The sequence below is a fragment of the Hemicordylus capensis genome, chromosome 3 (assembly GCF_027244095.1).
Source record: "Hemicordylus capensis ecotype Gifberg chromosome 3, rHemCap1.1.pri, whole genome shotgun sequence".
Lineage (NCBI taxonomy): Eukaryota > Metazoa > Chordata > Lepidosauria > Squamata > Cordylidae > Hemicordylus > Hemicordylus capensis.
In genome coordinates this window covers 70069073-70213251 of record NC_069659.1, presented here as the reverse complement: position 1 = coordinate 70213251, position 144179 = coordinate 70069073, and the positions used below count along the sequence as shown (strand labels likewise).

General features: G+C 42.8%; 1 long non-coding RNA gene across 1 annotated transcript; it reads left to right on the top strand.

Annotated features, from left to right (window-relative positions):
* Positions 1 to 66515: 66515 nt before the first annotated feature.
* Positions 66516 to 137187, top strand: LOC128351732 (uncharacterized). The gene is made up of 3 exons (XR_008320010.1): positions 66516 to 66587; positions 68679 to 68751; positions 137157 to 137187. It is a non-coding gene; the product is annotated as an uncharacterized LOC128351732 (long non-coding RNA).
* The last annotated feature ends 6992 nt before the right edge of the window (positions 137188 to 144179 follow it).

Below are 144179 nucleotides of genomic sequence, written 5' to 3'. Positions count from 1 at the left end.
CTAGACATCGAGTCCTTCCAAGGACCTGGGATGCCAGAATTTTATTGTCAACGGTTATAGATATCGTCGCAGAATATAGGCTGTTCCCAGTAAAGCGGCTTTTTGTAATTGGCTGATGGTGATTTCTGTGGCCCCTATGGTGTTGAGGTGCTCTTCAAGGTCTTTTGGAACTGCACCCAGGGCGCCAATTACCACTGGGATTATTTTGGTCTTCTTCTGCCACAGCCTTTCAATCTCAATTTGTAGATCTTTGTATTTGGTGATTTTTTCTATTTCTTTTTCTTCTATTCTGCTATCCCCTGGTATTGCTATGTCGATTATTTTGACTTGTTTTTCTTTCTTCTCGACTACAGTGATATCTGCTGTATTGTGTGGCAGATGTTTGTCTGTTTGTAGTCGGAAGTCCCATAATATTTTTACATCTTCATTTTCTTCAACTTTTTCAATTTTATGGTCCCACCAATTCTTGGCTACAGGTAGCTTGTATTTTTTGCAGATGTTCCAGTGTATCATCCCTGCTACCTTGTCATGCCTTTGTTTGTAGTCAGTCTGTGCGATCTTCTTACAACAGCTGATCAGGTGGTCCACTGTTTCATCTGCTTCTTTACAAAGGCGGCACTTGCTGTTTGTTGTGGATTTTTGAACATAACATAAACTGAACATAACTCCTTCGGCCACTAAACGAGCACCCATTAAAACAATGCATCCTGGTAAGTTTATTCCAGCGATACCACTATCATCTGACCCACATTTGGATGAGTTTTATGCATTGATTTCAACCAATAACTCAACCCAAATAGAAGCGTTGAGTGCAACTAACAGGAACTTAACTGGACAGCCTAATAGTTCCTTGGATAATGCTTCTATGGAATTATTATCTCCGCTTATAGAGCATTCATTTCAATTCAACTCTGTTCTACTTCAATCTCCATCCAAACTGGGTTTGAGGGACTGGCTCGCTGAAGGAGAAGAAACTTTGGTGGAACGAGACACTGTCGGGGACACTGCCAGGCAAAACTGACATCCTATTCCACACCTGGCTTGTCAATCCACTACAATAATTGTCTGGAATATCCATGGTTGGGGCTCTAAACTTTTAGATTGTGACCTCCTGAATTTTCTCTCTAATTTTGATATCATAATCTTACAGGAGACATGGTGGTTAGGCGATATAAAGTTCAAAAACTATATTTCCTACACGAGGCCAGCTCTGGCTAGTAAGAAGGCTGGTAGACCATTGGGAGGCCTTGGTATATTTATTACCTCACGCTTTAATGCGCAGGTGGTGAAGGTATCTTGTCCTGGGGAGTGGGCTTTGGCTATACTGGTCTCTGATCATAAAACCAGCTTTCTGTGTGTAAACTTATATGTCCCAACGCAGAGTTGCATCTCACAGACGGAGGCGCTTTGGGGTGAAATTGAACAATACATCTTTAAGCTTATAGATGAATACCTAACTAATATGCCTCTGATTATAGCTGGAGATTGCAACGCGAGACTAGGTCACAATGACGTCTCACTTTATGGAAGTTTTTCTTTGTGGCCCCCATTGGATGAGTTAGAACTTGGTTTATCTAATCGCGTTTCTCTAGACCCAACGTGCAATTTCGCGGGGTTATGTTTAGCCCGAATGGCTAACAAACTGGACTTATTAATTCTGAATGGCACTGCATTTGGGGACTGCCCAGGAAAATTTACCTTCCAACGGGGCACTAATCAATCTACTATTGACTATGTATTAGTTTCTAGAGATGTATTTGAAGCAATACCTAGATTTAACATCATAGCTAGGCCAGAAAGTGACCATTATCCTTTACTACTAAAATACACTTTCATGAAGCAAGATACGAGTTCTAGAGTTATGCCCTTTACACAACAGGCCATTGATGGGACTTCCAGAATCAAATGGAATTCCCAAATTAATCAAGTTTTCTCCGAATGGTTTAACTCGAAGAACGGAGAATCACTTAAGGAAGGGCTGCTGGATGCACTGATTAAAAGAGACCAAAATGCCCATATTCTTGAAAAGTATGAGGTTCTTACAAGATCAATTAAATCTCTACTAACTAAAGATCATCATGCCAAATCTAAAAAGAAAACTGGCCATACCAAAAAGTGGTTTGACCAAGATTGCATAAGGACAAAAAAGCATCTTGTCATGCTCTCAAAATATGCTATTCTCTGCCCGTCTACACATACACATTTAGAACTGTCTAAAAAGAAAAAGGAGTATAAATCTCTTCTTAGAACTAAGAAGATGATTGCAACTCAAAAGGAATGGTTATCTCTGATAGAAGCAGCCAGGAAAAATGATTTAACACATTTTTGGAGGCTGATTTCATTATCCCAAAAGAAGGTAAACTCAGAACAGGCCTGTCCAATTGCCCCTGAATTATGGGAATCACACTTTCGGGAACTCTATAGCAACCACACATTTAAACCCCAGATTGACCTACATATAGATACTTTACCTTCCTGGCCTACGGTCTCCACCTATGAGGTGGAACAACTAATTATGCAGCTGAAGGGTGGAAAAGCACCCGGGAACGATTACATCCCTCCAGAACTATTAAAGGCTCATAGAGACTGGTGGGCCCCAGCACTGGCTCTTTTGTTCACCTATATAGATCAAACTGCACAATTCCCTCAGCAGTGGGGCTCAGCCATGGTGGTCCCGATCTATAAAAGAGGCAATAGGGAGGATCCCTTTAATTACAGGCCAATTAGCCTTTTGAATATAATAAGTAAATTGTACGCCAAACATCTGTGTGTAAAACTTTGCTCTTGGATGGAGCAGGAGCATATAATCCATGATGAGCAAGCAGGTTTTAGACCGAATAGATCGGTTATGGACCATTGCTTAATTTTACAACAACTTGTGGACAAACAAGTTAGGGTCCATAAAAGACCACTGTTCGCTGCTTTCGTGGATCTTAAAATGGCCTTTGACTCAATTTCAAGGAGTTTATTATGGACTAAATTGGCTAGTACATCTATAGATCAAAGGCTTTTATTATTGCTCATCAAGCTCCATGAGAACTCCTCTTTAAGAGTACGTTTAGACACTGCCGGCAATTTCACCAATTCAATTCCAACAGAGAAAGGTGTGCGGCAAGGGTGTGTGTTGGCCCCTTATTTATTCAATCTTTACATTAACAATCTGATTAAACGGCTGCAAAATGTTGATATCCACGCACCTAAACTAGCCAACAAAAAGATCCCGATCCTGATGTACGCGGATGACGCGGTTATTTTATCTCAAACCAGGGTCGGGCTCAAAAGAGCTTTAGACGTTCTAACATCATATTGCCAAGAGGAATACTTGAAGATCAATTATAACAAATCTAAAATTATGTGCTTTAAAAATAAACCAAGGAAATTTACATGGACCTTGGATGGACATAAATTAGAACAGGTCAATCAAATAAAATATCTTGGGGTGGTTTTTCAACAAAATGCTGGGAAAGTGGCACATATGAGAATGGTAGCTGACTCAGCAAAACGCAGTGTGGTGGCAATTAACAGATTTTCCAGAACGCAGGGAGCAGGTTTTATTCCTGCGGCTTTAAAACTATATCTAGCAAAGGTTATCCCTCAGCTGTTGTACGGGATCCAATTGGGACCTTATGCGAACTTTGATATGCTTGAAAGAATTCAATCCGGTTTCTTGAGAGCTATCTTTGGGACTACAAGATGCACCGCAAACGTAATACTGCGTATGGAGGCTGGCCTCATAAAGATCGAATCTCGTGCCTGGCTATTAATCATTTACTTTTGGTTGAGAGTCCACCTACGCCCGGTGGGCCTAATTCCTCAGTTTCTATCGTTAAACCCACAACCGCAGTGGTGCACTGTAGTTAGTAAAAAGCTTGCTGCTCTAGGAATAGACCCTGAACAACTGCTGGAGTTAGACTTGGGAAATGCTAAAAGAATAGTAAAACAGCGTTTGACAGATATTGAATTGCAAAATAACTGGGCCTCTTTGACACAATTCTATAAAGGAGTAAGAACTAGATGGGATCTTTCACCAGCAAATTATTTGTCCCATATTACACTCAGCAAATTCCGGTGGGCATTTACAAGGGCAAGAACAAATTCTTTTCCCTCTGCACTATTAGCCGGGAGATACAGTGGTGTTCCCCTGGAAGAACGCTTCTGCAGATGCGGCAGGGGGAAATAGAATCTATTGAGCATATTCTATTATCCTGTAAAATACATAGGCAATCAAGGGAGCACTTAATTCTACCTCTGGTCTGTAAACAGACAGACCGATCTGCTGAACAAATTGTTAAATTTTTACTCTCTGATGAAAATGTTTTTAATTTTAACTCTGTAGCTAAATTTTGTTATATTGCTTTTAAGATGTATAATGAGAACCTATAGAGTTTTTATAAATTGTTCTGCTATTTGTATGCATGGATTGTTTGGTCTAGGACCGTAAATAAAACTTGACTTGACTTGACTTGACTATATATAAATTGAATTATTATTATTATTATTATTATTAATATTAATATTTTATATTTTATCTCCCATTCCCTGCTTGTATCTAATGTATTTTATTGTTCTTATGCTGGTCTATGACCGAATATAGGATTATTCCCACAGGTATACCATAGCACAACCTCTTGTTCACCAATAATCCACTGGCATCATGCAGTGTGGGGCCAGGAGGCTTCATCCCTCTCTCCTCCTCATGTGTATTTAGTTTGGAAAAGACATATTGCATTTCTTGATAACAGGGCTATTGAGGAATTGGCCCTGGACTTCATCAGAAAGTGTCAGTGCAAGAATGGTATGTATGTGGGCTGAATATTTAACCCTTTAAATATTTTAACACATTCTCAGTCACAAAAATGCTCCCCAGCGTCACAGCCTGAAACAGTGTCACCTCTTGGGAGGGGCAAGCCATCTCAGCAATAGCTTGGAATACACTTAATAAATAATTGTTTTAAAAAAATAGTATATTTTTACTGGCATATTCTCAACACAATAACAGATTAGACCCTCAATGTTTATGTTGAATCAGAAATCTGAAGGAAGTGTCAGTTAACTTGAATCTTATTACATGTAATTTTATTGATTGTCCTGTTTTATGTGGACATTTCAGATCTATAATTGCACTTCTTGCCCACTGGCATTTCAGACTAAAGCATTTACAAATCCTCAGGATAGTAAGCATAATTTAAAGACTCTTACTAATTGCTCTAGTAGGAATGTGTTACATTCGATAAAATGCAAATGTAATTCATTTTATGTGGGTAAAAATACCATTCACAAGATTAGCTTGTCAGAACATAATATTAAAATTAGAAATCAACTGTTAGAAGCCTTTTCGCTGCAACATTTTGTGAAATGAAAACATTCATATCCAATCAGATGCTGATTTTTGACTTCTAACCAAGACAGGGAGTCAGAATTGGTGGAGCTCCTTGCTACTTCCATAATTAATCGATGGAATTCTCTGCCACAGGATGTGGTGATGGTCACTAGCTTGGGTGGCTTTAAAAGAGGCTTAGACAAATTAATGGAGGATAGATATATCAACAGCTACTAGTCTGGTGGCAACAGGCTACCTCCAACCTCAGAGGAAGGATGCCTTTAAATACTAGTTGCAGGGAAGCAACAGCAGGAGAGAGGGCATGCCCTCACCTCTTGCCTGTGGGCTTCTCAGAGACCTCTGGTGGGCCACTGTGTGAAACAAGATGCTGGACTAGATAGGCCTTGATCCAGCTGGGCTGTTCTTATGTTCTTAAACCAGAACTTAGCAACAGCACAGGGCTGTACAGAATGATCTACAGAAGCAATAAAGGAGCACAATGGGAATAATCTTCTCATCCCTATGTCCTCAACAGCATATCTTGTGTCAGTGGTACACAGGAGACCTTTTTCATTGGCACAAGCTTATTTGCAGAGCTAATTTTTTCCTGTCTGCATGTGAGTGTGGCAGATATGACTATTGGGACTCTGGGGTTTCTGAAGCTGAAAACTTAAAAATATCTTATTTAGCTAAATCAGGTTGCATCAACTTTTTTTGGGGGGGGGGGAATTCTGCTGTAACGAGTACTATCCGGCAAGGCCGGCTGTGCTTACCTCTGAGGACGGAGTGGTGACAGGGCCCAAGGTGCCAGGGACAGGTGGCAGCCAGGGAGAGATGGATGAAAGACTGCCAACAGGAGGGAACCCATCTCCAGTGGATGAGGACAGAGCAGAGCCCTGATAAGGCCGAAGGGGAGGCGTGTGAAGATAACATCAGCAGCATGCCTCCGAAGGGAGGGGGACTGAGCAGGAGGAGGGAGAAGGGGCAGCAGCTATAAGGGGTAGTCAATTACAGGTAATAAACTATCTCTCGCCCCCCATTATAGGGGGTGAGCGATACATAGCCTGTGAGGAGGCATATAAGGAGCTGGCCGGGGATGAGAGCCTGGCTGGTGGAGAGTGTTAAAGGTCCCTGGAGAGGGGCAGACAAAAGGATCTAGCAGCCTGGGATGGAGGAGGCACAGGGTAACACTCAACCCCCTTCCTGTCCCTGTTCTGAGGCTGGACCTGATAAGCCTAGCCAGGCTGGGTAAAGGAGACAGGGACGTGTAGCCGGACAAGTACTAAAAATATAATCCCTGTTCAGACAACATATAGGCAGTGGCCAAAATGAGGGGTCAGAATCATGTTCATGGCCATACCAGCAACATCCCAGCATTACTTGTAACAGTTGCTCTGTTCAGAAGTTATAATGAATGGATGGAGTTTGGTGGTGGAGAGGTCAATGGGCATGCTTTCTCCCAAGCACAGGTTCAGTCACCACATGTACATTGTCTGAACAGAAATAACCTTACTTGCTTGCTCTCCATCTCAGTGTAACTATTGCTTTGAATTTTGTTACTATCTTGTTCTCATGAGAGATACGAAAAATAGCACCTTTCCATCCACTAAACCCCATCAAACAACAATGAAAGACTTCTGAAGCAAAGCTGGGAGAATGTGTCAAGTGGAGTGTTATCTCCTCCTTTGACAAGAGGTATTTATTGCTGCATTATAGAAATAAATTGTAAAGAGGTATGTGTAGAAAAGGAGGAACCAGGTAATTGCAACTTGTCACAAATTACATCTGTTTGAATTCAAAAGAACTAACACCACAGCAAAGAAAAAGGCAGACCAGGCTTTCTCAATCTTTCTCTCTTAGCACTTTCCTTGATTGTAAAGCTTAAAAAAAAAAAAACCCTTAGCATTACTTTGGACAGTTAAATAAAGCATCACTGCTGGGAGGAAGAGTTTCACTTGTTGCTCAGATTGCATGAAATGAGCTCTGGTTTATTTGTTCTAACTGAACTTGATCTACTATTATAGTGAAGTGCCACATCAGGTGGTCAATAGTATAACCCATGAAATGTATGTTTACTATTACAACATGAAATTTTCCTCCAGAGTGATTCTATAGGCAGTTAGCCTCATTTAGAATAGATGTTTTCCTTAGAGTGCATTGCACCCAACCAACTATAGTGTTATTTCTCACATTACTGACCACAGTTATAATGTTCCATTTATCATTTTCTTTCCATTCCATTCACTACTTGAGACTCTTAAAGAACTCAGGACATTGACTTAAGATACTTTACCTTCACATTGATCAAGATGAACAACTTTGTGTTCTTCAAAGCCACTTATTTGATTGGTCAGTCTCTAGTGAAGAGCACTTTACATTCTGGAAGTTCTTAGTTCCATGGGCACATTTAAACCCAAGGGGCAGGTGCCAGTAGACATCAATGCTATACACCAATATGTCTCACAGATGTTAAATTCTGCTCACTTTAATATATCATTGTGATGAAAATGGCAATGTGTGTGTGTTAATGGAAGATCTTTAAGATCTTCACCAAGCAGGATGAAATTATGGAAATATCCTTTTTACATTCAATCCTGATTGTGTTTCCTCTTTAAGGGCCAATTCACACAACCATGATCTATTGTTGTAGTCAACATACTTTTTCATTGACTGGAAAGCTTTCTGGATGCAGAGTCTCATATTATTTAAGAGAGCTTCTTCTTCTTCATGAACCCCACCGTGTATTAAAATCATCAGGGGAGGTCCAGTTGCAGTTGCCACCTGCTCACTTGTTGGAAACACACAATTGGGCCTTCTCTAGGGTTGCCCCAAGGCTCTGGAACACACTCCCAAATGAAATCAGAATCTACCCACCTCTGGTTGTTTTTAAATGACTTTTGAAAACATACCTGTTTTATCAGTATACTTTTATTTAGTATACGATGTTTTAAAGTCTTAAAGTTTTATTTATGGTAATTTTAATCTCTTCATATGATTTTTAGGTTTTAGTTGTTGTTTGATTGGATTGTAAACTTCCCTGAGATTTTATATAGGGAGGTATATAAATGCAACAAATAAATAAATAAAATATTTGTGGAGAACAAATATTGAACATGATATTGATAACACCATCAATATTTATCTTATGGCCATTCTGGCCTTAAGTGCTGGCTCCCCCCCCCCCCAAATATAAAAGCTATTTTCCCCCTCCAAAAATCAGAGAGAAGAAAAACAGATGGATATTTGAGTCCCTACCTGCTGCTGATCAGAGCAGCTCTGTCTTTTTAACTGAGGAAAAAGTCATCAGTGTATTTACTATATACAATAATTCTGATTTGAAGATGTTTCCCTGAACTGCCTTTTCTCTATGCCTAAGAGTTACTATCAACGTTAATTCAATTCTTTATATGCTTTTTATTCCTGTTTCTTAAATTCATTAGGAAAGCTCATTTATTGTTAACTTAATTACTTTTTATTAATCAAAGCAATAAATCAAAGCAGTCATTTATTTCTGAGTTATTTTCATGTCTGATTAGCATAAGAATTTCTTTACAATCTCATCAACATTGCACAGAATGGGAGAAATACTAATTTCATTCTGTATAATAATAGTCCCATTAAAGGCTATGTAAATAATCTACTGATGTTCAGACTGTCAGGACACAGCAGCCAAGATGGAGCAAGGCTTGCAGAGCAGCAAATACAAAATCTGGAAGTGCAGCTGTACAGCACCTATAAACATAAGTCACCAAAAACCACTGCATGAAGCGTCCACAGCCCTATTATTGTGAGCAGAAACTCCACCAAGTGCAGGATTGTTCATCTTAGAATAATCAAATATATGAACTTCAAAAAATCCTTGTGCTCTTGGCTGTAAGGGAAGGGGTGGGGAAGGTGGAAAACAATCTAGTATCTAGTATGAACTCTCCAATTTTCATCTCTCAAGCCACATTCACAGTTGCCTCCAATGACATAGAAGCTGCTTCTCAGAATCTTTGTATACTGCTGTGTTAAATGTGCAAGAGCACTGGGCAGGACCAACAGTATTGTTACTGCTAACTAAATTGTTGCACAGCAGGAAAGGTGTTGCACTGATGCATTTTTGCAAAAGAAAGGGACATAGGGTTGAAAATAGGATCTGTATTTTAGGCATATGCAGTTATTCCAGTGGAAATGCCATGACAGTGACCATATAGCACATTTAGGAGTTTGTATTAATTTCCTCTTATCATGTAAGTGAAGCCCTGACTCCACTGAAAAAATGCAGTCTGGAGACCGCCAAGCTAAGTTATAAGCGTCCTACACGATCTATTAAAATTCTGATCACTTAACCACTCTCAGGGTCCTTTCTTTTTTTCATTCTGGTATTTTTATTTTCCATCTTCTTTCCCAAACCATACCCTGAGCTTGTATAATTATGCCAGGCACATGCACTTACAGCATGCTTAATAATGAAAAAAACCTTTCTAGCAGCCAGTAATTGACTTGTGTTGTGTGCAATTGCTGTAAGGGTATCTAAAAGCTTCTTTAAATTGTATCCATATTCAATAGGTGAAGCAGCCCAGACTACAGAATTATAATAGTCTGCAGCATAGATCCAAATCAATACCAAGCTTGTCACTAAGGCAGGAAAGGATAGCTATTCAAACAAACAATTTAGCCCACTTCCCTGTTTGTGAATTATCCGCGACAAAGCTTTGATTTTTATTTTACAGATTTGTTCATCATTCATAATTTGACAAATGGCTTATACAAACCATTTGCCGTAAGCCACCTTTACCTCCATGCAGAGGTCTAGCACACCATTTACCTACCATGTAAGTCCCAGTAGAAGTTTCTTTGGAATGTAAGTGCTCTCCACTCCAGGGAACTTCTTGCTTCAACAGCTTGTTTATATTGCCTTCAGTGCAGATTGAGGAAGTTGTGCCAAAGCATTTGTACTTCAGCCAGCTGGGTCCCATTGTCTTCATATGCAGATGATAAATCATCAGAAGAAATAGAATTTTGCAGAGCTGGATCTTGATTTCAAAGGATCTTCAGGCCATATAACTTAAGTGGATCCAAGTCTACCATGCTGTTATCTCTGCCCACTTCCCTTCCTTCTCCCTCTGGGCTAAAGTGAGAGACAAGGCAAGGGAGCAGGTGGTGGCTACTGCTGCTCACTTTCCTTGCTACTGCTGCTGCTGTGCTTTTGTGGGAGAAAGAAGCTGAGCAGACAAGTAGTGATAGTGAGGAGGATACAATGAGCAGCCAGAGCAGAAGAAGCAGCAGCTTCTGAGCAGCTCTAGTAATAGTTCAGCCCAGTCCTTAGCACTGGTCAAGTCAAGTGGAAAGAAGAGGCAAGTGAGTACATGGCTGTAATGGCTGCTTCTTCCCTTCTTCCTCACCAATACAGCCACTCCTAATTCATTTTCTCTCTTTGGACCAAAGGGCTTGGGGGCTGGATAACTACCAAGAGATGATGCAGAAAAGGTGAGGGAGAAGGCCCATTTGCCAACCTGAGAGGGTTGGCAAATGGGCCTTCACAGGGGACCCCCAAAAATTGGTAGCTGAGGTCAGTCTTAGATTTCTGAAAAGAAGCAGAACAATCTTTTATGGGGCAGCAAACAAATAAAGTTGTTGTTGTTACATTCATACAAATCAGTTTCATCCAGGTTTTCATGATGTCCCACTGAAAAATCTGTTTATGATCTTAGAAGTTGGAAATGGGGGGGGGGGGGAGATGAAGAGGCAGTATTTAGCATAAAAAAGGCTTAAGGCCAAACAAGTGATTCCATGTTTTGATCTGCATCGGTCCTGTTCTGCTCATGACTAGGCTTTGTCCCCAGATCCCTAAACCCATTTCCAGACTCTCTCTCCAGGCCAAGTCACAGCTTTGTTGATTATATGAATTTATTTGCAGGCAACAGTCTAATCAACAATCCATGATGCGTATTTTTCTGCAACTCTGCAAAACAACCACCTTGGACAAAACTCTGGGGAAAAATAATGTATCAAGCATTCTGTTTCCATATGAATGTGTGTGCACATGCGTGCATGTATACATACACACCTGTTTCTTTTAGCATAACTAATTTCTTAACATGATCTCAAGTTTATTATTCAGCTACACACTGTTCACAGTTTGTTAAAAAACTGAACAGATGTACATTCATGATTCATCTATTGTTTAAAAAACAGATAAACCTATACCTTAGTTTTATGAACTGCCTATCACTGTATGTTTTACTAAAGATTCAGTGGGTGCAGGAGCAGTGCCATTATTCTGGGCAGCCCATGTACCACAAGTAGTAAAAAAATAAAGTATGCATCTGTTTTTGAACTGCTGCTGCTACTAGTAGTACTACTATTTATATACTGCTTTCCAACAAAAAATGTTCTCCAAGTGGTTGGCATCGAAATAATAATATTATTTATTATTAAATAAATAATATTTAATAAGAATAATAACAAGGATGATGATGTTTCCTGTCCGCAAAGGGCTGTCTGAAAGGGAACACAAGACAGACACCAATATCAGCCACTGGTGGGATTCAGTGTTGCGATTTGAAATAGCCAGTTTTCTCCCCCCACTAAATAAAAAGCAAATCACCACTTTGAAAGATGCCTGTAATGAAAATGGATCTAAACATGACCCATTCAAATCTTTTTTTCATTTGTTACAAAATGAATGGGAAAATCCTGCAAGATCTACATGGTATATGTCCATATGTGCGCACACACACACACACACACACACACTCACTCACTCAATTCATTCAAGAATGTATTCATTTTTGAAATGGTGGATCTTACCTATTGAGAGCATCAGTAGTGGGCTCTTTTTTAACCATCTAAAGATGAAAAGGAGTAGCACTTCGCCTTTTAATTACTCCCACTGGAACTATCATTCCCCCCACCACCACAATGATGCAACTTCTGAGGTGCTTTTGGGAAAGGAGTCCAAAACTAGAGGTGGCTGCCAAAAGGAGGCTGACCAGTTTGTCTTCAGTTTTAAACAGTGAAACACAGCAGAGCAGAACCCTCTGCTCTGCAATGCTACAAGGTAAGCTGATCCATTACAAAAAGTGAATAAGGATAATGAAAACCACTGCCATTTATTAAAAAACTAATGAAAGAGTAATAACTGAATGACCTTTTTAATAATGACAATCAGAGATGGGGTGAATTCTGCTGCAATGGATTAACTTAGAACTGAACCAAGCTCTTCTAATACACACTTGCATAAATAAAATGGATCATTTTCTGAGCCAATGTCTTCTGCATTGTTCAGTGAAATGTCATCTTCACTAGTTCTCGCTGTTTTCTCCCATAATCATTATTCCCATCATCCCAGAAACCTGGCCTTTATGCTCTGCTGCCCCCATTATTCAGGAAAATAGTGAGAGGAGACGAGACAAGAATGGTGGCACCAGAATAAAAAAATGAGGGACAAAAAGGGGGCAAAGTGCATTTCTAGGTGGGTGAGCTGCGTCCCACACATGTCCAATTTCTGAAACAGAAATAAGATCATAAGATCAGCCCTGTGGATCAGGCCTAAGGCCCAGCTAGTCCAGCATCGTTTTTCACACAATGGCCCACCAGATGCCGCTGGGGAGCCCACAGGCAAGAGGTATGTGCATGCCCTCTCTCCTGCTTTTACTACCCTTCAACCGGTATTCAGAGGCATCCTGCCTATGAGGCTGGAGGTGGCCTATAGCCCTCAGACTAGTAGCCGTTGATAGACCTCTCCTCCATTAATGTATCTAAACCGCTGTTAAAGTCATCTAGATTGTTGGCTATCACTACATCTTGTGGCAGAAAATTCCACAAATTGATTATGCATTGTGTGAAAAGGCACTTCCTTTTGTTGCTCCCTAAAATTCTTGGCAATCAGTTTCATCGGATGACCCCTCGTTCTAGTATTATACAAGAGGGAGAACATTTTATTTCTATCAACTTTCTCCACACCATGATTTTATAGACCTCTATCATGTCTCCCCTCAGTCACCATTTTTCCAAAGCTAAAAGCCCCAGGTGTTGTAGCCTTTGCCTCAAAAGGAAGGTGCTCTAGGCCCCTGATCATCTTGGTTGCCCTCTTCGGCACCTTTTCCAGTTCTACAATGTCCTGCTTAAGATATTGTGGCCAGAACTGTACTCAATATTCCAAGTGTGACCACACCATAGTTTTGTATAAGGGTATTATGATAGTAGCAGTTTTGTTTTCAGTTCCCTTCCTAAAGATTCCTAGCATGGAAATGGGTGGGAAGCATTACTCCCTGTAACAGGGATTCTCAGAAGTTGTTGACTACAACTTCCATTATCCCCAGCTGCAATGGCATTTGACTGGGGATTATGGGAGTATAGTCAACAGGTGACGGAGACATTTTGCTGGGTCCCATTTAGATTTCTGAAATGAAAATGGGGGTTGCTACTTTTCTGAAGGGACACTTGCATCATTTGCCTACCCCAGAACTGCCCTTGGGGAACAGGGGACAAGTCTCCTCTTGTTTCCTTGTTGCTGCTTCTTTCACTGCCTCTGCTGCTTAATAGGTAAGTAAAGGGAAGGAGGTGAAGGGTGTTTGGGGGCTGCAACAAAGCTTTTGGGGATGATGGGACCTGATGGGAATGGGGAAGGGAAGTCAAAAATTCTTCTCCAGCTCAGATTTTACTCTAAATGAAAAAAGGGGAGGGGCTTTAATCTTTCATCTTTTACTTAAGGTACTTTCTATTCTGAACCTAGCTTGGGGAAACTTTGCAAAAATGAAAGTGTAGTCTTCACCCAAATGGTGATCATCTTTGCAATTCTGTTCATAGAATCTGCATAGCAATTTGTCTTAAGTGGAGGGAGTGGAATCCAAAATAAGGAGAAGGTGGCTTACTACAGATTAGTAATTATTGATTACTAGTTTATTACGGTGATTGTTCTTTTGCCTTTTTTCTAACTATTTTACACCAAGCTTCTGTGGGATGAAATAGCATCTAAGGCTTGAGTCAAAGTATTCAAGCCTAGCATTTCACCAAAATTTTGCAATGTTTCCACATTCAACTGGGGTTAGGCTTGATGAATACTTTGTCTCAAGCCTTAGATGCTATTCACTTTTGTAGAGGGACCTACATCTGGTTCTTAATGTTTGTGGGAAGAGTGAGAGGCTCCCCTGAGGTGGCAGTGCAATGCAGTTCTTGCTTTTAAATAGAGTTCAGCATGCCGGAGGGAGAGGTGAGTGGGATCTTTTAAAAGATCCTTACCTCCTCTCCATGGCTGCATGCAGATTCCTGCATTGTGTTTCAATGCACATGCTCTTTTGAAATGAATGCAGTCTGAATCACACCAAAACAAGGATGAGAATGAAGCAGGTAAAAGAGCTAATGATGTGTGAATCCAGAATTCCTTCCAGAATTCGGTTTCCAGTTCACATTTTCCAGTTCACCAGGAGTGCAGCCCCCACTTTCATTAACTCAAATTGTTTCTGTCCTTTCAAGGGGATTAAAGAGCAGTGAGGTGAGGAGAATAACAGAAATGTAATATATGAATATGACCCTTATCATGGAATGGGAAAGTTGAAACAACAGCTAAAAGACCACCACCCCATAGTTCTATAGGTGGCATACCCTATATACACATTAAATATTTCAGTTAACAGGTCAGTGTATGTTTATTCCTTTGCATCAGTTAATTATTTTACCAAAGGGGCATATTTTTTTATTAATAAACATAAGGCTACTGATTGACACATAGGCAATAGTTACTCAGAGGAACTGAAGAAGAATGCTTGAAAGTTAATTAAGGCTAGTGATATTAGAACATCTTACCATGTATTGTATGAGAGCCAGAACTATTCTCCTCTGCCTCTTCATTTTCTCTCAGGACTTCACACTTGTATCATTAGAGGTGCCTCTTATGGTACGTATTTATTTATTTTGGCAGCAGGTTTTGGAAAAGAGCCACTTGTCAGCTTTCAAAGCACATAGTGCACAGCTACAGATGTTATAGCAGCAGGTATGTATAAGCCAGAAGTTGAAATAAAGATGTGTATTTTTGAACCTTTAACAATTTCTAAAGCAACCAACCACCACTAACACAAAACCACATTTAAATTACTTTGAGTGATTCTGGTACAATGCCCACTTTCCCCCCTCTGTAAAGGTAAAGGTAAAGTGTGCCATCGAGTCAGTGTCGACTCCTGGTGACCACAGAGCCCTGTGGTTGTCTTTGGTACCTATGTACCACCAAATATTTCCTGCCTGTAATGAATTCAGTTGTTTCAGAACACCTCCATTCAGAATCTCACTTACCCACTAAGAGGTAAACGGGTGGGGTCCGCGCAGTCCACCCGGAGGATTCAACCCGGCGGGCCCGGCTGGCCCGGGCCAGCGGATTCATTCACTCCCCCAGCCCTCTCGTGGGGAGGGGGGCCCCGGGAGGGCACCGCTGCCCGGACAGCCACAGCCCCCGGCGGGCGCATTTCCACTGTGGCAGTGCACCAAGACCGGCTCCGGGTTGGCTAGGAAGGCCTCGGCCAGGCAGGTGTCACTTACCCAGACACACTAACATCTCTACCCTTACCTACTCCTGTCTACTTTATGCAGGTATTACAGCTAACAGGGGTATCTTTTGAGGAGCTTCCCATCTTCTCTGTATCATTGTCCCTGTCCAAGCTGGGCAGTGCATGCTAAGGCAGGATGTAGCCATTAAGATCTCTACATACCAGCACTGGAAGCACCAGGTTGCTTTGGGCCTAGCTGTTTTTACTTCCAGTTATCTCAATCCACTGGTTGTGTAAAGCCAGTGGAATATTCACTACCCAAAACTCTTTAGGATACTGGCTGAGTTCTGACTAAGACAGAATGGATACCAGGAAGATGTGGTTGTGCTGTGGAAAGGTTTCTCACTTCTGCTGTGCCCACATGCATGACAGGTGGTGTGATTTTCTGTTATCTTTTCTGCCTCTGGAAGTGTGTTGTACCTTCTGAAAATATGTCTCTGAGGGCTGTGCAGCCCTCAGAAACATAATATAGAAGGCACAGACACTTCTAGATGCAGAAAAGAGTGCCAAAAATTACTTCCCTTCCCGTACACGCAGGCGCAGCATTAAGAGCAGTGTCCTTCTCTGAGGACAAAGTCCCCATTGTGTCTTCACTGTGTTAACCAAACAGTGGTTGATGGATGTCAACTACAGTTTGCAAACCATCAGCTAGCAGGACTGGGGAAAACTTTAGCTACCATCCATAATTTATTCATAATGTATTTATTATCCTTCATGTGTGACTCATTTTTGTTCTGTCATGAAACCGAAGGCAGCGCACACAAAGTTCCCAGCCAGTCACCTTATTGAGACTAACTAGACCTTAACCTGCTTAGCTTCAGCAAGGTGGCTATGTCATATGCCCTCGCAGCATGCACTGGGACTAGTTAGGATCAAATAATAGGTTACTCATTGCTTAATTTTTAAGTTGTATATTAGGGTTATACGTTTTGTTTTGTTTTTCTGTTTTGTTTTTGGTCCAAACCCGAAACACCCCCATTTTGTTCTTTGTTCAAGATCAGCCAATCCGAAACACCCCAATTTTGTTCTTTGTTCGAAATTGCAAAATCCAAATCCAAAACTTTTTGGATTTTGAAAAATGGCCCCAGGGAAAAACTAGTGGGTGTGGGTGGTAGTGCCCAATAGGTGGAAGCTACCACCCAAATTTCAGAGGAATTGGGCAAAGGGCTGATTTTTGCGAAATTATTTGAAGTTTAATATTTTTTCCATAGGGAAGAATGAAGGTTTCAGCAAAAGTATAGCTTCACTTCGGGGGGAAAGGGGTGGCCCAGAGCAGAGTAGGGTGGGTGGTAGTGCCCAGTGGGGGCAAGGGAGCTGCCAGAATTATTTTAAAGGAATTGGGCAGAGAGCTGATTTTTAAAGATTTAATGGCGTTTATGCATTTTTAAAGTTCTTCCCCATAGGGAATGATGGAGGTTTCAGCAGCCCCATAACTGCACTTGGGGAGCATCAGGGTGGCCCAAAACGAATGGTGGTTGCTAACCATATGGGTACTGGGTTCTGTTGTTTCTGAGATGTTTTGAGTGTAGTTTCCCTGGTAGCATATGAGAGTGGATTCATGGTTTGTCATTGAAAGTCTCATATGCTACCAGAGAATCTACACTCAGAACACCTCAGAAACAACTGAACCCAGCACCCCATGGGTTAGCAACCCATGTGGGTGGGTGGTGCCCCATGTACACTACACCACCACTCGCTCCTGGCCACCCCAGTGCCCCCCAGTTGGAGTGATGGGTCTACTGAAACCTCCATTATTCCCTGGGGGAGGGGGACCTTACAGATGTGTAAACTTCAACAATTCCTAAGAAATAACCTCTTTGCCCTATTCCTTTGGAATCTGGGTTGTGGCAGGCACCCCTTGGGGCACTGCCACCCAACCCACTGTTTTGCCCCTCAGGCCCTCTTTCTGCCCTGAATATGCCCCAAAGACCTGTAAACTTCAGAAATTATTTAAAAACCAGCCCTTTTGCCAATTCCTTTGGAATCTGGGTGGCAGCAGGCACCCACAGGGGCACTACCACCTGACCCACTCTTCTGCCCCCAAAGCCCCCTTTCTGCCCCAAATCCACCCCAAATAACATCAACATCATACATCATCATCAACAACAGAGCTTTGCAAAGAACCAGGCAGATTTCCAAAGGTCATGCACACACACACACACCCGCCAGAGATTCAATTCATCTACACACAACAGTGTGAAACAATAACAATGAAATGCACACTGCCCCACTGCCCAATGAGGGTAAATTTACACTTCCCGACTGGCCAATGAGGGTAAATTTTACCCTCAAATTTCCTTGAAAAGGAGGCAATTGCCAGCAGATCAGCCCATGCTTTTGCTGGCCAATCTGCTGGCTGGAAGAGCCAGAAATTCAAACAGATGTCAAAACTCAAAATGGAGACTGAAGGAGAAAAACTTTGCGATTGCAAAATGGAGTTCCAAAACAGCTGAAACAACAAAACATTTTGTATCCGAAACACAGACGTTTTGTTTCAGCTACAAAATTTTCTGTTTTGAGCATTGGGTGTTTTGTTTCAGCTACAAAACAGCCGAAATGGCCTGTTTGGGGCAAAAAACGTTTTGTATCTGAAATGAAACACACATCCTTATTGTATATTTTTAAATCTGTGCTGCATAAGCTGACACACAGGTATGGCATGGTTAAGGAATCAAGGAGTGAAGTAGGGGTGTGCACGGAACCATCTGGCCCAGTTCAGTTTGAGGCCCCCCATCGAACCCCCCTCGGTCTGTGAACTTTTTTTAATTTTTAATTTTTTAAAGTGAATGAATCACCTGTAGCTCCTTCGGGGGGCTTGCTGAGGCCGCATGGGGGTCCGTGCGGGTTCCCTCTTCCCCCCGCTGGCCTTCTTCATCACCGCCACAGCCGGGTAAGTAAATCCTTTTCAGCCCTTTCGGGTTGCCGTAAGAGCGAATGACCACCATTTTGGCAGCTGCCGCAAATGCGCAAATGCCCTCTGCGAGGCTGTGGCCTGGCAAGGCATAGGACCTCACAGGGACCATTTGAGCATGTGCGGAGGCCTTTTTTTTAAATTAAAAAGAAAAGGCTGCTGAAAACAAAAATGGCCTCCGCACATTCTCAAATGGCCTCTGTAAGACCCAAGTCTAGATTTTTTTCCCTGATCTAGGGAGTCAGAAGAATGCAAAGTTGGTGGCAAGGGACCCAAGCATTTAAAAAATAGATATAAATGGCACAAAAGTAAGTGGACAAAACATCCCTTAAAAAGACAATGTTGGTTTAATACCTTGTAAACAGGCAAAACTGAAGGGAGTGGGGGGAGAGGCAAGGAATAAAATAGAAATATTCACTCGCATGCTGTTTAATTCTCTATACAGAGCTCTATCTTTATCTGCATATTGTCAACCAATCTGATTATAAAATTTGTGGGATTGGAGAGTGGCTGCCTTTAACTTGTATGGTGCCTTAAAAAAAAAAAAAACCAACAACAAACTGAATATCACTGTTTTGCTGTTCTGTGGCTAGTTGCAACTTCCACCTTCTTCCTGATCAGGCTGCTGGATCCAAGCATATTGTAAACTGCTGGATAATTTCAGATTGTTTGGAACCCCTAGGATTTCCCATTGCAGCCACTTCCCGTTAAGGCAAAAGCTGTTTGGCAGAAAAAACTCATCTCTGAATTTCTTGGAGGCAGCAACCTGTAGTGAGGTGTGCTGAAGTGGCAGAGAATTTGCTAAAGAGAGCTTTCACTGCTTAGCTCTATGGAGGTATGCCCAGCACATGGATGTGCTGCATTTCCTTGGGAAGGCAACTGGCACATATGTGTCACATGCATGGTTGTATGTGCATGTGTATGCATGTGTGTCTTGCTTACAACTTGTTTCTCCTGAAAGTGTCTGAACTTGTATTTTTGAGCTGATATTATGGTAAAGATAGCTGAAAGATGGGTGTCAAATGTTTGGACGGGTGCAATTTCAATGCTTGCCCTAGGCACTATTTTCCCTAGATACGCCTCTGATAGTCCCCTATCCAAAGTACTGTAGAATACTAATGTTTGCACAGGGCTACAGAGCAAACTATTCATACAGGGAATGAATTGTTTAATCTCAGGTTGCTCTTCTGTTCCTGTATGAATTCCTCTGCTATTAATATGATAGATACATATGTTAAATAAATAAACAAACAAACCTAAAAAGCTCCAGCTTTTACGTCTGACTCCCAGACTGAGTGTACAGAGGCCATGTGTGTGCTGGTGTCACACAGAGGCAGCTGGCAGCCACCCCAATGACACGTGATCATAGCAGGGGGGCAGCGTTCCTTCTAACAGGGATTCCCAGATGTTGTTGACTACAACTCCCATAACCCCCCAGCAAAAGCCATTGCATATGGGGATTCTGGGAGTTGTAGTCAACAACATCTGGGAATCCCTGTTAGAGGGAACACTGCAGGGGTGTGTGTGTGTGTGTGTGTGTGCTGCGATTACAGAAATGGCGGTCAGCAGAGGAGGAGCAGGTATGGAGGTGTGTGATCCCTCCATTTTAAAGGGATGTGCTGCAATCCAGTTTCCAAATTGTGTTTCATGGAACTACCAACTTAATGGAACTAGCTAGCACAACACCCTTGCAGTACTACTACTACTACTACTACTACTGATACTATGTATATACCACGTATCCACAAAAGTTATCAGAGTGGTTTATATAGAAAAATAAATAAATATTAAGATGGTTCCCTGTACCAAAAGGGCTCACAATCTAAAAAGAAACACGGCAGAAACTAGAAACAGCCACTGGTGGGATGCTGTGCTGCAAGTGAACTGGAGCAGTTGCTCCCCCTGCTAAATATTAGAGAATCACCATTTTAAAAGGTGCTTCTTTGCTCAGCTAGCATGGTTCCATACTTGTATTTGTGCAGTGTTAGAGTAGAGGTCAACTCATGTATTTGCCCAGATTGTGATAAGTTAATCTAGGGGCTGCTGAGTACATGCTGGTCAGTTTTTCTTATCATATGATCATTTCTTTTGGAGTTTAAAGTTTAAGAATCTTTTGTAACACTCAAAATTCAAGACACTGAATAGATCGGGCTGAAGGCCCCTTTGGTTCTCCACCGTTGATATGTTTGTCCCTTGAGTGTATTTCCAAAATAGATCTCTTATAAGTGTTGTCTAATTTATCATTTGTCATACCCTAAGGAAACATCTGTCAATGCTGCCATCCATCCAGATCTCTGTTCTGTCCGTTACAACTCATTTGATCCAGAAGTAAGTGTGATTAGGTGCTGTGGACCTGAGGCCTTGTTTTCAAAATGGGATGCTAGACACAACTTTTGTCTCCTTCCTGTCCTAGAGTTGTTAAGTTTCTCAGTTCTTATTTCAGGTCAATTTATTTTGATATTCCAGAACAGCTTTTTGAGCTGTTAAATAACATTTCTTAACTGGGTTAGTGAAGAGATTTGCAGAATACAGATTCATTTTCAGTTTGTCATTATTGAATGATATCCCATTTGGAAGCAAGAAAAAGAGGCTGTTCTCATGAACAGCCAAGTCGGGATGGTACCACAGCGCCAAACCCAGTACCAAACCCATATCTTAACCAAGGTTAAGGGTGAAAATGTGCCCTTAACCCTGGCTGCTGGGATTGTGTGTCAGTATGGGCTGTAGCACACAGAGATGGGGGCCTAGAGTGCTCATCCCCTGGGGGAATAGTCCAGTGCACTGCTCTCAGTGCACGGTACACTGTGGGATACCTGGAGGTCAGGATAACAAGTCCCAGCCTCAGAGCAATCCACCCTGCTCCACACTGCATGGAGCAGCATGGATTGTGTAGGAGTGCACTCCATGCCTCCACCAAGCAAACGATAATCATCTGGGAAGAAGGCAAGGGTTGTCAATCCTCACCCCCCCCCACCCCCACCACCGTCAGTCCAGTAGGTCATGTGAATGGCCCCAATCTCTGAGTTATGTAGGCACATTGGCTGACAGGATGAGGAAAATTACTCAGTAGTCCTACTGAAATTAAGGAGACAAGTTAGGGAATCCTTTGAGTAATTTTTCCTCTTCCTATCAGGCCTTATAAACCTGGCAGCTGACCTTAAGCTCATGACTCTTGGGAAAACTGAAGGGCCTGATAATTGGTTAACCTTTTTTTTAATATAATAGGTACAGTTTGTGATGCTTTAAGGCTGCCTGCTGTGGTGTGGGTTTGAGGGAGTGACTTGCCAAGATATTGAGGCTGAGTAGAGTAGCCTAGCCTGGGCTAGGCTGCTTATATGGAGTGCCAGAATCCACGCTGATCCCAGAACTCTTGCCCAGTCTATCCCCACTCCTGATAGGACTTGGCTGCCGGGATCATGTGTCTCCTCAGCAACATGGAGTCAAGGAGAGATAGAGATGGGTGCCTAGAGCACCTGTCTGACAGGGGAATCCCCCAAGGCACCATGATAATTGTGTGGTACTTCGTGGGATATGCAGAGACCAGAATAACCAGTCCTTGCCTCTGTTTACCCGCACTGCCAGTAGTGTGGGCAGGGGTTGCATACAATTATCTGGGGAGAGGGGAGGTAGGTTGATCCCTTCCCTCCCTCCCACCCCACCCACCGGCAAGCATGGTCATGTGAATAGCACCATTTACTTGAATTGAAGCCTGCCTGCTCAACCTTCTAGCTTTCTCATAATCTGATTTTTGCCTGTAATGAGTTCAGGAAGAAGCATTTTAAAGGCAGCATTTCCTTGACTATGCAAGGATTCTGATTTTTCCTAATCTTGTTAAATTGTCTGCAGACAGTAGAGCTGACCAGTTCATTTGGCATTGTTTTATGATGGAATGTATTCTTGAAGGGGTGGTATACAGTGAAAGAGAACTGTAATCAGATCTCCTGTCTTTTTGTTATTTATTTATTTTTAAAGGGAGCAAATGCACTTGTGGGGAGTCCTGTTCAGATCGGTGCTGTTGAGATAACTTCTGAGAACCTAGTTTCAATGTGCCCTTCCAGATTCATTTGCTCCCTTTAGACATGCAAGAGATAGGGACTGCATTTAGACATAATGCGAAACCAGAATTAAACAGGGTAGAAGTTGGAACTCTGTTACGTCCAAAAGTGTGCATCCGTGGTTTAGAGGTGAAAGTGAATTGCAGTTTGTCTTGCCAAACTCCAATGTGAACTTTTGGTCTGTAGTAAGTTTGTCACCCCAACTTGAGGTTTGGCAGGTGCAGCATTGTGTCCAAATGGGGATGCCATCATAACCTCAGTTTTGTGTTGTTTTGGAAGGGTAATAATAGAGGGGATGTGGTACATCCAGGAATGTGGTAGCTCTATGCACACTGCAGCTTTCGATGGTCACCTCTCAGCAAAAGTGCCAGGCCCTGCCACCCTCTTTCTCCTTCCCCATTCTTCCTGGCAATAGTGATGCATTGAGTTTTTAAAGAGACACAACCCTTCTGGGTTTTGTCGGCTTTCTGCCACTTTAAAGGGAACTGGATGTCCCCCACCCCTCAGAAATATCATTGAGAAAGATAGGGTGACAAGTGGGGAGTCAGTGTTACCCACCACTGCAAATGTTGGGCCATTAAAGCCATACTGGCAGCCATCTGTGCAGAAACACTTATGTGCACAACACAGCACTGCACAGCAGCACTGCATCCTGAGAGAGCCTCCTTCTTTGGGATCACTGCACCGCCAACAAGGTCTGGGTTTGGGTGGGTCTCTTACACAGTGATGATCCTCACTGGGCAACCTGTGCTGCACCCCAACATAGGCAGTCTGGCATAGGAAAGGTGGTACCCGCACAAAGGGTGTGCACCAAAAGCAGTTCCTGTTGTTGGGGTCCCGGGCAGATGGCGAACATGGGACGCCAATGCACCCACAGCAACAAGGACACTCTTCTCCTAATTCTGCATGGAAGATTTTGTTGCTGTTATAAGCAGGGGACACAGCTTGAAATTGCTGTGCTCTCTCTGCAGCATTTTAAAAATAGCTTTGTGCTATCAAACTGGTAAATGTGAGATGGCTGAATTTCCATGGGCTGCCACCATGGCGGTGCACAGTTTACTTTAAAGACCCCTTCATGGGTCCATTCTACATTTGAGTGTATCTGGGTATGGGTGTTAAGACCATGATGTAAGAGGAGGTCCCCATGACCCAGCTGCTACACCTCCCGTTGTCCTCCCTATGCATACTTCTCACAATGTGGGGAAGGTTGCTTATTAACTTCTGCACCAATGAGGGAGTTTGGATGACGGGCTTGCTCCGTGAGAGGAAACTTGTCATTCTCCAAGAAGAGGGCACAGATGTAGAGCCAGGGGGCCTCCAAGGTGACACTTTGGCATGCTCCCCACTCAACTGTGTTCCTCCCTATGAGCATTCAATGAATCTGTCATCAATGCACACTCTAGTTGTCCTTGGTGGTATCTATTGCCCTGTGGTTGCCCCTTTGATGCACTTCTCTGTGCTATTTTGGCTTGTCTGCAGTAGATACTTTTTATGAGTTATTGAGGCCATGAGGGCATTAGGGATGTGTGAACAGGTTCAGTGTTGAACAGGTTCAACATGATCCTGTATGAAACTGACCCCCCCTCCCGCTTCAGTTCAGCACAGGAGAGGACTCCTCCCCTGCCCATTTGGGGTGGGGTCCATGACTTTGTATATCTAGTGCTTACCCCCATCAGGGGGCCTTTCTGAGGCCATGGGAGGGCCCTCTGGAAGGTTCCCCTCCCATCACTGGCCCCCAGTTTGTTATAAATTGCCCTCTTCAAGCGGTATTCGGCCCATTCCAGGCCTCAAACCAGTGGTGGCAGCCATTTTGGAGGCTGCTGCACATGCCCAATGGGCCTCCGTGTGGCCTGGGCAACCAGCCATGCAGAAGCCCATTGGGCATGTGCAGCGACCTCCAAAATGGCCACTGCCATGGGGGTGAGGCCTGGAACAGGCCAAAGACTACCCAAACAGGGTGATTTGAAACATAATGGAGGCCAGCAGTGGGGGACCTCCAGGTACACACACACACACACACACCCATGGTGTGTGTGTGTGTGTGTGTGTGTGTGTGTGTGTGTGTGTATCGATCAGATCCCTCCAGACTGAAATGAACTGGGGGATTTGCGGGGGTGCTGACCAAACTGGCCTGGTCCAGTTCAGATCCAGTTTGGACCCAAACTGGACCGGACCAGCTAGTTTTGTGCACACCCCTAGAGGGTATATCTATGCAGCTGGCCCTCTCCTGCTGTGCATGGAGTAGTTGCCTGCACACATCCATATATGTCCAGTGCTGCATGAGCTTGCATGTGAAAGACTGCCCATTGCATGCACCCATCCGAATTACCTGTCACATGACCACTGGAGTTTGGTGGCCCACAACCTCTTGCTTCATGCAAATGCTTTAAAGATCATTGTTGAGATATGGTTCTGGCCAGCCACAACCTGTTCAGGAAGACCCTCCAAGGCCTACTGTAAGACCCTCCAAGGCCTACTCCCGTGGACCAGCCAGATGATGCCCCACTCAGGCCCATGATCAATGCGGAGCGTATGGCCCAGCTACTCAACAGGAGGCATGTGAAATGCCTCCAGCTCACAAAGGACCTTATCACACATTATTCAGAAACTCCCAGAAACATGCGGTAGCCCTCTCCTCTGTATCCAATGTTCCAATGCAGGAAAACTGGACAGGGGAAAGGAGGTGGCTGCTGCCAAGGTTCGACAGCACCTGGAGGTCAATGGAAGACATAGACGAGTGTAATTATGAGCATTTCTGTGGCAGCTTGGGGGACCTTTGACTTTCTGGTAAGTGAGATGGAGCCCGTGCTTCACTGGCAAGACACTGTGATGAGCCGCGTGGTCCCAGCATGCAATAGGCTCTCAGTTACAATTTACAAACTGGGTTCCAACTGCAGCTACCTAGATCTGAGCAACCTGTTTGCATTTGGCTCCTCCACTGTCTGCAAGATAGTCAAGGAAGTGGTAGACGTGCTGGTGAAAATGTTCCTGGAGCTGTGATCTACGTAGGTGACCCACAGGAGGTGATATGTTCCTGGAAATGTTCCTGGAGCTGTGATCTACGTAGGTGACCCACAGGAGGTGATAACGGGGACCCTGCAGAAGGGGTTCCTGGGCATCATCAGATGCATAGATGGCACACATGCAGAAATACAAAAAATCCCCCGATGCCACAAGGAGTACTATGGGTGGAAGCACTACTAGACATGACCCTGTAAGCTGTGGTAGACTTGATGGGGCGGTTTATGGACGTCTATGCCAGGGTGTCAGGCAGAAACCACAACTCAGCATTTTTATGCTGCCCCACTGTCCTCGAAGCTGTACTCTATTACCTGGGTGAACTTTTCACCTGTGGAGGTGGGTGGGCAATGCATGAAGCCAGTGATATTCGGGGACCAGCGATCCAGCTTCCAGGAGTGGATGACCACCCCCTATTGTGGACCCAGAGAGGAACTTACTTCAGACACAGCAGTGTGAGGATCATGTTCGAGCAGGCTTTGGGGAGGCTGAAAGCCCAGTGGCATGCCCTCTATATCTTGCTGGATGTTGAGGAGGATCTAGTGCCAATGATAATGATCTAGTGCCAATGATAAACCCCTGCTAACTTGGCAAAGAGGCAACTTTTAATGTGGTGATTATCTTTCTTTAGCAGGGGGAGAGTAACTGGCCCTATCCACCCCCAGCACAGTACTTCCAGTGACTGTTGCTGGTGTCTATCTTATATTTCCTTTTTAGATTGTGAGCCCTTTGGGGACAGGGATCCATCTTATTTATTTATTATTACTCTGTGTAAACTGCCCTGAGCCATTTTTGGAAGGGCGGTATAGAAATTGAATTAATAAATAATAATAATATATAAATAATCATAGCCTGCTGCATCCTGCACAACATATGTGCTGGAGGAGCCCATGGATCTGCTTGCACTTCCAGAGGGCAAGAGCAGTGGCAGAGGGGAGCTTGGCAGCAGAGGGGATGCTGTGCTTGTCCCACTCCCAAGGAATGCTGGTGGTAGCAGGGAGCCACGGGCAGTGAGAGCGGCCTTCACAAAACATGCTTGAGAGCATCTCCCTCTGGCCCACCTCCAAGACTCTTAAATGATGGTAGCACAGGGTCATTGCCCACAGCTGCAGCATCAGTGGGATCAGAGATTGGGAACACTTGTCCCCGCCATGTAAATTAAAAGCCTGCCAGTATTGCTGTCAAAGTCAAAGAAGCCCTAAATAAATCCATGTGTTTCTTTCCAAATGCCAAGTGCACAGGTCCCCCCAAGACCTGCTCAGTGGCGGGGAGGGGTGTGTGTTGTTTGGGTGCTTGGATGGAGCAGGGGAAGACATGGAATACCCCACCCCACCCCACCCCTACACTTGTGTAAGAATGGATGGTGCTAAGGGTACATTGTGCATGGAAAGACTGCTTTTAATTAACATGGAGGTGTGTCGATCCATGGATCCTTAGGTTCAGAATGTGAAGGGTGTGGAGGAAGGGCAAGCTTTGTTATCTGGCAACCATGGAGCGGAGAATGGCAAGTGGGCTTCCCTGGGCCATCAACCCCAACACTGTATATATCCAGTCAAATGCCTAGGGGTTTAAAGATTAAATTGCTCCCGCCTCAATGAGTGCCCCTTCCAAACCCCCCACATGTGGATGTGCCCCTCGGCAGTCCTGTCTATCAAAGAATTAGTGCACGATTCAATGCTCTGCTGCAGATTTATTACAGGGGCATAACTGGGAGAACAGTGAGGAAGAGTTTTATCTGTCATTGCCCCAACGAAGCTGGCCAGCAAAGCTGGAATGATTCAAGTGCAATCGACATGCCTCCTCAGGGATTGCGGCCAATGGCAGATGCCTGGACAAGGTGTCGACACTCTGCCCTCAGTCTTGCAATGTGAGCGGCATGCAGCTGCCAGGGATACAGCCTTGGTGGCCAAAGATGAAGGTGGAGAACCCAGTCCTGAAAGCGAAAGTTGGACAAACGTCTGTGATCTGATTCACAGTTTCAAATATTAACCGCAGATTTGACAACCTCCTGTTTTGTGTTAGATGCAAATGCAGCTGTGGTCTGTTTTGTTTCTTATAGCAGATGATCTTCAGATGCATTCTTCAAGCAGGCTTGACTTTGGAGTTTACTATAAAGGACTCCAGTTCTCTAACCATAGTTTCCAGCCTGGAAGCATTTAGAGAATGTTAGAGACCTTACCTTCATTGATTTTTTCCACCGTTTTAATTGCAGTTTATATAGAGAGTGAATCATTTTCTAATAAGGCTGTTCGATTCTGGTGTTATAATCAGGCTATGGTTCAAATAAACAATTCACACTCCAGTAGCTCAAGCATTTGTTTTGCATGGACAAAGTAGATGCTGAAGTTTCTATGGAAAGTCACCTAACATTTGCAGTCCTGGACTTCAGCCATATTAGCAGCACTTGGTTTTAATATCCCTTTCAGTCCACTTGTTATCTGATTCATAGGCTTAATCCCACACTAATGAGTCAATGAGCGTTTGGTGATGGCGTTCAATAGGAAGCGAGATCTGTATGATCTCTGTGGGATTTGGAAAACAGCAATAAATTCAAATGGCATTGATTACTACAGTGCATTTTTATATGCAGCAGTGTTATAAGCAGAAAAATTAGGCAACTCAGATTTATTGTTTCAGAACAGATGAATTACAAAGCACAGTTATGCTGATCAATGCAGTGAAAATAGATAAAAAATTGCAGATGAAATGTAGAGAAATGCAATTAATCTCCTGGATGATTCTTGGGAAACACACTTTAAAATGCCAAACAAAGCAAGCAGGCGAGCTTTGTCTGTCCCTCCAACACTTCTACACACACACACACACACACACACACACACACACACACACACACACACATCCAGAAGAGACATGACTATATTCACAATATGAACTGTAGGCTGGTTTTTACTATATCTGTGCTTGAAATACATCTAGCTTTAAAATGTTATATTAGTCACTTTCATTGTCAAAATCAATTTTAATTTGTGTCTCTGGCAATATATTTTCGTCTGCATATAGCACTGAGTGTCACAGTAAAAATAGCATTTAACAATCAGCTTGAATGACTATGGGCCAAATTCCATAGCACAGAAAGAGGAAGAAGTAGGCACTCACATTACCTGAACTCCTATGAAGGACGCAACACATTGGCTGCAACACATGGATGTGACGAGAAACCCATGCAGTCTCCATAGTTCTGATGTAATAGTATTGCTCTGGATATCTTTGCTAAGCCATATTAAACTGCAGTCATTGCTTCTTCAAGGGAAGCTGATGTGGGCTGAATTACAATTAAGCCATCTAAAGATTAGAAGCATGTGTACATGTACAAAGCTGGTAACAGTCAAATGAATGGGAGTGGGGATTTGACAGACAAACACACTCACCCTACACACACACTTTATTATTTATAAAACACATTACACTTCCCCACCCACAAAGTGGGGACAATATACAAAAAGGCACCTTTCAGACTGCTGATTCTCTTATATTTAGCAGGGAAAGAGCAACTGGCCCTGTTCAACTCCAGCACCACATCCCTCCATTTGCTGATATTGCTGATGTCTTCCTTGTGTTTCTTCCTTAGACTCTGAGCCCACTGGGAACCAGAAACCATCATTTCCATCTTCTCATTATTATTCTGTGTCAACCACTTTGAGAACTCTCATTGAAAAGTGATATAGTAGTAGTAGTAGCAGCAGCAGCAGCAGTTGTAGTAGTAGTAAAAACAAATAACTGGTAAAAAGGTGGAACAATAATAATAGTAGTGATAATAATAGTGTGGTGCCACTGTTTAGAAAGATTTGCCTCAAACTTCACATGATTATATGTCATTCAAAGATAGAATCTGGAACATATCTCAGAAAATGGGGGCGTTCAAATGGAAGGAACTATTCCCACAAATATGTTCCATTTGGGCCTATAAATCTTGTAGTACAAGTAGGGGGCTGCTGGGCACCTGAAATATACCCCCCCACACAAAAATCCTCAAAAAAATGTGGGGTTTTTAGCATTTGATTGTCCATTTCCCCATTTGGTGCCATTTCCCCCTTGGTGCTTCTTTCTCACAATATGAACATGACAACACTACACTGCGAAACTGAGAATGCTTCCTGTATGTTATAGATCTTATGATGGGAGACTGGAAGGGAAGAACAGAGTTGTGCTTTCCCTGGATGGGGATGAACGGGTCTCCAGCTCTCATTGCAGCTGCTGTTTGTGCCAGCACCTTGACAAGGTCAATATGCCTCCCAGGTTGCCAACTGCTACTCAAATAATGCAAGTGCTACTTCCCATGTGGCTCCACATCCTGTGCTTGACTAACTGTTGATGAAATGGATAATTTCAACCTTGTTTATAGCCTTCTCACTTTAGATCACCAAAAAAAGCTTCTTTGTTGCCTGCAAACAGGGGCTACAGAAGTGGGCCTAAAAGCTAACTTTAAGCCAATAAGCTAGCAAAGATGTCATATTCTGTAATTAATGTAATTAGGTGCTTGGGCTTCACTCACTCACCCACTCACTGATATGAAATTTCCAGACTAAACCATGAAAGATAGAAACATGCCATTTTCACAGATGGATTCAAGATTTCACCCCAACTATTAGAAAAACTGAGAATCCTTAATTTCCAGGAAAATGTTGAAAACTTCTCCAATTTGAAATGCATGGGGAATGATAACTTCTGACAAACTGTGACAGTTTTCTCAGGTTCTTGTAGGGAGCAATAGTCTGACATTTACAGAATTTTGAAGAAATGAACAAGTTATCCCCCCCCCTTCTCTGTGTTGCAGTCCAGGTTGGATTTCCACAAAAATTGCACAATTTTTTTTTAAAAAAGAAACTATAAATATTGCAACAAAATTACATCCTCAAAACTAAGCATCTCTCCTACTCTCAACTAGCAAGAGGTGAAGGGCACGTGCATAGTAGGGATGGGCTATTTCAAAAATGAAAAGGCCTAGAAATGAGCCATTTCAAGTGTTCTGAGCTTGGAACACAACACCCTTCAAAAGAAAGGCCTGTTCTGAGCTTTGAATGGAACTACTCCATTTCGATTCAGAATGTTCTGAGTGTTCTGATTGCTATTTGGATTCCAAAATGATGCTTTTTTGGCCTCTGTGCACACACGGAAGCCATTTTCATGGTTAGTACCACCACACAAATGGCTGCTGCAGGTGTGTAGAGGCCAGACCACCATTTTGGAATCCAAAATGGCACTTGAAATGTTCCGAGTTGGAATGGGGTTGTTCTGTTGGAAAAACTGGCTCAACCAGTTGATCCAATGGAACATCCTGATCATTTTGCATTCTGTTCCGAGTTTGGAATGGGACACAAAATCTGTTTTGTGCACATCCCTAGTACATAGTAATTTTGTGGAACAGGAGGAATCTTTGCAAGAAGCAAGCCCTTTCACTAGTATCTAATATGCACTCTATTAAGCTCCTTCTTAAGTATGCTGTTGCATTCTGTAACTTATATCTGGAAAAATATGGAACTTCCACACTATTTTCAAGGATTATCCCACAAGAGCATACTGGAAGTCACCCCAAAAGAAATTATTGTAGTTAGCAGTTTACCTCAGCAAAATGCTGATCATGAATTGTTACCTGCCCTGAGGGTAGGCTAAGCACCATTAAATCCTGACTAGCTTTAGTCTCATACATTTCAATAGGAATTACTCAAGGCTACCTTAGTCTGTATGTTGCTAGCTGAAGGGTGCAGTATAATGTCTTGAATAAAATATGATAGGATATGAGTGTAGAGAAGGTTTACATATGTAACAGACCCTTAGGAAGTGCAATGTACCTTTGTGAGTTATGCACAGAGACATGGCACATGGGGTGGTGGTGTGGGTGGGGGGAGAAAGCATGATGCTTGGTGGGAAGATCCATGCATATACTGGCTATGAATGTTGGTGCCATCAGCATGATGTGAATTATTAACATTTGCGGAAGACTATGCAGCAGGGGTGTAGCCACTATTATGCCAACAGGTTCAAGGAACCCGGGCTGCCAGTGAAAAGGGCTGCTGACCCCCCGTGGCTTGGGCTTCTCCAGAGCCCAGCATGAATGCCCTCCTCCCATGCCTGGGAAAACTCTCCGTCGGTTATTTCAGGCAGCACCGGCTGCCCGATAGGAAGTTTTCCAGAGAGTGAGAGAAAGGGGAAAATGTTCTATCAGGCATTCAGCACTGCCTGAAATAACAGACAGACAGTTCGCTCGGGCTCTCAGTAGCCCGGGCAGGAGGGGGCAGTTCACGCTGGACTCCTCTGGAGCCTGAGCCACACCCGTGTGCATGTGACGGCATGCACACGGCCGTATCTGGAGTGGACCCCTGATGGGGCCGGACTCAGGCTGCAGTTCGGCTGGCTCTGTGGCTGCTCTGCAGTCTACTGATGCAGTTGGATTGTACCTATTGGAATTTAAAGTTATTAAAAGGTAGAAGAGGTTTCTACATCTCTCTAATGAACAAAAAGAAAAGAAAAGAAAATTATACATCTGACAACTATAACTTTATGTTTCATCCTTTCCACCAGCTCATAGATGTGTAACTCAGTTTCAAGAACTGGAAAATAAGATCTGTATGAATCAGCTGTAACTTCATATCTAGAACTAGGAGTGTGCACAAAACCAACTGGCCCAGTTTGGTTCAAGTTAAACCAAACCAGACTGTGCCAGTTTGGTTTTGCCCCCCATCAACCCCTCCCTTTCATTCAGGGGGGGCTCATCAAACTTTTTTCCAGTTCTTTTTCTTTTTTCTTTTAACTTACCCCCTCTGGGGGGCTTCTCCAATAGGGGTGTGCAATTCGGTATTTTCGGTGTTTCGGTTCGGACCCGAACTGAAACACCCCTGTTCTGTTCTGTGCCCGAATTTTGCTCACCCGAATCACCTCCGATTCGGTTCGGATTCGGATTTACCCGAATCTGAATCTATTTGGGTAAGAAAAATGGGTCCTGGGGCCAAAAGAGTGGGGTGGGGTGGTAGTGCCCAATGGGTGGAGGCTACCACCCAAATTTCAGGGGGATTGGGCAAAGGGCTGATTTTTGGTGATTTTTTGAAGTTTTAGTGTCTTTGGGGCAGATCGGGGCAGAAAGTGGGATCTGGGACAGAAGAGTGGGGTGGGGTGGTAGTGCCTAATGGGTGGAGGATATCACCCCAATTGCAGAGTGATTGGGCAGAGGGCTTATTTTTGGTGAATTTCTGAAGTTTATGCGTTTTTAAGGTTTTCCCCCATTAGGTAGAATGGGGGGTGTATCGCTTCACGTCGGGGGGAAAGGGGTGGCCTAGAGCAGTGTGGGGTTGGTGGTAGTGCCGGGTAGGGGCAAGGAAGCTGCCTGAATTTTTTCAAAGGATTTGGGCAGAGGGCTGATTTTTGGTTAAATGTTGAAGTTCATGTCTTTAAGGTTTAGTTTCTATGATAGCAAATTAGAGTGGATTCATGTTGTGTCATTGAAAATCTCATTTGCTATCATAGAATCCACACTCAGAATACCTCAGAAACAACAGAACCCTGTACGCCATGGGTTAGAAACCCATGGGGGTGGTTGGCACCCTATGTACACTACACCACCACTCGCTCTGGGCCACCCCAGCACCCCCCAAGTGCACTTATGGGGCTGCTGAAAGCTCCATTCTATTATAACTTATGAGGAAAAACCTTAAAGACACGTAAACTTCAACAATTAACCAAAAATCAGCCCTCTGCCCAAATCCTTTGAAAAAATTCAGGCAGCTTCCTTGCCCCTACCCGGCACTACCACCAACCCCCCACCACTCTAGGCCACCCCTTTCCCCCCGATGTGAAGCAATACACCCTCCATTATACTTAATGGGGGGAAACCTTAAAGATGCGTAAACTTCAGAAATTCACCAAAAATCAGCCCTCTGCCCAATCACTCTGCAATTGGGGTGGTAGCCTCCACCCATTAGGAACTACCACCCCACCCTACTTTTTTGGCCCAGATCCCACGTTATGCCCCCATCTGCTCCAAAGACACTAAAATTTCAGAAATTCACCAAAAATCAGCCCTTTGCCCAATCCCTCTGCAATTGGGGTGCTAACCTCCACCCATTAGGCACTACCACCCCACCCCACTCTTTTGGCCCCAGGCCCTTTTCAATTAAAGTAAAAGGAAAGCAATTTCTGCATTGAAATCAATGGAGGCTAAAAGGCGGGAAATTCAAAGAGACGTCAAACTGAAAATGGAGGGGGAAGAAGTCAAGGCTGGCACTTTTCTAGGGCACAAAAAGGAGACCCGAAACACCCAAAAAATTCGGACCCGAAACGGGGTGATTCGTTTCGGGTCTGAAAATTATTGGGTCTCATCATGGGTGATTCGGTTCGGCTCCAAATCACCTGAAATTGGTCGTTTCGGGCACAGATCATTCTGTGCCCGAAACGTTTTGCACATCCCTATTCTCCAAGGTGACGGGGGGGTCCGCAGAGGTTGCTCCTCCCCCCACTGACCTTCCTTTATGAAAAAAGCCTGGTTTGAGTGGTCTTCAGCCCTTTTCAGGCCTATTCCCCAGTGCAGTGGCCCTTTTGGAGGCCTCCATGCATGCACATTGAGACCCTGCGTGGCCTGCATGGTCATGGCCTGAGCATGCAAGGCCCCACTGTGCAACTGCAGCAGTCTCCAAAATGGCCACCATGCTGGGGAATAGGCCTGGAAAGGGCCGAGAACCATCCAAAAGGTGATTTTTGCATAAAGGCAGGCTGGTGGGGGGAGGGGAAACCTCCATGGGACCTCCTCCCATGACCTTGGAGAAGCCCCCAGAGGGGGTAAGTTAAAAATAGGACATGTTAATTTTAAAAATGGCTTAACGAACCCCCGAATGGGTGTGGGTCTTTTCAGTCCGGGGTTGAGCTGAACCGAGGGTGGTTCAGCTCTACCCCAAACCTTTGAACTGAACTGGTTTGATATTGAACTGGTTCGGATTTGAACCTGTTTGCACACCCTTACGTAGAACTAAAGGACATCCTAGAATGGAGCAGAAGAACATGATTTTACTTTTCAAAATGGAAAACATTGGGGTCATTCTCACGATTGGGTTGGGGAGATGCAGGGAAGGCTGGTCTAACTCACCTTTCCGTCAGATGATCAATGAAATGTTGCTGGGAGCAACAGCTCTAGGCACCCATCTCTGAGTCCGCAGGGGCTGAACACAGACCTAGTGAACACACAATCCCAGAACCCAGGTTAACCCCAGTTAAAAGCTGGGTTCAAAAGCTGGGTTAGGTGGCTTTGTCCCACTGGGACCAGGCCCAATCCTGGCAGCTCTCACACACAGCCTAACCAAGGCTGGGTTTCTCTAGCCTGGGTTAGGGTGCAAGTGAGTACAGCTTCATTATGTCTTAAACAAAAAGCAACTGCTTCAGGGAAAAAAGGGATAGCGAATTCAACTGGTAAACATAAACCAAGCTCTTAGCATCAATTGGTCACTAAAAATACACTCTTGATAAGGGATGGAATTTGAAGAGGGTGTTTGAGAAGATGAAAATCTAATAACAATACTCCTGGGTGGCCATATTTTTATGTCAGAAGAGGAACATTATCTACAAATGACTTGAAAGAAAGTACTAGAGCTACACTGCTATAAATCTATAGTGACCACTGGAGGCCAGTGGCACAAGCTTCAGAGCTCTGGCAAAAACAGAATGTCACTATACACAGAGAAAAGGAAGATTTTGCTAGTTCATCTATGTGAGGCCAAATGTAGCAGAAGCTGACATTCAATTCAAGATCCACGTTTGCCCCCTCCTAAAATAATATGAGTTTTCAATAGAATGACAGATAAGAAAATATATCTAGTGGTGGCACATAACTTGTCAAAGAACTATGGTGAGATGTAAAAGAAAATGGTGCCATAGGATTTATCCTATTCCCTTTCTTCCAAACCTTTTTTAAAATTGAGGACATTTCTTTTTAATTAGCTTGTCATATTTTTACAATATTCTTTGAAGAGCACTACCTAAATAGCCTTTTCTGTAAGCTGCTAATTTCTGGCAGTGTAATTGGGAGTTGACACTGTATCAATAACATTTTATTGCAATTGATGACTTAGAATTATATCATAAAACATAGGTATGATGCATGAAATATGGCTTCTACAAAGAGAACACTGAAGATAAGAATGAATGCATTTGAAGCAAAAAGCAGAACAGATAGGAGACTTCTACCAGTTTAAATGTGAAAGAGCTCAGACTGTATGAGTGACTTTTGTTGGTATGGCCTTTATCCTCCAAATCCACCCTTGTCCCTGACCTGCATTAAAGTCATGAAGATGTAATTTACACAAAGCTTCTTTAAACCTCAGTTCTATTCAATTGAGATATTCCAAATTGGGAAGATAATTAATCCATTTCAAACACTCACACCTCTCCCAATCCAATTGAAATAATTTCCCACGAGAAATTAAATTAACCCTCATTATTAGGAAGAATTTCATATCTGTAAATTAACCCTTTGATTTGCTAATTACAGCCTCACATTTAGGGAATTGTTCCATGGGTGGGTTTTGGCAGCGAAGAAGAGGCATTTTGCTGGTCCATGCTGCAGTTATTCCTTTACAAGATAAGGAAGCTTCAGAAACAAAATAAGAGGTCTAAAATTTATGAGTTCGGGTAATGAATTGATATTAATACACACAGGGTGAAGGGTAGGAGAATAGTGCATAATGAAAATAACATGACAAGACAAAAATGTATTTTATTTGCTTCTACAGACAAAATCAATAATTCTTGAAGTGTAATAGTTGAATATTAGCATTTTAAACCAAGTTACCTGTCATGTTCATATTATTATGAACCTGAACCTTGCCTCCTCACTACCATACAAGCAAGAATTACTGAGGTTAGAGATTTAAGCTATTGTTAAATTCATTATTTGTCTCAAAATGGAAAGCTTTAATGTTAGAATTAATAGCTATCAATCCCACAGAGGTACTACTCTTTTTAAAAGACCTGCCACATCAATTCAGGGAATAGTTAAATGTTCAAGCTTATAATTGAACATTTCAGAAACAGAACTTTGAAATGAATTACACTCTTACAGTACTCTGAGGACAATTCAATAGTACTCCAAGGTACAAACAATATACTTATAGGTTGTTTAACACATTTTAAGATCATGATGGAAGATTCACGTGGCTTAATTTGTAAAGGAGAACAATGAAGCTTTAATTTTTTAAGAAGATAAATACAGTGCTCAGATTCGATCTCATTTAGCATGCAAATAGTGCATGCAAAATAAAAGTTACATTTTTATTTTAAATCCATACGGAGGGACCTATTATATCAGGAATGAAGCACGAACACAATGAAAAGAACATGTTTCTTATGCCTTATGGCATGGATCCCTATTCTGTGGCATGGGTATCACAAGAGGACAAGATTTTGAGGTGTCTGGCACACATGGTCAGGAACAGGAGAATTCAAGGACTGGCTACAGTAAAGAGTCAGGCTTGAACTTCAATCTACCTCTTCTGCAATGCACAGCTGCCTGAACCATGGCTCAGTAGATTATGGAATTAACCATGGCAAAGCACAGAAATAGCCATGGCAAAGTGTGCACATGCATACACACAGACAGTGGCAGAGCCAGCCAAATGGTGGCCTGTGTCATGCCCTGCCCAATGCCCTGCCCCCAGTGATGCCCCATACTACCCCAAGATGTATTTCCCTTCCTCTCCCTCAAGAGAAAGGAAGGGAAATAAATGCTGTTAGGCAGTAAACGCTGCCCGCAATGAGAGGGGGGAGAGCTTGCTTGGGCTATCCCAAGCCCGGGCCAGTCCCCCATGCACATGAGGGAGAGGAAGGAAGGAGAGGAAGGGAAATGAATGCTGTCAGGCAGCGAGCCCTGCCTGGAAATGAGAGGGGGAGGACTGTGGCAGGCCTTCTGGGAAAATAACAACAAATATTTATATACTGCTTTTCAACAAACATTTCCAAAGCAGTTTACATAGAGAAAATAATCAATAAATAAGATGGATCCCTGTCCCCAGAGGGCTCACAATCTAAAAAGAAATGTAAGATAGACTGGAGGTACTGTGCTGGGGGTGGATAGGTCCAGTTACTCTCCCCTTGCTAAATAAAGAGAATCACCACATTAAAAAGATGCCTCTTTGCCCAGTTTACAATGGAGCCATTCCCCCTTTGCGTGTGATGTCACACACAATGGGGTCTCCAGTGGCCCTTTTCATTGGTGGCCCAGGTTCTTTGAACCCATTTACTTAATAGTGGCTCCACCCCTGCACACAGACACAATTACACTGGCAGTGGCTCTCCAAGGCTTCAGGCAGAAATGCTTTTCAGCCCTGCCTGGAGACGCTTGAGATTGAACCTGTGACTTTCTGCATGTTAAGCAGCATCTCCAGGTAGGGCTGAGAAAGATTTCTGCCTGAAGCCCTAGAGAACCACTGCCAGTCAGGGTAGACAATACTGAGGTCATAGGAACATAGGAAACTGCCATATACTGAGTCAGACCATTGGTCTATCTAGCTCAGTATTGTCTTCACAGACTGGCAGCAGCTTCTCCAAGGCTGCAGGCAGGAATCTCTCTCAGCCCTATCTTGGAGAAGCCAGGGAGGGAACTTGAAACATTCTGCTCTTCCAAGAGCGGCTTCATCCCCTGAAGGGAATATCTTGCAGTGCTCACACATCAAGTCTCCCATTCATGTGCAACAAGGGCAGACCCTGCTTAGCTATGGGGACAAGTCATGCTTGCTGCCACAAGACCAGCTCTCCTCTCCTGTCAATGAAACAATGGTCTGACTCAGTACATGGCAGTTTCGTATATAGAATTAACTATTTTCTAAGGCTGACTAGGCTTGAAACACATTCACCAAAAGGGCTGGCTAGCACTAACTTTTGGTTACCAGAAATAAATTAAGGCTGAAATTGGTACTGACCACTTCAAGTGGAACAAGGAAACAGGGCAGGGTTTGGCCCCACACCAATAAAGACACAAGGCACAATAACTTGGAATGAAAGAGCCACAATTTTATTAAACCAAACAACCCAACAAAATGAGATCGGAATGGAATTGGCTCTCCATCCCTGTACAGTATGGAAATTAAAAGCCACTAAGAGTAGGATGTAGTTTCCTCCCTAAATCCTGTTGTATCCTAAGGCTTATCATAGCTCATCACAGCTCACCCCAAATGAGATCAAGTATTTACCAAGAGAAGAATTGCTTTCTTTCCACTTTCCAGACCCCATTCAGCCTTTAAGCATAGCGATGTCCCTACCAGAGAGAAGTCCCAGTTGCCTCTAGGGGATTACTACAAATCCTCATAACAATAAACATGTGTCTCAGGTCTCTCTCTGTTAAGCTTTGCTACTGTTCCTAAGACCCACACCATACCTCCTGTTGTGATCAAAGTGTCCCTGACTATAGAGAATAGTATTGTGAACAGCCTGGCTGTCACTAACACAAATATAGCCAATCAGGCTACTTCAGATTCATTATCTGTGAGATAGATAAAGCATTAGCTCTACTCTGACATTATTCATCCTGCATAATTAAGAGTCTGTATCCTTTTAAAGCAGCAGTACTAATTACAGTGCCAGGAAGCACTAGGTAGCTTCTGCACAGACTCATATTTATGCACATGAACTGATGGTAAGCAAGGCCAGACCATCACTGAAATTGGGAGGAGGTGAACTCATACATTCGCCATTACAAGCTTTTCACTTGCAAACTTTAGCACCTCATGGATCAGGTCTGTCAGAGGAGTGCAGCTGGTCTGGCAAGAGCACCTTTTCTTCATTAAAAGATTTTGCAGAAATTTCATAAGGACCTATCAGAATCATTGTGTGGGAAAATTCTAATATAAAGAATGACACAAAGTATCTTAGTCATGATTCAGCATGAACAAAAGGTGTAACAGGGCTATGCAAGTGTAAGAGGAGGGCTATAGCCACCTAATGGTGCAGTGGGGAAATGCCTTGCCTAGCGAGCAAGAGGTTGCTGGTTCAAATTAGGCAGAAGCGATATAGGAAGATCATCTCATACTGCTCAGGAGGAGGGAATAGTAAACCCCTCCTGTATTCTACCAAAGTCAGGAGTCGACACCGACTCGATGGCACACTTTACTTTATAGTTGCAGAATGGCCTTCAATAACTTCCAGTAGTTTAGATTTTGGTTCAGAGGCCATCTGCTCACCGTCATGGCTCCACACTTGAATAACAGCCAGGAGTTAGCTCCTAATGGGAAAGGGTCAGGCAAATATTTATCATCAACACCAGCTGTGAAGGTGCAGGAGAAGTTCCTGTGGCATGGATGAACTAGGGAACCTAAGCCTGGATTCCAGGAGATAGCCCACACGAAGAAAGTTTCACTAAGGGGTCAGAGCCAGAAATACCAGAAATGCCTGCTCTCTGAAACAGGATACTGGAGACAACAGAGTGCTCACCTACAAGCTCTGGGGCTCCCTAATAATAATAATAATATTCCAGACTCTGCAACAAGGGGTGAGGCCTGAGGGAGGTAGTTTTTGCTCAGCGAGATAAAAGATGTTTTTGGATCAACCTGCTTTAAACAGAGCTCTCCAAGGTCCTGCAGATGGGCATCATCTTGTCTTGCTTCTCCTTACCTTGTAATTCCCTGTGGGAGACCAGGACAGAAGACTCACCTCCTTGTCCCATTGCTCCTAACACTGTTGCTGAGACACCATGATTTTTCCTCCATCCCTACATTATATGAACTCATGGAGCAGAACTGCCCATCTCTATTCAAAACCTGCTGTAGCTGAAACCCAAATGTGAAAACTGAGCAAGAAGTGGTGGGGTGTGGGAAACCTGCCATGAGCACATTAAGAACATACAGTTAGATTCAGCTACTTCTGTAACACTTTTTGCAGTGCTAAAACTAAATCTGAATGAGCAAGGAAGTATTTTTCATAGTCTTCTATGTAGATGAAAACTAGATGAAGTGTTTTAATTAATGGAGGATTGAAGCAAAGAGGAGTGTCATGACAGAGAGTCCCTCATGTTGAAGCTTGCAACTTGAGGTGTGGCAATAAACATTTGGATATTCTGGAAGGAAGTTGGGGAAGGCCTTGACACAGAAATCAGCCTTGTAGCCAATGGCCATCATAATGCTCAACCTAGAACTGGTGTTTGCTTTCCTCTGGGACTGTGCAAGAAAACACGTAGGCAATAGTTCAGTGTACTGTAGATGTGCATCTACACTGGTGCAATATAGCTTCCATTCAAAACTATGGAAGCTCTGTTGTGCAAGCACAGTCAACTTCCAAGTCCCTGAGTTCTTGTGCAACTCCACCAGATGCACAGCAGCCCCAGCAGAATGGAAACGCTGGTGTTAGGCTGTGCATCATGTTGGCTAATATGTTTAAGAAGCATTTATGCCACAAAATGAAGGTAAGATTTGGAAACAAAATAATATCAATTATTAGAACAACTCCTGGCACCATATTATTTGAACTCTACTGTCTAATATTATTTGAACTCTACTGTTCCATTGCAGTATCCTTCTGAATGTTTTACTATGGGTCACCGTTCTTGAACTTTCTGGGGAATTCCCTCTGTGTTTCTGAGAGAATTCATTCCATGTGCTCACTCAGATTCTGCCATCTGAGCAGGGTTGAAACACTAAGGATTTTGTGTTTAGCCTTCTGAAGAACTGTGAGGCTGAACTAGTTCAATAATAGCTGGTGTACTGAAAGCTATCAGGGGAGCCCATTTAGTGCTAGCAAAGCAGAGCAGAACACAGAAGTTACATTTGTATGCAAGATTCAGTGCCAACTCTGCAAAATGTACAGCACAACCAGGAAAAGTACAAAGTGCTAGTTCAGGGCTAGCCAGTTATTCTATTACAAGGTCATTCACTTCTCTCATACTTAAAAAAAACTTTTTTAAGAGGATGGTGAATTTTTCACGAATCATAGTACTCAAGAAATGCAAGTAGAATGTCTGGCAGCCCAGTTCTGTGGGATTACAGTATCTGTAGTGGCTTATGCAAAAGACTGCATTGCTGCAAGTAACTCATTAATATCCCAAGCAAGGGGAAATGAGGTATCTCATGCTACTCCAATACCCCATACAGAATACAGCCTTATGGCTTCCACAGTCCCAACATCTGTCCCTCTCTACTCTCAACAGCAGAATGGAACATTGGCACTATCTGCTTCAAGAATTTTAATATTATTATTTCTTGTTTACACAGTCAGTGTTATTGACTGGCTGTTTTATCCAGACATTGAGTCCTTCCCAAGGACCTGGGATGCCAGAATTTTATTATCAATATTGCTGTTGTTGTTATAGATATCGTCACAAAATATAGGTTGTTCCCAGTAAAGTTGCTTTTTGTAATTTGCTGATGGGGATTTCTGTGGCCCCTATGGTGTTGAAGTGCTCTTCAAGGAATTGCTCCTAGGGAATTTGGTTTTGGAATTGCACCTAGGGCGCCAATTACTACTTAGATTATTTTGGTCTTCTTCTGCCACAGCCTTTCAATTTCAGTTTGTAGATCTTTGTATTTTGGTTTTTTTCTATTTAATTTTCTTCTATTCTGCTATCACCTGGTATTGCTATGTCAATTATTTTAACTTGTTTTTCTTTCTTCTCAACTACAGTTATATCTGGTGTATGGTGTGGCAGATGTTTGTCTGTTTGTAGTTGGATGTAATATAATATTTTGACATCTTCATTTTCTACAACTTTTTCAATTGTATGGTCCCACCAATCTTTGGCTACAGGTAGCTTGTATTTTTTGCAGATGTTCCAGTGTATCATCCCTGCTACCTTGTCATGCCTTTGTTTGTAGTCAGTCTGTGTGATCTTTTTACAACACCTGATTAGGTGGTCCACTGTTTTATCTGCTTCTTTACAAAGGTGGCACTTGCTGTTTGTTGTTGATTTTTCTACTTTTGCTCTTATTGCATTTGTTCTTAGTGCCTGTTTGTGTGCAGCCAGTATTAAACCCTCTGTTTCGTTCTTCAAGTTGCCATTCTTAAGCCATTGCCAGTTTTAAGAATTATTATTATTATTATTTATAGAGGATTATTATTTATGGAGGATTATTATTTATAGAGGATTATTACTATAATTTATAGAGAATGCCACTGTTGCTGAACTGTTTTAAAATCAAAACCAGAAAACCTCCCCTTTGCCTTCACCTCAAAAATCTGAATGCCGTTTAACAGAAAAGCAACAAGAACTAAAGCAAAAAATAACTGAACACATGAACCAAACAACCACCAGGGTTCGACTTCCTGCTCTAAAAACAGTTGGCAAAAAACAAATTGCTCAGGCATTAAAAGATGTCAATGCTGCACTTGCAGAAATAACAACCAAGAATTTGCAAGAAACAAACCAACTAATGTACAGTGCAGCAACAATAACAACACAAGAGCTCTGATATAAAATCAGTGGACCTGTAAAAAAAGGAAGTAGTACATCACCTAAATGGAATTAGATTAGAAAATAAAATTGCCAGGCTTAGATCAGATGCTAGTAAATTGAATGATATGAAAGACAAGAAGCTGACGAATGAAAACACCAAACAGTATCTGATCCAAACATACCACCTAGATTCAAGGAAAATTAGAGAACTCCTGGAAATAATAAAGCAGCAAATAACAGCAGTGTCAAAGAAGATTAGCAGATACGAAGCCAGAATTACACAACACAGGCAGAATCTCCAATTCCAGTCGAATCAGAGACGTTTCTACCAAAGCATAGAAGGAGAAACTGCAAGAAATGTAGAAACACCAAATAAAGAAGAAACAGTGCAATTCTGGGGGAAATTATGGGACAATCCAATAGGCAGGGCCTCTGAGAGGAATTTTATCAGGAGATACCATTTTTGGGGCCCCCTTCCCTTCTCCATTAGTCATCCTGTTTTTATCCACTACAGCTTTATGCCCTGAGCTGTAGCCTGTAAGGCCAAAAATGGTATGGAAGATGAGAGAGGAGTGGAATGGAGCGATTTTCTGCATTTGAGGGCTTATGCTCCTATACTCCCTCTATGATAAAATAAAAGCGGATCAGAGAGAAGCAAGGACATTTGATTTGAAAATCTTTGTTTATGCTACAATATAGATGAGAAAGAATTCACATTGAAACATCCTTTTATTTTGCAATGCAGATCAGATCATCAGTAGACATAATTATTAGTAACATGTTTTTTTAAAAAGGTAGATAGGCTTAGTATTTACTTTTTAAAAGAGCTTTCCTGGCCTTTTTGTGTGTGAAAAATTTCAAATCACAGCATGAAAATTAATTGTTCTGGCAATGTTTGATTCAATACTTAGCCTGACCAAATCCACAAAACGTTCCTGAGACATTGTAGACCTTAAATAATTCTTAATCAGCTTGAGTTTGCTAAATGACCTCTCTGCAGAAGCTACTGTTGCTGCATTTGTTAATAGTATACTTAAGCTAACACAAACATTTGGAAGCAGGTCACCAAGTCTGTACTCTGTTAACAAGTTCAACAGATCTAATGGCTTTAACTGCGCATTTACAAAATTTGCTTTATGTACTGAGGGTAAATGTTGCATTTCTTTTCCAAAATCATCACCATTAAGGTCAGCAGGATATTGCTCTGATAAAGATAAAGCTTTTCTCTCCACATCACTTCCAGACATGGTGAGATATTTCCCCAAGAAATCAAATTTTCTGCCAACTGACTATAATGACCACTGCCATTAGCCAGCAGTTCGTTCAGCAATTCCACCAAAATCTGGAACAGCCAGTGGCTTATCAGAACATACAATATGTGATGCCTGATCTTTTGAATAGGCTTAGCCAAGCTGGTGATCATAGTTATCATCATTAGGCCACAAAGGTTCTATAGATAAGCTATGAACTGTTGCAATAATGTGTAATATAGGTTGCAGTTAATACTTTGGCTCCCAGGTCCCCTTTTGGACCCCGGACCTGGGTATGATGTACTCCCTGTGCCCCCCTATCATAGGCCCTGGTGGTGGGAATAGAAGAAGTAATGTTGGAAGGTCAGCAGGCCATTACAGGGGAAGTGAAATCAGAAATTCCTTAGCTGTTTTCCCTTCCAGCTGTCCTGCCAGCTCTTTGAACTTGAGGAGCAGTGCCAACCACCTACAGAGCCTCATCTTCCTCCTTTGTAATGCCAGGTCAGTCCAGAATAAATGAAATAATCCATGATCTGATTCTGGATGAAGGGACCAACTTGGTATGTATTACAGAGACTTGGTTGGGGAAAGTCTGGTCCCAACTTCTCCCTAAAGGGTACTCTGTTGAGGAACAGGTGATGGGACATGGGTGGGGAGGTACAGTGGCTGTGGTCTATAAGAATAACATTTCCATTACCAGGATCCCTGTTGAAGTGTCTGACCATATTGAATGTGTCTACTTATGTTTGGGGACCAGGTATAGACTGCGACTTCTGTTGGTGTGCCTATCACACCACTACCTACCTGAGATGATGGACTGGGTCTCGACTTGGTGTTGGATTCCCCCCAGGCTCATGGTGGTGGGGAACTTCAACGTTCACTTCAAGAACAATTTGTCTGGGGCAGCTCAGGAGTTCATAGTGACCATGACAGCTATGGGCCTATCCCAAGCAGTCTCAGGACCAACGTATATTCCTGATCACACACTTCATACAATGAAATCACACACTTGATCTGGTCTTTTATTCAAGATGTGTTCCGTGAGTGGTGTTCCAAAATCACTTCTATGATTTCCGCATTGTCATGGATGGAACACCATCTGGTTAAGGTTGGACTTACAACCACATCCCACCTCCGGGGGGTTGAGGAGCCTATTAGGATGGTCTGCCCAAGAAGGTTATTGGATCCAATAAGAAGATTCAATAGGAAGGATTTAGTGGTGGCTCTGCTGGTGATCTTGTTGATGCCCCTGTGGAGACTTAGAACAGCCAGCTTAGCAGGGCAGTAGACATGATCACTCATAAGTGTCTTCTCCGACCCGCTTCAAAATTGGTCCCTTGGTATGCCAAAGAACTAAGGGGACTGAAGCGGTGAGGTAGATCACTGGAGCACAGGAAGAAAGACTTGACTCAAACCTGACATATTACAACACAGCACATTTGAAGATCTATGTTCAGGCAACCATGGTGTAGTGGTTAGAGTGCTGGAATAGGACCAGGAAGACCCGAGTTCAAATCTCCAATCAGCCACGATACTTGCTGGGTGACTCTGGGCCAGTCACTTCTCTCTCAGCCTAACCTACTTTACAGGGTTGTTATGAGGAGAAACTTAACTATGTATACTACTCTGGGCTCCTTGGGGAAGAGCAGGCTATAAATGTAAAAATAATTTTAAAAAATATGTGTGGCAAAGAAATAGTTTTTTTTCTACCCATATTGTACATACAAGCTCATGTCCAGCAGAATTGTTCAGGGTGAGGGGGCTAGTACATGCCACTCCTCCCTGGAATCAGAATTTTGAACCATCAAAATTTTGAACCACTGTGAAGTTTTTAGTGTGTGTTTTGTGGATAAAATCTCTAAAATTTGAGCCTCACAATTACTCACTCAGACCCCACAATTACTGCAGTGTCTGATGCAGAGGTATCCAGCAACTTCTATTATGTGGTTAGGCTGGAGAAGTTTCAGTTTGTGACTCCTGAGGATGTGGACACACTGCTTAGAATGGTGCTGCCTACCACCTGTTCTTTTGACCCTTGTCTGACATGGCTTATACTATCTGACAGGGAGGTTATTGTAGATGGCCTGGTAGATATTATAAATGCTTCTCTCAGGGAGGGCAGGATGACTCCTTGCCTTAAGGGGGAAATAATTAGGCCTCTTCTGAAGAAGCCTGCATTGGATCCCTTAGAGTTGAGCAACTACAGGCCTATCTCCAACCTTCCATGTCTGGGCAAGGTAATTGAGAGGGTGCTAGCCTCCCAGCTCCAGGCAGTCTTGGAGGAAACTGATTATCTAGACCCAATACAGACTGGATTTCAGGCAAAGGGTAGAGACTGCCTTGGTCAGCCTGATATATGATCTCCAATTAGGAATTGACAAGAGAGAGTGTGACTCTGTTGGTCCTTTTGGATTTCTTGGTGGCTTTTGATACTATTGACTATAGTTATCCTTCTGGAGCATCTGAAGGGGTTGGGGGTGGGAGGCACTGCTTTATGGTGGTTCAGCTCTTACCTCTCAGGTAGATTGTGTCCCTTGGAGACTGTTGCTCTTCAAAATATGAGCTTTTATATCATGTCCCCATATTGTACATATTGTCTCCAATGCTTTTTAACACCTACATGAAACCACTAAGAGAGGTCATCATGAGATTTGGCACACGGTGTTATCAGTATGCTGATGACACCCAAATCTATTTCTCCATGTCAACATCATCAGGAGAAGGCATAACCTCCCTAAATGCTTGCCTGGAGGGAATGATGGGCTGGATGAGGCATAACAAACTGAGACTGAATCCAGATAAAAAGGAAGTACCTATTGTTCAGGGTCAGAATTCAGGAGACAATTTTCATCATCTTAGATGGTGTCACACTTTCTCAGAAGGAACAGGTATGTAGTCTGGGGGTGCTTCTAGATCCAAACCTCTCCCTGGTATCCCAGGTTGAGGCGGTGCCCAGAGGTGCTTTCTATCAGCTTCAGCTGATACACCAGCTGCGTCCATTTCTTGAGATGAATGACCTCAAAACAGGGATATGTATGCTAATAACCTCCAGACCTGACTACAGCAATGCGTTCTATTTAGGGCTTCTTTTGTACATAGTCCAGAAAATGCAGTTGGTACAGAATGTGGTAGCCTTGTCTCTGGGTCATTCTGAAGAGACCATATTACTATTATACTAAAAAAGTTACACTAGCTATCAATATGTTTCTGAGTGAAATACAAGGTGCTGGTTATAACCTAAAAAGCTCTAAACAACATTGTCCCAGGGTATTTAAGAGAATGTTTTCTTCGCCATGATCTCCAGCGCCCATTGAGATCATCTGGAGAGATCCATTTGCAGTTACCACCAGCTCGTCAGGTGGCTAATCAAGAATGGGCATTCTCTGTTGCTGCCCCAAGACTCTAGAATCAACTCACTTCTTAAATAAGAGCCTCCCCACCCCGGCATCTCTGACAACTTTTAAAAGTCTCTAAAGCAGGGATTCTCAAACTTGGGTCCTCAGGTGTTATTGGACTTCAACTCCCATAATCCCCAGCCTCAGTGGCCTTTGGTTGGGGATTATGGGAGTTGAAGTCCAATAACACCTGAGGACCCAAGTTTGAGAATCACTGCTCTAAAGACTTATTTTTTCATCCAAGCTTTTTAACTGGGCTGTTTTTCAGAACTATTGACATATTTTATTTTACTTATTTCTGTCACTGCACAGGAAATATAATTTACACCTTTTTCAGTTCAAGATATGGAAGATGTAAAGTTTAGGGTATGATCCTGCTAAAGTTCAGCAGTTTTAAATTGCATTGGTTGCAATTAGAGAGGTGTGCTTAATTTCCCATTGACCTGAAAATACTTAACTTTGGTAGATTGTACCCACAGTATAAACAAGCCACACAAAAATGAACAGAAGAGTAAATACAGGATGCAAAGAATGCCAAAAGAAAACACCACAGAGAAAGGTACACAATTTTTCATCTGCTTAATAGTCTTAATAGCCAAGCTGCTGGCCTTTGGAGGTGGGACTGAGGGTTGGGGCAGGATGTGCTGTCATCAGATATACTTTCTCTGTTACATGTAATTTTCGCTTGATATAGGTATGTCTTTTGATTTATCTGGAGATGGGAAGATGGGAGTAGTGTTCAGTGCCTCTGAACACTATTATTCCAGTGGTGTTGGGGAAAACAAGAAGATGTGGCATTGGCAGGGCAGCAGGCCATTATAGAGGAAGGGATATCAGAAACCTAATAACTGTTACCCCTTCCAGCTCTCCTGCCTTTGACCTTGGGGAGTACTACCAACAACCCACTAAACCTCATTTGCTTCTTTGTAATGCCAGATTGGTTCAAAACAAATCATCCACAACTTGATTGATTGAGCTGACCTGGTATGTATCACAGAGACCTGGTTGTGGGAGGCCAGTGGTACAGTATGGTCCCAGCTTCTCCCACTGGGGTATTCTGTTGTGTGGCAAGCAAGAGGATGTTAAGTTTGGACTGACAACCACAACCCACCTCTGCAGGGGTGAAAGACCTATTAGGATGGTCTGCCAGAGAAGGTTATAGGATTTCAAGAAGACTTGGAGGGTTTTAAGGTTGGTTCCGCCAGCAATCCTGTCAATGCCCTGGTTCAGACTTGGAATAATGAACTAACTAGGGTGATGGACATGATTGCTCCTAAGCACGCTCGCAACCCAATTCTAAATTAGCCCCTTGGTATGTAGAAGAACTATGGGAGCTGAAGCAGTAAGGCACTCAATTAGAGCACAGGTGGAGAACGACTTGACTAAAATCTGACAGATTGCAGCACAGAGCACATATCTTTGTTTAGGCAATGCGTGCAGCAAGGAAGCAGTTCATTTCTGTGCATGTTGCATCCACAAGCTCACATCCAGCAGAGCTGTCCAGAGTTGTGGAGGGATTAGTACATGCTCCTCCTCCCTTGAATCAGAATTAAGAGCCATTGGTGACTTGCTGTACATCTTTAATGAGTTTTTGCAGATAAAATCTCTAGGATTTGAGCCGAACTGGATTCCATGGTTATTGCAGAGTCTATTATTGAGGTGTCCAGCAACATCTCTTGTATGTTTAGGTTAGATCCGTTTATGACCCCTGATGGACGTGGGCAAGCTACTTGGAGGAGTATACCTTAACATTTGTGCTCTTGGCCCTTACCCCACATGGCTTATACAATCTAGCAGGGAAGGTATTGGAAAGGGTATTGTTATCATCAATGTTATCATCTTGTTATCATCAGTGCCTCTCTGAGGGAGGGTAGGATGCTTCTTGTCTCAAGGAGGCAATTGTTAGGTCACTTTTGAAGAAACTTGCATTGGGTCCCTCCTAGCTGGGTAATTATAGGCCTGTCTCCAGTATTCCATGGCTGGTCAAAATGACTGAGAGGGTGGTGGCTTCTCAATCCCAGTCAGTTGTGGAAGAAGCAGATTATCTGGACCCATTTCAAACTGGCTTTTTGGATGGACAATGAGGCGGAGATTGCCTTGGTCTGCCTGATGGATGATCTCCAATTAGGAATTGAAAGGGGGAGTGTGACTGTGTTCGTCCTCTTGGATCTCATAGTGGCTTTCGATACCATCAACCATGGTATCCTTCTGCACCACCTGAGGGGGTTGGGGGTGGGAGGCATTGTTTTGACATGGTTCCACTCCTATCGCTTAGGTAGATTCCAAAAAATGTCACTTAGAGATTTTTGCTCTTCAAAGCAAACTATTGTATGGAGTCCTATAGGGCTCAATTCCATCTCCATTGCTTTTTAACATCTACATGAAACCGCTGGGAGAGATTATCAGGGGGTTTGGTGCAGGGTGCTATCAATATGCTGATGCCACACAGATCGATTTCTCCATAGCAACTTTGTCAGGAGATGGCTTAACCTTTCTAAATGCTTGCTTGCAATTGGTAATGGGCTGGATGAAGAACAAACTGAAGTTGAATCCAAACAAGATGGAGGCACTTGTTGTGGGAGGCCGGAATCTAGGAAGTGGGTTAGATCTTTCTTTTCTGGGTGGGGTTACACTCCCCCTGAAAGATCAGGTATGTAGCTTGGGAGTACTTCTGAACCCAAACCTCTCCCTGATATCTCAGGTTGAGGCAATGGCCAGGATTGCTTTTTATGAGCTTTGGCTGATATACAGCAATGCCCATTTCTCGAGACAAACAACCTTAAAACAGTAGTGTGTATGCTAGTAGCATCCAAACCTGACTACTGCAATGTGATCTACAATCGGCTGCCTTTGTACCTAGTTCAGAAACTGAACTGGTGCAGAATGCAGCAGCCAGGTTGGTCTCCAGGGCCACCTTTAGAGACCACACATTACTCCTATTTTAAAAGAACTACACTAATTCCAGGCAAAATACAAAGTGTTGGTTATTACCTATAAAGCCCTGAATGGCTTGGGCCCAAGGTATTTAAGAGAATGCCTTCTTCTTCATGAACCTCGCTGCCTATTATGACCATCAAGGGAGATCCAGTTGCGATTGCCTCCAGCTTGCTTGGTGGCAACCCAAAGCCAGGTCTTCTCTAGGATTGCCCCAAGGTTTTGGAACACACTCCCAAATGAAATCAGAATCTCCCTATTCTGATTTCCTGTTTGTTTTTAAAGGACATTTGAAAATACTCCTGTTTTATCAGGCTTTTAGTTTATGATGATTTAAAGTTTTATTTATGGTAATTTTAATTGGTTTATATTATTTTTAGCTTTTGGTTATTTGAATGGAATATAAACTGCCCTGAGATTTTATATGGGGCAGTATATAAATGTGATATATTGACAAATCATATGTATACACACACACAGAGAGAGAGAGAGAGAGAGAGAGAGCACACATATGGGCAAGATGGAACTGGAATGCAGGTAATGGGAGTGAGGAAAATACAAACAGTATTATATAGTAATGATATATTGATCTTTATAGCACAGCAATAGCACTTACATTTATATACCACTCTATAGCCAGAGCTCTCTAAGCGGTTTACAATGATTTTAGCATATTGCCCCCAACAGTCTGGGTACTCATTTTACCGACCTCGGAAGGATGGAAGGCTGAGTCAAACTTGTTTATGTGTCTAAACTCATAAAAAAGGAAAGCTGTGTTTGAGTGACCTAATGGAAGATCCTGAATTTACAGCAATGTACAGATGGAGGAAACAGTAGAACTCACATATATGTATGCTGGTAAAAAGCAAATATGGAGCTTTATGTCTACCAAGAAATATATGTCTGGAACTGCCCTGTCCATTTAAGTGAAGTGGGTAATCTGTTCAGGCAGGCACTCCATGCACTCATTAAAGTACTCAATCTCAAGCACTCAATCTAAAAAAGAAACATAAGGTTGAGACCAGCAACAGCCACTGAAGGGAAGCTGTGATGGGGTTGGATAGGGCCAATTGCTCTCCCCCTGCTAAATAAAGAGAATCACCACTTTAAAAATATGCCTCTTTGCTCAGAGAGATAGAGCTCTGGGTTGGGAAAAACATATTTTATTGAACCAATCACCTTAAAATGCTCAAGAAACATTTACATATTTTAAAGGTGAACTATCCACAATACTTTAAACAGTAGTTGCTCAACTGAAGGGCACAATCTAATTAAATATATGTTAACCATGGAACTGCATTGGCCTTGGTAAAGCTTAACTTTTGCAGCATTGTAAAATTGGTTCTTCTATCCAGAATCACATCTTGTAAGGGGTGAAATATCAGAAGTCTTATAACCCCTATTTGTTCAAATATTCAAGCAAATACTATTCTAAAATTACCAGACCAACAGAATAAGCAGACAAAGAAACTGTATTTGTTTTTCTTTTATGGGAAGATCAGAAATTTACTGCATGAAGGTGGCAAGCGGTGAACGCCATGGAAGATGATCCCAAGAATAATGCTTAATTTCACAATTCTTCCAGAACTATTCTGCTACTTTCCCTTTTGAAGCATTTGAATGGCCCACATATGTTTCCTCTGAGCAGATGTATCAGTGGGGAATGGCATTGTGAAGAAAAGGGTTTAAAAATGTACTCTGCCCATTTAATTATAATTAGCTGTGCACATGTAGAGAATGAAGCACAATGCATATGGCTCTGCATCTCTACTCCCACGTGCATGCCCATGATAGTAGTCAACCTTCACAGAATATTCATGTGATCAAGTAGAGCAGCTGTCAGATGCTCCATAATTTAGTTAACTGCAGCATCATAAGATCAAGGCTATGAAGTTAGGAGCTGTGCAAAACCTTCTAATATTGTTTGACTATTCCACTTGAATTCTGACATGCTAATTTTTTAGTTGTTGCTGTTATTTCAGTTGACAGAAAGTTATGTCAATCAGTGAAGGACTCAAGCAGCAAACTGATCAGATTTTTCTTTGGAAGGCTTATGATTTAGTACCCTAGACATTGGCATTAGCTCCTATTAAGAAAAGAAGAACAATTAAACTGTCTCCAAGATCCCATTATCCTCACCATCTATCTTTCAGTGGTACTTCATCTTCTTTTATGCTTGGGTTACAACTAGATGCAAATTATTTAAGTGAAACTACATTGTCCAACCAAATGGCAACTAGCAAGAACTAATTAAAGAATTGAGGTGCATCTAGTGCACCGTATGGATGAATCAGAAGTTAATGAGATTAATCTGAGGTTTTTTATTTTGCAACAGATGTGAAACCCTTGATAAGCCTTTTAAAAATCAAAATGTAACCTTAACTAAATGTTCTTTTATACCTCATTTATTGTAGTCATTGGGTCTGTTCAAAAAGATAGCAACCTAGTTTCCATACTATGGTCATTGGAAAAAATATAGGCTGCCTTTAGTCATAATGTGGAACCTACACCCCCACCCCCCCACTTCAGATAATATTGATATCTCCTTCTCTGCAGTCTCGCAGTCTCACTGACTGCAGAGAAGAGGGGGAACTGGCTGTACAGGTTTCTTTCTTTCATGAAGGACAGCCTGCAAAGCCAATAGCAGCCTGAGTGAAGGAGGAGCTTCCTCGCTCATTGGGGGGAAAGCAAACTGAAGTTCCAGTGTTCAGTTGTAACACTGGCACCGCAAAACCAGAAGTTTTGCTGAAGGCAGCTAAACTTTGTGCAAACTGAAAATACAATTCTCTGTTCAGGGAGGGACCATGGGTCCATTTTTTTTGCTGAAATGTGCAGTTTCTGAAACTGGAAGTGAAGAGACTTCTGGTTTCAAGTTACATGCAAATGCAGCCATATTTTGATTTCTAATAATCAGCAAATGATAGTATTAAAAAACATAGAAGCAATGGAAGTTAGTACCAGGAAAAGATGGCAGCATAACATGCATGATGCCTATCCACCTATACTGTTGAGGGCTTGAAGTGAACACAAATAGCTTGAACAGTGCACCCACACTCTAGAAGCACTAGTTGGATTATTAAACATCACTTGACCAGTAGTGATGTGTTTCCAATCTAACTGTGCTTCCAGAGCACAGTAGCATGACTTGAAGTTCTTGTGCTGTAGCACAAAAGTGCAAGAGAGCCCACTGAGAACCCACAGCAGCATGGGTGAGTTGGCATCACCACAGTGTGCTGGATGTCAGCCATCATGTTATTTGTGTTTATTAATTTATGTATTTGTGCCTAGAAACATAAGGGGCCATGGCAGTTTACATAAATAATCACAACTAAACCAATAATAATTTCAACAATTAAAAACATTCGAAGTGATTAAAACCATTTAAACAGCTTAAAACCTATTAAGCTTTTCTACATCTGACTTCAGTCAAAAACAAAGAACTTGTTCTTAATAAATATCTAGGTTACAAGAAAACATAAACAGAAAAATATATTCCCTAAAAGAACAAAAGCACATTTCTTCTCTAAGAGAGAGAGAGAGAGAGAGAGAGAGAGAGAGAGAGAGAGAGTGTGTGTGTGTGTTCCCTACAAATCTTCAAGAGTCATTTGTGGCTGAAAAAAATATACCAAATCAATATACCTGACACCCGACAAGTAATAAGGCACTTGTTCCAATGTTGCTCATTGTTAGTCTAACTGGTTAGCAGAACTGTGGACTGGGGAAAGAGATAGTAACACCAAACTTGCCATTATCATCAACAAATACCACCTAATAAACTACCATTTGAGGTACTTTCTATTCAGTTCCAAAGTTGGTAGTATTGTTGCTGGAGAAGCTGACAGCTGGAAGTGCTCCAAATTAGTCATTATGATTATCAGCTTTAAAACTTAATGATTGTAGTAAAAATATTTTGATTAGAACATTTGCAAATCAGCTGTGATATTAATGTTAGGTTTTTTCATAGTCAACATTACAACTCTATTTTTAAAAAATCAAAATTGAACAATATTCTATATAAATATTGTAACACCTATGTGGGCTCTTATGAATAGGTACATATATAAAGTAGATATATAAAGAGATATATTGATTGGAGGATCCTTATATTAACCTTTATCACAGTAGCTTACAGGATACATAAAACAAGCTACTAAAAATAAACAGGACAATAACTAGAAGACCTGACAAACCTAGAAGACCTGACAAACCAAGCAGAAGTTATTCAGCATCACTGGATCCAGCACTTGGAAAATCAAGCAAGGCTCCTTTTAAATGACAAAGCCTTTTTTGTCAAGAAAATCCCTTTAAACAACAAAGCCTTAAAAAACAAACCCAGGGAAGGAGTAGGACCAATTCACTCTACTTGTGAAACCGCAAATATCTCCAACAACTTCTATCAGTCCCATGGTATCTTGATCTCCTTCTTGGGGCTGTTCATTTTCCCTTGAAGGGGTTGGTCTGTGTTCAGCCTGGATGGCCTTTTCAGAGGCCATACTGTGGTTTGGAGCATACAGGATAAAGGGTTACTATGCCTTTGCTTCACATGCTGCTCTGCTACACATCAGAGCAACCAGCAAGAGAAGAATAAAGCATCACAAGGCCTGCATAGCAGCAGCATTGCAGCTTTCCCCGTGGCATGTTATCCTGAACATGCCAACGGGGGGAACCTCCCTCCTTCCTGCATGGCACTGCTGCTGATTCTGCTTGGTTGCCATCCCACTGCTGCCAAGACCAGTAAGTACAAGTGAGCAGGGAGAGGGTGGATCATTTCCCTAGCCACCTTGAATTGACTTTCTGTTTCATAGCTACTTCCCTCATAGGAAGTCATATCATAGGAAGTCCCTCAGAGGAAGTCCCCTCATAGGAAGGAAATCTTGAAGCTATTCCCATGATTGACCAAAAGCAGGCTAAGGAAGCCCAGCCTGCTTTGGGGCAATTGTGGCTGCTCTTCTGTGGGGTGAGCAGGCTAAGCCCGCTCTCCCCACAGAACCCTGTCAGGTGCTTCACACGTGTCCTGTGAAGTGCCTCCTTATGTGGATGTAGCTAAAGACTTATTCAACTCCATTTTCTCCTTCCACTTTTCCTTTCTGACTCCCTTCCACACTCTCTACAGGACCCCCCCCCCCCCACACACACACACCTTGGGACAAATGTCCAAACAAACTACAAACGATACCTGGATAGGATATAACATGTTTGTAGGGAGGTTCTCAGACAATATTTGGACTAGACTGATGCAAGTTCTGAAGGGTAGGCTCATCTCTAGCCTCTTCTTCATTACAAAGCATCCTCAGAAAGTGTCACAATGCAACAGTGAAGTGGAAGTACCTTAGGTGCATAAGCCTTACCTGCTAGTCACCTTTCCCATCAAAGTTTCTCCCAGATGCTTATGTTTCCTTTCCCAGAACTATTCCTGTTAGGTAAACAAAGGTCTAGAAGTCTAGCAGAGGTAAAAGTAGCTATGGAAAGGAAACACCGGGAGACTCAGCAAAGCCTCTCCACAGCTTCTCTGCAATCCAGACCTTTCTCATACATCCAATTTGTATAATGAGCATTTTGCTACAATTTCATAAACAGTAATTTTAAGCATTTTGAATAGTGACCTGAAACATGATATCCTCACTTTGTCAGTTTCAGCAGAAATGTCTGAGTACGAAATAAAAACTCACGAATACTACTAATACTAATACTGTTTATATACTGATTTTCAACAAAGTTTCCAAAGCAGTTTGCACAGAAAAATAAAGAAAAAATAAATAAGATGGTTCCCTGTCCCCAAAGAGCTCACTTTATATTTCCTCTAAAAAGGAAATATAAGGTAAACACCAACAACAGCCACTGGAGAGATGCTGTGCTGGGGTTGGGTAGGACCAGGTGCTCTGTCTCACCCTGCTAGATATAAGAGAATCACCACTCTGAAAGAATGAAAAACTCCAAAACTAATAAGGGAAGAATGATGCAGGTGGTCCTGTTACTAAGATGGTGTTGAACAAAGAACCCAGCAAAAGGATATTGCTTAGACTGCCGTTGTTCAGAGAAGACCCTGCTTCCTAAAATGAAGCTGTAAAAGCTCCTCAAAGATAACATCAAGTATCACTTTAGTATGGCATGTACAATATGTAAAACATATTGGCTGACCAGGGCACTTTCCAGATTAGACCCTGCAATAGGGTCATAACGTATCTTCAGAGTGTGCTTCTGCAGCCCCTACGCTGACAGCAGGGTGCTGTTCACGTTGCCAGTGCCTTTTCAGATTTAATCGCTGCAATTTATTGCTAAAACGTAAGAGGAAGATTGGTTAGGAATCTTTGTACCTGGTGTAGAGGATAGGGGAAGGGATGCTTATGGTTGGGGAGAAATGTGGAAGGGAGCTGGAATTAAAAGAGCTAAGCTGAGAGTTACCTATTCCTCCTTGTGTGCATTCATTTGAAGTTCTAACCGGTGATCCTCAGAGAAGGGGGCACGTGGCAAGTAAAGGTGTGTGTGTGTAAAAAGAGAGACTAGGCAAAGGTGGGAGGGGGAGGCAAGAGTGTCAGGAAACGGCAGCAGCAAGCCCAGCAACAGCAGCAGCTTGCTCACTTTCTTGAGCATGCCAAGGGGTAGATATATCCAAAACTTTGCCCCTGGGCTACAGCAGGGCCATCAAGTGGCTATCTCTCCCCGGAAGGCAGGAAGATAGAGACATTACAATGGTATCAGTAACTGGGTTAGGCTAATCAGCATGGGTGCACATTCCACTGCAGCACAGAATGACAAAAAGGGACAAAGACAGTTTTGATTGTTCAGGAGCAGTTATGCGTTTGATTACCTTATTGAAAACAGGTGTGCTGGGTGCATATTCAGAGTCCTTTGTTTCAGGTCGGGCTCCCTTCCTTATCTAACCACCTCCCTTTACTTCAAGAGGAGGGAAATAGTTGCATGATTGTCTATCTTGTTTGCAGCACTCAAGTGCCTTTATCGTTAAAAGAGTCATCCTGTCCAGGAGAAAGCTTTTAAGGTCTGTCAGCTGGCAACTTGGAAGGTCAAAGCTGTTTTTAACACCCTTTTCAGTCAAGCAGCATTTTGACCTTTAGGCGTATTTCCAAACTTGCTTTTTGCCAATGACCCAACTATGCAAAGACCTGTGGGCTGGAAGATTGATGAAGGCTGTTAAGTCATGGACCTGGTGCTTTGCGAGGTTCAGGGCAGGGGCGTAACTATAATAGGGCAAGGGGAGACAGTTGTCTGGGAGCCCACTGCCTTGCCCCCCCAGAGGCAAGTCACATGATGGACTCCCCCAGCTGCACACCCGCCAGGACTTACTTCAGTTGTTTTCATCCTCCGAAATTGATGTGAGTGTTAAGACTTGGAGCTACCAGAACAGCATGTCTTTCTCTAGTACCATTAAATGACTTGCATTGTCCACAATGTACAAAACCTTTTTAAAAATAATTTAGGATGATGTTCTATTGTGGCACATAGGAGATAGATAGATAGATAGATAACTATAACTATGCTCTTTGTTACCACTATTCAGCCTCATTTAAAATTTCTTTACTTCATGAGCTGAGCTTCAGTGAGTTGGGGGGGGGGGTTAAAATCTTGTCTCTGGGCGCACTCCAACCTTGCTACACTCCTGGTTCAGGGGGTTGGGTAAGAACACTATTGGCAGCCGTTCACTCTGTTGCATCCTTTCACTCTTTGCCATGCTATACTTATTTCTTCTATTCACTCTTAAGAATTCACTGTATGCTTATGTAATGTAACCTATGTACTATCCTTTATTATTGCTCATTTAATACATTATGTGCTCTGTTCTCTAAGACGTTGAAGGTATGATCCACTCAAGACATCTGTATTTCTCAATATTGCTTTCATTGTTTTTGTAGTTATCAGGATTTAATTTCCCTAACTTGTGTTTGATAAATATTGGTTCAATAAATATTTGCATTGCTACCATATGTATGGGTTGAAGCCAAAATCTGTGTCTAAAGGTCAACTACATCTAACCTTTTAAAGCAAGATAAGTCTAAAAAAAGAAAATAAACAGATGAATTAAAAATACATTCCTGAATGTATTTCTTATGAGCAAAGTGTTGGAGATGCAGCTCCTGATGGCATTGACTCTTAGCACCAGCAACCCTACTGACCACTAGGGGCATGAGTGGTAGAGGCAGCCAGTAAAGGCATTTCCTCTCTGACTATGCTTTCTCTACTCTGATTCCCCTTTGTTACACTGACTGTCTCTCAGGTGTCATTATCTCACTTGGAGAGAGACTTCCTTCTACTCCCTATCCTCTTCCTGTATGTAGCTAGGAGTCAGGCATGGAGGTCTTATCTATTTCCCTGATGATTTCCTAAATAAACTACTTTATTCAGAATTTTAACTCCATTTCTGCAGATAATGTAAATTAGCAGTGCTCCCTTTACCTGTGCACTTCTATTAAAGCTGGGGTAGATAAACGTCCAAAAAAGGGAAGGAGAAGTCTGTTAATAAGTTAAAAAAATTAAAAGGCAAAAAAACTAAAGGAAAAAATGCACAGAATGAAGGAGCTCAGGAAAACACAACCTGCTACCATCAAAGCTAAGCTCCTCCCCTTGGGGTAGATAAAGAAATCCTCCCCCTCCAAGCTCTCTAACACAAAGCGAGCATCCTAATTTGGGAGGGAAATTCATAGGATAAAAAACAGTATTCTGAAATACTAAATAAATGAGAACTGTACCTAATGAGAGTTGGAACATAAACAATATTCTATAGCTTCTGGACATATTTTGGTTATTAAACTATTGGTTTATTGAACAGTTGATTTTTAGAATCTACACACAGATTTTTTTTAAAAAAAACTTCTTCAAAAGCTTTATCTCCAGTTCTACAGTAGGCAACAGTTTTTGTCATTTTGCGGGGGGGCAGGGGGAGAATATAGAACTCTTAAGTCTATTCAGTTTTCTCCTATTACAATTGTATTAGAATTCTTCTGTTATGAACAAAATAAGGCCATTACTATACCGTACATGCTTGCTACTGTGTGGATGGTGGATATTACAGAACAGTCGAGTTATAAACTGAAGGTTTTATTTATGTTTACATTTATATCCCATTTTTCCTCCAAGAAGCCCAGAGCAGTGTACATGGTTATGTTTATATCCTCACAACAACTCTGTGAGGTAGGTTCGGCTGAGAGATACATGACTGGCCCAGAGTCACCCATTGAGCTTCATGGTTGAATGGGGATTTAAACTTGGGTCTTCCCAGTCCTAGTCTAGCACTCTAACCACTGTGCCATGCTGGCTCTACCATGTGGAAGAGAAGCTTTATTTCCCTTGGATTATGGGAAGCTAGTAATAAAATTTTGTAATTGGCTCATCAGCCTTTTAGTTGTTGCCTACATAGTCATCTGCTCACCTGCTTTTTTGATTTTGTCTTTTATTCATTGGATGCAGTCTGTCAGTTCTGGATGTCTTCTTGATTATTCCAAAAAGTGCTATTGGATTGGTTTATTTATTAAACTATCTCTTGATTCCTATATTTTGATGTACCTCATATTTCCTTTTATAAAAAGAGGATACTTACTCTTGACAAAAAGCAACACAATTTTGAAATGGAGAGATGGGTGTAATGCAGTCAGAAGTGCCAACAGGCATAGGCGACAATTAAAAGTTAAAGTAACATTCCACACAGAGCGAATTATAAGCAAGTTATGAACAGAAATGTAGTTACTGTGCTGAAAACATTGATTTCAACTTATTCAGATTGTCATGTCTGAATACAGATGACAATAAAAATTTCTAGAGTAACAGATGATGCCACTCACCAAGTGCATGCTGGGTGATGCAGTTTTACCCCACCCTACCTTTGATCAAGCATGGGGTATTGTGATTGGTGGAGAGGTCTAGTGGGTGGACCCAGAGAGTTTTTGGATTTCTCTCCTGCCAAAACCCTTAGTTGGCATTTAAAAAGCATTGCTCCCTCCCTGGAGAACAGCTTGGATCTCAGCTGGTCATCCTTTGAGGGGCATAGTAAGAATTTTGGCTCATCATCAAATTGGCCAGTGATGGGGGCATGTTTTGCCTACATCACACTATTCTCCATAGTTAACTTGGCTGCTTGGCAGGGTCAGCCCAAGGGTTTGGGGACCTCAAAGCAAAGTATAAATCCCACCCCCCCTTCAATACTGTATAAAGAAAAATGAGAACTCTAGAATGAACTTTTACATGTAATTGCTTGACATTTAAAATGAACAATAGAAAAATAAAAAGATAGAATTTTATTGATTTTTTTAAACCTTTCAAACCACCCAGTAGTAGACACTTTAAGAAATTCTATGCTTTTGTCACAGCAGCCTCATTCATTCAGGCCACACACACAAATGTACTTGGGCTACTTATGCAGAGATGATGTCATTGCATGTGCAGTTAATTCACCACAAAAACTTTCAACAGGTAGAGATCAATACACACTATTGTCCAATGGCTAGCTGACTGGCTCTTTTTCATGTGTGGGCATCCAGCAAGGAATGGGCATATAGCATTGGTGGTTTCTCACTGTGTAGCCACCAGTTGACTGGTGGGTTCTCCCTTGTGCATGACAGCCTCCCAAGCCAGCCAGTGCATAGAGAACTAGCCATGGGATGATAGAGTATGTTTCTCTCTACCTGTTGAAACCTTTCCTGCAATTATATCATCTTGGCCAAGAGCTCATGTCAGTTCTTGTGTCTGACAGTGACTCCAAGCAATAAAGACTGACAAAAGTACGTCTACCTTGGTGTTTCAGATAACATAAAGAATATGTACATTGATCGACAAAATGTTCCATCTGCAATTTTTATATACCTAGAATATTAAGTAGAGGGGGAAATCCACTTCTATCTAATTTGATGCCCATTAAAGCATGGCATCCTAGGTGACTGTCTAGTTTGACTATATGTTTGGGCCGGACTTACATCTTGGTCACAATGACAAGTATAGTGTGGGTTGAAGTGTAGTTGGGTACAGATTATTGGTAAGTACCCTAAGGCACATGGTTTGATGTGAAGGAGAGTTCCAGCCATTCCCCTAGAGGCTTCACTGCTCAGGATAATTGGGCTGGGGCTTATCTTGGCATTGGGGCATGATCAGCCTTAAAGGTTCTTCTTGCCAACACCTTGGCTCTGTTGTCAAGCTAATAGCAGTGCTAAGTCTTAGGGCCATGAAGCTGCTTCAAGCCAAGCTGTAATCAATTGACAAGAGTTAGGTATAGGGTTGGCATCCCTAACTCTCAGAAGCAATTAGTGCTTAAAGTGTAGGGAAGTGGAGAGCCCATTCCTGCTGCAATATTAATTGAATTTGGGTTAGTAAAGTGTTGACCCTTAACTTCCAAGAAATTGTATGTGTTTATTGATGGGGGGGGCACTACAGAGAAAATGTGTTCAAAATAGACCAGCAATTTAGCATCACAATCCTGAACTAAGAAGGGCATTGCTGAGCAAGTGTCTAGTTCCCAGCAGTAGACAGACAGATGCTTCTGGGACGAAGGCATAGCAAGGTTGGAGGAGGCCCATGGACAAGAAGTGAAGAGGAGCTCTACCCAAAGAGCAAAGAGTGAGCTGTTGCCCAGCCAGCACTCCCTCGGAAGCTGAGGAACATTTGTCCCACACCTTGCTCAATTTCAGCTACATCTCTGGATAGCAGAATCTCACCGGAGTGCATAAAACAAGTACAAGCTCTTATCAAAGACATTTTACACTAAAATGCCCTCTAAAAAGATGCACACGTTATGTTTTGAAAAGGGATGTGCACAAAGCATTTGTGCACGTCCGTGTGTGTGTGTGTGTGTGTGTGTGTGTGTGTGTGTGTTTGTGAAGAGTGTGAAGACTGGGCACTTTAAGAGGAAGAAGGCAGGTCTTACCTGCCCCTCCATCACTCCTCCTCTGCCCTCCGCCCCCCGCCCTGTGGTGCTGTTGGTATTAAATGCTGCCTGGCATGGCTGCAGGGCTGCTTCCAGGTGCAGGGTGCTTCCAGCAGCCCGGGAGCAGCATCAGCATGTAAATTGCATCAGTGTGGAAACCATTTATGTGCCAACACTGCACTGCCCGCATGCTGCTGGGAACAGCATTTAATACTGACAGCGCCATGGTGCGGCAGCAGGTGGTGTGGAGGAGTGACAGAGGGGCACGTAAGACCTGCTTCCTTCTTTTAAAGCACCCGGCTGGGGCAACTCAAAGCGTTTCTCAAATTACAGGTGCCAAAATGCATCATGCACATCCCTAGTTTAGAAGCAATGCACACACATTATGCATGCACACACCCCTACCTGCCTGAAAGATTGGGAAATAGCCATACATTTCATTTCATTTCATTTCATTTATTTTTTATTTATTCGATTTCTATACCGCCCTTCCAAAAATGGCTCAGGGCGGTTTACACAGAGAAATAACAAATAAATAAGATGGATCCCTGTCCCCAGAGGGCATTTTGAATTACTTATCCCCATTTTGAATCCACATTTTGAATTACTTAGTATATGAAGTTATTCTTAGAACTGAACAGATATCCCTCACTCCCCAAAAAGGAAATTTTACTTTTTGAGCAGGTTCCTAACAGGCTACTTAAGCCAGACATCTGAGTAATTGTACTAACCAGTAGAGCAATAAGCTTTAGCTATGCATAAAATGCAGTTTTATTAACTAATTCACCTGCACAGCAGCCAGGAGTGAGAGAAAGTAAATCTGAGCCACAGCTTTTTGCCTCAGAATTATGTGTTCCACACCTAGTCCCAAACACTTTTCCTTTCTAGGCATCCCTCAATCTTGCTGTTCCAAATAACTGCTGGAGAAGTGAGATGGGAACAGGATGGAGAGAGAAATGTACAAAGGGGAGTCAGAAGAAGATTGGAAACTCAAAGCAAATAACAATCAAAAGCAAAAAACCCCACAAAAATGTTTGCATGGGCAGCAAAATAACAACCAAAGCAACAGCCTAGCTTCCTTCCCCGCCTTAGCATCCCAATGCAGGAGATAGATATGGAAGGGAGGGAATAAAAGGAAAACTGAAAAAGAGGGTGGGAAAAGATGAAAGTAGAGGGGGAAAGCCAGCACGTGCCTCAGATAAGCTTCTTGGGTCCCTCCAAAGTCCTCTCCCCAAACACCCCTCCACTTGATAACAAATAGGGGTGTGCATGAAGTGTTTTAAGCACATCTGGGGGGCAAGCGAAGAATGGGCACTTTAAAAGTATTGGAAGTGAAGGACTCTATGCTGTCTCATGTCTCATTGACAGAGGGGGACAGACTAGTGAAACAGAGGGCTAGAGGGGTCAAGACATTAGTCATTCCTCATCTCTACAGCTCTGACACTATGCCTTTGGTATGTAGATTGCTACTCTCAGGGACTTCCTTCCTGCCTCTCTTCCTTACTTCCTCCTTCTCCCTAACACACACATGGTTGCCTCTCTCTGCACTATGTGTGCCCAGAGATGTAGACAGCATCTGTCTGCATCCATCTAGCTAGATAGATTAGAGATACTATCTCTCCACTTTCCTATCTAGAATGGAGTTTTCCAATAAAGACTCCTTATATTGATTTGAAACTATGAACTGGCTCCAAGTTTCTTTTGCTCTCAGCAAACACACATGCTTGGGCAGACTCTGCTGTGCTTTGCCTCTGCGCACTCTGCTGTAATAGAAGGGTATCTCTTACCAGACAGAATTCCCAACAGCTTAAGGGCCCAGAGCCCTGAGCTGCATGTACTGCAACTAAAGAGTTAAGGTTGTTCCCAGAGATCTAGCTACAGGCACTTTGAATTGCTGCCCAGAGCACAGTGAGGATGGCTACTTACCTAGAAGGAAAGCTTAGACTGACTGTCCTGAACCCATACAATTATTTGGAATGGTGAATTCGACTGCGGCTTGCATTATGAGCTGAAGGACTACAGAAGGTCACTGAAGAAGATGCCCCTGCAGATGGAAATACAGCTGCAGAGAAAGCTAAGGAGGAATGGGAACTGAACAATGCTAAAGCACAAGCCCTCATCACTACTTCTGTGAGTAAACATTATCTTTCTACCATATGTGATCTTGGGACCTCAAAAGAAATGCTGGGCAAGTTAGTTTCCTTGCATCTAAAAAGGGGGTGGGCATACACCTTTAATTTGAAAAAGAAGATGCAAAATCTCCTAAAGACAGCAACTGTTTTGCCAGCCATGTAGGAGAAGTACAGGAGTATTTTGCAGAATTTAAAGCTGCAAGAGAGGAATTTACAGAGAATCAGAAATTGGAAGCTCTGTTTCTAAGCATGCTGCCCAGTTACAGTAATATTATTGGGCAATTGGAAATCCACAGTGCTCTAACTTTTGAGATAGCAGTGGGAACTATTTCTTCTGAAGCAAGCAGAAGACAAGTTTTGAGTTCTCACTATGATGATAAATTGGCAAACAACTTCGCTGTTAAGGTGACGCTTGGCCATACCAGAGAAAATCCAAGGTGGGGAGGGAATGCTGCAAGAGGAAATCACATGGGCCCCCATCTGCATAACAAAAGCTCTGGCTCTGTTGCCAAGGGAATTCAGTCCAGAGGAAGAGGTCACATGACCACCGGCAGGGAGACTGCTTCTGGAATGAGGCCAATAGGCACTAATGCATTTAGATGTTTTCTGTGCAACCAATCCAGCCACAAGGTGGTGAACTGTCCCAAGAATCAGACAAGAAAAGCTGACTATACTGAGAGAGATTCAAATAAGAACTATAGTGTGTGCTTATTTCAAGGAGATACAGGATTAATTCTAGACAGTGGATCCACAATTCGCCTGGATTTCTATACTGAACTGTTTGATGTTCCTGAAGAGATTGCTCATTTGGGCAATATTTCTACAATTAAAGCAAAGAGAAAAGGCGAAGGAATTTTGTATTGCAAGTTAACAGATGGATCAGTTATGAATTTCTAGTGAAAGATGTTTTGTATATCCTCATTTCTCAAGCTCCTTGCTTTCATTATCCAAGCTAGAGAAACAAGGCTGTGAACTATATATTAGAAATGGACAATGTGTTGTTACCCAGAATGGAGAAGTCTGCCTTGTAGGTACTGAATGCAAAGGTGCCTTTGCAATGTTCAAGAGCAACCTGTGTCAAAAACAGACAGAGAAAAACCAGCCTGGTCCAAACCTGAAGCATGTCAGCCTAACGAAGTGAACTTTGTTTAGTCATGCTTGCCTGAGAACTGCTTGCAACTGTGGCATAGAAGTCTAGGTCACAGGAGCTATGAATCAATCCAGAACATGAAGGAAAGGGAATAAGCTGAAGGCATTGATTTTATACCATGTGACATTGTGACTAACCATGTTTGTTGTCTTGAATCCAAAGCAGTTAATAAGCCATTTCCTAAGCAGAGTGAAAGGAAGACCAGAAGACCTCTAGAACTAATCCACAGTGATATATGCGGACCATTACCAGAGACCATAGGTAATTACAGGTACTTCTTAATGGTAACTGATAATTATTAACGATATACAATTGTCTTTCTACTAAAGGAGAAATCACAGATGCTCAAGAAACTCCAGGACTACGTGGCCATGGCAAGCAACAAATTTGAGCAGAAGCCAACGATCCTGTGCACAGAAAGGGTATCTCTTACCAGAGAGAATTCCCAACAAAAAAGGAAGAATGTAGTACTTATCTACCGCCCCCTGCCACCCCCTGAATGGCACTGTTTGTATTTAGCATCTGGGCTCTCTGTTTGCCCAGCTGCACATGCTCAGACACCATTTCCTGTTCCCAGCAAGATGCAGCCAGGCAAACAGAGAGCCAGCTGCTGAATACAAACAGTTCTGCTTGGAGGTGGTGGAGGAGCACAGGAGAGGCAGGTAAGACCAGCCTTCCTCCTTTTAAAGTGCCCGCTCTCTCCCTGCTGAAATGATTTGGCTGAGGCAGCTTGAAGCATTTGGTGCCTCAAAATAGAGGTGCCGAAATGCTTCAAGCACATCCCTAGTACCAAATCCCCAGTTCCTCTCCCAGAGCACTTTTTCTTCAGGACTGCTGGGGATTGTTTGTTTCTTTGGCCTCTGAATGAAAACAGAAGGCAGAAAGTAGGATTGTGAAAGGGGTCAAGTGGAAAGGAGAAAGGGGAGAGTCAGAGCCTTCCTCTGAGGTTAAAACTGAGACCCAAAATGCAATGAACTGAAACTTTGTTTTAAAAACTCATCACATGATTCTGAAGATGTTCCCTCTGCATACACCTCTCCCCCACCATCATACTTTTACTGAGACAACTCACAGCCTTCCTTTCCCACTTATTGGGAAACTTACTTGCCACTTTCATTCAGAGGCAAGAAGTGATCCCAGCTTATGAAAGAAATGTGCTGCCTCTCTGTTCTATAACTTGACAGTAGGAGGAAGGACTCAGTCACTAGTCTTAGCTCTGGGAGAAGAACTGGGGTTTTTCAGCGAGGTAGCTTCAAGCGACAAGAGCATGTCAGATGCCTGGCATTTCTTTCCTCATCAAACAGAAAACACTGTGATACCTGCTGGTGTGCCTTTGCTGGGCCTAAATGAAACACGTGTTGAGGAGGAGGATGACCCTACTGCTGTAATTCCTCTGACTGGATAGATGCTTGGGAGGGGGTGTGGCCACAGAAATGAATAAGATTGGAGGCTATGGGATGGGAGAGGGAGAGATAGTTTTGATCTGATTGCAGCCCTCAAAGTGTGAAAAACACATGTGGCAGAGAGGAGGATCTTTCCTTCTGTATGGAAGTCTTGCAGGGTGTGTGGCTACACAGAGGCAAGCACTAGGGACTGCTGTGTACCAGACAAGAATCTGGCACATGAGCAGAGAGCTCCTAAATGGGCCGAAAATGGCCCAATCTGTCATTTAGGAGGCAGGAGGGCTCAGGAAAGGAGCTCTTGCTGCTGCATCCACCCCCACCCCCACCCCCACCTTTGTCTCCCTTCAAGTGCCCATATACCCTGCCGGCTGCCCCCATATCTGCTACCATTCCCACCACACAGCGGTAGCTGAAAAAAAGTTCAGAAAAAGATTTAACTTACACGGTGGGGCAGCAGTGTGGCAGGTGTAGGGCAGTGGCAGGGTGAGTGTGGGGCAGCAGTGGGGCCCTGGGAAGGCCCACCAGAACATTTGGAGGCCCCCCTGGAGACAGGAGGCCACGGACAAAATTACCAAGGTCCACGGCCAAGTTAGCCTCTGCCTCTAGGGATGGGTGGCCCAGGGACACACAGACCCTGGTCCATTGTCCCCATGCCCTTGTTCTGGGAAGTCACAAGCACAACATAAAGACAAGGACTACCCATCCTTATAAATGATATTCAGAGATGTACTGCCTCTGAGCATCATGTTATTTAGCCGTCATTAATAATACCTGTTGATCAATCTATCCCCATTCAGAGTCATTTGAGGGATTTGTCCATTCCCCTAAAATCAGTGAAGCCAGTGGCTAATCTTGCAATCGGTTTTGACATCATGGACTCTTTATTATTTATTATTTATTTATTGAATTTATATACCGCCTAGTATAGAAATCTCTTTCATTCAGATAAGTTACTCCAAGGTAGGTGATTGGAAGGAAGGCACTATTAAGATTAGAGTTGCCACTGGTTTTGTAAATTGAGATCATGGTGTCCAAGAATAGATGGGCTAAGGATCATTGCCCTTAAGCAAACGAATCTCCTTCTGCTTAAAACAGGGAATACTGTTTTCCTCCTGGATTGAGGAATTCTAAGCAAACCATATAAATCAGGCAATTTAACTGAAAACAGAATCACTTTCAGCTGAATTAATGCTTTTCTGTTTCCCAGCCCTAAGCACAGTCTAAGCTCTAAATCATGCTGCAGCTGCTTACTCTCCAAATAAATTATTTATTGAAAATGGTTAGGGAGAGAATTTTTTGTAAAAATCTCTCAAATTAGCATTTTACTGAAGGTACAAATTTTTATCTCAGAACATCTGGCTGAAGTCCAGTATAAAGGAACATATAATGATGAACAGAAGTTATTATCATCTCACATGAATTGGTGAGTACAAAAATGCAGGTTTCTGCTATTTACTTTAAATAGTGTCTCATCAATTTAGTTATGTTAGTAAAATATTTTCTTGCAACTGATGGAATTCCCAGCTGCAACACTGACTTCTCTGCATATATTGGCTGCCCTCCAGACTAATGCAGCACTGGTGCTATGCGGGAGGCACAATTTTTGACAATCTACCCTTCCCTTGAAGCTCACTGTGCCTCCTGAAAACATGTCCTTGAGGGTGACACCTCAAGAGACATATTTTCAGGAGGCAGTGAGTATCAAAAGGAAAGGAAATTGGTTAAAATTGCCCTTCCTAAATACCGCCAGTGCTGCATTAGGCTAGATGCCAGCCATTATTTCAAAAATGCTGACATGGTATTATTGTGTAGTTCTTGGACAAATTTCAGTATATAGGTGGCTTTCATTATTCATGGTCCTGGCATCCACAGTTTTATGTATCCGTGGTTGGGTCATAGGGACCCAGTTTCTTTATCCACATTTTTTTAAAAAAATAGGCAAAATCCACATATCTGCAGTTCTTGGATGGCTGGAAATGACTTCCGATGTCATTTACGGACACCATTTTGCATCATGGAGCCATTTTGTGGCTCTTCCATAACTAAAAAAAAAAAATCTCAAAAAACCCCCAGAGGATTTGCGGGGGGGGGCAGGGGGGGCTTTCCCGAGAGCTGAAGGCCTGGAGAGCAAGGTGCCATGCTTTATTCCCTTTATTCCTTTTTAAAGACCTTTTTTAAAGTTCAGGGAACCTAACACCCCAATTCCAATTGACTCAAGGTTTCATTATTCACTATTTCCATATTCACACCTATAGTCAAGAATGGAACCCCCATGAATAATGAGGGCCACCTGTATTGTGTAACGTTCATGAGCTGTCTCTATGACCTCATGAGTGCATGCACATAGACAAGCTAGGTTGTATTGCTAATCCAATTCTTTCTGTAGGGATGATCCCTTGGGAATCAGAATATTGGTTGGAGGGTGACATAAAAGCTCCAGAGGGTCACCATGTTATAGCAAACAGGGCTGGCTATAGGTTTTGAAGGAACTTCAGCAATTTGTCATCCATTGACCCTCTTCTACCTCAGTGAGCTCCAATACAAGATGTTATAGAGTGCAGTGGTGCTTATGATTACAACTCAGAAAGTGGGGGGAAAGCCCTGCCATGAAGCTGTCACTCACACCCAGCTGGCCAGTCATGGTTACGGCTCTGTTCGTCTGAAGGGGGAAGTGCTGTAACCATGATGGCTGGTGCTTCTGTAAGCAGCAACCTGGATTGCCCAAGGTTGCCACTCATGGAAGCAACAACCATTACAGTTATGGCACTTCTTCCTACAGACAAAGGGAGCTGTTACTGTGAGTAGCTGGCTGGAGGGTGTGAGTGACAGCTCTGGCTGGAACTTCCTCCCCATTTTGCAAGCTGTAACAGTAAATGCTGCTGCACTCTTTAACATCTGAAGAAGGCTGCAGTCATTCTGCCATCACCATTTGAGGGCTGTCAGTACAGAGGTAGTCCTTGAGATCAGCAGCAGGCCCTCAGCAGCTGATCAATAGTGGTTAGCCCAGATGCTGACCCTGACAGCAAAATCAGCAAAAAGACTTGTAGTACCTTAACGACTTTTAAAAAGTATTGTGGTACAAGGTTTTGTAGACTAGAGTCCACTTCAGTAGATACATGTACCTGATAAAGTGGACTCTAGGCCAAAAAAAGCTTATAGTACAATAAGGCAAACTAAAACTCTACACTGATTTTCAGAAACAGGTCTATGAACAGAACTTGAGACTGAAATTATTTTAACCAATGATTCCAATCACATTTTTTTCAAAATCCTAACATGTGCAGTCTATAATTAGTTGTATAATGGATTGATTTTATATCTACAGACTTTTCATTGCCCTACTAGTGCACCCTTTTGTGTGTACATTTGCTTTGTGTGTACATTTGTGTGTCTTGTTGCTTTTCAGAATATCCATCCATTATTGTTTAGGTCCAAAGGGGGATGACAAATCGAAATGTACCCATTGCCAAGCTTGTTTCTTATAGTTCAAGAATTCCACTTCTGCCTTGCTAGAACTACTTAGAAAACAAATAAATACCCAGGTAACAAACTGATAATGAAGTGCACCTCAGGAAGAATGCATTATGCATTATTTCACTGCCAACTTAGTGGGCTATAGTGCAAGAGACTACCATAAAGCAAGTGTTGTTTCTTTCTTCCCTCAGGTGAGTTTTTAAAGGGTTTTCTCTAATGGTTTTTGGTTGATATGCTCTTGTAAATATTTCATTAGAAATAGCATATGAAATCCATTTTTGCCATACACTTTAAAATATGATAATGACAAGTGTGCTGTGGACTTGGAAAGAAACAGAGGAGGGGGTTCCGCACATTTTCCCTTGCTACCTGTAAAGCATTGTTTATCACAATAACTGACCTGTTTTGTTTTTGATTCATGGGTATTGAAACTTGGATCTTAAGTGTCATCTCATTTGCAACTTTCTTGCTTGGTCCTGAATTCAGACAATCAGTCTCCGTCCCCCCTCCCCCCAAAATGAGTCCTTTCTCATGCCACTGTCACATTAATAAATGCTGTTTGAGGATTCAGACATGTACTGAACTTTCTTCAGAGACAAGCTAAATTCTGCTGCTTACCAGTGAGTATTTAAGACAGACAGGACACATGGTATGTTAGATTCATTGCTGGGGATTCATTTCAAGTGGTAAATACAACAACCAATGTGCACGGGAAAAATGTTTGGCAGCTTTCAAATTTTGATCTGAGCCAGACTTAGGCCAGCTTTGTATGAATTCTGCCCCCCCCCCCTTGATATATACCTTTTTAAAAAGTGGGGGGAAGAATTCATTTTGGAAAGCAACCATTGTGGGCTGCCACAAACATTTGTGGGGGGGGGGGAATGAAAAATTCACACAACTGCTTTGCTCTACATAACCAGGGGTCTGAATAAAAATTAGCCAACAGGTGCATAAAAGCTGGTTTGCATTTACCTGAAGCAGAGCTTAATTTACCTTCACATGCAAAATATGTGGAGTCATCTACCAACCCAATGGGGAACAGTAGCTGTCCTTTATTTTTCCACTTTCAACTTTATAGCAAATAGCATCATAACCACATGTGATTGGTTTCAATTTGGTTTTCAGATATTGAATATTGCATCACTGTAATCATTTGAATTGCCTGAATAAATCCGGTGAGAACTATTCTGCCCAGTCACAGTCAATTCAAGTCAAGACAGAAATCATGTCAGGTTTTCTCTTCAAATACATTAAAGCAATCCAGCTTTGACAAAATAATCCAGTTTAACATATTACACATTTCTTTAACCTTTTCCCCTCTACTATCAATGCCAAGAACACAAATGCCTTGGATATATGTACATAGAAATGCATTGGGTATAGCCCAGGGTTTAAAATATAAATTAGAAGGGGTTTGCTTATTAGTTTGTTTTAGTTCATGGTGCTGCATAGAAACAGCAGCAAAGTCAGCATGTATAGTGTACACACCCAAAAAAGCCAACTAAGGGCCCATTTTCACTAAATACTGAATATAAATTCTCAGGCTGGGTTTGTCCATGACACTGAGGTTACAATCCTGTCACTTGGGCAGATCTGGAAATTGCCTTGTTATCTTGAATTACTACCCATGGCTACTTCAGTTTTCCAAGTGTGGATAATACAGACATATTCTGCACTTGAGCAATGACACTGTTTATCAAACAAAAGGCTGTGTTTTATGAGAATCTCCGAACTGCAGCACTTGTAAATATCCCCACAGATTGCCAGTTAAAGCATACAGAATGTCATTTCCATTCCTTTTGCAGGCTTGTGATTCCATCCTAGGTGACTCAGAGAAATCTAGCATAGTTCAGATAATACAGGCAGATAATATAAGTAGTTAAATAAAATCAGTGCTGTGGGCCTTTGAGGAGAAGAAAAATTGAAAGGGAATTTTAACTTGATAGGATCTGAAGTATTCAAGGCTTAAAATCCAACAATTCAGGAAAGTGTTCCGCTGTTTAAGAGACTTAGCACTCAGTGCAAAGCCCAAATTCATGTTTCTCAAGAACAAGTAAAGAATAGAAGTAGTAATATACCCAGTATGGAGCCTGACAAATACAGTTTCTGATCCTCTCTTATTAAGAACTATGGTACTATTTAACACACTAGGATTTAAATTAAAATAGAATCTGCAAAAGGGATTACTGTCCCACTGTTCCTGCCATAGATTCTTAATGGCAGTTCCAGCTAGCCTTCCAATTTTAGTTCAGAATAAAAGGACCTGAAGAGCAACTTGATAAATATTACAGTCTGTTCAGCTGCAGCCTCATCTTTTTCATTTCAAGCTATTTCAATATAAGAACAGATGAAACATTATGGGCCACAATATTAATGCAGCTTTGAATCCATGCTTCCAAAATTGCTTTTTTGTTGGCAAGATATGTGGAAGGAATGCTATTACTTTATAGTATATATTTATACACATCCAAGTGGAAGCTATAAGCAACACATTTACATAAATCTACTGGAGAGATACAAATGTTTCTCTCTTTAAAAAGTTTAAATCATAGAACTGATGTATAATCCAAACATTTCCAATAAATTGGTCACCAGATTATAAGATTGTCATTACATGATCATATACATATATACATGCACATATACATATAGTGACATCCATTGGACATCTTTGGAGAACACAAGATAAAAACATTTTTAAAAATCAAGATTTTAATTTCATTTCCTATTGTCTTGGAAAACATTGTATACATAAGAATTCACCTAGTTCCATAACATTCCTTAGTACATTATAGTTAGCATTATTAATTGTACACACTAAAAAAAAAAACCCATGGCGCATACAAGTAAGTTAGTGTTGAATACATGGTTCATTTCAATGAAAACTGTCTTTGTATGGAAGAAACATTTAGGAATGCAAGGGAATGGGATTTAACCAGTTGCATCCAGCTTTAATCTACATACACAGCATTCTTTGGGTAAGTATAACATATTTGTGTTAGTGATTTATTTATTTTTAAAGCTGCTCCGTATCTAGTCTGATACTAGTTACATAGGAACATAGGAAGCTGCCATATACTGAGTCAGACCATTGGTCTATCTAGCTCAGTATTGTCTTCACAGACTGGCAGCGGCTTCTCCAAGGTTGCAGGCAGGAATCTCTCTCAGCCCTATCTTGGAGAAGCCAGGGAGGGAACTTGGAGCCTAGATGCTCTTCCCAGAGCTGCTCCATCCCCTGAGTGGAATATCTTACAGTGCTCACACTTCTAGTCTCCCTTTCAAATGCAACCAGGACAGACCCTGCTTAGCTAATGGGACAAGTTATGCTTGCTACCACAAGACCAGCTCTCCTCTCCTAGATACTTTCTCAGTATCTAGTCTAAAATGTACTCCACCCATACGTATTAGGTGGAGATTGTGAACAGTGTTCCCTCAAACAGGAATTCCCAGATGTTGTTGACTACAACTCCCACAATCTGCAGTGGCATTTGGTTGGGGATTCTGGGAGTTGTAGTCAACAACATCTATGAATCCCTGTTAAAGGGAACACTGGTTGTGAGATGTAAAGGGAATTGACTAGGGGCAGAGCTATATTTGGGCAGATGTGTTCTAAGAACACAAGCCACCTAGCATCTTGGATCTGGGTCTTACCACCTCCCTCCCCTCCTTGCACTGGCCAACTGATCATTCCTGATGCTGCCATCCACCCACCATCCACTCGGCTGCCACTCACTTACCAGTAGCACTTCCTTTCACCACTAGGGTTGTCTGGGCAATCCGGCAGCATATTTGAAATCCGTGTAAATCTGGGTGGAATTTAGCAGCTGGGTGGAGGAGCCAAAATTTGGGGGCTACCCTAAATTCTGGGGGCCATGGCAACCCTACTCACCACCCTGTCTGCCACTCTACCTCATGTTCCCAGGCTCCCAGGAAGTGGGAAGGAGAAAAGCCCTGAGACAGGAACTTTCTCTTTCTGCCTGGCATGCACATCCTCCATTTGCAGCCATGTCCAGGCCAGGCAGACAGAGGAAGTTTCCATTTCAGGGCTTTTCTACTTCCTGCTGCCCAGGAACCTGGGGAGCTGGTACAAAGTGGAGTGGGCGGTGAGAGGCAGTGTTGCTGAAGAGTGGGCGGTGGGCTTCCCATTGCCTGGGAGGCTGCCTGCGTGGTGGCAGAGGCAGCAGTGCAGGGGCATCATGCTAGAGACAGGGTTGCAGGCTGTGCACACAATCCGCCATTGGGGCCACTAGGGAGAGGGGCCAGCACAGGCCCTTTCCCCCCTAGTTACACCACTAAGATTGTCATTTTTCAGCAGCGGCAGGCCATCCGGGTGGAATAGTGAGGGCAGAAAAGCCTCAGGTGCATTGCGTACCCACTCTTCTCAACCCACCCCAGCTGCTTCACTCTCACTCATCTCACCTTGATGCCATATTAACCCCAAGCATGTGGGATGGTTATTTTTTAACTTGGGAAACTGGGTGAATGACTGACTTATGGAAATAATATCCCCCCTGCCCTACAGAGGTGGGCCACCACTGGTTTTTAGGCAGCTCTTGGAAGGCTGATCTGTAATATGGCCTGTGGTGTCCATTCTAGTTTCAGAGGATGGGCAGAAAGATTTCTCATTCCCTCCACAGTGGGGGTGGTGGGGGGAGGCAGGAAATTAGTAAACTCCATTACCTGGGAGCTAGGAACCTAGCTGAGTGAAACAGGATATTAGCCTGTTTGAATGAAAGTTGAAAATTTATCTGATATGGAGCCACTCAAGCAAGAGGCAAAATGTTTTTGCTGTATTAGAATGAGAAGGTCTAATTGTTGCTATTAAAGGTTTTCCAACAACTGAAACTGCAGAGAAGGGAGCTTCTGTAGAGGCTGATCAAGAAGGGCAGTGAGGCAAGAAGTCTAGCAGTTTCAGTGAGCCGAGTTTATGAGATGTTAGCTTATGAGATGTGAACACGTGTCATGAGGTTATGGGTCGAAGCAAGAAGGGAGGATATTTAAGGCAAGTTTCAGTTTATGCCAAGGGTTAGCCTGGAAGTGCATCTGAGGCTATGAATGGTCAGGCCAGTTCAGGGCTACTTGAAAGATGTTGATGGTGTGACTTGGTCATTGGCTTGACTTCGCTTGGCCTGGCATGCTCTGCAGTAGCATCAGCTACAGTTCTTTTTGTGTGGTTTGTTGCCAGTTTGTGTTCCTTCCTCCCCCCGCCCCACTCTCTTTGTCCAGTGAGTGGTGAGCAAGGTGTGTGTTCTGGGCAGATATCTTCAGCACAGGCCTTTTTGATCAACTATTTTGGGGGGTATGGGCATGTTGGATGGCATCCATGTAGCAGCTGGTTGAGTGGGAGTGAGGTCCACTCAATATGGCTGGGAAGATGGATCATGGGGAGGCTAGCCAGGGATCTGGGCAGGAGAAGGTACAGTAGCTGCCCAGCAAGACTGGGTTAGATAGCTGATAACAGCAGTCAAGGTCTTGTGCTGGCAGCTGGAGGAGGACTTGGGATGCAGTTGGCTCTAGGACAACAGCAACTGTATTTCAGGATTTGTATGGCAGGCTGGTGGAGGGCTTTCTGGGTGTAGCAGAGGAATCTACTGGTGAAAGGATGGTTGGCTAGAGTGACAGCAGTGGATCTTACATCTAATACTAGTGGATCTCACATCTGGGAGCGCAAGCATGAGTTGGGACTTTATGCACCATCAATAAAGTTGTGTCTGTTTTTTCTTTCACCTACCTGGCAATATTCATTCCCATGCACTGCATTTCAATGCACTTTAACAAACTCAGCCTTTGATACTGTTGTGTTTTAGAATTTTAATTTTGTATAATTTAAATGAACATTTTTTCTGTCATTAGGTCTGCACTGGCATTTTATGATCCTTACGCTCTTTATCATTTGCTGTTCATTTATGATATCTTGTATTTGTTAACTTGTTCCAGATATTTTTACGTCTGTGTATTTTGGCTGCTGTTTTAGTTTTAGCAGTTATTCTTCTGAACTAATGATATTAAATATATTGAAAGGTTGATTCCATGTTTTTAAAATGAATGTTTATCTATTTAGTGTAATGTCAATATAGTATGTATGTACTGAGGGCCAAACTACATTTACGTTAAACATACAATTTGGCCCCATGTATTTGTTTTTGTGGCTTTCGAGTTAAATAGCATAATTCTGCATAACGTGTGACTGCATAATACCTAATGCTCATATGTACTTTAAGACATAATAGCGATAGACAAGAACAATATACCTGATGCTCACAATAACATTTTAGGATGCAAAGTCACCTCCTGCCATTTTAAGCAACATAAAACTTTGAGCTTCGTGATTCAGGATTTGCAACACAGAGTGACTGACACTGAAGAGATTACTTCTCTGCAGAGCTTCTCCAACTATTTATTTTATTTTATTTTTTACATTTTATATCCCGCTCTTCCTCCAAGGAGCCCAGAGCAGTGTACTACCTATTTACGTTTCTCCTCACAACAACCCTATGAAGTAGGTTAGGCTGAGAGAGAAGTGGCTGGCCCAGAGTCACCCAGCTAGTTTCATGGCTGAATAGAGATTTGAACTCGGGTCTCCCCAGTCCTAGTCCAGCACTCTAGCCACTATACCATGCTGGCTCCACCTACAATCCTGTATTCACTTATGTGCATTTAAAGCAACAGGTAGCCAGCAGGGAGGAGGGGGTGTCTCCATCTGACTCTATGAGATTTCCATCGCTCCCCCCAGCATTATCCTTGATGCCAAGCTCCCCTTATTATTACACATCTTGGTAGCTCTGAGTTATAGAGAAGGTTATTTATTATTATTTCTTGTTTACACAGTCAGACAGGTGTTATTGACTGGTTTGTTTTATCCAGACATCGAGTCCTTCCTAAGGACCTGGGATGGCTGAATTTTATCATCAATACTGTTGGTTATTATAGATATCGTCACAAAATATAGGCTGTTCCCAGTAAAGTTGCTTTTTGTAATTGGCTGATGGGGATTTCTGTGGCCCCTATGGTGTTGAGGTGCTCTTCAAGGTCTTTTGGAACTGCACCCAGGGTGCCAATTACCACTGGGATTATTTTGGTCTTTTTCTGCCACAGCCTTTCAATTTCAATTTGTAGATCTTTGTATTTGGTGATTTTTTCTATTTCTTTTTCTTCTATTCTGCTATCCCCTGGTATTGCTATGTCGATTATTTTGACTTGTTTTTCTTTCTTCTCAACTACAGTTATATCTGGTGTATTGTGTGGCAGATGTTTGTCTATTTGTAGTCGGAAGTCCCATAATATTTTTACATCTTCATTTTCTTCAACTTTTTCAATTTTATGGTCCCACCAATTCTTGGCTACAGGTAGCTTGTATTTTTTGCAGATGTTCCAGTGTATCATCCCTGCCACCTTGTCATGCCTTTGTTTGTAGTCAGTCTGTGCGATCTTCTTAACTAAGCTGATTAGATGGTCCACTGTTTCATCTGCTTCTTTACAAAGGCGGCACTTGCTGTTTGTTTTTGTTGTTGTTGTTATTATTATTAGTTGCATTTATATCCCGCTCTTCCTCCAAGGAGACCATAGCGGTGTACTACATACTTAAATTTCTCCTCACAACAACCCCGTGAAGTAGGTTAGGCTGAGAGAGAAGTGGCTGTCCCAGAGTCACCCAGCTAGTATCATGGCTAAATGGGGATTTCAACTTGGGACTCCCCAGTCCTAGTCCGGCACTCTAACCACTACACTACGCTGCCTCCACGCAACTCTAGAAAAGGCCCAGTTTGGAGTTGCCACCAACCAAGCTGGTGGCAACTGCAACCGGACCTCCCCATATGATCTTAACAGGTGGTGGGGTTGATGAAGAAAAAGGCATCCTCTTAAATACCTCAAACCCAAGCTGTTCAGGGCTTTATTGGTAATAACCAGCACTTTGTATTTCATCTGGAAACTTACTGGCAGCCAGTGTATTTCTATTAAAATGGGTGTAATATGATCTCTTCAGGCAACCCTAGAGACCAACCTGGCTGCTGCATTCTGTACCAACTGCAGTATCTGAACTGTGTACAAAGGCAGCCCAATGTAGAGTGCATTGCACTAGACAAGTCTGGATGTTACCAGCATATGCACCACTGTTTTAAGGATGTATATCTCCAGAAATGGATGTAGCTAATGAATCAGCTGCAGCTGATAGAAAGCACTTCTGGTCACTGCCTCAACCTGAGATATCAGGGAGAGGCTTGGGTCCAGTAGTACTCCCAGATTACATACCTGATCTTTCTGGGGGAGTGCAACCCTGTCCAGAACAGGCAGGTCTAAACCACTTCCTAAGTCTCAACCTCCCACAATGAGAATTTGAGTAAATATTCAGCGTCTGAGGGGGTTGGGGTGGAAGGCACTGCTTTATGGTGGTTCCGCTTCTACTTATCATGAAGGTTCCAGAAAGTGTCCCTTGGAGACTGTTCTTCAAAATTTGAACTTTTGGATAATGTCCTCCTTGGCTCCATATTGTCTCCAATGTTGTTTAACATCTACATGAAACTGGTGAGAGAGATCATCAGGAGATTTGGTGCTGGGTGCTATCAGTATGCAGATGATACCCAAATCTATTTCTCCATGTCAACATCATCGGGAGATGGCATAACCTCCCTAAATGCCTGCCTGGAGGTGGTGATGAGCTGGATGAGGGCTAACAAACTGAGACTGAATCCAGATAAGATGGAGGGACTCATTTTACAAGGTCGAAACTTGGATGATGAGTTTGATCTGCCTGTTCTTGATGAGGTCACACTTCCCTGGAAGGAACAGGTATGCAGTCTGGGGGTGCTTCTGAATCCAAGCCTCTCCCTGTTGTCCCAGGTTGAGGCAGTGGCCAGAAGTGCCTTCTATCAGCTTCAGCTGATATGCCAGCTGTGTCCATTTCTTGAGATAAATGACCTCAGAACAGTGATACATATTGTCAGGAGCCTGTCTACCCGACGTTGAAGTCACAGTCTCCGTCAAGGTCGCTGGAAGGTTCTTAGAATCATCTTCAGTCTGCAAGAGAAACACACAAGAACACTTTACTACAGTATCAAGTTCAGACAGCCTCCCCTGCAAACTCACTTCGCTCACCAGATTGCATGGTTCCAGAGCAAAAGGAGTGCAAGGTGTTCCCAGGGGAGGAATTGCTGCTAGGTACAATTGTCAGGACTCAGTCAGGTAGCAGCAGTAAAGCAGGAAAAGCCTGGGTCTCTAGAGGCCAACACAAAGCTGGGGTTACTCTAAGTCTGAGGCTCAGCTGTAGCAGGCTCCAAGAGATGTGTTGTTTTTCAGCATTTGGCTGCAGCCTTCAGACTTAATTTATAGCCTGACTTAATTGCTCTCTGCCTTTAGCCAGCTAGCACAGATTCAGGGTTTATCTGGCTTGTTGAGCAGCCATCTGCTTCTCCTTAGTACTTCCACCTGTTGTCAGCATTTCATCAATCTTTTCTTGTGAGGAGTAGTGGAGGAGTTTTGCCATTCACCTCAGTATTCTGCTCTCCTCTCCCTGTCTCTGCTGCCTCTGAAGCTTCAACCCGACCTGCCTCACGTAGCTCCTGTGGGCTGAAAGCTGGGTTCTGCCCTTCAGGTGTCCCTGCAACTGCTGGAGGACTGCCAGCTTCCTCTTCCTCCTGGCTATCTGAGGATAGCGACATGACACATATGCTGTTAACCTCCAGACTGGATTACTGCAATGCGCTCTATGTGGGGCGGCCCTTGTTTGTTGCCCGGATACTACAATTGCTACAGAATGCGGCAGCCAGGTTGGTCTCTGGGTCATCTTAGAGAGACCATATTACTCCTGTATTGAAAAATCTAAACTGGATGCCGATATGTTTCTGGGCAAAATACAAGGTGCTGGTTATAACCTATAAAGCCCTAAATGGCTTAGGCCCTGGGTATTTAAGAAAACATCTTCTTCGTCATGAACCCCACCGCCCATTGAGATCATCAGGAGAGCTCCGTCTGCGATTGCCACCAGCTCGTCTGGTGGCTACTCGGGGATGGGCCTTCTCTGCTGCTGCCCCAAAGCTTTGGAACACGCTCCCTGCTGAAATAAGAGCCTCCCCATCTCTGACAACTTTTGATGTCAGGCATCATCATCCTGACAACCAATCAGATCCAAAAGGATCTAAACCACTATGCTTTTTTAAAAAACAGAGACCTTAAATGAGGTACTTATGCTTCCTCTGTTCCTTTGCACAGACTTACGTTTGTGCAAAACAGACATAAGTGTTCTGATGGAAGACTCTGAGGAGACTTTTTCCTTCCTCTTGAGCATGTTTGTGGAAATTCTGCCTGGCAACTGGGGAAAATAACTTTCTCCCCTACATGGCAGAATTTTCCTGACTTTCTAGAAGGGGACATAGTCAGCACTGAGAACAGTCATGCAATGATTTATTAATACTTCCAGGATCCTTTCTTCTGGCTTCAGTTCCAGCAGAGCATTGGTTTCTTCATCTTTAGTTGCAGAGAGCAGGCAGAACTATGAACATTTTAGTAATCATCTAGTCATGAGAAGAGGGTTGTGCTTTTCCTGGCTGCTGGTGATTGGAAAGCAGCTCCAGGGTTATGCAAACCAAAGTAGAAGCTGCAGCAGGGACTCTTGTTATAGATCCATTCTGCAATTAGGGATTGTTAGTGCAGGGAAGAGAGGATGAAAGGTAGGGATGTGCACAAAACCATTTTGCCCAGTTCAGTTTGAATCCAAACAGGATTCAAACCAGACCAGGCATGTTTGGTTATGGCACCCCGAACAAGGGGCCCAGTCTGGTTTGAAATTGAGCTGGTTCTGGGGGTGCCAGACATGGTTATTTTTTTAAAAAAAGATCGCACTTACTGCCACCCAGGGCTTTGGTGGCCTCAGGGTTAGGGTTAGGGTTAGGGTTAACCCTTTGGTGGCCTCAGGAGGCACAGCTGTGGCCGTGGGGTGGCCTCTGGCAGCTCCCCCTTCCGCGCATGCATGCGGGTCATTTACATGGCTGGGTCATGACCTGGCCATTCAAATGGACCATGCACATGTGCAGCAGCCTCCAAAATGGTCACCACACACTCACAAAACAGGCCCAAACAGCCCTCTAATGGGCAAAAATGGCCTTTGGGAGAACAGGGAAGGCTGATGGGGGGAGGGAGAACTGCCATAGATCCCCCTGAGGCCACTGAAGCCCTCAGCGGTGGTAAGTGTGATCTTTTGCCAAACCATGTCTGGCACCCCTGAAACACCTCAAACTGGCCCTAAACTGGCCGGGGGCGGTGGGAGAGGGGTTGGCTTGGCCTCGAGTTTAACTGGGCCCAGTCTGGCTTGAGTGCATGCCCTTGAACTGGGCCTGGTCCAACTTGAGTGGGCCCGGGCCAACTCAAGTGCGAACCAGCCAGTTCGTGCATTCCTAATGAATGGGGGCTTCACTCTTTCAGAATAGTTTTTAGGGTTTTACCTGCTCCTTAAGGGTAATAATTAATGACTTTCATTTTAGATATGAAATTGCTGTGCTATGATAAAAATAAATCATTCAGGAAAAATGTTTTTACATAGTTTTTTAAATATTGTGATTGGTGGGTATTATTAATAAAATTACTTATTTCTTAAGGTAGAATGATTGCTATAATTGAAAGTCTTAATTCAATCTTTCAATTGAATTCATTTTTAAATACAAGGGTCACCAGTTCAAAAAGACTGAGAAACCTGACTTTAATAAAGCAAGGCACTCAAGCCCCAGTAAAACTTTAAAATTCAGTTGCTGACATCTCGATGCATGAAGCTCATGAAATAGCACAGGTACAGAGGTCTGGGGGAGGTGCATGTAGTTCTCCTGCATATCCCCACAGTTTCTCCTTATGTACATATTTGGTTAGTGGGAATGTCAGTCAGTGTTCTCTGAGTAACCTGGATTCCTATCTTCTGGGCCAACAAAGATGAATTCGACATCTTCTTGAACTAAGGAATTTTTCCAGAGCACTTGATCACACTACCAATAAGATCAGAGAATGATGATTCCAGAAAACAAGAATCTGACACTTTGGGCATTATGAGTTCTAGCATGAAATCCATGGGCAGACCCATGGAAGACATATGGTGAAGCATCATGTATATTTAACCATCATAACTGTTTTCAATTTATCATTAAGTATTTTACCAAACAACATAGCACTTCATTTAGCCATCTAATCCTTCTAAGTTTGGAATCTCAAGAATAGGAATATGGAGAAAATACCTGATAAAGATTTATGCTGTTTTGCCCTCAAAATCTCTTCACATTTCAGTTTTCTTTGGAGGAATCCTGAAAAATTATCTTTTGAATTGAAGACATTTATTTTTGAATAAATCTCTGTTCTAACCATATCAAAGAATTCTTCTGGTTCTGCATAGCAGAGGCAGGAAGTGGCAGGGAAAGAAAAGACAATACTTTAGGGGAAGTTTCTGTTTGTCATTCCTCTCACAATATACTGGGATCTATGTCATCAGTGTGAATGGTCAGTTGTGTTTCTCAGATTAAGTTTGAAGCTGTAAGTGGTGCAAAACATTTTTTTTTTAAATGACAGGATAAGAAAAAGGTAAGAGGGAGGATGGTCATGTCATCTCTCCCTCCAGAGTTAAGACTCTCTAGATGACATCTCTGTCATTTATTTTTCATGGTACATTAATATTATGATCAAAACCTGCCACATCTTGGAGATTTATTATTCATAATTCTGTAGGATAATAAAGTTAATGAAAGTGGGGCCATCCAGACTGAAAGCAGAATAGATAACAGGAATTTGACTTAATGATGGGATTAGATCTGACTTTTATTTAGGGATCAAGTTTCATTATAGTTTCATGAATCAACTGATAAATATTTCTTCCATGGATAAGGTCATAATCATATTCCATTTTCTTGTTCATCTTCAATTATTATCTGCTAAAGATACCAGTTGGTTTGAAAAAGGGGTGCCTTTGAAAACAGGAAATGGCTGTTTCAATTTCCTTTATTTCCTGTTTACTCTTTAAAAGTTTGTCTTTAAAAAAACTGTATTATAATGTTGGAAATATAAGGACTTCAGCCTGAATAGCTATTATTTTAAAGTAGCTAATCTGGCCAGCACAAAATCAGGTAGGAAGAAAAATTTCTGCTCTAATGAAATGAGAAATCTGATACTGTAGTCAAAGAGGAAGCTTTGAATAAGGACATACCTTTCTTAAAGTTCTTACATTCAGTGGATCATAAAAAGGCAGCAGGACAACATATACTCAGTTAGTTATTGGAAGATCTAAGGAACCCTGCTGACTAAAGCTCTTTCCAACTATTAATAAAGATACCTCCATAGGTACAGAAGATTAAAAGGATCAATAGATGAAGGGAAATGTTTTTGAACCGGATTCCCATATCCAGCAAGTTAAACTACAAGGTAGACATTGTACTAATATGAAAAGCAATCTCAAAGAACTGATATTTTAAAATGCATTACATTTTTGCTATCTTATTGAAATTTCATTCTTATTGTTTAGTCTGATGATTTACCATCAGAATACTGAAAACACGTTGATGTAAAGTATATCTGCAATTAAACAGTTTGTCACATATATAATTTGTAAAAACTTGTTTCTTACCATACAAAGCATACATTAGCCTATGGTTGTCAGGTCCAGATGGTGAAAAGAGTTTTTAAAAAGTGGAAAGAGAGGACGCTTTTCACCAAAAAAAAAGTCTCCAAAACATCTCAATTTTGCATAAGATTTGCATATGGTTATTGGTATGATATATGCATATTTTGATACAAATTGTATAATTTGAGAATAAATACAGCTCACCACTGTGAAGCTTATGACCAGGTGAGCTGTATGTCTGTTCAGTCTGCTGCCTAGGTGCAGAGTTCTCAAGTGCCCTGCTTCTTAACCATTAATTCATCTCCTGCTAACGTTTACCACACACACAGTTCTCTGTCCTCTTCCCCCACAGGTCTGCCTGCTCTCTCCAACAAGCCCAGAAACTTTGCCTTTTGTCTTGAGGCAGAGCAGTCAACTAGCTACTGAGCCAGATTCATTGCATGCTGGCGCACTGGTGTGTTCCTGGTGTCCCACTTGCTTGCTGCTCGCTATGACTACAAATATTTATATACTGCTTTTCAACTGAAGATTTCACAGTGGTTATTCTAGAAAGATAAATAATAAGATGCTTCCCAGTCCACAAAGGGCTCACAATCTAAAAAGAAACAGAAGCATCAGCCACTGAAGGGAAGCTGCGCTAGGGTTGGATAGGGCTAATTGCTCTTCCCATGCTAAATAGAAGAAATTCACCACTTTAAAAGGTGCCTTTTTACTCAGCAGGGAACTGCTAACTGAGTAAAGTTAGTTAGCTAACTATATATCTGCAATTAAACTGCCAACTTCTCACTGTCACATGAAGGATGAAAACTGTATCTGCCAAGTCCACCTATCCATGCTCCTGCATCATGTGGCTCTGCAACCTGTTACTGAAGTATAACCTCCATTCTGGCTTCCCCACTGGATGGAGGGAGAGTAGGAAGGGAAAGGAGACAGAGGAGGAGAAGCTGCTCTTGACAGCAAAGTGTTCTGGGCCAACAAAATGTTCCAGCTGTCCCCTAGAACTTTAGACACCACAAAAAATGCAAACAAAAGTTCTTTAGTTCCCAAAATAGACTCTTTTACTCCTAATGCAGAAAAAAAAGTCATTTGTAGGAATGTGCCTGAACTGGCTGGGGAAGCTGCACGCTGGGTGGGGACCGTTTCTTTAAAAACCAGGTAAGTAGGTCTTTACCTGCTCCTCCTCTGCCCCACTGCTAGGAGCAGCAGCACCAGCCATGCATGGCCTTTTGGAAAGTGAGTGCCGCACCTGAAAAGTGGTGGGGCAGCAAAGAAGCAGGTACAGGTAAGGACCTGCTTACCTGGATTCTAAAGGAACTGATCCCCACCCCATTGAATCAGTTTGGATGTGGGCTTCCCTAAGAAGGTGCTGAAGTGGTTTGGGCACATCCCTAGTCATTTGGTCCCCAAAATAGTTGCATATTCTCTAGAAAAGTCCCTAGTTGGCAACTAGGATGTGTGAGCTGCCTTGCTTTCAGCCGGGCTCAACATTGAGTTGGCCTGGTTCGGTTAGTCTGAATTTGAACTGGAGCAGTCCCCCAAAGTGGGGTACCAGTCTGGGTTGAACCACACCAGCCCATTTGAAGAACTGGATCACGGACTGGCTCGGGTATACTTGTAACGAAAAGAGGGGAATTGCTACTCCTAATGGTAATGGAGGCAGGTAGGGATGTAGCGGAAAAAGTGGCCTCCATTAGCCTCTGTACCTTTAGAGGAGGCTGCGTTGGATATGGCAGAGAAGTGGCAAAGAAGAGGCAGTGGGGGACAGTGGGGGAGGCTCCTCCAAGTCCCCCACCGGTCTCCCAAATGACAGCCTGGGCCTGCTGAAGCCTGGTTTGGCCTCCACACATGGGTGGAAGATATTTTTGTATACTCCATGGATACACAGAAGCCATTTGTGTCACCAAATGACACAAATAGGGCTCGCCCAACCCTACTGGCAAACCTACATCAGCCCCTGAGATGTCTCACCTTCCCCAAATTCTGACTTTCTCCATTCCAGATATTACAGAGAGATCATTGTACCCAGAGAGATTTGTGTATTTCCTAACAAAAGTTCCAGTTTAGATACAAATATGAATATGAAAAATATTCATATACCACTTTTCAACAAAAGTTCCCAAAATGGTTTACATATAAATAAAAAATAGACAGATAGATAGATAGAGTGGCTTGCTGTCCCCAAAGAGCTCACTCGTAATCTAAAAAATAAACATAAGATAGCAGCAACAGCCACTGAAGGGATGCAGTGCTGGGGATGGATAGGGCCAGTTGTTCTCCCCCTACTCAATAAAGAGAATCGCCACTTTAAAAAGCTGCCTCTTTGCTCAGTTTGCAGGGTGGTCGGCAGATATATCTGCTGACCACTAAAGAATGGATATTGTTGTCTTAAATCTGTGTCTACAGGTCAAGTGTGTAAGCACTAATTGACTGAATTGAAATCCAAACTAGACAAAGTAATACCGATGGAGACTGAAAGTGCCTTTGCAGAGGTTCAGTCTCCTGATTTTGATGGGCCTGGTTGTTCTGTCAAAGCAGATTTATAGTCTGGGCATTTTTATCCTGAAAATATAAATCTTCTTTCTTCTTTTTGTGTTTGCAGTAAGTTGGCCTCAGGTAGGGCTGGGCCCTGGCTGACAGCCTGCAGGCTGACACACACCAAGGAACCTTTCCAGACTCATCATGGGCCGATGCATGTGTGCATGGTGTTTATTTGGCTGTGCTGCAGGAACAAGCAACAACAAAACAACCAACAACCAACCAACCAACCAAAGCAACCAATATGAAAGCCAGGAAGCAAAAAAAAAAAAAAAAACCCACCTGTGCTGGCCCTGGGCCAGTCCACCATCACAAGCCTGGTGGTGCCAAAGCAAGTCAGCAAGCAAAAAAGTAAACAAACAAACAAACAAACAAAAAACACCTATGCTGTACCACGGCCTCCAATGGGTTCTAGCCCTGGGGCAGCAGACAGTCCATCATCACAAGCCTGGCAGTGCCAATGCAAGCCATCCAGCAAGCAAAAAACAAAAACAAAACCCACCTATGCTCTACAATGGCCTCCAATGGGTCCTGGCACTGGGGCACCCGTCCATCATCATGAGCCAGTGGCATGCGTGTGTTTCTGCATATGGCAGTAGCACTAACGAGTAGACATTCAGGTTGGCCAGGGAAAGCTAGTGTTGCAGCTTGTGGGAGTGACAATGAATCACTCACCGTCCACATCAAGCTCGGAGTAACCCAGCAGGGGGGAGGTTGACCTCCAGGAAGACCAGCTGCACCACCAGGCCAACACCCAAATGTGAGCAATGGGGTGTCACCATGTCCCTGGCCATAGAGAACACCCTTTTGCTCTGGACACAGTTCAGGGGGCAGGAGAGAAGCTGTCTGGTAGCCATTGCCATATCCAGCCAGACTTGGCAATGTATTGCCTCAGACTGAACAAGATCTGTCTAAGTGTCCACCACCACTAGTTTCTGAGGGTATTGCAGAACACAGAACACTCTGCTTGGCACTGTAGGGAGGGGTCGGCATCTCCCACACCCCTGGCAAGGCACAAAGGCACCCCTCACTTGAACCACAGGGTGGAATGAATGGGTGGAATTGCTGATTACATCGGCACTGCCAGAGACACCACGCTACTGGACTGGGAAGTGGTACTGATGCTAGTCATGGACTGCACGCTAGAAGGAGCTGCTCTAGCACCCTCCTCCTAGTTCCAACCCAACCTACTCTCCTTTGGCTGCCTCACTCTTGAACCAGGAGGACCATTCAGGTGGGCAGTGCATCGGGAGTGATTGCATTGCCCTTCATGGTTGGGTCACACAGGCAGGCCAAAACATTCTCTGCTGATTAACCCAACCTGGGTAATCTGGTTAACCTGAGCCACTCTACAACTCCACCTGCCAGGGCACATACCTCCCCAGTGGTCAGAGTGGCCTGGAGCTCACCCACTGTCTTCTCCAGGAGAAGAACAGTGGGAAAAGCCTGGCTCAGAGCTGCTGTCTGGGAACACAAGCTGTTCATCACAAGGAGGAATGGCTTGAGTGTCAAGACCAGCTTGGAAATAAGCTTCCAGTCTGTTGTGGACAGGTCACACACTCCCAAGCCACAGTTCCCCATCAGGGCAAGGATGGCCACATCTTATTCCTGCAAGTGCTGGAGAGAAAAGTGGAGTTCCACCGCATCTCAACATCCTCTGCTATTATGTGAGAAGGTAGGCTGAGCTTATGCTGCCTCTCCTGGTGCATCTGCTTCCCCTTCCTGCTGCGGTGGAAATAGTCTGTGATCTTGGGTCACTTGTCAATCGATAAGGGCAGCCTTGGAAACAGGAGCCCTTGAGGGAGGGAGTCCCCGATGCACCCTTGTCTTTGCCTCCTTGATGCCAAGTGCATCCGTCACAACCAGGTGCAGGAGCAGGAGCACATCCCTTGCCACTGCTAGTCAAGGGCACAGCTGGCAGCCTAGCTCTGCCAGCAGGAGCAAGGACACCCAGATGACACCATTTGATGTGCCTCCATATCAATGACATCCCTTTATACTTGGTGTCCTTTCCCTGCTGACCTGTGCCCTGCAGTAGGTGCACAAAACTGAACCCCAACCTAACTACTACACAACAACCACAAAAGCCAACCCAATCTACTATAAGAAAAACACTGTAAGCTTGAACAGCACATCTAAACCTAAGCACAGAAAAGAAAAACACACAAGCACCCTCAAAAAAACCTAAAAAGAACCATCAAACAACAAAACTAATTTACTAAAACCAACCAAAAAATAGAAAGTAATTTAAAATGGGGTGGGGGGAGGTTCCTCACCACTCTGACGATGACAGGGCAGTCAATCAATCCGGTCAGATTGTGAACTTGATGAGTAATCCCCCCCCCCCAAGGCAGGCAGATAATCCAATAAATCCAAATAAAAAGGTTAAATACAAGGCAGGGGTCAGGCAGCAGTGGAAAGTCAGGTGGCAGCAGAGGCAAGGCAGACAGGTAAGGTGGTGGCAAAGGCCTGGCAGGAGGTCAAGTGGCAGGTGGGGGTCAGGTGGGGTCCAACCAGGCAGGCGGGGAGCAGATCAGAGAAGCATGGTTTGTGGGGCAGGTGAGTTGACCAAGCCACACAGCTGAGCTGACCAAGGCACGTATACAGAGCAATCCTCCAAAATACAGAAGCTCCTGGACCACAGCAAAAGCTCTTCCCGAAAAACAGAAGAGTTTTTCAATACTTCTCAAATTCAAACTAGTTCAATCTGAACCGGGCTTGGCTTGGTTTGATTCAGACCAGCCCCCACTTTTCAGGGGACAGTCCAGTTAGAGCTCGAACTGGTTGAACTGCACTAGTTTGAATCGAACTAGTTTTGCACACCCATAAATGGGATTCATACAAGATATAAACATAAGAACACTGTAGTTCTTATATTTAAATATTTAGGGATCAAGATAGCAGAGCAAGTAGAGTGTTTTGGGGATCTTCTTTTTCAACCATTTACCAGTGACAAGCTTAATCTCTTCTTCAGAACTGATGGACCCATTCATATTCAAAGCAGCCACACTACTGGATGTATGGACAGTCATTTGAATTAAGCATCTCCAAATCCATTAATCTTAAACATCCATTTGTTCCTTTTCTTTACAATTAATTAATTGATTGCCTTCCCTTTGCTACTTTGCAGGTTGAACCAAAAACCGCACACTTCTTTAATTAACGTTACAGAAGGGATTAATCGGGGTGGGGGGGTGCTGTTCTCTTTGGCTAACATTTGAACAAATTTATCCTCCAGTGTGAAAGGAATCACCTTTCAAGATTTAGTCCTAGAGCTATTATATGTTAGGACAGGAGACTATGTGAAAGGAAGGGTCCCTTTTTGTCTTATTTGCGCGTGTGTGTCTGTGTGTGTGTGAGAGAGAGAGAGAGAGAGAGAGCAATACATGTATGAGAGCAAAAAGGAGCATGAGAGTAATAATAGAGAAGGATTTCATTCTACACCTCCAGTTTCTTACCCTAATTGAACCTCCTGACACCTAAAGATCAGATATCCTTAAAGGTACAATAACATGTTTTAACCAAAATATATAATTAAAGAATGGAAATGAAATATAAAATTATTGCCTACATGCCAGAAATGTTTCATAGAATAATTTATGTATTTACAGTTCTAGGTTTTGTGGGGTGGGGGGTGTTTGCTAGTTGTCACCATTTACAAAGAATATATAGAAGCAAAATAATAACAGGTTACACATGAAAGAGCAAGAGACAACTAATCCTATGCTACTTCTGAAAAGTTATTAGGGAAAAGAGAATGGGAATCCTCTATGCGAATAACTATGATATGTTATGGCTATATTGCTAAAGTAAACTTAATCTAAATGATACAAAACTGGTGGAAAGGTTTAGCTTGAAATTCCTACTTGTAACATCACAACAAAAAGTAGCTCCCTTCTCTTCAACAGCAAAACAACAGCTAGGCTGGTGCAATTCTGCCTAGCAATATGTAAATTAAATCTCACTTGTCAGAAAAGGCTCCTAATCCTCTCTTTGCTGGCTAACATGAAAATTTACATTTTAATTCCCTCTCTCATTGGTTGCAAGTGTCCAAATGAGAATTTCCAATTCATATGGAATGTAGAATGAGGTAGATTTGCAACACAGGATTGCAACAGCAGATATATTCCGAAAATATGGTGTAAAACACTACTTGTTACAAAGCATATATATTTTCCCAAAGACTTGGGAGGTAGAGTGGCTCCGCCAAATAAGTGGCTCAGCCAAATATGGGGAAAAGATGAACGAGAACCTCTGAATTCTTGCTGTTTATAATACTGATTGATACTGTAAAATTACTTAACTGCACTATCTCAGAGCAGCTTCTCATATTATCGTTGCTACTTGAGAAGGGATTTAGACTATAAGATACATACACATCTCATTAGCTGAAAATGGCATACACACACGTTGAGAATTCTCTCTGGTAAGAGAAACCCTTTTTCATTATAACAGAGTGCACAGAGGCACAACACAACAGAATTTAGTTAGGCATGCGTGTATGCTGAACGTAAAGTAACTTGGAGCCAGTTCATAATTTCAAATCAATATATATGGTATTTATTAGAGAACTCCATTCTAGACAGGAAAGTGGGGAGTTAGGATCTCTAATCTAGCTAGCTATCTGGATGCAGATGGATTCTGCATCTCTGCACACATGGTCAGGGGAGAGGAGCTTGCATGTTGCAAGGTAGAAGGAACAGGAAAAGAAGGGGGAGAGAGGAAGGAAGTGGCTGGAAGGAAGGAAGTGTCCCTAAGAGTAGCAATCTATATTCCAAAGGGATAGTGTCTGAGCAGTAGAGAAGGGATGACCAATGTCTTGATCCTCTAGCCCTCTGACTCACTAGTCTGTCCTCCACTGTCATTGAGACAAGAGACAGCGTATAGTCCTTCACTTCCAACAACACAAAGATTGAAATGGCTGCCCTTTTGGACAAAATATATGAGGGGATTGGTTCTTTTTCTTTTCTTTTCAAAAAAGGCAGAAATGTAAGTGACACACAGTTGCCATTCTGCCTATTTGCATCATCATTCTCACGATAAAGCCTAATAATCAAACTGTTATATTGTAATCAGGGGTGGATTAAGCTCTTTGATGCCCATAGGTGGCCGAAGATTTGCCACCGCAGCGGTAAGGGAGGAAGGAGGGGAGGAGTTTAAATAAATTTCTTTAATGCTTAAAACTGCCACCGTGCCAGAGCTCCCTCGCACCCACCCACCTCCCAAATTATGATGGCAGCAGGTTGGGGCAAGACAAATTGCATGGGCGTGTGCAGAAAGGTCAGAAACCAGGCGGTTGCAGTCATTTGGAGGTGGGTGGGATTCAGTTATGAAGGATATTGCTGCTTTCTCTGCACTGCACACCCGCAAACTTGTCTTGCCCCGACCCACCACCATCATAATTTGGGAGGTGGGTGAGTGCGAGGGAGCTTTCGTTGCCACGCTCCTGCACGGTGGCAGTTTTAAACATTTTTTTTTTAAAAATCAATTGAACAAAATTTGCCGCTGGGGGAATTTTGCTGCCATAGGCATTTCTCTTTACTGCCTCTCCCTTAATCCTCCAGTGATTGTAAGGAGTATCAAGTGTGGAATTTGGTTTGTTTGCCTATTAAAGTGTGTGAGAGATCTGCTATGGCCCATTAGGAGCACAGTCCATTCTTGTCCAGTTATATATATATATATTTTATCCAGACTGGAACTAGGAGCGGTTCTGCCCTAGGTGTATTAATCTTCTCATGCTACAGAATTATGCCAATAATGCTAACTATGCCTGTTTTTATATTCAGTTGTGAATAGACAAAGCTGCATTGTTTGCACAACCCTGCTGGCACTGTATGGAGTTGTGTGTTTCCGATGCTCAATGCAGGATCCCAACTGACTCTGTACTGGTTCCAAAGGCCCCTTAAAGAGAATGTTGGCCTACAGTATTCCAATGCAGGGAACACTGGGAGTTTGAGCTCCACCCCCCCACACCCCTAGAGTTCTATGGGGAAAGCCCCGGAAAGGGCTCCACTTCCTAGCACTACCAAGCTTTCCCAGCACTATCCAGCTTGCCAAGATGGTACTGGAATGCAGCAGAGCTTCATACTTTTTAAGGTTTCCTTGGAATCGATAGGGGATTATTTAAGAATCCAGGTCCCATGCAGAAATGCACACCGGGAAACTGATCTCTGCACAAACATAAGTTTTGGGCAGTATATAAATATGTTAAGTCTAAATAAATAAATAAATAAATGTTGCCAGCTGTGCAGCTTCAGCTATTTAGCGCACAGATCTAAGGCCTAATGTAAATCCTTTAAAGAGTCACCACTTTTATGAAGATATGCTTTTAACAAAACTCCTCCTTTTAGAGAAATAAAACCCTAGGGTAAGCAGGGTAGAGATCTATGCCAAAAGAGTGTCCATAACTCAGTGGTAGCTCATCTACTTTATATGCAGAAGGTCCCAGATTCATCCCACCCACCCACCCCAGGCAATGAAAGAACTCTGCTTCAAACAAGCCTGCCACCAGTCAGTATAGACAACAAAGAGCTAGATAAATCAAGAGTCTGATTCAGAATAAGGCAGCAAAGCCACAGAAGCCACATAAATGGAATCTTCTTGTCCAAAACAGCAGGATTCTGTCTAGGATGCCTCTGATCTGTGAGCTTTCATATGTTTGAAGAATGCAGGAGAAAGAGTCAGTGGCTGAATTGTCTTAGTCTTGTCTTTGCCAAGTTCCAATTGGGCCTCCTCTCCAGGATGGGTTGCCAGGTCCAGATAGTGAAAAACATTGACACCCATCACCAAAAAAGTGGAAATAGAGGATACTTTTCATCAAAAAAGTCTCCAGAAAGTCTCCACTTTGCATAAAATTGTATGTCTTTATTGGTACGATATATGCATATTTTGATACAAATTGGATAATTTGAGAATAAATACAGCTCACCACTGTGATGCTGATGTCCAGGTGACCTGGAAGTCTACTGAGTTTGCTGTCTAGATGCTGAGTTCTCAAGTGCCCTGCTTCTTAACCCTAAATTTATCTCCTAATCAGGACAGAGGTGGAGGACAGAGGACAGTGTGTGTGGTAAACCTAACCAGACTACACACACTGTCCTCTGTCCTCCTCCCCCATGGATCATCTAGTCTGCTCTCCCAAGCCAGGCCAGCAAGTTTACCCCTTGGCCTGAGACAGGACAGCCAGCTTGCTACTGAGCCAACTTCTTTGCATGCTGGCACAGCAGTGAGTGCACAATCTCTCACTCACTTGCTGTTCTCTATTGACAACTCTATTCTCTATCTGTTCTCTTGCTGTTCAGTTCGGTTCGGTGGTGAGGGTGGTTCATGAATATTTTTTGATGTAAAAAAAATGTAAAAAAAACCCTTTACTCCCTTCTAGGGAGTTGCTGGAGGCCAATCATGCAGGTGCGTGGCCTCCAAAATGGCCGCTGTGCCGAGCAGAGAAGGCTGAAACGTGGATGAACTGGCCAGAGAGGGGCATAAGGAAAGCCAGCTGGGGGAGTGGGAACCTACACACACACACACACACACACACACACACACACACGCTGCCTCCAGCAACTCCCCAGAAGGGAGTAAGGTAATATATATATATTTTTAACATGGATAAACATTCAGTAACCCCCCAAACACTCGGGGGGTGTTCCGTCCGCAGGGGGTGGTTCAGGGGGTGGTTCAGTTCGACCCCGAACCGAACCTGTTCGACATCAGATTGGCTCAACGTCAAGCCAGTTTGCACATCCCTAGAATACAAGAGGGGGTTACCATTGCCATCTCCCACACAGTATGAGATGATGCCTTTCAACATCTTCCTATAGTGCTACTACTCGATATAGGTGTTTCCCATAGTCTGGGAAACATAGTTTGGGAAACATACCAGTGGGGATTCAAACCGGCAGCCTCTGGCTTATTAGTCATTTCCCCGCTGCACCATTAGGTGGTACAAACTTTTATATACTGCTTTTTCAACAGAATGTTTCACAGTGGTTTTCAAAGAAAGAAAAATTATAAAGTATTCACCTGTCCCCAAAGCATTGGGTATTTTCCAAAGACATTGTCTCAAGTTATATGTATGAGGCATGCTTCTCTGTTTGAATGTGTCTGTGAACTGGCTTGGGCGTGAAATCACAGTGTTTGTTTGCCTGCTCCTCACTTGCTGACTTAAATTCAAACTGAGAGGTTTTCCCTCTCTCTGCATAAGAGACTGTTAGCCATTGTTTTCTTAGCTTATATTTAGTAAGTAATGAATATCAAACTCTTGCTTCTCAGTTAAAGTTGGCTTTCTGTTCAAATACTTATAAAAGATAAGTAATTCTCTGTAATGCAAAGGGCTTACAATAGAAAAGAAATGCAAGGTAGCACCAGCATCAGCATGGAAGGGATGCTGTGCTGGGGTTGGGTAGGGCCAGTGGCTCTTCCCATGCTAAATAGAAGAAATTCACCACTTTAAATGGTGTATTTTTATTCAGCAGGGGTAACTGCTAACTGAGTAAAGTTGGTTAGCTAACTCCTTGCTTCTCTCCACCTCCATTACCGCATGAAGGAAGCAAGCTGCACCTGTCGGGCCCACCTATCCATGATCCTGCATCACGTGGCTCTGCAACCTACCACTGAAGCAGAACCTCCACTCTTGTTTCCCCATTGGATGGATGGTCAGCAGGGGGAGGAGATAAAGGAGAAGCTGCCCATGAGAGTAAAGTAAACAAAATGTTCCAGCTGCCCCCAAATCTTTGGATACAACCACAAGAAAAAGTTGTTTGGTTCCCCAAATAGTCTCTCTCCCATCTAGAGCAAAAAAAGGTCATTTGGTCCCCCAGATAGTTGCATGTCCTCTATAAAGGTCCCTAGCTGGCAACCCTATCTCCAGGCAGCCCTGGAGATATCCTTAGTTTGTGTTGTTTTGACCTTTTGGCAAATTGCTCCTGGTGTTCCCTGGCAATGCACACCAATACACAGAGTTCCTGACAGTACTTTCTGTTAAAATCTGCTTGGGTGTGATCAGGGCCAAGCATGGAAAGTTCTCTCTTGATGCAATTTACTGATTTATCTCTATGGTTATCTAAATACTAAAGGGCAACACTGTAGGTTGTGATGGCTTGGGTCCAAGGGTATCTTAGGGACCACCTCCTGTCATATGTGACGACCAGGCACTGAGATTTTTGGAGGGTTCTTTCTCCAGGCCCTACCCCTTTCTGAGAGATGTGCATATGTATGATCTATGACAGGGCCTTCTCAGTGGTAGCACTTATACCTTTAAATTCCTTTCCCTTTGAAGTTTACCAGGACTCCTCCCTCACTTTTTAATCTTTTTACAGATAAATTAAAACTACTATTTCATTTAGCATTTTTAATTTGACACCAATGACGGTTGCTGGTGTCTATCTTGCGTTTCTTGTTAGATTGTGAGCCCTTTGGGGACAGAGATCCATCTTATTTATTTGTTGTTTCTCTGTATAAACCACCCTGAGCCATTTTTGGAAGGGTGGTATAGAAATTGAAATAACAACAATAATAATAATAATAATGCCCCCCCAGTGAGGCACTAATAATAATAATAACGCCAATTACAAAAAGCAACTTTACTGGGAACAGCCTATATTCTGCAATGATATCTATAATAATAACAGCAACAACAGTGATAATAAAATTCAGCCATTCCAGGTCCTAGGAAAGGACTCGATGTCTGAATAAAACAAACCAGTCAATAACACCTGTCTGACTGTGTAAACAACAACAACAACAGCAGCACTCAAAATAGTCAATAACGAGAAACTATTAAACACTAACGAAACAAAGCAGGCCTACGAGAAAGAACAAGTCAAGAACCGAGAAGAAAAATGGAAAAATAAGCCCCTGCATGGTCAATATTTGCACAATATAAGTTGAAAATCAGACATCATCAAGACCTGGCAATGGCTTAAGAATGGCAACTTGAAGAAAGAAACTGAGGGTTTAATACTGGCTGCACAAGAACAGGCACTAAGAACAAATGCAATAAGAGCAAAAGTCAAAACATCAACAACAAACAGCAAGTGCCGCCTTTGTAAAGAAGCAGATGAAACCGTGGACCACCTAATCAGCTTTTGTAAAAAGATCGCACAGACTGACTACAAACAAAGGCATGACAAGGTAGCAGGGATGATACACTGGAACATCTGCAAAAAATACAAGCTACCTGTAGCCAAACATTGGTGGGACCATAAAATTGAAAAGGTTGTAGAAAATGAAGATGTAAAAATATTATGGGACTTGTGACTACAAACAGACAAACATCTGCCACACAATACACCAGATATAACTGTAGTCGCGTTTAAAGAAAAACAAGTTAAAATAATCGACATAGCAATACCAGGGGATAGCAGAATAGAAGAAAGAGAAAAAGAAAAAAATCACAAAATACAAAGATCTGCAAGTTGAAATTGAAAGGCTGTGGCAGAAAAATACCAAAATAATCCCGGTTGTAATTGGCGCCCTATTTGCAATTCCAAAACACCTTGAAGAGCACCTCAACATCATAGAGGCCACAGAAATTAGCATCAGCCAATTACAAAAAGCATCTTTACTGGGAACAGCCTATATTCTGCGACGATATCTATAATAATAACAGCAACAATGTTGATAATAAAATTCAGCCATCCCAGGTCCTTGGGAAGGACTCGATGTCTGGATAAAACAAACCAGTCAACAGCACCTGTCTGACTGTGTCCACAAAAATAGTAATATATTTGTGGTCTTACTTTTGATCTGCTGTGCATTTTTGTTCTGTTGTCATTGATTGTATATTTTTGTTTTTAATGCTTGGTTCAGTTTATTGTAAACTGTAATTTTTAACTGCCTTTTCATTTTCTACCACCTTGACTTCCACTTTTGGAATTAAGGAAGTATATAAATAAAACAAATGAATGAATAAAAAAATATTGCCCTGCAAAACATCAGTGTTATAGTGTTTTCTGTAGTAAATGGGTAATGTGAAAGAAATCAGGGACAATCAAGCTTCCGAGATGTATGATGCACATGCATCCTTGCAATGTTTACACCTTTTGCATTTAGTATGCTACCAGTATTATTGATTTGGTATTTCTGGTACCCCAAAGTGATAGCAAGGATCACTCAGGACTAAGAAGACTCATATCTGTCTGACAGCAGCCTGAAGACATGGCTAAACAGAATAACAAAAATTAAGAGCCAATCTAGCCTGAAAGGGACATTAAATCAGCATCTCTGCTTTAACTTGAATCTGGCACAATGTGAGGTGCTGAGGCTACTCAGGGTCAGTCCTATCTCTTCCTTTTTACAAAAGTGGGGGGGGGGGGAAGCCCTTGAGTAATTGCTGGCCATCAGCAACAAAAAGAGAACCATAAGGACAAAAGACACTATTGTCTGTGTGAAGCACCTATATAGGAGCAAGGAACCTTATGATCCTTAATTTAATCAAGCCCTCTTCAGACATTATGAGCACCAGCCATGCTCACACTTAAAACTGCAAAAGCAGAGAGGAAGTCCATCCCGTTCCATGCTATCACTCACCCTCTCCAGCAAGTCCATTCACACTTAGGCCCCGTTTGTCTGAATGGGGAGGCACCCATGGGCATGATGGTCACTTATGGCCATTACATAAGCACAATTCCCAGTAAAGCCTATTTGCATCCTTCCATCCTGAGAAGGATGACCAAAACCATGCTCCAATTACATAGAATTTAGGATTGATGGAGAGTGTAACTCTCCCCTCTATAGCTCGATTCAGACATTATGCTGTATGAGTGTACAGATGTCTGTAAACTCATAAATGTGTTTGTTTGTGTGAATGACTCTACCTGTGTTCATTTTAAAAGTGAACCTGGATACAGGGTCTTCAAATGCATGGTACAGATATGAAGTGTTCTTCTGTACCTGCATTAAACATAGCATGTGAATGATTGTACCTGTGTGCAGATCTGTACCTGTGTATGCTATACGCTCATATGAGTTTTGAATATATTGCGTGAATGGGTCTTACGTTAACCTTGCATTCGACAGAACATGTCCTATGCTTAAGGATATGTTCAACCAGCATTTTGTAGTTAGCCACTTCTATCTGGCTCCCCGAGAGGTTGCCAACTACTGCTTTAATCTTGTTTACTTGTCTTTATTAAAGATAATAATTGTTTTTAAGAAACTCTGAGGCCACCCACACGATTACTGGTTCCATCATGGAGCAAGCAGGGGCTGTGGGGATCGGAGGCCACCCAGTCCCTAGAAGTCCCAGAATGCCCCACGCAAGTACACAGGGGATTCTGGGGAGATCTCCAGGCCAGGAAGTTTGTTGGAGTCTCCTGGTCAGGGGGTCTCCTTGTGCCATGGCGTCTCACGACCCCAAAATTCAGGTTAATGGAGCATTTGCTCCATTAATCTGGTTTAAAGAGAGAGGTTCTTAGGCGGGCTAGCCTCGCTCCCTTAACCCAGTTCTCCCTCATCCTGAGAATAGCCTCACAGTCTTGATTCCATTATTCCCATTTGAATACCCTAACACTGACCTGCCTTTACCTACAATCAGCTTTTGAATGACCTCATACAAATCATTGCTGTATGCATGTTTGCACCCATTCAAGTTAATTATTCAGATTCCAGTGCATTGTCAGAGGGCATGATAACAGCCACATGCCAGAGCAAATGTGGCACATCTGTTTACCCACAAAAACTCAGAGTGGCAGCCACATTTTCCATAGAACTGATTTCTACAGTATGTTCAAGAGGAGGAATCAGGGCCTCAAAGTAGAATTGCTCCTGTAGTCGTATAATGTTCTTCACAGTGAAACAATTTCACAATATAGCAGCTTTTCAACCAATCCTAAACACTGAGGCAAGTCTCATGATCAGTGAGACTCTCTGGAAGACAATCGGAAGGCCGCCCACATTACTGCTGGCAGGGGCTGCAAGGATCGGGGGCAGCACGGCCCCCAGAAGTTCCAGGATACCCTGTGCAAGCACTCGGGGCAACCTAGAGAGATCCCCGAGCCCGGGACGCTGCTTGCAGCCTCCCAGTCGGGTGTCTACTTGTGTGTCGCCGTGTGCCACGGCAACACATGAGCAAAAAGGTGTGGTTAACGGAGTGCTTGATCTGTTAACCTTGTCTTAGGGGAGGGGTATTTTTGAGCTCCAGCTGTCGGGAGCTGCGCAGCTCCTGTTGCAGCACATGACCGCCCCAAAGCAGGCTAGGCTCCCTTAGCATGCTTTTGGGCGATCATGAGAATTGCCTCACTAATTTGCAGGCACATGGGCTCATAAGATCGGGTTGTTAGCTTCACATGGGGCTATTTTATTTCAAAGCTTTTCTGTTTCAACCAAAGGCTTTAGAAACTATACCACATATATTTCCTAGCCGATGTTTCCTCTGCTGAGAAAGACTTTAGTAATATCTCTGATGCACAGTCCAACACTTACATTGTCAGATATAAACTGTCATGCATAAGCTTACTCACTTGAGGTAAGCAGTGTTTCTTCCCCACTCACATGAATAAAATATGTTTATTTTCCCCATTGCAATGGTAAAAGAAAAGTGATCAGATTTTTATAGTGTGTCTCCCGGGCACACTCTCGGAATGTTCATAACAATTTTGCAAGGCTGAATAATTCCATACAAACACTGAACCTGACTATACAAACACGGCTGAACATAAAATATACCAGCTTGTGCCAGTGCTTTTAAGGCTCCAAAACCTAAACAAATATGTTAGTAAATTGGTGGTTTGACAATGGTGGCATGGCTTCTTTGACATCCATTATCATGCTGTCTTTCTTCAATATTGGTCACTGCTTTTGCATGAAATGCGTATGTACTACATTCCTTTGCTCTGGAGGATTAAAGCTAGAATAGCATTGTTATGAGCGCACAGTACGATTACCAGTGGTGCTATTAGCACTGGTGGGAATAAACCTTTACAATTCCATACTAGTAATTACTGTCAGAAGTGATAGCAGGATTGATTAAAACCCAAAAATATACCAGTGATATTCCCTTAGTGCCTGTGGAATTTAATTATGACTGAGGGGACTCAGTAGCAGGACAAGGTTTAAGTGTGTCACAAAAAGAAGTTGTTTCGTTAGCTCAGAATCAGGAGTTCGTGAGACACTGTGCTGACTGAGTGCACTGCAGACCTTTCTAGCATGGAATATAGTTATAAGACATTGTAAATGTTTTTTGAGCAGCCAGCTTGGATAGTTCCATTGCCCCTGTGAAAAGTGTGATTGGAAGAAAAGATTAGGAACTTGATTCTACCCACAAAGGGTCTGTGTAAATAGTGGATAGTCACAGTTTATATATTCAGTTGGGTGTGGTACTGATATAATGTTGGAGAAGCATTAGCTCCCTTCTCCCCATGCAGATTTGAGGGAATGCCGGCAGAGGGAGGGGGAGCCTCCGGAGACCACCTGCAGCCACTGAGGTACGCTCTGAGGCTGTCGAAGCCTTCGGCGGCAGTAAGTCAAACTTTTAAAAAAGAAAATTTTATGGCACTCATCACTCCTGAACCCGGCCCGAAATGGTCCGGGGGATTCAGCTCTAGCTCAAGTTGAATCATGCCCAATTTGGTTTGAGGTCAAGGCCTTGACCAGAACCATTCAAGATGGTTGATTTCAAGATTGAGCCAGTTCACACATCTCTACTACCAGCCTCCCCGAAGACAACCCTGTCGCTCCCCATTCTTCTGCCACTCAGATGCCCACACAAGTGCTACGGCTGTGAGCAGCAGATCAGGGATCTTGAGGAGGAAGTCCTCAAGAGTCCCACAATCCGCTGTGTGAGGAGCACAATGCATTGGGAGATTTCCTGCTACCAGGATCTCTTGCCACCCAGCTCTGTGAACACTCGGGCTGCAGGCCGCCCGTGCGATAACATGACCCGGTAGGGGAGTAGAAAGGTGCACTTGTGTCCTTCTACTTCATTATTAGCTCAGGTAAAAAACCCAGGCTATCTGGTTGAAGAGCTCTGAGGATCAGGACCAATCCCGGCACTCAACACAACCAGCCCTAGCCAGGAAGGGCTGACCAAACTTGGGTTGGCTGGTCTTGTGAATGACCTTAATATTAACTATGAGTGAACTCTTAACCTCTTTTCACTAGTGGGGAAAGCTTTATGAAACAAGGCAGGGGTGCAGATAGAGGGGAAGCTTGAGTAGCAACTCCTCACTTGGGGGGCCACTTTTGGGAGGGTGATATGGCTTATTGGATTTGGTGGGGGGAATTCAGTAGGGTTGTCCTATTGAAGATGGCAACAACTTATTATCTGCTGTTAACCTCACACTCAGTTAACCTCGTTTGTTTTATAGTGTGTCAGTCATGGCTATCTGCAGCCGTGGCTGAAACACTCAAGGGGGGGGGAGAAGAGACCCCAGGAAGGCACTGCACACTTGCATGGTACCTTCCTGGGGTTCAGGGCTCAGGGCACCGCATGGTGGCACTCCCCCATCCCCCTTCCCCCAGAGCTCCAAATGGAGCTGCAGTCAGAGCATCTGGTCATCTGGGCAGCTGATGCAGCTGACCAGCAACGAGCAACTGCTCGTGTGCAGGGAGAGCGGCTAAGCCCATTCTCCCCTCACAAACCCCATCTGGCACTTCACACTCATTGTGTGAAGTGCCGCAAAATATCATGAGGAAATTTATCAAGTGCTTTGATGAAATCAACTTAAATTATTTCCAGAGCATTCATGCAATCCATTAAGCCATTAACCTTTTTTTTTTAAAGGCAGAAGATGAATCTTGCAGGATTTGTCAAGAACAAATCCTAGCAGACTAATCTTCTCTTTGTTTTTTTGATTGAGTTACTCTTCACAAAGAGTAAAGGGCTATTCTTGACAAATCCACGCTGACTTCATTCTACTAATCATTGCATTGATATTGTTATGTTTATAGACAGACTACTTTATAATTCTAGTCACTTTCCTAGTATTATAGTCAGATTGACTGGTCTGTAGTTTGGGGACAACTTTAGCTACCTTTGGTGGGACAACATTAACCCATTCTCCATTCTCCAGCATTTTTCAAAGATGATCTACAGAGGAAGACAGAGGAAGGAAATCAGCAAATTAGTACTATAGGAAGTAAATTCATGGACTGAAGATTTGAATTCATTTAATCTGGGCAAGTTATCAATCTTGCACTGAAATCATGACCCCTCACGGCCATTCATGCTGTTTTTGTGAGGTTGCACAAAGTTTGTGAGGTTTGTGATGTTTCCATTTTGAGAGAAGAAAAAAGCAAGAGTTGAGCAGCTTTTCATTCTTTTTGTCGCCTAGTAATTCATCATCTTTAATGAACAGTGGACATACACTTTCCTTCTTCCTCCTCAAATCTCAAACTAAGTCATTTAGTTTGGAGAAACTAAATTTCTCCATGGAGAAATGTGAAAAATAATTTCAGGATTCCTCTAAGAAGAAACTGAACTTCAAAGAGGAATTTCAGGGTTCTACCCAAGGAGAAATATTGTAGAATTTTCTCATATTTTCTCATATGCCCGCTTTGTATATACAGTATCTGAAAACACATTTGTTGGTGCTCTTAGCATCCATCACCAGCTTCAACTTGTTCTGAGTTTAGCTTCCCTGGGCCATGTGTGTATTATCACTTGGTGTTTTATCGCTTGGTGGCCTGTCTTGTGGCATTTCTTATAAACATTCCTTTTTATTTTCCGCTCAACACTAAGCATGTTTTGCAGCCACAGTGTCTCACCCATTTTGATTTGTTGGAACTGTGTATGACTGTGCCTTTTGAACTAGTTCTTCAAGAACTTCCACCATCTGGAGCTCCTTTCCTGCTTATTACTTTATCTAGCCATGGAATCCTAACATTAACCTTAACATTATATCACATATTTTTTCCAGTCCTCATAATTTGTAGCCAATAGGAAGCTTAGACCACCTCTACTACCCCATCTGTCAGTTGCCCTCCTTTAAGGGGCCACAGCAGGGTTGAGGGGAAGGGGAGGTTCTGGCATCTAATTCCCCATAACCTTTGTCAGTACACTTTCTTTTTCAATGGGTTCTTCAATAGCTTTCTCACCTCACGGGAGGTAAACACCCTCAGGACCATCATTGGCCTCTTTTCTAAAGAGAGTCTGACAGGTGCTACAGATTCTATGTGAAGAATCCCCATCTTGTCAGAGCTGCTCTCTCCCTGAGACTGACTGACAGTGGAAGTCTTCTGAGTATTCTTTTCTCTCTTTGTAGTCCTCTACCTTTTACAGGAAGAATTATTGAGAATACCACCTAATCCCAAGATCTCCTCCTCAAAGCCACCCAGCCAGCCAGCCAGCCTTCCTTCCTTCACACAGTCAGATATGATAGGTACACAGTTGTTCCTGGAGTATAATTCATTCCCACGTGGATGAGCAAGAGAGTTGACTGATCAGTGGGCACCATAAGTCTTAGCAACCTACTCATTATAGCCTAGATAGCACCAGTGACACAATACACTTCATTAGTTGTCAGGTCCAATTGGCATTTCTGTACTTAAGGAATCATCAACTACCAACACTCTTCTTGTCATCTTCCTGTGGGTGCTGCTAGATTCATCTCTGCTCTTAAAGGGTTGTGAATCTTCCTTCCCGCCTAACATATCCTGCACAGTTGTCTGCCATTATGATATTCAAGCCCACTCTCATTGGAACTATACTGAATATAACTTCTTACTTTCAATAGATTCAGAATGCCTTCTGATAGCCACTCACTTCTATATAATCCCTCCCTGTTAAAGATCTCATCTTCACAGTTTCCCTGCTGTTATCCTCCCTTCTGTGTCCCCAAAAAATGCCTCATCTTCTCTAATGAGGCAAACTCTTGGAACTCATTCAAAGCAATAAGTTTACATTTGCTGCAGGTATAGTCTATGATCCTATCAGAAAAGAAAGCAAACACAGCCCACATATTGCAGGTCAGAGCCATAGAGCCCTTGCTGTTCATCTTCTTACTCCCTTCCACCTTCTTACCTCTAGAGGAAATTTGTGTGTGTATGGAAACATGATCCCTATGAGGTTTGCATTTCTGAAGATTTTAAAATGAGACAGGGCTGGCAGAAAAGGAAGGGGTGAGAAAGAACAACAAGCCAGAAGGAGAGCAACAACTAGAACTCCTGGGACACTGGCTGTCAACAGGCCGGGTGACTCTTATACAAAAGGGTGGTGAGCTATTCAGAAGGCAAATGTACTAGAATCCTGATCTTGAAGAGACCTGGCCTTTTCTTCATTTCAGGATGATGCAATTTATAAATGAGCTCTCTTTGTGATGGGTGTTAGTGGGCATTTACAGTGGTCTACTATGCTTTTGACCTGAGATAGAGACAAAAGTCTATTCTGATGTAGATTATCTTCATCTTGTTATTCTTGCTGTCCATCCATGTCCACACCAGTAAGATATCTACCAGAAGTAGTCACATTGTCCCATTGCTTTGGACTAGGCAGTGGCTCAATGTCATTTGCAGCTTCTTCTCATATAATAAGGGCATCGTCAACCTGTAATCTATACTGTTGTATTCATCAACATGTAATTAGAGTATAATTAATAAATAACTAGAGTATAACAACTGAAGTGAAAAAGACTCATTGATGAAGTGTAAGGGAGAGAGAATAGAGAAGTAGATTCAAAGCAACTGATGACAAGCAGTAATAATTAAAACTGCATGAAGATTTTGAATGTGAACCTTGCTGATACAAAACGTTTTCAAGAGGTGTGAAAGTTTTCTGAAAAATCTCCTTACCTTTATGCCTTTTTCTTTCCCCCCACATCTTACTACAGCTGTTATAAAGATGATTCAAAGCTATTTTGCAGCTTTCTTATGGTATCCTAGCTAATTAGTGACCATGTCATCAATAGCCATATTCACATGTAATGCAAATTGCAGTTAAATGGGGCAGGGGTTGGAACTCTTTTAAATCTTAATGTGTGCAACCGTGGTTTCATGGCAAAAGCTACCGGTGCCTCACCAAACTCCAATTTGAACCTCTGGTTTGTAGTATGTTTTACCACCCCAACCTGAGGTTTGGAGGCAGGGGCATTACGTTTGAATGCGTTGCAGACAGCATCATAGCTGCAGTTTCATTCACTTTCTGGAGCCGCAATCAGAGACAGCAGCACAGACCTGCCTGGGATCGTGCCTCCTTCATGCCTGTGGTGCTTCTCACTGGCCACCTCTCCAAGTCTCACCCTGCCCCCTGTCTCCAACCCAACAAGGCAGTTGTCCAGCAACAGGGATACCACCACATCCCAGCCCAAGCTTGTCAGCCTGTCAAAGGGCAAAGTAACACAGGGGTATTCCCTCTGCCCACTCTGTCCCTTGCTCCCCCCCTGGTGGCAAGCAGGAAACAAAGGGATGACAAGACAGTCACTAAGTGCTTTTCTCCCGGAAAATGAAGCAACAATGATGCAAGTTCATAAGCACATCCCTTCAAGATGGCAACAGAGGCAGGGCAACCCCATTAGACTGCTGGGATGGAAACTTATGGCAAGGTGGCAATACCTAGGGTGGGGATTCAAAGAGAGGGTAGGGTTTAAAAGGCAGGGTCGGAATTAAAAGGCAGCCCCAGCTAGGGATTCTTGAATGGCCAAGGTCTATTTTTTGTACAATGATGTTGGGGAAGGAGGGCCAAGACCCTTTGCCAACATCATTCTTCATGTGTGATGTGGATGCTGTTCCTTAGCAGCCCACTCACTCATGAGGGTGTAAGACCATGAGGATGCCCCTTCACAACTCATGAGAAAAACCATATGTGGGGACAGGGGTGTCAGGTAAAATCACTAATAATGTGTGAGGACAATTCCCCTTCTCCCAGGGACCATTCTCTCATGTCAGGCCCTGGGGGCTGGATGGCAGATGCCACCCAACCAGGTTGCTCTATGTAAGAAAGACGTGGGGATGGGTACCACACCAAAAGCTCTCCCTGTCTTGGCAAGTGCCATCAAGAAGCTGTCAAAGCATGCCATCTACCAGCCCGTCCACCCATTAGAACCTGTCCTTTGTACCCAGAACAATGACCCCGCTCTCCTGGGGTTGCTGTAAATTGGGGCTCCCCTCTCCTGTGATTCCCCATGGCGGAAGATCTCCATACAGTGCATAGCTGGTACATACCCGGGAACTTTGAATGAGACTAAAGTTCTGTCGCTGCACCCAGTGTTTCCCCAGTCTGCACATGCGGTAAGATGTGCAGACTTCCCCACAGGGGCAGGAGTGTGGTTTGGTCTCTATGGACTGCTTTGCTGGGGTGAGTCCTTGCAAGAGCAGCCTTGTTTACCCGACCTCAGGGCCAGACCTCAGGATCATTTGCCCTCCATCATAGACATATGATTTCCTAGGAAGTGATCATGTGCCCTTCCCTTTATTAACAGGGGAATAGTTCCCCCCAAGACCCCCCTGCACCAGAAATTGTGCTTGTGCAAGACAGTTTTGTTTCAGGACTCCTAGGAGGGTGGTAGTGCAATCACTGGCATAAGAAGGGCCAGCATGGCATGGCATTTAAGGGGATTTAACTGCCCTTTCCCTGCTGAAGGCAAGTGAACAATTCCAAAAGGGCATGATCACTCTCAGCATACCCCCTTGAAGATTGTGGCCAATGGCTGCCACTCTAATGATGTGCTGACACCTTGCCCACAGTCTGGTGATGCAATTGCTATGGAGCCTGCTGGGATGCAGCCTCAGTGGACCAGGAAGAGTGACGGGCTCCCCTGCCCTGAAATTGGAGATTGCTGGACGGTCATCTGCAATGCGATTCACAGTTAGGAAAATGCACCGCAGTTCCAGTGACCTCTGGTTTCACATTGCGTGCAAATGCGGCCAATGTTATGCTGTTACAGCAGGGCTGCTGAACTTCGGCCCTCCTGCTGATGTTGGCCTACAGTTCCCATAATCGCTGGCTATTGGCCACTGTGGCTGGGGATTATGGGAGTTGTAGTTCAAAAACAGCTAGGGGGCCTAAGTTGAGCAGGCCTATGTTACAGTCATATTTATGTGAACAGGTCACTGAGAGCAGCTTCAAAGTGGTTCCCAATGTGAAGCAGGGCTGCTTCATATAGGCCTAATATTGATCCAGACCATAATGTATGGATGTATGTTGTTTTTTATACAAATGTAGATTTTTATCTTCATCCAGGGCTATCAGCTGTTATGTGTAACTGGCTGATTACAGATTGGACTAACAGACTGGGGCCAGAGGTTTCATGAAATTGATAAGTGGGGGAATGCAAAATTGTTTCCCAAATTTGTGTAAATTACTTCTCCCTATCCCCGGCTACAGTTATAAATACAGAATTATCTAGATCCATTTCAGTCAGGTTTCAGGCCTGGCTTTGGAACAGAAACTGTTTTAGTCATCCTGTAGGATGCCCTGTGTAGGTGGGGGGGGAGTGCAACCCAGTTAATTATCTTGGACCTCTCAGTGGCTTTTAATACCATTGACCATGGTATAGTTTTGCATAGGCTGGTTGAGTTGGGCGTGGGAGGCAGTGGAGGACCCTACTATCCCACCAGACTATCAAGTGTGGGGAACAGCCCTCTAGTCCTCCTGACTCCTTCACCACTGCCACCAAGTGGAATTTTGGTAAGGCTGAGTCCTTGCTCTGAGTGCCCCTGTGAAATGAGGTGAGGCAAATGGCTACTAGGGAGAGGGACTTTTCAGTGGTTGCACCCCATTTATGGAACAGCTGATGAGGTTTGCCTAGCACCATCAATGAGGTTTGCCCGGCACCATCACTTTGCTCTTTTATATGCCAGGTGAAGATCTTTCTGTTCATTTAGACTTTTAAAAACTGATTTTTAAAGGCGATTTTTTAAAAAATTAAAAAAAGTTTTGTATTGCATTTTTTGTTTGATGTGTTGTCATTTGATATGTTTTGTGTGTTTATGTTGGATGTTGTGTTGTAGCCACCCAGAGAAAAATTTGTTATGGGGTAGCCGATAAAGTATATTATTATTTATGATTATACTGATCTATTAAAGTAAAGATCTATATCTGCAAAGTTAGCAGGTGTTGATCTCAGATGAGAGAACTGAGTTTAAAGTTTATTTATTAACCAATTATCAATTATATCATGTTTCTTCTTCCTAATATGCATCTAATACAGTTAGAACTTACATTTTATATTTATGGATCCTGCAGAAATGATGTGATCTGAAACTTTAGCTTTCAGATCGAAAGATGTCAGTATCAAAAGGTTATTATTTGTTAGGTCACTTCAGTGAACAGTGGAAAAGGATGTGTGCTCACAGAAAATGTTGTTTGGGGAAATATTTTATTCAATTTATATAGGAATTTTTAAAAAGCAATATTCATTACATGACTGATTCAAAAGCAATGTTTTGCATAAAGAAAACAGATAAAAACTAGTATTGGGGGAAATGTTATTATGAGTCTTACTATAAAATATGCTACTTTTCTTACTCTACAAATTAAAAAGCAGAGTTGCTACTTTGTAAAGCTCAGACTACATGCTAAACACAAAAGGATGTTGCGGTGCCAGAAAGCTCTTGTGAATGCATACACAAACCCTGTTGCTATGGGAAGGCAGGAAATCTGAAATTTGGGAGCATTGGGAAAGGAAAGCATCTAGTATTTAAACTGCTCATAAGAACATAAAAACATAAGAACAGCCCTACTGGATCAGGCCCAAGACCTATCTAGTTCATCATCTTGTTTCTGGGTCTGTAGGATGATGGAGGGATGGGAATGGATGCTCCCCACACCCGGATCCAAGGGTTCCATTTCCCCCTGCAGCTCTACAACAATGCTACCTGTTTTTCCAACTTTGAGGTCCTGTTACTTGAGGTCCTCCATTCTGGTGGCCTTCTTCGGGGAGTTGCAAATCAGTGAGCTAGTTGCCACTCCCAGGTTTGACATGACTACTCGGGCTCTGCAATGCAAGGACGTCCACCTAGAAGGGGACAGGGTGGACCTGAGCTTGCAGGGAGCGAAAACCAATCAGCGGGGCAGGGGGACCATGATCATCTTTGCGAGGGGGTGTACTGCAGACTTGTGCCCAGTGCAGGAATTGCTCGCCTACCCGGAAGTATGTGGGGGATGACAGACCGCTATTCTGCCATTCCTCCCTTACCCATTTCCAGTTTTGGTCTGTGGTGAAGAAGGCCACTGAGGCTGGAGGTGGCCTATAACCCTCAGACTAGACGCCATTGATAGACCTGTCCTCTATGAATTTGTCTAAGCCCCTTTCAAAGCCATCCAAGCTAGTGATGATCTCTGTTAGGTATGATTCAGAAGTACCAATCTACCTCCCATGGGGGAGCAATGAGGAAGATATGCACACTTCACTCATTGAACTGGAGCCTGGTCAAGCAATGATCTTCCAATTAAGCCTCCGGCTAATGTGTGAAAAAAATTATTATGATTATACTACTAATCACTATGAAACATAGAGTTATTTTGCACACTGTGTTTACCAATCTGAGGCAACACTTACTGCCTTATGCCAAAGAAATGTGATGTTAACAAATTACTTTTCTCACATAAGAAGTGCCAACTACTATATCTTCTTCCTTTAAAATAGGGAGGAAAATGTATACAGTAGCAATGTTTGCACTGCCATTATTAATATGTGTCTGTATGAATGCCATAGCTTGTCACAAGAAAAATTAATGGATAATTGTTTGCGGTCATGTGTTGCATTTATTCAGATGCCCCCCAGGCCCAGCCAAAGCAATTTATTAATCCACTTCATGAACAAAGCTACTGTCACTATTACAACTGTATCTTTGTTCATTTATTTTCACTCAGGATAGAGAAAGGAATGCATTATAAAAACACAGTAAAGACAATGTAATCTCAGGCCAAAGTTATAAAACAAGTTAAGTTTAACTGCCACTTTTAGAAAGCAAAATGAGTTGGCAAGGAGGAGTGCTTTTATAACTTTTTCCATTCTTTTCCCCCCTGCTCATATTTTATATAAGGGAAATATGGCCTTGGGATAAAATTATAACATGAAAAAATAAAGGGTGCAATGTTACTCTCTACAGAAAAAGAAAAGAATCCATTCAAAATGAGAAAATCAGCCTAGTATTGCACCCACACACAGTCCATAAAAATATAAAATACAATATGGTGCTGAAAGTTTGGTGGGAACAGATCCTACTACACGGTAAAGAAACAGTCCAGCCAAAGTTAATCACATGTAAGCCCCATTGATTCCAGTGGCAAAAATAAAGACTTGCTTAAATATTCCTCATTGCAGTAAATGGGGCTTAAGACTGCTCAGCTGTCAATTCTTCTCTCTTCCATCCTGCGATAGAGCATGCAAAATTAGCACACCACGCAATGACTTAACTTTCAGGATTCAGTAACTGCATCTCATAATTAGGCTTCATAAACTGCACACATATCTTTCAGGTGAACATTCTATTATGTTGCATTAGTCTATGAGTTTTGATAATAAAAACAAAACAACAACAACAACAACAATAAACCACCTCATTTTTAGCCATCCCATAACAAACTGTTCTTGGGCAATAGATGTCCAATAGTTGCCCATAAGGGAGGTAAAGTGACCAACTGTGTCTGTTGTGAAACTTGTAGTGGATTAGTGTTAGCATATCCATATGGCCAGGTACTTCAAACCAGGTTGATAACTATTGTCCATATGTTGCATGCTATTATCATCAATAAACAAGGTAATTTTACATTACTCATTGTGCCCAGTAAAGAAGGCCAGTAAACACAAAACTCTGGACGGCAGTTGTTCTTGCTGTTTCAAATGCATATTTGAAACATAATACCCTTAGTGGGGCAGATAGTGAATGGTATTGTTCACTCATTCATAAAAGAATGGAAATTGTTATGAATGTTGTATACATCACTAATATTAATTAAAGAGGGGGCATATAGAAATCCAAAATGGTGTCTATAAACCTGCATTTGTGCATACTGTGTTACAAAGTAGTCAGCCCATTATTTCCAGTGGACTTACTCTTATGTATCACAATTAGTGAAAAACTCAATGCTACTAATTTGTTTGCACTGACAAATATGGAAATCGGCATGAATTTTGAATAAATCACAATTATTAATGTAAAAAGGTTTTACATGTAGAATTCCAATTTTCCACCAAACTTCCACTTTTTATTGGTGGATGTTCCTTAGAAATTAAAAGTGAGTGCCATGCTGATTGATTCATGATGGTTCTTGTTGACTAATTAAGTCCAATCAATGGTCTGTCGATATCACTTGCTATCAATTGTCATTTTATATCAAGTCTAATGGGTACAGGTGCACTGTTGCTACTAACTCATATAAAACCTTTGGATAGCATTTGTCCTTCAAATTTTTTTTAAAAAAGATAAAGAATAAAGCAGTGGAAGAGGCTATAGCCAGAACTGTTATGATGACAGGAATTTAAAGTACAGGAGAGGATACCCCAGCATAAGTCAATGTAAGAAAGCTACAGAATAGTCCAATATGTAATAATGAGTAATAATAATTACTTTGAAAGTTTAATCCCCTACAAGAGCATTTTTGAAAGCATAAAATTTACTTTCTGGGTTCAGAAATGCCTTTCCCCCCCCCCATGTCCTAAGTTTGTACTAATGACTAAACAGTGTTACTTCGAGGGTTTTTGTGAAACGTATTGGTTTTACCCCTAAGACCTGGCTCACAAATTCACTAACTATGATGCGTCCTTCAGCCAAACCTGACATGCTTGATGTGGGGTCAGATGTGGTATCACACTGCAGTTGTGCTACACTTCAGAGGCATTAAGGATGCCTTCAAAGGAAAGCACAATACTTAAAAGTTTATAGATAGATAGATAGATAGATAGATAGATAGATAGATAGATAGATAGATTGTTGAATTTGTATACCACCTTTCATTAAAAACAATCTCAAGGTGGTTTACAAAAGTTAAAAAACAGACAATAAAATGACAATAAGAATATCAAGCTAAAAATATAAAAAACAAAACAAATTTAAAATCTATAAAAGGCAAGCATAAAAACTATATACGGGTAAAAACACATAGAAGCAGCAATAAAAACAATCATGTAAAAGCCTGGATAAAAAGCCAAGATTTCTAAAAACTGTGATGGAGTCTGAGGAGCGAATGGCCACTGGGAGAGCATTCCAAAGTCTGGGAACAGCAACAGAGAAGGCGCTGTCCCGAGTGCTTGACAGCCGGGCCTCCCTCATTGTTGGCACCCAGAGCAGAGCCCCCTCAGATGACCTCGTCAAGCGGTCAGCAACCCTTGGGAGCAGGTGGTCCCTCAGATACCCCGGGCCCAAACCGTTAAGTTCCTACCATCTTCCTTAACTTGGTGATAGGTAGGGCTTGTGCCTGAGTACTAGGGATGTGAATGACCAATTTGACGGTCCTTTTCCAAACCGCTGAACCTGTCTGGAGGTTTGGCCAGTTTTGGAGCGGGGGGTTACCTTTAAGGAGCAGGGAGCGCATGCCCACTGGCCACTCCCAGTCTGACACTGACTGGGGTGGCAAGAGGGCATGCTGCTACCCTGCTCCAGCAATTTTGGGCAGAGTGCCAGCAGGGGAAATGTGGCGGTGGAGAGCAACCTGCTCATTAAAAGGTAACTCCCCTGCTACCACACTGGCCATCTGCCAGTTCATGCATATCCCTACTGAGTACCTCTCAAGCTCAGTATGACACCAGAGAGAGAGCATCTTTGATCCTTTCCTCTCAGTTGTGGAAGGGCAGGGTTGTGCAACCAAATATTTTGGCTTCTAAAGCCAGTCAGAATTGTGGATATTGCAACATTAAACCTTCTGGTGACATCTTTGGAGAGTGGGAAGGCAAGCAGAAAGAAAGGAAATCCAAAGCAAGTTTTCAGACAGCCTGCACCAAGAATTAATCTGCAAGCTATTTTGGGGGGGGGGGGATGGCTGCCACGCATGCGCAAATGACCTCTGCAAGGCCCTGGATCATGCCAGGGCTCACAGGGGCAATTTATGCATGCACGGCGGTGGCCAAAATGGCCGCCGCACGCACTTACAGAGTCCCAAATGGGCCAAATAAAAGCATTTTCCCAGGCCGCGGTGGTGAATTAAGAGACCGACAGGGGGAGGAGAACCTTTGTGCACACCCCTGCGGCTGTTGGAGTTTCAATGGGGGCCAGACCTGACTTGGCTGGTCAGTTTTGAGTCCAGTCTGGACTTGAACCAAACTGGGCCAGCCGGTTCCGTGCCCACTCCTAATGAAGAACATGGGAGAGTGGGGTGAGTGGCATACCAGTGTAGGACTTCTAGTGTGCTTTGGAACAGCTGTATTTGTGATTTTTATTTTTTTTAAAGTCTGAATAGGACTCTGTTCAATGCAATCTGACCCCTTCCTGCCTTTCACTGGGAGTAGCTCAGCGGGGAAATGACTTGACTAGCAAGCCAGAGGGTGCCAGTTTGAATCCCTGCTGGTATGTTTTCCAGACTATGGGAAACACCTATATCAGGCAACAGCTATGTAGGAAGATGCTGAAAGGTGTCATCTCATACTGCGTGGGAGATGGCAATGGTAATACCCCTCCTGTATTCTGTTGGGGGTTGTTAATTTTACCCCCAGTAGGTAAACAGCAGAGCACTAGGGAAGGGCACACACTCCAGTTACAGAGTAGTTAGCACAGAGCTTAGTTGTTGCAGATATTTAGAGAAAACACATGGAGATTCTTGTAGAACTAAATACTAAGTATTTATTGGTTAAATAGACTTTGAATAGGAAAGACCTAATCCTAATCTAAAGGACTACATAATGAATAGGTAAGGAAGGAGAGAGATGTTTCCATCTACTCTCTAAGAGGGAAGGAAGGATTGTGAGTCTCAACAGGAAATACCTGAAAAGTAATATCAGGGGTCATAGATCATAACTTTTCTACACAGGTAGAAAAGTTAAGGAGACCCTTACTCATTATCTCTACTCTCATAGCGGCCCATAGTGGTCATTAGGATATTTGGTGAAAAAGGTCGATACACTAGAACACCATCTCCAACATATTGTACCAAACACAACCACAAGGCTCTGTGGTTGCCAGGAGTCGACATCAACTCAGCGGCACACTTTACCTTAGGAACGTTTGAGCATTTTTAGTTTCAAAGTGTGAACTGGCTTTTGGGTGTTAGTTTCTTTGTGAAGTGGGCAGTGAAGATCTTGCTGAAAGAATCAGACTACTGCTGGGAGAAGGGCTTCAGGCCCTTTAGGCCACTTCTTTCCTGGTTGCTTCACAGAGAATGGAGTTCTCCTGCTTTGTGCATATGGAGAATCAAAAAGGAAGCTGAATAAATAAGTGAGAAACTCAGTACATGGCCCAAGGGAAGCCACTCTCCGCCTCAGCCCACCATCTGTAAAACAGGGATAATACTGGCCTACATTCTTTCATTTTGATATGATAAAAATGCCATAATATGACAGTTACTGATTATGGCAGCTGGTTTTCTAGATTCACGCTTATATGAAAGAGGGTTGCAGAATAGAGATCAGGATCTGCTGGTATATCTCTGGGTGATTTGCAGGAGATTGGCAGGTGCTTCTGGCTCGCAGTTGTTGCACAAAAGGGATGAAAACGGTTTCCCCCCTCTAAACTGGGCTGTTGGGATGAAGAAAGCGTAACATAAATTCAGAAGTGGATTTTTGTATGAATGAACTGTGGCTGAGATCCAGACTAACAAAGCAGGGGCAGAATGGAGAACTGCATGCCCCGTTGACAGGCTTCTTCACTGTCGCTGTGCTCAGCATGCAGCAGGGTTCCTACCTTCCCCTCTGATCTCCCTGTAATAGGTAGAAATGTGTACCTGCGGTTGTGCAGCCCTAAGGGAATTTTTTTTGTGTTGCAGAGGGATGAGGGGGTTGAATGTCACTCATCGCTCCTACCCCTGGAAGTGCTCTGTCTGCAACACACTGAAGTTTGTTTATGAGGGCTGTACCTTAGAGACATATTTCTACCAGTTTCAGGGCAATCTGTAAGGAAGAAACTCCAAAATTCACCTTCTCTACTGTGCACTACTTGCAGTACAAATAGTAACAGTCCTCTGAGAGATCTAGTTTGCCTCTGAATGCCGTTGTGCACCCTTTTATTCCCTTAATGTTGATAGCACCCATTCAAACTCCATTGCCTGAAACCAACAGAAACCATAAATCCATCAGGTCGAAAGTGTTCTTTTTCCATTCGTCTTTATACAGAGATGCTTCCTAATAAGCAGTATTCAGATCAAAACTCTTGAATTAATTCCAGAGGCTTTTTTTGGCCAGTAGAACGGAACAGCCTAATCGAAGCCTCATTCTGCATCCTGCGTACTAGCTTTATAGCTTTCTCTTGCAACTGTCATGAGAACATTTTCAAAAGATATGAATATGAAGCCTAAAAATTTAAAGTGACTTGGAATGATAGTTTGAGCTATAATCAGATGCAGTATTAATAACTATGTAGCCCTGTAACCAGGAAGAGGAAATGAACGGAGCATACATAAAATGAGAGCCATAAAACAGCAGCTTCACTGTCTTTGCAAGCTCAAATTATATGACAAAAATGGACTTTGCAGAGAAACATTTCCTTCTACGTACTATGCATGTTAACAATCATATATACTTTTTTAAATTGTATCTGATTGTTCCTATCATGGGCTAAGATCCAGCTTAACAAAACACAGGTGCCACATGAGAAGTGGCAGTGCTGCTTAGGGCTTGATTAAGGCAAGCACTGTTAAATTGTGCAGGAAAGATGGATGAATTTTGATGAACTATCCATCTCCAGCAAGTGCTCTGTACCACTCAACAATATGATCTTGAGGGTCATACCATAGGAGTTGAATGGCAGTTCAATTCCCATTAGCAGAGCAAAGCCAGTTTGGGGAGAATTCAGCCAAGACAAACACTGGAGGAACAAAGAGGGGAAACTTTTATCTGAACCCCTCCTCCCCAGTGGTCACTATGAGACATTACAGCTGAGAGCTGATGTTGTCAGGGTCCTAGCTCCAACACATACATCCCTCAGAGATATATTTGCAGGTGGCACCAAACGCTTCTGGGGCAAGTGCCAATGTGAGCACTGTGTTAATCATTGTGTTATGCTGTGTTAATTGGGATGTGGTGCTGTTAATGTGATGCTGTGTTCATCCTCAGCAGTACCAGCTTTTCATGTGGCACTCATTCTTTTTAATCTGAATGTTTACTATTACTCTAAAATGGAGAAAAAGCAACTACAAAAAACTATAAAGTAAGAAGACTACCAAAACTAAAAAAACAATTCCAGTAAACACAGCATAGGACCTTGTTGCACCTAAAGACTAATGAATTTATTGTGACATGAGTTTTCTTGGGCCAATAAATATTTGATCATGAAACTTGTATGGTCTAATAAACATGCTAGTCTTTTAGCTGCCACAAAACACTGCTGTTCAACTCCTATAGAATGTAGTCAACAGGTACATGCACTTATGTTGAAATCAGTGGCTTACATGTCCTGCAGCGTAATGTGGACATTGCAAAAACACCTGTACCACTGTAACAACCACCGCTCTAACAAATGCAAATTTTGTCCCTGTCTTCAAAAATTGGGAATGAAAGATCCAGGTTATACAGGCTTGATGCTGATACCTAGCAAGATCCTTATGCTCTAAATTCCACTAATTGGGCAAGATGCACCTTTTTAAAGTGGTGGTTCTCTTTATTTAGCAGGGGGGAGCAACTGGCCCTATCCACCTCCAGCACTGTGACTGTTGCTGGTGTCTATCCAGTGACTGTCTATCATATGTTTCTATTTAGATTGTGATCCCTTTGGAGACAGGGATCCATTTTATGTATTTATTATTTCTCTATGTTGTACACCACCTAGAGCCTCTGGATAGGCCATTTATCAAACAAACAAACAAACAAACAAACCACTTTGGAAACTTTTGTTGAAAAGAGGTATATAAATATTTGTTGTTGTTATCCAGTTTATTAAGTGGTTGGTCTGTGAATGCTTAGAAAAGAAGTTGGCAATTACTAGAAGTCAGCAAGAACAAGTCATGCCAGATTAATTTTATCTCATTTTCTGATTGTGTTGCTAGTTTACTGGATCAGGGGATTGCCATGGGCTTAATTTCAGTAAAGCCATTATATCATTGTTGACATTATGGTAAAATATGGGCTAGATAAAACCACTATTAAGGGAATTCACAGCTGGTTGAACAACCATAGCTGAGTGTTCATTAATGGTTCCACATCTTGTTTGGTCTAGGACCGTAAATAAAACTTAACTTGAATTGACTTGAATGGTTCCACATCTGCCTGGAGTAAGGTACTGATTGGAGTACCACAATGGTCTGTGCTCTGATTATCAAGTTTGTATATTCTGCAAAGATGGGATGGGATGGGATGGGAGGAATATCTAACACCATGGAAGACAAAATCAAGATTCAAACCAATATGGAGAAGCATAAACATTCAGCCAAAACCAACAAGGAGTTCAGTAGAGATTATTTAGTTAGTTAGTTAGTTAGTTAGCTAGTACATTTATATACCACCCCATACAAACAAGTCCCTGGAGAGCCTCAAAGGCCCCTTCCCCCCAAATTCTGTGATTCTATGATACAATTTATTCCTTGACACAGCATCTTCTCCCCATTTCAGATCTAATGTTGTTGTATAGGACTTCTTCCTTTATAACTTTTCCATTGTGAGCATTTTGAGCTGTTCTCAAGGAAGGACTGTACACATCCACATAACTGAAGTGGGCATAAGATTAATTGTAAACCTATTACAATTGAATTTCTTTCATCTGGAAGCTTTCCAGATTGGACACTACAATGGTGTCACTACGTGTCCGTTAAGTGTGCTTCCATATTGCCTTTGTATCGGCATCACAGTCCCTGTGCTGTCAGCAAGGTGCCGTTCACATTTCCAATACGTTCTTTCAAGTTTTATTGCTGCGTTACAGTCTTACAACGTTGTTTAAAAATTGCTGTATTTTCCTGTTGTAGGGAGTTTCGCCCAAACTAGAAATCACTGCTCTCCCTGCTGGTCACTTTGCACAACATCTTTTATTTACGGTTTCAATATGATTCTGTCAAGCAGAAGTAAACTACAGCTGTATTACCATGTAATCTGGAAAGTGCCCTGTATGTTATGAGTGAGTACCTACAATATAACTGATAATAAAAGAAATGTTTTTTTAAAAAGAGAGTGTAAAGATTGCACAGCTTTTTAAAAAAGTAGTATTTTTAGCTTGGTTACCAAAACAAAGAACAAGTTCTATAGTGCCGTCCTAAGTGCCCTTACAAGGGGATAAGCCCCTTTGAGCTCAACAGATGTTACTTATGAGACAACATGCTTAGGATTGCTTTATGTATATTTAAAATTATTTTTCTAATTAGCACAAATAAGCATTCACTGCGCAATCTAACTATGTTACCTTGAAATATGGGTAGTTTTCTTACTTTTAGTACACTCAGAAGCAGCCAGTGAGGGTGGTGTTGGGGAGGCAGCAAGAGGCAGCTTTAAAAATGAATTATCAGGTGCTTACCAGCATTAACGCAGCATCTGCAAACTGTCTCAAGCAGCACCTGGTATCCCGTGCAGGGCAGTGGCACTCCTACCAGCATCCTGTGTGGGGCCATGGCATGGAAAGTATGCAGAGGCCATTTACATGGTAAGCAAAACCATGCTGACCATTCAAACAGCCTCTGAGCACATACAGAGGCCAGGGTCACCCCACCACCCTACATGGGATACCAGGCAGAGCACCACTTCTTGAGACAGTTCGTAGGTGCTGTGGTAACACTGGTAAGCACAAGCTAATTTATTTTTAAAGATGCCTCTTACCCCACCCCATCTGCCACCCTCACTAGCTGCTAGAACATAAGAACAGCCCTCCTGTATCAGGCCCATCTAGTCCAGCACCCTGTTGCACACAGTGGCACATCAGATGCCCCTGGAAGCCACAGGCAGGAGTTGAGGGTGTGCTCTCTCTCCTGCTGTTACTCTTCCGCAAACTGGTACTCAGAGGCATCCTGCCTTTGAGGCTAGAGGTGGCCTGTAGCCCTCCAACTAGTAGCCATTGATAGACCTCTCCTCCATGAAATTATCCAAACCCCTCTTAAAGCCATCCAGGTTGTTGGTTGTCACCACATCCTGTGGCAGAGAGTTCGACAAATGGATCACGTGTTGTGTGAAACAATACTTCCGTCTGTTGGTCCTAGACCTCCTGGCAATCAATTTCATGGAGTGACCCCTGGTTCTAGTGTTGTATGAGAGGGAAAAGAATTTCGCTCTCTCCATTTTCTCCACACCATGCATGATTTTATAGACCTCTATCATGTCTCCCCACAGTCGTCTTTTTTCTAAACTAAAAAGCCCCAGTTGTTGTAGTCTTGCGTCATAAGGAAGGTGCTCTAGGCCCATGATCACCTTGGTTGCCCTCTTCTGTACCTTCTCCAGTTCTACAATGTCCTTTTTAACATGTGGTGTCCAGAATTGTACGCAGTACTCCAATGTGGTCACACCATCGTTTTGCATAAGGGCATTATAATATTAGCCATTTTATTTTCAATCCCCTTCCTAATGATCCCTAGCATGGAATTGGCCTTTTTCACATCTGCTGCACATTGAGTCGACACTTTCAACTAGCTGTCCACCACAACCCCAAGTTCACTCTCCTGGTCAGTAACCAACAGCTCAGATCCCATCAGCATATACTTGAAGTTGGGGTTTTTCATCCCAATGTGCATCACCTAACACTTGCTAATTCTGAACCGAATTTGCCACTTTGTTGCCCACTCACCCAGTTTGGAGAGATCCTTTTGGAGCTCCTCACAATCCGTTTTGGATTTCATTTCCTGGAAGAGTTTGGTGTCATCTGCATATTTGGCCACCTCGCTGCTTACCCCTGATTCTAGATCATTTATGAATAAATTAAAAAGCACCGGACCCAGTACACATCCCTGGGGGAACCGACTTCTTACTTCCCTCCATTGTGAAAACTCTCCATTTATACCTACCCTCTGTTTCCTGTCTTTCAACCAGTTAGCAATCCACACATGTACTTGTCCCCTTATCACATGACCACTAAGTTTCCTCAGGAGTCTTTGATGAGGAACTTTGTCAAAAGCTTTTTGGAAGTCCAGGTATACTATGTCAGCTGGATCACCTTGATCCGCACACTTGTTGACACTCTCAAAGAACTCCAAAAGGTTGGTAAGGCAAGATTTACCTTTGCAGAAGCCGTGCTGGTTCACTCCCAGCAGGGCCTGTTCTTCTAGGTGCTTTTACAATTTTATCCTGTAGGATGCTTTCCATCAATTTGCCTGGAACGGATGTTAAGCTAACTGGCCTGTAATTTCCCGGATCGCTCCTGGGCCCCTTTTTGAAAATCGGTGTTACATTTGCTACTCTCCAGTCCTCTGGTACAGAGCCTGATTTCAGGGATAAGTTATATATTTTAGCAAGGAGGTCGGCAATTTCACATTTGAGTTCTTTGAGAACTCTTGGATAGATACCATCCGGACCTGGTGATTTGTTAGCTTTCAGTTTTTCCAGACAGTTTAAAGCATCATCTCTTGTCTCTTCTATCTGACTCAGCTCTCTAGCCTCCATCCCTAAAGGGCCTGGTTCAGGAACAGGTATATACTCAGTATCCTCTGCCGTGAAGACAGATGCAAAGAACTCATTCAGATTCTCTGCAACTTCCATGTCCTCTTTAATAATCCCTTTCACTCCCTCCTTGTCTAATGGTCCAACCGCCTCCCTGGCAGGTTTCCTGCTTCTGATGGATTTAAAGAAGTTGTTGTTATTCCCCTTGATACTTTTGGCTAAATGTTCCTCAAACTCTCTTTTTGCCTCCCTTATTGTCACCTTGCATTTCTTTTGCCAGAGTTTGTGTTGCTTTCTGTTCTCTTCACTTGGACAGGCCTTCCAATTTCGGAAGGAAGTCTTCTTCCCTTTTATGGCTTCCTTGACGGTACCCATTAGCCATACTGGCATCTTCCTGGACTTAGTGGTACTTTCCCCCCTTTTGGGTATACTATCTAACTGGGCTTCTAGTATTGTGGTTTTGAGTAAACTCCATGCACTCTGGAGTGAAGTGACTCTCCTGATTTCCCCTTTCAGCTTTCTTTTCACCATACTTTGCATTTTGGAGAAGTTTCCTCTTCCAAACTTTAAAATGTCCGTTTTAGACATCCTTGGTGATTCTCTCCCCGCATGTATGCTGAATTTGATGGCACTATGTTCACTGTTCCCTAAAGGGTCAATAATACTGACATCACACACCAGGTCCTCGGTGCCATTCAGAATTAGGTCCAAGGTCGCCTTCTCTCTGGTTGGTTCCAAGACCAACGGTTCTAGGGCACAGTCATTTAGCGTATCTAGAAATCTGACCTCTTTGTCCTGACCTGACTGTGAATTTACCCAGTCTATGTGTGGGTAATTGAAGTCACCCATAATTACAGCCCTGCCTCTCCTTGACGCTTCCCTGATTTCCTCCTGCAACTCCCAGTCCTGTTGACATTTTGATCCGGAGGGCTACTGAGTACATTCCAGAAAATTCTAGAACCATGACAGTTTCTCATACTACTGATCTATCAGCATGACCACCTTCATGCTTTAACTATTTTCTCTACTGTTCAGGGATCATTAGTCCAAAACTTTTGGGCATGGAGAAGGGTCTATATGTTCCTTTGGATGCAGTGTTCTCAGTCTCTGTTAAACCTTGGAGATGCTGAAAGTGATGTTTTGTATTACAAATATGTTACAGATGCTGGACAGCAATGGGAAGTCGATACTGCACATATGAAAGACTTGCTTACAATGCAAACTCTGCTGTATTGTCATATTATGTTCTAGATGCTAGAGTTCACTATGAGAATTTTCTACATTGTTAACATGAAACCTCACTAACTTGAAATTAAGATTAAATGTTTTATTACTCATTGCGCACAACTGACCTGAATCAAGTTTGTTATATGCCTAAATTAGTTGCCTTTACGATCATATCAGCAGTTCTAGCAAAAGGTTTAATATGCCTTAATGAAAGTTTGTCACATCATGTCTATAAATGTTTGCAGACTGCCCTGTGATCATATTTCAAGTGACCTCCAAGGATTTCATGATTATAACATACAAATGAAAGTCAGATAGAGGCCATTAAATAAGCCAACACTGGCAGTTTCTGTATTTGATTATGTATTGGTGATTTTGACAGAGATTGCTCCAGGTAAGGCAATAGGAGTTTTTCCATTCAGGTTCCTGGAACCATGTTTTGACCCATTATTAAACAAGATAATCTGCCATACTCCATTGTTTTGTGTAAGCTACAGAGGACAGGTCAAAGCTCAACTTCAGGTAGCTATGAATTTTAAATTAAAAATGATTCAAACATTTAGCTGTTTCCAAAATATAAAATTGACTTCATGTATATATAATTGGGCCATTTCATATGTATTAGATCCCAGTTCACTAGAGGCAGACCTCTTTGTCACCACACTGCACATCAGTGCCTATGCCATAAGACTAAGTTAGATAAAACAAGAATTGGAGGTTAAAAGCATTCAAGTTACAATCTTGTGCACACTTCCCTGAGAGTAGGCTCTGTTGAGCATAGACTTAATTCTGAGTAGACATGTATAGGATTTTGCTGTGAACTAGTGATGGAGAGATGGTAAAAAGTTAGGATTTTAAAAAAATTTCGATAGAAAAACAAGAATGGAAGACATACACCAGGAATTTATTTTATTTAGCTGTTTAACCCACCCAGTTCATGCAGCATAAGAACATACTGCCAAAATAATATCTCCATCTGAAAGTCTGTAAAATATTTATATTTTTCTACGTAACATGTAGAAAAATTCATCTTGGATGGCAGGACACCTTGTACAGGAAAAGTTTTAGTGTTCATAAAACGTGAATCTGCTGGAACTATATAAAGTCTCTAATAATATGCAGGCAATTATCTTGGTGTTTCTTATGAAAGTCTTCCAAAATATGTCTCAAATTTTACTGATTAGAATTAGACACATATATCTAATGTGTGTGCTAATATATTTAAGTCTTGCATCATGCCCAAATTATACCGCAGAGAGGCCCCATCACAGATTTAGGGATGAACCACACAATCATAACGTTGCTATGCTGAGCAGTTAATTAATCTTGGATACATGGGTCTTAGTAGCAGCACAAAGCCCTCTTTTACCAGAGCTTGGATCTGAGCCTAACGTAAGCAGTGGTGCAGAAACATCAGTAGCCATAGGAGCTGTGTTGTTGCTTTCCCTTTCCCCCCTAAGTGTCGCAGCTCTGTGTACAAGTGTCTTATATGGAAAAATGACCATGGGCAAAAAACAACCATTACATAGCATCCTCTGAGCATCCTCTGAGCCATGTATCAGGAACGACAGCACTTTACTTCATTTACACATATGAAGATTATGTGAGGTGGGCCAAAATCAGTGTCATGATATTTTTAAATAAGAGTTTTTCAGACAGATGAAATCTTTTTAAAAAACCACACATTGTATTTGATAAATGATACAATTCTTTCACCTTACACCAAGATCAGCTTTTTAAATTTTATTACCTGTGTGGAGAGTTGGTGGCAACAAAGACAGAGAAGAAGTGTTGCCATCACTAATTATAGAACCAAACCTGAACATCTCTCAGCAGTACATTAACTACATAGTTTTCTTTGAGTGAGATTGAGTGGTCAGAGTTAGCCAGCAAATGAAGTGAGAGGATACTTTTTATTATTCACTATGATTTTCATGTTATTTTGTATAAGCTTTGTTTATAAAGCATTAAAACCTTCTCCCATCTCTCCCAATAGAGCAGGCATACAAATTTCTGTAAATAAATAGCTGCAATGAGGATTCTGAATCAATTTTATAAGCTTCTTATTAGACATGTGAGTTTTACTGGTGCTTTGAAAATAATGTCCCATTTCCTTAACAAGAGATGTAGTCCAGACAACTCCAAGCACAAAGGAACAGTGCTAGGTCTCTTTAAAAGCATCTTCAGTGAGCATCATGGTACATGATTACACTTCGTTCTTGGAAGATCTGAATTTATTCCAAGGCATTAAAAAAAGGCACAATCTTCCTCAAGGCTGCACATTTTTGGCCAAAGTGTCTAATTTATAGAGATCTACATATTTTATAGGGTACAAACTTACCTATTCATTGTCTTTTTGAATGCTTCTCAACAACACGCTGGTTTTACCTATGTCAAAACAAGGCACTAGGGAAGCATTTGTCTGTTTTATGGGTAGAAGCTGAGCTGCAGCCTTATAATAAGTAGCATTAAGAGTTAGGGAGGGGCAGAAGAAACTGGTTAAGAACATGATATTCCTGATATTGTTAAGCTTTGGGAGAAAGATTCAAGGCATTGTAATATGGTAGAACTAATGGGTCTCAACTTCTGATAGCTGAACGTGCATATTGCCTGATAGCCATTAATGTGTCTAGGCTGATAGCTGCTTCTTTGAGAAAGCCATCTGGTAAGTATCAGAGAAGCAAAACTGAATGCCTTGAGGCATTTGTTGAAGCACATAGATAGTAACAAGTAAGACACAAACTGATAGTTTGGGAAATAGATAGCATTTCAGAATAAATGAGCTGGACAGAATGGATTATTTTCTGTTCATACCACTAACTACACGGTAGCAACATGAACTTTGTCTGCTCAATATAAGTCTTTTAAAAGAAATCCTAAAACATTCAAGTACCATTATCAAAGAGAAATATAGTCACATGACTAATTTACTCTCACTGAAAGTTTTCTTTGTTTCTTTATTTTGGTCACTTCAAAATGAGATGTATTTAGAAGTGGAATGATATGAGATCTCTGGCTCATGGTTGTACTATGGGCCAATGCAAATAATACACACACACACACACAACCATCTGCATGCAGAAGGTTCCAAATTCTCTCCCTGGCAACATCACCCAGATAGAGCTGAGGGAGATTCCTGCCAGCAGCCTTGGAGAAGTCACTGCCAGTCTGTGTAGACAATACTGAGCTAGATGGACCTATGGTCTGCCTCTGTATAAGGCAGCTTCCTATATTTCTACATGCTGAGTTGCATCCATAAGATCTCCCTGATCATTTCAATAGACAAAGTCAATCCACACGCACAAGTAAGAGTGTGCTTCTAATCTCTCCAGTGCATTAGACTGTAGGGATGTGTGAACTGGATTGAAATCCCATCAGCTTGCACTTGAACCAGGTTTGGTTCTGTCCAAGGTTGAGCCAAATTGCTCAGGCCAGTTTGAGCCCAGTTTGAGGGCAGCGGGGGGATTCCCAAAGTGATATATTAGAAAAATTGAAGTATTTAATCCTGGTGGTGGCTGTGGTGGTGGGGGTGTGTGCAATGGCTCCCCCTACCCCCGTCACCGTTCCCCAAGTCTCCCAGGCCTGGTTTGGCCAGTTTTGGCCCACTGTGTGCATGTGGTAGCCTTGTTTTTGGCCTCTGTGCATGCACACAGGCCATTTAAGTCACCACACAATTGCATAGTCATGCAAATGGACCAAAAAAATGCATATGTAGAGGACCAAAATGGGCCAGAAACAGGGAGACTCGTAGGGAGGCCAGCAGGCCACCTCCTCCCACCTCCTCCTCCCAGTAGGTGGCCAGCCCAGCCCGGCCGGCCATAGCCTCTTCCAGCTGACTGGCGGCCAGCCCAGGCTAACCCACCACCGCTCCTATGGTCTCCTATCCTTGTCGCTATCCCCAGGAAGCTGCTCTCGCAAGAGCTGCCATGCATGTGATTAGCGACGGGTACTTTTAGGAGATTTAAGCATATAGATAAACACTACAGTAGCAGTAGGGCCCCGAGTCTGGCTGGCTGGCTGGCTGGCTGGCTGGGCAGCAGGCAGCAGGCAGCAGGAGCCAGGCCCAGCTGTGCTTGGGGAAAATAAAATAAATCCTTCAAAAAGAAAACAAAAATAGGCCAAAGGCCTAGGCCCAGCAGGGCAGAGCCTGGCTGGCTGGTTTAAAAATCGAAAACAGCAGGGCAGTGGCAGGACAGCCAATCAGGAAAAGTGACACATTGTGTCATTATGTCATAAAATGTCCACTGCCACTAGTTTCTCATGATACGAGCCAACTCAATCAAACTGGGCTCAGATTGATCTTGGACCGGCTTTTCTTTCTTTCTTTCTTTCTTTCTTTCTTTCTTTCTTTCTTTCTTTCTTTCTTTCTTTCTTTCTTGAATTTATATTCCACCTAACATAGAAATCTCTAGGCGGTGTATGTAATTAAAACACAATATAAAATATAAAACATTTAAAATCCATAATCAGATAAAAATAATAGATAAAAACACATTAAAATTTAAAAATTTGGTTTCAGTCAAAAGCCTGGCAAAATAGGTACATCTTCAGAGTCATCCTAAAAACAAACAGAGATGCTCTTATTTCAGCAGGGAGTGTGTTCCAAAGCCCTGGGGTAGCGAAGGTCCAGTGAAGGTCCAGTGAAGGTCCAGTCCCGAGTTTCCACCAAACAAGTTGGCAGCAACCGTAACCGGACCTCTTCAGATGATCTTATGGGAACCATTTGGTTCGAGCTCAAGCCTTCAACCTGAGCCATCTTGCACAACCCTAGTTCTCCTATATCCTTGGGGAGCACATTCCGCAACCTAGGAGTGGCAACTGAGAATGCCCAATCCCAGATGAACTGTTGGCAAAGATGAATCCCTCCTTTTGATCTTAATGAGCAGTGGGGATCTTGTAGAGCAAGTGGCTCTCTCAGGTAACCTGGGCCTAAGCCAGGTCTGGGCCTAAGCCATTCAGGGCTTTAAAGATAATCACCAGCACTTTTAACTTTGCCCAGGAACATATCTGCAGCCAGTTCAACTGTTTAAGAACAGGAGACATAACTGCTGCAATGGGGAGGGGGGCCATCCCTGGACTTGCCAGGGCATGCTATGTTGGTTTGTTGCTTGATATTGTATCAAAGAGGTAACAAAACATTTCACATCTAGCATCAATGAGACAATCCTACAAACTGCTTGGTTTGCATTTTTGAGCTGCTTTTATTTTTGAATGGTTGGTTTCACAGTGTACACCCCTCCTTTCTTTGAGGAAGGGGCAATCAAGTCAGCTTAAAAATTCAGAGATATTAAAAAAGCCCTACTGGGGTAGAGGCGAGGGGGAATCAACTGAACACTTTCCAGGTACAGCTGTAACAATTTAATCAGGAGATTATTATTATTATTTATTTACACAATCAGACAGGTGTTATTGACTGGTTTGTTTTATCCAGACATCGAGTCCTTCCCAAGGACCTGGGATGGCTGAATTTTATTATCAATGTTGTTGCTGTTATTATGGATATCGTCTCAGAATAGAGGCTGTTCCCAGTAAAGTTGCTTTTTGTAATTGGCTGATGGTGATTTCTGTGGCTCCTATGGTGTTGAGGTGCTCTTCAAGGTCTTTTGGAACTGCACCCAGGGCGCCAATTACCACTGGGATTATTTTGGTCTTTTTCTGCCACAGCCTTTCAATTTCAATTTGTAGATCTTTGCATTTGGTGATTTTTTCTTTTTCGTTTTCTTCTATTCTGCTATCCCCTGGTATTGCTATGTCGATTATTTTAACTTGTTTTTCTTTCTTCTCAACTACAGTTATATCTGGTGTATTGTATGACAGATGTTTGTCTGTTTGTAGTCGGAAGTGCCATAATATTTTTACATCTTCATTTTCTTCAACTTTTTCAATAATATGGTCCCACCAGTTTTTGGCTACAGGTAGATTGTTGTTGTTTTTTGCAGATGTTCCAGTGTATCATCCCAGCTACCTTGTCATGCCTTTGTTTTAGTCAGTCTGTGTGAAATTTTTACAACAGCTGATTAGGTGGTCCATGGTTTCATCTGCTTCTTTACAAGGCAGCACTTGCTGTTTCTTGTTGACTTTTCCACTTTTGCTCTTTTTGCATTTGTTCTTAGTGCCTGTTCTTGTGCAGCCAGTATTAAACCCTCTGTTTCTTTCTTCAAGTTGCCATTCTTAAGCCATTGCCAGGTCTTGGTGATGTCTGATTTTCCACTTATATTCTGCAAATATTGACATGAAGTGGCTTATTTTTCCATTTTTCTGCTTGGTTCTTGACTTGTTCTTTCTTGTAGACCTGCTTTGTTTCATTGGTGTTGAATAGTTTCTCGTTCTTGACCATTTGAAGTGCATCTTCTTCACTGTCCTTGATATATTCTTCAAGGCCTCTTTTCTCCTCCTCTACTGTTTGATGGACTTGCAGCATTCCTCTTCCACCTGAGCTGCGAGGGAGGTATAGCCTATCTACATCACTGCGGGGGTGCATAGCATGATTGATGGTCATGATTTTCCTGGTCTTGCAATCTAGTTTCTCTAGCTCTGCCCGGATCCAGTCTATTATTCCTGCAGTGTATCTGATAACAGGTATAGCCCAGGTGTTTATGGCTGGTATTATTATTATTATTATTATTATTATTATTATTTCCATTTTATATTCCACTCTTCCTCCAAGGAGCCCAGAGCAGTACACTACATACTTAGGTTTCTCCTCACAACAACCCTGTGAAGTAGGCTAGGCTGAGAGAGAAGTGACTGGCCCAGAGTCACCCAGCTAGTATCATGGCTAAATGGGGATTTGAACTTGGGACTCCCCGGTCCTAGTCCAGCACTCTAACCACTAAAAGCAAGCTCACGCTAGCACACATACACACACACCCAAACAAATAAGCAGCATATAGCTTTTAGTGTCAGTCAGCAACAAAAGCCATTCCTGCTTTAAGGTTTCTTGCAAGATCTTCTCAACGAACCTTTAAACAAAGGTATTCTAGAAGCTTATCTTACCTTTAGCACTTTGGAAGCCAGTAACCAGCCTCAAAATTGGCGGCGGGAGGTGGGTATTTCAGAAGTAATGGGAGGCCGGTTATAAAATGTATGTACACACCATACCACCATCAACAAACCTATCTTCCATGAATTTGTCCAAGCCCTTTTCAAAGCCACCCAAGCTAGTGGCTATCACCATATCCCGTGGCAGAGAATTCTATATAGATTAATGATGTGTTCTGTGGGAAAACTAAGAAGAGCCCTGCTAGATCAGGCCCAAGGCCCATCTAGTCCAGCATCCTGTTTCGCATCCTGTTTTGCTCATAAGAAGGTGCTCTAGGCCCCTGATCATCTTGGTTGCCCTCTTCTGCACCCTTTCCAGTTCTACAATGTCCTTTTTGAGATGTGGTGACCAGAATTGTACACAGTACTCCAATGTGATCGCACCGTAGTTTTGTATAAGGGCATTATAATATTAGCCGTTTTATTTTCAATCCCCTTCCTAATGATCCCTAGCATGGAATTGGCCTTTTTCACAGCTGCCGCACATTGAGTCGACACTTTCAACAAGCTGTCCACCATGACCCCGAGATCCCTCTCCTAGTCAGTCACCGACAGCTCAGATCCCATCAGCATATACTTGAAGTTGGGGTTTTTGTCCCAATGTCCATCAGCTTACACTTGCTAACATTGAACCACATTTGCCATTTTGTCGTCCACTCCCCCAGTCTGGAGAGATCATTTTGGAGCTTCTCACAATCCGTTTTGGATTTCACTACCTGGAAGAGTTTGGTGTCATCTGCAAATTTGGCCACCTCGCACAAGGCAGCCCTACATAGAGTGCATTGCAGTAGTCCAACCTGGAAGTTACCAGGTGTTTTCAGGTCATTCTCCTCAAGGAGCAGGCAATGTTGTCAAATCAACTGCAGCTGGCAAAAAGTGCTCCTGGCTGCACCTTGAGCCACCAGGGTGAGAACTGGGTCCAAGAGCACTCCCAAGATACTAAATTGTTCTTTTGGGGGGAGTGTAACCCCATCCAGAAGAGGAAATTTTATTATGCCATATTGCAGAATATGACCCCCAACGATGAGCACCCCTGTCTTGTTTGGATAGGCTAATGTGATTTCCTTATATCGATGACAATTGAGTGTCATCAGCATATTGATAACACCCAGCACCAAATCCCCTGTTGACCTTCCCCCATAACTTGAGTTTATAGTAATTCACCATAGCAGTGATGCTGTGATAGTGAAATACAATAATCTCAGATTGTCATCTGAGTCACAAGGAGGCTGGGGTATAATATGAAGCTTGAATCACACTGGAAATTGAATGAATTTCCAAATTTAGATATAATTGTTGGAAGACTGTGGCCTTTAGCCTTATTCCCATCTGCTTTTGACCTCTAGACTCTCTCCATGGGTATAGTGCCTCATCCTTGACTTTATTCTCTAAAGTGATCCTTAAAAGTTTCACCAAGGATACTAAAAGACCCCAGGATAGTTAGTCATACAGATCGATCCTTCATACAGATCCCTCTTCTACAATGCTATGTATTTCTTGCTTAAGAGTATTATAGCTTACATTAATCATGCAAGCATAACACAGAGAATTATGTTCCCTGTGTTAGAATTATGTTCTTTGGTCATCCTCCTGAACCACTTAGCAGCCTTTGATACCATTGACTGTGATATTCTTCTACACTGAGGCTATTCACACAATGGGAGATAATTGGGCTAGAGGAGGCTGCAAGCCTGGTGGTTCTTAAGCAGGTCACCCACTTAAATAACCCTCCCCTAACCCGAGCTCTACGATCGTGAGTTGCCACGGCACGGCTCTGCGCCGCAGCACCTCACGAGTAGATCCGGACTGGGAAGCTTAAAAGCAGCCTCCCAGTTTGGGGGTCTATCCAGCATGCCGCACGGTGCCCGATCCCCCCTCTTCTGGCTCTGTAACAGAGTTGGCAGTTGTGTGGGTGGCCAGTTTGGCCACCCGGAGCAGACTGTTGGGTCGTCTGCAGGGACAGCGGACTAAGCCCGCTCTCCCCGCTAACCGTCTCCAGGCAGCTCCCACTGATCGTGGGAACTGCCTCATTGTCTGATATTGCCATTTTATTGTGGCTCTAGTCCTACCCAGAAAGTAGTGCTGAGGGATGTCTGCCCTACCTGTTTGCCATTGGCCTATGGAGTACTGGAGGGTCCTATCCTGTTGCCTATGCTGTTTAATATATACATGAAACCACTGGGAGAGGTGTTCTGTAGGTATGGGCTGCAGTGTCATCAATGTGTTGATGGCATCTAGGTCTACCTATCATTTAAATCAGTTAAATGCTTTAAGGGAAATAAACACCAGGGAGACAGCTGGTGTCATAAACTGGTTTATGGAGACTATTCTGTGTTGGATGGGCACAACTGAAACTTAATTCAGATAAGATGAAGGTGATCTGAGTTAATTAAACCGGAGTTTTATAATTAAGGAAACCAAACAAAAGAGTGGTTTATTTGAACAAAGGGATAAGGGTCTGAGTTTAGGAGGAGAGAGGAGGACAGAGCATTCATGCATGTGCAGAGATGCCTTGTGCATGCTGGCACCGTGTGTTGGTTCTTTGGACAAGCGCAGACATAGCAGGAAGCTACTTGTGGTGGCAGAGAGCAGGCAAGCACCTGCTCTCCTCCTTTTTAAAGATCCCACTCACCGCTACCACCCCACCCCCCGGTGGTGGTGAACTTGTGCACAAATCTCAGTTCGTGCAACTCCCTAACTTACAGTGCTTTGTAGCCTACTCCAGGAGTACCAGATCATTCACTGAGGCTATTCTCAAGAGTTAGCAAAACCAGGCTAAGAGAGCCCTGCCTGGTTTTGCTCGCTCGTGCGAACCACTGGGCTCGCAGGTGAGCCCAGTGGTTCCATGGCTGCAAGCCTGCCTATATACCCTCCCCCTTAAATGAGGGGAGTGTCATTTATGCAGTCATGTGTCATGTGCGGCTGCTCACAGCTGTAGCAGGCACACTCAGAGTGGGGGGGAGAAGGGAGGTGGATCCCAGGAATGCACCTTACACTCATGTGGTGCATTACTGGGGCTCTGGGGGGCTGACACTGTACAGTGGTGCTTCCCTTCGCCCAACCCCTGGAGTTGCAGGGCAAGCTGCGGCCAGGTGCGGGAGTGCTGGAACCAAGTCGCCGCTCATCTGGGCAGGCAACCCATCCACCTGAGGAGGGATAAGTGATCATCTGTGGGGAGGGTAGGTGAAACCCACTTTTCCCGCTGACCCTCTTTCGGCTCTTCACATTGATCATGTGTAGAGCCTTACTGTTTGTTGAGACTTCAAGTTCCTCCAGGCAGACTGACTCCTCCTCCTTTTTTCAGTTAGGTTTCCCTGGGACACAGCAGGCACTGGGCAGGTCTCCACCAATCAATGCAACACTATGCAAGGCAGCCAAGACATAGAGGAGATTCACACGATCGGCCAAAAGTGGGGTAAAGGAACCTAGCCCACTATTGGGCAAGCGTGAGAACCACCATGTTCGCAGGCAAGCCTGGTATCCTCAAAGCAGGTAACCCGCTTAGGTAGCCCTCCCCTTAGATGAGGGCAGTGGAGTGAGCGCTCCACTAACCCTGTCTATTCGATCATGTATTGCTGCGGTGCAGCTCCATGGCGTGGCAACACTTGAAGAAACCCCTGCCGGGAGGCTGAAACAATCCTCCCAGCCCTGGGGGGGTCTCTCGAGGATGCCCTGTGTGCTCGCACAGGGCATCCTGGAACCTCCGGGCCCGCATGGCCCCTGATCTCCGCAGCCCTTCTGGATCCATGATGGAGCCAGAAGTTGTGCGGGTGGCTGATCTGGCTTCCCAGGGCTGCCGCCTTGATCGTCTGCAGGGAGAGTGGGCTAAGCCCTCTCTCCCCACAAACCCTTTTCCAGTGAGTCTCACTGATCGTGAGACTTGCCTCTTTGTTTGCAACTTTCTTACTGAACATAAATTGAAGGGAGCTACAAAATATACATAGGAATTGGAGTGCAAGCAGTTTATTACACTCTCATAATTCCTTCCTGGCCTCCCCATTTATGAGTTTCTAAAACAACTTGAGAACTCTCCTTTTTTGAGAAGCTTTTAAGAACTATTTTGAACAACGTTTCCAGTTCTAATCCGGGTTTGTTCTGCCTGATATTGCCCAACATTTAATCTTACAACCTCCTTGTTTTTAATGTTTGTTGTCTGTATTGTTTTATAGTTATTGTGTTTTATCATAAGCCACCCTGAGCACGAGGAGGAGTGGGATAGAAATATTTAAGCTACATAAATAAATTAAATTATGCATATGTATTATTGGAGCACAGCTTCCCATTTTGGTAGTTAAGAATTCAGGGTTACAACTACAAAAGTAAGTTAGAGAAAAGCACATCACTGCCAATAGAACATAGCAGTGAAGGGGGGAAAAAACTTCATGAAAGACTGTGGCACCAAAAGAGGGATCCCAACACATGATATTTTGTTGTGTTTCCTCCTTTACATCTTGGGGGATATAGCTCTTTTCCATCAATTGTACCACCAATGTTTTAAAACAAATAAATAAAACAAATAAAACAAATGGAGAGCCCCTGGTGGCGCAGTGGTAAAACTGCCGCCCTGTAACCAGAAGGTTACAAGTTCGATCCTGACCAGGGGCTCAAGGTTGACTCAGCCTTCCATCCTTCCGAGGTCGGTAAAATGAGTACCCAGAATGTTGGGGAGCAATATGCTAAATCATTGTAAACTGCTTAGAGAGCTTCCAGCTATAGAGCGGTATATAAATGTAAGTGTAAGTGCTATAAATAATGCAAGACCTGTATTTAGTGCGAGTTATTGCAGATTACCCCTGGGTATGGAAACGGTGGTTCATTCATGTGACCATTGCAGTCAATTGTATTACAGCTTCCCCAATCTACTGGTATTGCAATGGTCAGGAGAAAAGGAAAACCCAGAGTAGAAAGTGCCAACATTCTTCTGTCCTACATTCCAGAAACAAGGTTAACTTGGTAGTGAGTAGGATAGAACAATTTTACATATTTTCGGTCAAAATCCCAAAATCTGTATTTGAATACTTAAAAAGCACATGCAGCTATTTATTAAGAGTACACCCTAGGAGAAAAGGCAGATCAGAATGCAAAGGCTTAGCTATAAAACCCAATATAAGTGGATTAACCACCTCAGCAGTTTGGAGTAAATCCTTTTTATTTGAAAATATCTAAATCAAGAGTTCAAATACCTCCTGATTTAGATTTACTCTCTCAAAAAGAAAGCTGTGGAAAAGCAGTTATTAAGATAAAGCCATGGCAAGGCAGCTCAGGGAGAAAGCTGGCAACACCCAATATAAAAAGCCCACCACAAATTCAGTGTGAATGTCTGCAAAGGAACAGCAGGTGAAGTTGGCTGTAATCTTGTACAGTCTTACATGCATATAACTTCAATTGATTTCAATGACACTTGCATACTCATAACTGGTTAGAGGGTAGAAGCCTTAATTTGGAGTGTCAACGCTCAATAAAGATTAATTTTAGTTTTACCTGGACTCTGTTCCCGTCTTCTTAATATTTTAAGGTCATTCCTGTCATTTGTTAAAACTGGTGAAACTTGAAATAAGAACATAATCAATCAATTTAAAAAGTCCTCTACAGTTTTAATCATAAATGCCTGTTTTCAATCAAGAAATATATATTTCTGGTCACTGTTTTGTTCCTGAAACTGTACCTGTACATTGTAAACAAGAACAAAACAAAAGAAGAGAGAAATAACTCAGCAGCACAATTTTTTTTCCTTTATGGCCAGCTTATCCAGTAAAGAGATTTAGACAAAGGCACTGGTGCTATCTTTACTGGATCCTCTACACAGATGCTCTACACATCTACTGGATCCTCTACACAGCCAGAACTGGATCCCTTCCGCATCGCTACCATTTCACTCTCAGTGCTATTATTGTGCCTCTGTCCCAGCCAGACATCTGGCACAACCTAAAGCAATGACGCCCGAAGCAGTTACTTCATACATACAAAACACTGGCCTACAGGCAGTACATTGGGACTCACAGCCTAATGCTATGTCATTGCAGGTTAGCTCTCTAATGATGGCCAGTGATGTGGTCAGCTCAGGTGGCAAAGTTTGGGAGGGTAGCTGCCACAAGTGCTATCGGAGCTGCAGAAACAGCTACACTGTACCACCCCACCTGGCTGCCAGCTTAGCTTCCTACCTGGCCAGGACCAAGTAGGAGTGCAAGTAGGAAATAAAATGCATGAGGAGCTTATAACTGTAATAGTCTGAAGATGTTGAGGCTAACACCATGCTCAGATCCTCCTAGCTTTTCTTTTGCAATATATTCAGGCTGATAAAGGGATCTGAAGAACTCGGAAGCTTTCAACTCATGACATTGCATCATTTTGGATGGTTCTAAGAAAGGTATTACTAGATTGTGGCTTTTTGATTTTCTCTCTCTAATGGACCAGGATGGCCAGTTGTGATTTTTTTTTAGTATTTCAGAAGATAGAGATAAGAAGCAGTTCAAGGGCAGGGAAGAAAGGTGGCTTTTAAAGGGCGTGGGGGGGGGGTTCCACTAGAAAATCCAAAATGTCCCCAGTTAAGGCACAGAGGATACAATTTTTTTGCCCCACTTAAAGAACCAGAAAGGAAACCATTTCTAAGCACTTTCAAACAGCCAGAGAGTTAATGTAGGATTTTGGATCTTAAATACTAAGTCACTATCTGGGTGGCCCTTCCTAAGACCTGTATATAAAAGCAAAGCAAAACCAAAAGAAAAAACCCTTAGCATTTCCACCCTGTCTTTGTTGTTCTCCATTAGCTCTCCAATTACCATAGAAGATCTCGTTATAAATCAATTTCTTACAGAGTGCTTCTGAAAGACACAGGTCAGCAGATCTAAAGTGTTGTTTTTATGCTTATAAGTAAAGACAAGAATTTTGAAATAATCAGTATAGCTTCAAAATTATACTAATATCAGAACAGCGTTGTAGATACTATCAGTTCTCTCAAATATTGCTTGGATTTATTTATTTGTGTACCACTCTTTCTAAGGAGCTTAGGATGTTATAAATAATATCTCATTTTTTATCCTCACAACAGCCCTGTGAGATAGGTTAAGCTGAGACAGACATCTCCTCATGTGATTCAGTGGGAAATATTGTCACTATAATCAGCTTTGACTCTGCCAAACATTTGGAAATATCAGTATGCAGTCCTGATTATTTTTAATAATAAGGATGATGAGGATCATTATGACAATCACACATTAGCCACAACTACAAGCAAATGGTTCTCACAAAGTCTCTATTTCAAGACCAATTGTGGATTAACAGCACACAAACAGCAAAAATCCATTTTTCAGGTGGGGATTTTAATCTGATCTAGCAGGGATATTCTTATGTTTAGGAGATTTGGGCTGTAGTTTTATATCAGTAGGGTACATGAAAATAATTGAATTCCATTATTTTTGATATCTATATTTCTTCTCTTTCTAGGTTGACCAGATGAAAGGAGGACAGGTATAGAAGTGAACATTTTGTTAGGTACAGTTTCTGGCTTCTGTATTTTTCTGATCACCTTTGTGCTTCTTTCTTCCAGAAAGTAAACTGCAACAACAACAGAAAGAAAAAGAGAGAGAAAAAAGAGGGTAGTATAACATTTCACTTTCGTGCTACCCAAGGATAGTTGGTCCCCCAGATGAAGCTGGGCTTTGGCACACGCACACACACACGCACCCTTCACCTGAGCAGGCAGGCCCCTCCCCATTGGTGGGCAGGCCCACCCAACCACTTGCTCTCATCTCCACTTCCTCCCACTGTGGGAACATGATTATAACACGCTGCAGCAGACCAGCTGCCCAGAAGCTAGGGACGTGCAGACAGGTTCGGAACCAAACCTGTTCAAATTCAAACTGGTTCAGTCTGAAGGCTCGGGGTCGAGCCAAAACACCCCTGGCTCACTTCAACCCCAGCCTGAACCCGTTCGAGTGGTCCATGGACATTTTTATGTGAAAAATATATATATTTAAAAACTTACCCCCTCTGGGGGAGTTCTTGGAGGCAGTGTGTGTGGGGGGGTGTCCCATGGAGGTTCCCCCTGCTCTGCTGGCCACCCTGCTTTCCAAAACCAACCCATTTGCCGATTCTTCAACCTGTTTGGGCCTTTGCCCCGACTCGGTGGCCATTTTGGAGGAGCTGCAGGTGGAGGCAGTGAGGAGAGTGGCAGGTGGAGGCCAGACAAGCAACCGGGATGGGGAATGCCCAAGTGGTCACCTGCTTGCTCATTTTAATGATGAGAGATGTACCCATGGGGAGGAAGGTGCCCACATGGGTGGCACATGACCCAGGCTGTTGGCACCCTGACCCACTTGCCCTAGGAGACAACCTCTGATTCACCTAGAGGATGGGCCAGCCCGTTTTTCCTCATCCAGGGCCTGCCTAAGACATTTTGCTGTCCAAAATGAAGGACAAGATGGTGGTCTGCCATTCCACACACAGTCCAGATTAGATAAATAATTGCAACACATAATCCAGAAATTCCCATGGGCATCATTCCTGAACCTGTCTCATCATGGGGAAAGTGTATTCTCACAGCTGCAGAGATTCCCACAGCTGCACTCCCATTTTATTTACTCATCTATTACACCCTTCCTTCAAGGAGATCAGAAGAGTATACAGGGTTCTATTCCCTCATAGTTTATCCTCAAAACATCTCTGTGAGCTAGGTTAGGCTGAGAGATAGTGATTGGCTCAGGTTCTGTGGGGATTTCAACGATGAGCTTCGTCGAAGGGTAGGGATTTGAACCTGACTCTTCCCAATCCTGTGTAGGAATGGAAAAAAGCATGATGACAACCAGATTTACTATGCAGGCAGGCGCGGCTTGTGAACGCTCCTCCGGTGGGGGGCGGGGGGCGGCTTCTTTAAGGTAAATGGAGCCAGTGCTCCATGCCGCGCAGCAGCCCCCGCGGCGGGGAATCGCCTCCGCCACTCACCTGGCTCCCGCAGAGGCGAGCCCCTACCAGCAGCCAGGTGAGTGGCGGAGGCGATTCCCCACCCCAGGGGCTGCTGGGCTGCATGGAGCACCGGCTCAGTTTACCTTAAAGAAGCCGCCCCCCGCCCCGCCCGCAGGAGAGTTCACGAGCTGTGCCTGTATGCAGTTATTATCAGAACATTGTATTTGTTTTAACTGGACATTCTATACTTTTAAATATTTTACTTAAGGCAAAGAAATCTACTACCGATTGGATGGTTAAGTGAGGTCCTTGGATTGGCCCTGCCGGGGTCGGACACGGCCCTGGAGAAGCGCTGAGAAGCTGCTTGAACTTGACTATCTAGACAAAGTAAAAGTCATAACAAAATTATGGAATGGGTCTGGCCCTGTATGATTAAAAGGGAGGCGTATATTAAAAAATAATTGAATCTCAATTATTCAGTTGTATCCTATTGCTACAAAACTACAGTCGGAATCTCCTAAATAAGAATATCTGCTGCTGGATCAGACTACAGGCCTATGTGGTCCATCATCCTGTTTTCCAAAGTGGCTAACCAGATGCCCTTGGGAAGACCAGAAGCAGGAAATGAAGTCAACACCTTCCTCCTGCCATTGTTCCACTGCAACTGATTTTCAGGGAGAAAGACATCTAGATCACATATAGCAACTCCACTCTCTTGTTATGAGACAGCTCTTAGTTACTTGAGTGTGTAAGAAGACATGCATAATTTCACTCTTTCAAAGAAGTCCTATGTATGTTTCATACTCAAAGCCACAAGAGTCAAGTGTGTCCTGGACTTCCATTCAGGTATTACAACTTGAAAGGACAGTGCATAATTATAAAAGATGTATTCTTGTGGCTTTAAATATGAACATTTCCTTGTCATTTTTACTGAAGAAGCATAATGTCAGCTAGACCCCACTGATGATATTGTAATGGATAATATTCCCTCTTATTAAATCTTACTTTGGATCTTATCTCATTATATAATACTAATACTAATAATTAATAATACATAAATAATATCATTACCCAGTAACCTGCAAAAGAAATGAAGGTATCAGAAGACTTAGCTTAATCATTTCATATTTTCTAACTGGAGACATTCCATCCCTGAATATAATTAATCTGGAAAAGTAACAAATTGATGCAAATGTCCACATGTTTTTTGTGTATGCAAATGTAAGGTGGGGAGGGGGAACAGAAAATGCATCACTTGTATTTATGTAGACAGGGATAATTAGCAGCCAGAATAAATTCTTAGTCCTACCTAGTGTACTGAAATGTGTATAGTTCTGATAAGAAATGAGAACATCTATCTTTATTGTTACTAGGTTACTACTTACTGACTGACTTTTTAATAAATTCTTAAACTTACTTTGCAATGGGCAGTTGGTGAGACTTAATCTATTGATCATTTTGGACTAGCTGTTTATGAACACATCTTTTATATTATTGATACACACCAGAGAAGACTATAAATCTAAGGGCATGATCTACTGCACTCTTGGAGGGATGCTGTGCTGGGGTTGGTCAATGCTACTGAAACTAGGGGTGTATGGACTGGTCCGGAGATTTGGGTGTTTGGGTGGTCAGTCCAGAGGTTCGGGGGTTCGGGATCGAACCAAACCCCACCCCGGTTCTGTCCGGACACAAACCTCTGGACAAGGCCGTGGAACGATCATTTAAAAAAAAAAAATTTAAATAAGAGAAAAATACCTATAGCCCCTTCAGGGTGGGTGGGGGGGGTTGGGGGGTTTCCTGTAGACTGTGTGTGTGTGTGGGGGGGGGTCCTGCAAAGGTTCTCCCTCCTCCCACCATCCTCGGAAATCTCTGCCTCGGCTGGGTAAAGCAACTCTTTTTGGCCCGTCCAGGCCTCTGTAAATGCACGTGGCAGCCATTTTGGCCACCACCACGCATGCGTAAATGGCCACTGTGAGGCCTGGCATATCCCATGGCCTTGCAGAGGTCATTTGGGCATGCACGGTGGCCATTTTGTTTTTTCCAAAATGGCCACTGCGCATGTGCAAATGACCTCTGCGAGGCCGTGGGCCATGCCAGGCCTCACAGAGGCCATTTTACGCATGCATGGCAGTGGCCAAAATGGCTGCTGCACGCAGTTACAGGAGCCCGGACAGGTCGAAAAGAGTTGCTTTACCCAGCTGCGGTGGTGATTTCAGAGGCCGGCGGGGGGGAGGGGAACCTTCGCAGACACTCCCACCCCGTGGCCTACAGGAAGCCCCCTGAAGGGAATACATGTATTTTTATTTTATTTTATTTAAAAAATTAAATTTCATGAACGCGCCCCCAGACCAGACCAGACTGGGGAGGTGGTGTTCGATGGGGCCAAACCAAACTTGGCCAGTCTGGTTCGAGTCCAATCTGGACTCGAACAGAACCAAGTCAGCCAGTTCCGTGCACACCCCTAACTGAAATAGCTTATCTCGGGGCTGCAAACAACACTCTTCTATGTATTTTGGGAGTTGCAGGCTTGCAACCTCCATCTTGCCTACCTGAGCTCATGGGATTGTGAACTCTGCACATGCCCATATTTGGTAAACTCTGCAGTTTGGTCACTTGGCACAAACAAACATGTGGCTGCACTGTCCATGGTCAGGATAATAAATGGCCACAGGGAGACCCCATGGCCAATCTCTTGCAAAAAGGGAGGGCGCAAGTGAGCAGACTCGGGTCAAAGAGACCTTCACAAGAGAAATAACTAACTCTCTTCACAATTGAATTAGTTTCACTGATCACTTTCACAACTGCTCAGATAAGCATGTCACATCCCCAGCCTCTTATCATAGCATTAATGAGCTGGAGAGGACCCAGGTGTAGGAACATTAACACAAAAAGAAACCTATCTCTCTCTCAAGAAGAGATGTCTCGTTCTCAGATAAGAATTTTGAGTTCACCCATCCAGTACCCCACTAGCCATTACACCTTTCGTTTCCTAAAGATCACACTCACTTGATTGATTCATGTAAACATGAACTTCTTTGTTACACATGAGTTTCAGCCCCTGAAGTTTGGTCGCTTGGCTTATGCATTGCCTCAGGATATGTTTCTGAGTACAAGTACCCTTGGCCCAGCCACATAGCTTTGGGATCAGAATTGGAATCAGACTCTACCTGGATCCTTGCCATGCTGGTTCTCAAGGATTTGAGTAGTAGCTCTTAGCAACTCACCCTTTCTTCTTCCTGCTTTTCTGCTGCCTTGCCCCTGTGAGGAAATTTATCTGCCCACACGTGTATCCAACACACCAATGGATTGGGACCAGTAATACTAACTTCCCATCCCTTTAAATCTCCTTGCTCCTTTCTCTCTCCTCTCTAAGTCTTCATCTTAGTCCTTTCTCAAGTAAAGCCTTAAAGCTGTTTTAACTGATAATTCAGACCTTAAGCTAAAATGCCTCTACATGAGCCTTTAGTTAATACTGCTAGTGAAGTTTTTTTTTTTTTTTGCCTTCTCATCCTACCTAATCAATCTTTTCCTATACCCTGATTATCCCTAATAAATCTGATTGTATCATATTTCCTCATTTTCCAGACCAAAACTTTGCACAAATTTATTCTGTAATGAACCATTCCACATAGTCACGCTGATTCCCCATGTTATTCCAAAAACCCACTCTGAGTGTTTAGCCAGCTCTGGAACAGGGTCATTAACAACAGACCCAGTTGCTCCCTCCCTGCTAAATATAAGAGAATTACCACTTTAAAAGGTGCCTCTTTGCTCAGTTAGCAGGGATCTGAATAGAGAGGGAGGCAAAATTGTTAGGATGGAATTCTTCCTAACTTTGTGTACTTTGTTTAAGGACACTTTATTACATGCCAATTCAGAACAAGAGATGGAGAGCATTGCCTGGTTGCCTTGAAACATGCTGGCACACTTCCTCCCCTAAAACAGCGAAACAATCTATTTTAGGAGTGATAATTAATAAGTTTGCGACTTATGCTCCATCCTTTATTTGGTGCAACTCTGAATGAACAAATTGTTGTGCTACTTGCTCAATGTTTGCTCCTATACTTCAGTTTGTGTTCAAAGATACCACCTCAATTTGCTTTGCTCTTGAATTTAATCAAAATAAATTTCTTTTTTATATCAAGTGTCACTGAGTTTCACAGATCTGTTTGCAAAATAAATGGTAATGGCTATGCAATCTTTTCTATTTGCAGACATGCTACTAATATATCACTTTTCAAGTTTGAATCAAGTTCCTTTTAAATGCTTTGGTGTTCCAAATACTTGATCCAGCTGCCTTCAGTTCCTCCAGCTCCTGTTATCAGCTTTGGCTGTGGTATGAGCAATTAGTGTCAGCCTGGAAAACCTTCTGAGACTGAAACTGCCTATTGCATCCGGTACAGGTTATTTGAGAACTACCTAATGTCTCAGTGGGGAAATGGCTTGTGTACCAAGCCAGAGGTTGCCGGTTTGAATCCTCGCTGGTATGTTTCATGGACTATGGGAAACACCTCTATTGGGCAGCAGCAATATAGGAACATGCTGAAAGGTATCATCTCATACTGCATGGGAGGTGGCAATGGTAAACCCCTCTGGTATTCTACCAAAGACAAATACAGGGCTCTGTGGCCGCCAGCCAAGTTGACACCAACTTGATGGCACACTTTACCTTTACAACTATATAAATGACATTTTAGGAAAGTACTGTGAATTGTAGAGATGCATCCAGCAGAAAATCATCAGGGGCATCTCTAGCAAGTGATTGGGGAAGCTGCACCTGTTGAAAGTCTGCCTGGATGCATCCCTCCCTAGCCCAATGTCTAGATGAAAGACAAAGGCAAAGTGTTTCCATACTTTTTAGAGCACAAGTGAAAATGTCAAGGATCTTAACTCTCACCTTAAACAGAAGGTTTTTGGATGACTGAATTTCCAGGCTTTAAAAAAATGAAAATCTGATTAGGTACTGTGGGGAAGATAAGTGTAACCTGTCACTTATACTTGCTGGCTAAGTGAAGCATTCACATTCATAGGTAGTGTACCTACAATGTTCTACATCAGAATCTGTGTTCTACTTCATGGGTATATGCCTTCACAAGTCCCTTCATCACCCCACTCCTGCTGCCGCATGTAGCTTCTCAAGGTCCTCATTACCTCGCTGCAACCTTGTGCTTCCTCATAAGCCTATTTGTCCCACCTTCAGTTCCTTTGCAAAGTCTCTCATGACCTCCATGCATTCCTTCGCAAGTTGATGCACCCCTCTGCCATGAACATGGGTATAGCACTGGGATTATGTACACTTCCCAGATGTCTCTCCTAAAGGCCCTGGCTGCCTTCCCTATGGGCTCTGGGGCTGCAGAAGAGCTCCCTTCCAGCAGCAGAAATGGGATGAACTGAGCTGAGATAGCTATGGTGGGAATCTAGGTGGCCAGATTTGGCTTTTTAAACGCCAAATTCTGGCTTACAGCCCATTTGACCCACGAGTATACCCCTTAAGTTCTGGCCACCCCGGTGTGAATGGCCATCTCATGAAGCATCAATGAGATGCTTCAGATTCATCAGGGT